This window comes from Zeus faber (genome assembly GCF_960531495.2).
Source record: "Zeus faber genome assembly, chromosome: 19".
Classification (NCBI taxonomy): domain Eukaryota; kingdom Metazoa; phylum Chordata; class Actinopteri; order Zeiformes; family Zeidae; genus Zeus; species Zeus faber.
In genome coordinates, this window is record NC_137206.1 from 8,757,402 (window position 1) to 8,901,580 (window position 144,179).

General features: G+C 44.6%; 4 protein-coding genes across 7 annotated transcripts in view; 2 read left to right on the top strand and 2 right to left on the bottom strand.

Moving 5' to 3' along the window:
• The window catches only part of slc22a17 (solute carrier family 22 member 17), a 16,747-nt gene extending 747 nt beyond the window's left edge, over positions 1 to 16,000 (top strand). Inside the window, exons 2-10 of the mRNA XM_080020540.1 lie at positions 1,172 to 1,722; positions 4,607 to 4,710; positions 7,210 to 7,364; positions 8,365 to 8,530; positions 8,834 to 8,958; positions 9,426 to 9,531; positions 9,629 to 9,906; positions 10,189 to 10,300; positions 13,137 to 16,000. Of these exons, the coding sequence (XP_079876666.1) occupies positions 1,255 to 1,722; positions 4,607 to 4,710; positions 7,210 to 7,364; positions 8,365 to 8,530; positions 8,834 to 8,958; positions 9,426 to 9,531; positions 9,629 to 9,906; positions 10,189 to 10,300; positions 13,137 to 13,413 (1,791 nt within the window). The 5' untranslated portion in view covers positions 1,172 to 1,254 and the 3' untranslated portion in view covers positions 13,414 to 16,000. The remainder of the gene's footprint in view (positions 1 to 1,171; positions 1,723 to 4,606; positions 4,711 to 7,209; positions 7,365 to 8,364; positions 8,531 to 8,833; positions 8,959 to 9,425; positions 9,532 to 9,628; positions 9,907 to 10,188; positions 10,301 to 13,136) is intronic.
• A 6,414-nt stretch (positions 16,001 to 22,414) lies between these two features.
• Positions 22,415 to 49,084, top strand: LOC307244849 (myosin-7-like). 2 transcript variants are annotated; one of them, XM_080020196.1, is made up of 38 exons: positions 22,415 to 22,477; positions 22,651 to 22,862; positions 22,944 to 23,087; positions 23,166 to 23,322; positions 23,424 to 23,451; positions 23,532 to 23,637; positions 23,729 to 23,821; positions 23,907 to 23,970; positions 24,063 to 24,161; positions 24,335 to 24,438; positions 24,554 to 24,692; positions 25,951 to 26,069; positions 26,217 to 26,366; positions 26,478 to 26,648; positions 26,762 to 27,071; positions 27,164 to 27,243; positions 27,416 to 27,621; positions 27,768 to 27,891; positions 28,023 to 28,159; positions 28,244 to 28,499; positions 28,589 to 28,831; positions 28,915 to 29,091; positions 29,565 to 29,710; positions 29,801 to 29,891; positions 29,997 to 30,386; positions 30,532 to 30,658; positions 30,737 to 30,855; positions 30,944 to 31,140; positions 31,254 to 31,437; positions 31,526 to 31,691; positions 31,782 to 31,906; positions 32,016 to 32,324; positions 32,410 to 32,613; positions 32,699 to 32,995; positions 33,135 to 33,239; positions 33,331 to 33,426; positions 33,507 to 33,641; positions 33,805 to 33,928. In XM_080020196.1, exons 2-38 carry the CDS (start codon positions 22,659 to 22,661, stop codon positions 33,823 to 33,825), a joined length of 5,823 nt encoding a protein of 1,940 aa, XP_079876322.1. In that variant the 5' UTR covers positions 22,415 to 22,477; positions 22,651 to 22,658; the 3' UTR covers positions 33,826 to 33,928. The 2 variants fall into 2 exon arrangements, with proteins under 2 accessions (XP_079876322.1, XP_079876321.1); XM_080020195.1 differs by lacking the exons at positions 22,415 to 22,477; positions 22,651 to 22,862; positions 22,944 to 23,087; ... (33 more) ...; positions 33,507 to 33,641; positions 33,805 to 33,928 and adding exons at positions 38,087 to 38,228; positions 38,541 to 38,764; positions 38,982 to 39,125; ... (33 more) ...; positions 48,716 to 48,850; positions 48,943 to 49,084.
• A 3,231-nt stretch (positions 49,085 to 52,315) lies between these two features.
• LOC307244788 (dynein axonemal heavy chain 8-like) lies at positions 52,316 to 93,051 on the bottom strand (the record flags this gene model as incomplete). The annotated part of the gene is made up of 90 exons (XM_080020092.1): positions 52,316 to 52,603; positions 53,286 to 53,407; positions 54,182 to 54,371; positions 54,523 to 54,675; positions 56,049 to 56,205; positions 56,310 to 56,470; positions 56,830 to 56,931; positions 57,064 to 57,180; positions 57,455 to 57,610; positions 58,614 to 58,766; positions 58,873 to 58,946; positions 59,038 to 59,240; positions 60,997 to 61,115; positions 61,368 to 61,489; positions 61,569 to 61,759; positions 61,949 to 62,201; positions 62,296 to 62,401; positions 62,510 to 62,692; positions 62,801 to 62,956; positions 63,248 to 63,403; positions 63,514 to 63,685; positions 63,821 to 63,948; positions 64,050 to 64,187; positions 65,142 to 65,357; positions 65,452 to 65,619; positions 65,731 to 65,907; positions 66,113 to 66,216; positions 66,315 to 66,433; positions 67,335 to 67,561; positions 67,770 to 67,934; positions 68,091 to 68,244; positions 68,696 to 68,826; positions 69,520 to 69,642; positions 69,725 to 69,917; positions 70,006 to 70,169; positions 70,260 to 70,369; positions 70,471 to 70,684; positions 70,775 to 70,897; positions 70,981 to 71,115; positions 71,206 to 71,348; positions 71,439 to 71,670; positions 71,769 to 71,909; positions 71,994 to 72,235; positions 72,963 to 73,209; positions 74,036 to 74,197; positions 74,315 to 74,449; positions 74,533 to 74,640; positions 74,732 to 74,818; positions 74,913 to 75,100; positions 75,782 to 75,960; positions 76,095 to 76,267; positions 76,386 to 76,610; positions 76,901 to 77,062; positions 77,286 to 77,390; positions 77,556 to 77,658; positions 79,282 to 79,445; positions 79,550 to 79,703; positions 79,794 to 79,993; positions 80,209 to 80,449; positions 80,911 to 81,048; positions 81,192 to 81,292; positions 81,384 to 81,446; positions 81,543 to 81,656; positions 81,738 to 81,842; positions 81,994 to 82,229; positions 82,447 to 82,573; positions 82,659 to 82,846; positions 83,070 to 83,145; positions 83,249 to 83,357; positions 83,455 to 83,558; positions 83,646 to 83,725; positions 83,852 to 84,002; positions 84,164 to 84,283; positions 85,251 to 85,367; positions 85,469 to 85,549; positions 85,638 to 85,825; positions 87,031 to 87,172; positions 88,281 to 88,380; positions 88,895 to 88,971; positions 89,116 to 89,313; positions 89,981 to 90,127; positions 90,226 to 90,327; positions 90,732 to 90,839; positions 91,010 to 91,123; positions 91,240 to 91,416; positions 91,514 to 91,677; positions 91,811 to 92,000; positions 92,117 to 92,130; positions 92,392 to 92,473; positions 92,977 to 93,051. The coding sequence occupies 90 exons, from the start codon at positions 93,049 to 93,051 to the stop codon at positions 52,316 to 52,318; spliced, it is 13,302 nt and encodes a 4,433-aa protein (XP_079876218.1).
• A 4,080-nt stretch (positions 93,052 to 97,131) lies between these two features.
• Positions 97,132 to 144,179, bottom strand: part of LOC307245227 (uncharacterized protein) — a 112,712-nt gene continuing 65,664 nt past the window's right edge. For 2 of the 3 annotated variants that reach the window (XM_080020690.1, XM_080020688.1), the window contains 11 exons: positions 144,062 to 144,179; positions 117,092 to 118,005; positions 115,143 to 115,397; positions 112,090 to 112,273; positions 111,839 to 111,901; positions 110,626 to 110,930; positions 108,478 to 108,537; positions 104,189 to 104,270; positions 103,796 to 103,908; positions 102,241 to 102,433; positions 101,811 to 101,936 (listed from right to left, as the gene is read on the bottom strand). The exon at positions 144,062 to 144,179 is cut by the window's right edge and continues 1,379 nt beyond it. In XM_080020690.1, the coding sequence (XP_079876816.1) occupies positions 101,929 to 101,936; positions 102,241 to 102,433; positions 103,796 to 103,908; positions 104,189 to 104,270; positions 108,478 to 108,537; positions 110,626 to 110,930; positions 111,839 to 111,901; positions 112,090 to 112,273; positions 115,143 to 115,397; positions 117,092 to 118,005; positions 144,062 to 144,179 (2,295 nt within the window). In that variant the 3' untranslated portion in view covers positions 101,811 to 101,928. The other variant, XM_080020689.1, reaches the window with a different exon arrangement.

Sequence of the window (144,179 nt, forward strand, 5' to 3'; positions counted from 1 at the left end):
ATTGTACATAAATATCAATATCAGTGTCGATCATTTTTACAGCGCAAGACAGTGCAGAACAAACAAACAATTCTTACTTGTTTAGCAAACAACCAGTAATTTAGCAGCTCTACAAATGTTGTTGGTTTTTCCTTCAATTCTACAAGTACCTGTGAGCAGCGTTGTCCATCCCTAAGCAGACTCCTAGGTCCTAGACATGTTATATTAATATCCATTCATTATTTATTATAGACGTGTAGGCTGAATTCTATGAAATATCTGAAATGGTTTGGCCTACCAACCGACAGTGCAGAATCTGATGGGAGTTTTTAGATATTTGTTTTGGATTTAAAAATCGCCTGGATCTTTAGATATGAACACATACACGTGAACACATTTTGTATTGTGGTAATGGCGTGGATGCTGGTATGTCTCCAGGCCCTTCAAGTAAGCACTGAGACACCTCCAGTCAGATGTTTGAATCTGAATTAATTCAATACGATCGAGATATGTGAAATAAATTTGAATCTATATTTTAATATTCACAAGTTTCATTCACGTTTTAAAATCCATGTTGGCTTTAAGTGCACATTTCCAAGATCTACACCCAGAGTGTATTGATTTGATGTTTATTCATGTGTAATGGACAGGTACCCTATGTAGCGGAAATATCAACAATGTATTTTAAGGAGTATGTATTTTAATTTTTTTTCGAGCCAACAAATCAATTATATTAAACACGGTTCTTAACAGGTCCTTGAGGTGCTTGATTTTCTTCATTAGAAATTTAGGGTCTGGAATACCTTGAAAATAGCCTAATTTTGTGCTGAAGTGCTTGAAAAGTTCTTGGGTAAAAATCACCATCATTTAAAGCTTGTGACACTTGCTTTTACAACATAAATTATGCCAGGAAAATGTAATTGAATCCATCTGGCTGGAAATAGACACCTATAATAGTCGATGACAATGAGATTAATAATAAATATATAGATATAATAGAAATACTAATATAGATAATGTACAATGAGATTTCAATTATGTGATATTTTAATTAATGAAGAGCACATTGAAAATGGATTATACTCGGATTATACTTTTTTGTGAAGTATAAATAAGTAAATAGTGCTTGGAAGGTACTTGGAGGTCCTTGAATTTCATTTTGTAAAGTAACACTGTGTACACTCTTCCGCAGACGCAACCCATCCGGGGACTGACCACCGCAGCCGCCCCGCTGCTCCTCTTCCTCCTCGTCTACTGACCCGCCGCCCCTTGAGTATGACCTCGCCGGACTCACCCACCCTGGTGTCCCCGTCCCCGTGCCCGCCTCCGCCGCCGTCGTCCCTCCCCACCTCCCCCGCCCCCTCCTCCCCCGCCCCCTCCTCCACCTCCTCGCTGCCCCTGCCGCTCTCGCTGCCGCCCACCGGCGAGGTGATGGTGCTGGCCCTGGGCCGGAAGAAGCAGAGGGCGCTCATCGGCCTCTCCATCCTGCCCAACCTCCTGTTGGCCTTCCTGCTCTCCTCCGACCCGCTCATCACGCTGGTGCCGCCGCACAGGTGCCACCTGCCGGGCCCGCTGGTGCTGAACCAGTCGGTGCCCTGGGAGAAGGGCGAGAGGCCCGGGGACGCCGGGAAGCCGTCCCAGTGCAGGCAGTACGTCAACGGGAGCCAGTCACCGGTGGTGGACTGCAGGGCCGGCTGGGACTACAACGTCACAGAAGGCCTCCGGAATAACATTGTTACCGAGGTACCGTTTAACACGCCAGCGGCTCGGGGATCATTTTGACTCGAATCACGGTTTCGGTCTCCTTACCGTGATCAGGCTTTGATTACGTACGCATTCAGCCCTCAGCCTTTAAGATGGCGGTGCAAACTTTCCTGTTGCTTTCTCGACCTTTAATTATCCCAGAAGACGCTTTGGTTGAGCGTGCGTGTTCTGGGCGCCGTTGCTCCAGTTCGTATTGATTCAGCGATAGAAAACCGCTTTCACAGTGTTTTTAAAAGGAGGAAAGCATTCACCGACTCATCCGACCCCAGTCCTATTTTCATAGCCATTTTGAGTTGGAACCTTTCAGTATGGGCGGGGGGTAGAAAAAAAATGTTTAGTGGAAGTACACGGTACCTGTTCTGTATAGATCCCGACTATACCATAGGCATTAATGTACACACACACACATATTTAACGAGCGTTAAAGAGAGCAAAGAGTTCGAGAGAAAATGTTGGATTGGTCTCCGTATCTGCCGATAAGCATACAGTAAGTCTCCTGCCGTCGCAGCCACACACATCTTGGAATGCCGTACCATCATCACGTCCAGCAGGTTAGATCAAGGTTTCATTTACGCTTTACACCGAACAGCCAGACAGCCAGAGATATATATTATATATTTATTCGCACTGCCGACGGAGCCGCGCTGCGCCGTCTTTTGTTTGCCGCCGTCATCCCGGGTGCCATTGCTGCTCTTTAGCTGTAGCTTTCGGTGAGAGTTGTTCCCAACACGCTCATAGCGATGAAAGAGAAATGTGTTTTCCTACGAGCTCGGAGAATATTTCTGTGGCCGAGGATTGGCTGCTGGTTGTAACACACATAGAATACAGCAGTGTGTGGAGTGTGATGTCGTGGCGAGCCACAGCAAAGAAATCTCATGTACAGTCATCACTGAAGTAATTGCGGCGACGTTACATCTGTCTCTGCTGTTGGGTGGATTTTGGTGGATTCCTGCTATGAGTCACGCAGCGACGTGCGGCGTCTCTGGGGCGCCCGTCGATGCGGGGACCGCTCCCAGTCCTCCAGCTCACTGGTAACCCTCCCCACTCCACACAAACCATCCCAGGGAGACAGTCAGAGACCCCGGCTGCAAATGCACTGTGTTTTCGGTGTGACGTTTGTGGTTATGGTTTTCCTCCCTCCGTTTCTCCGGAACGATCCACTCCACCGCCGGCACTCTGCTGAGCTGGCGCTCGGTGCCGCAGAGGAAACAGGAAGCGTCCTGACCAGCACGGCCTCTACACCCGATCGATAATGGTGTCACCTAGAACTGAGACGGCTTCCACTTAACAATCTCTAAGCCACAGGGCCGTAGAGCATGAGGTGTCTCCCATGTACCGGTGCTGGTGTAGGGCCGATTTCCTTCTCACGACTTCACACACACGTCTGGCAATTGCTCACCGCAAATAATAAAATCATCGTTCCTTTTCTTGTATTAAATTTCTTTACGTGCCGTGCCCAAACTTTGATTTGGAGGAACAGGGCGTGGCTCTCCGCGATCGGGGCGCACGGATAGCCGTGTGCATGATCTAGACGATTCGCACGCATAACAATATATTTATGATTCCCCTTATTTATAATTCCTCATTGAAATGTAATGCATTTTTGTTTTATTTTCTGTTTTATCCTGTTGTTAAATTCACCAGTGACAGCCCTGTACCTGACCTGATCTCAGGCCTTAAAAAAATTGGATCAGAAAAACGTCCTTCGCCAACAGCTGCGTCATCCTTTATTCAAAGCGTTTTTTTTGCAGTCGAAGAAGGAGTTTTTAAGGGGTGAATCGGTCCCAGAGGTTTCGACGGCATGCGTCATTCATGAAAACCGGTCCGGGGAGTTTTCTGAACCTGTTTGCATGCATCGTCCTCTGGCCCCTGTTGTTCGAAGCATGTCACCCGTGCCTGCGATGGTGCACTCCTCTGTGGCACGCCCATCATACGGCTGATCATATGTGACAGGCTTTTATGGGAGGTTGCCCGCACTCCGGTTACGTGAGGGATCGTCTCCCATTAGACACCTGACGCTACCCAAGGTCTCTCTTGCTCTCTCTCTCTCTCTCTCTAAAATAATTTGGATGAGGAGGAGTGGTGGCATTTTACACAACTGAATGCTTCAATTCACATGATAGGGTTAGTAGGAAAAAAAGGTATCGAATGAAGTACTCTATTGGTATCGGTATCACTTTAAGAGTACTGATATTGGTACTGGTATCGTATAAAAAAAAGCAACTCAGCCCGATGTAGTGAGGTGGACGCCTGCATATGTTTTGGCCCCTGTGTACTCTGCTGTCAAGGCACCCACACCCACACCCACACACACACACACACACACACACATACCACACACACACACACACACACACACACACACACACACCCACACCCACACACACACACACACACACACACACACACACTACTATGTCACCCAACAAGCCAAGCATTTTTTTGGAGATAAAAAGCCAAAGCCTTTCCGCAAGCACTTCTACAGGTGCAGAGGTTGATCCCTCCAACCCCAGAGAAAGAACGCAGGAAGGGGTTTGGGCTGGCGAGGTGAACCCAAAATTTGTCTTTGAGGCTGGGAAGTGAAGAAGAAAAGATAAATTCCCTCATTTTGCCCATCCCCCACGCCGCCTTGACTTTGCTGTCGTCCGACTGTAATTCGTATTTTGTCTTTAGCTTCATGACTCTACCTGTTCCTCCTCATTCTTCACTAATGCGTACCTCCATTAAGATCAGATTTCCATCCCTCCCTCCATCACTGTATGTGGAGACCGGTTTGGCTGCCCGTGCTCAGATATTTTCGTGTCATTGAAACCCAACAGAACTAACATGCGCTGACATAGCTCTTGCCTCCCTCCCTCCCCAGTGGGACCTGGTGTGTAGCCAGTACTGGCTGGTTCCCGTGGAGGAGGTCTGCTTCATCCTGGGGGTCCTGACTGGATGTCTGGCGCTGGGTTACGCAGCCGACCGGTAAAGCACACACGCACACACCCACACGCACACACACACACACACACACACACACACACACACACACACACACACACAGACACACAATTCACAATTCAACCATAGATAAGGTCTTTGTCCTTGTCCATACCTATTATTATAGTTGGCCCTGACAAACCAAACCTTGCCACTCCACCAGAAAGAATGGAGCGGCACTGGGCCGCTTGATGAATCAAATGACCGCGAACGCAGACAGAAGTTCAGCTCTTCCTATTCCGGATGCGGGTGGGGTTTTCACCAGAGCAGATCGCCCCACCCTACATGAAGCACCACAGATGTGCTGCTGTTAATTGATGTAATTAATCCAAAAATCTGTGCCGGGTTTTTCGGGGTCACGGACGCCCCGGTGTTCTGTGGTCGGGGGGGAAGAGGGGAAGGGCGGCGGTTTAATGCACTCACCACCTTCCTGAGCTGCTGATTAATTGCCCGCACCCTGCTCTGCCGCTATGTAGCCGCCACGATCACTTTAAGAATAATAATATAATAGTTATGATAATAATTATCTTAGCTATAAAGGAAGGAATCTCTGTCTGTCTGTCTGTCTGTCTGTCTGTCTGTCTGTCTGACGGTCTGTCTGTCTGTCCTTGGATTATCTCGACAACTGTTCATTCGATCTACGTCACACTTGGCCGGTGTGCTGCAGGGGACCCAAGCACATGCAGTGTTGAATTTGGTGCAACATGTGTAATAATGATGAACTTTGAACAAACAAGCGAACAGCGAGCCGCTCAGATTGCAGGGCGGGGCTTTGCCAACAGCGAGCCGTGTGCAGCAGTGGAGTGGGCCTTCAGGGCCCTGGACTGAGTCACCTACATGCAGTCCATTCTGGACAGGCATGTTTTGAACGGGCACTGCACTAGTAATAATAATATAATAATGATAATAATTATAATAATAAATATGTCTGCAGGCAGCAATACACAGGGTCCTGTTTAGTCATGTTAGGTACGTATTACAGGTTTTCGAGGTTTGCACCAGGCTCGGGTTGGGAGGAGGGCAAATTTGAATTCAAATTGGTGTTTGAGGAAGACCCAGCGCGTCAGCTCCGAGAGGCCTCGTCCACGCTGTGTGCTGCCAGCCGGAGAAGGCCCGGGGAGAGAGCGGAGGAAGCACCGGCCTCCTGCTGTACAATGAGCTCTTCGTGTCACATGGTTGTTTCTCTGCTCCGTACGATTGGCTGTTCGTGTCACGTGGTTGTTTCTCTGCTCTGTTGTCGTTTTTTCCGATGCGTTCCGAGTACATGAACCGCATCATGGACTCCACCGCTTGTACAGTATGTTACGACTTCCTCGAATCCGGCAAAGCCAGGAGGGACACAACGAACAGAATGCCTTTATTTACAAAAAGAGCAAAATAGATAAAAACTCGATCAATCAGCCTCGCCGACATCAAGTCGATAAGACGATAAACAGACACCTACACAGGCGCAGTTTGTAACCACACCATGCAGCTCACGCGATGCGAATGGACGTTCGTAGCCACAACCTTCAAATAACAAATTGGATGATGATGTCACAAAGCCTCTTACTCAAACTCATTTTGCTCCACCACCCGACTGAGAGTTATAGAAACTCAGCGTGTCGTCGATGCACGATGAGGGTTTGGTTACTTCCGGTCAAATTTCGCGGTTTTTCACGAATTCCTGCACCGAATGTGGATCGATATGGATGAAACTTGAACCATGAGATGTCTGTGATGTCCTGGTTCTAACAAGACCCAACCATGTCTGTCGGTTCAGCAGTTGTGGTGTTTCAGACACTTTTAGCCTGAAAAATACCAAGGACTGGCCCAATACCAATACTGCGGGCTGGACACCTAAAAATAATGATAATAATAATTAATAAATATAGCTGCAGGGAGCAATACACTGGGTCAAGTTTAGTCGTGTTGGGTATGTATTACAGTTTTCCAGGTTCTCTGAAACACAGTACGCAGTAATTTTTTAAAAGTTGTAACTCTTTTTCTTTTGTAAAAGTTGTAATTCTTTTTCAAAGTTTACATAAAACACTCCATCAGTATGTGGTCTACACAGCGCAATTCTCCGAATGCGAATGACCACCCAGAGACATAAACTGTACTTGTATAACATTGGTTTATAATGTTTCAAGCGGAAGTTCCATGCAGAGACATTGAATGTCCCTCAGAGACGTTTCATAAACTTCTGACAGACCTGAATTGAATGTATTTAAAATCTACTAATCAAAACTACTTCCAGAATATATATCATATATTATTAAAAAACAGAGGAAACTTGCCATGGACTTGATGAAATGTATACAGACAGTGCTAGATCTGTTACCGGGTAAACAACTTTCCCTTCATTTATTGTTGCTATATTCCATGAGCCAGGCTTTAAGTTGAACTAATGATCAGTCTCTCTCTCTCTCTCTCTCTCTCTCTCTCTCTCTCTCTCTCTCTCTCTCTCTCTCTCTCTCTCACTCTCTCCCTCCCTCCCCACAGGCTGGGGAGGTCCAAGGCGCTGCTGACCTCTCTGACCCTCTCGGTGGTGTTCGGGGTGCTGCTGTGCGTCTCCCCTTACCCCTCCATCTTCATCGTCATGCGCTTCTGCTTGGCGGCCGCCAGCGCCGGAGTCTACCTCACCCTGTACATCACGCGTGAGTCACATTCCCCGGGTGTGAAGTGAGGAAGAAGTCCCTTCTCCTTATAGCCATCGGTATAACGAATATCATTAACCGGCACAGTCACTTTGACGGAACGCCTCGGCCGCCGTAGCAGAACCAAATAGGATCCGACTGGCGTCGTTCACTGCCTTTCGGGCTTCAACAGCGGAAGAGACGCGATAGAATCGGCACTAGACTGTGCCACTTATCACCAGAGCACCAAGCAGCCGCCGAGGTCAGCCGCTAAACTTCAGCTCAAAGAGAAAGTCGACGGATCTAACGGCTCCAGATAAGATTTTGCAGCGTTTGGCCGGTGGCTCGAGCTTCATCCGACTATTTCAATTAGGGAAAGGATGGTTTGCAGAGAGTGCATGTTGGCTGTCATACATGGACGGATGGATGGAACCTGATCAACCTAAACCTGAACAAAAAAAAAAAATCTGTAAAACAATAATAAGTACATACAAAATCAACATAAAAGGAGGAAAATAATAAACAATAACTAATGAAATAGTTAGCACAAGAAAATAGAAAATAGAAAATTAATACCGCGTGAACAGTCGTGGTGTGGACTCCACAGCCTTCCCCCGAGGGGACGTCACTAACGTGGTGGCTCAGACATCTGATCGCACTCTTGTCCGGGCGCCCGCACATCCAGCGAAGTATCCGAGCCGAGCGGGGAGATTCATAACGGGACGTCACAGCAGGAGAGAGAACCACATTATGGGCTGGGAAAGTAAACGCATACCCACCCGTGAGAGCAACCGTTACTGGCGAGAGACGACGGTGTCCGTCCAGTCATATCGACACCATTATCCATATCCACGTCACCAGGGATTGTGAGGTGGCGCCGCCCGTTAGTGGCTGCCTGCACAGGGGCTCCTCGTTGATTATGCACATTACACACACAAGTATGAAAGAATGTATATGAATGTGACGAATAAACCTCTTGAATCTTGATTCACGCCGAAATTGCCATTGTGTTGGACCCCAGGCCTGGAGCTGTGCGACCCGTCTCTGAGAATGGTGGCGACCATGCTGGCCGGCCTGACGACCGTCGCCGGGGAGCTGCTGCTGCTGGCCGTGGCCGTGGGCTGCCAGTCCTGGAGGGGGCTGCTGGGCGCCGGCTCAGCCCCGCTGACACTCTTCCTCTGCTACGGGTACGGCCGCGCACATATCTTGTTGCGGTTGCGTGTTTTGAGTGGAACCCAGATGGTCCTTTTTTTATTAAAGGACCCGAATATGAACCGACCGGCTGGAGGCTGTGCTCCAGCGTATCGATCGTTCCCAGCCCCGTCGAGGCTTTGGGCTCGAGTCGGGTTGCATCCCCGGGGACCTTGACGGATACAATATCATCTTTCATCGCAGTTTCAGGAGTAAACCCTGCCCAGACTGTTCTGAAATTTTGTTATTGAAAAGACGTTGAACTGAAATGGACCGTTTGGCTCGTTGCGTCCCCGCAGCATCCCGGGCGTGTTTCCCGAGTCTCCTCGATGGCTGCTCTTGACGGAGAGGTCGGGGGACATGAACTCCTTTGGCGAGAGGAGAAGCTCCAGCAGGGATGTGAGGGACGATGAGAGCTTCACGGGTGCGTGTGCAAGAATATGTTTATTTTTTATTTTTATGTTGAAGGCGAACAGCGGGATTCTCACCCTCGCCATAGTAAGGTCGCCAATGCTCCTTCCTATGCCCTTGTTTAATAAAATGGCTGTTCAGAATATGCGACTCATCTTTCAGGAATAAACTCTTTTCCATAAGAGTCATTTGCATTACAACACACCAAAACTTTCCAACAGTTCTTCCTCACTTGCCCCCTGTACCTCACGTCAAGATGACATTCATTTTACTCATGAAAGAAGCACTTCGCTGCTTCTGTGATGCTCCAGGTCATAACACCGATTACACGATAAATTTCACTCCGGCATCCCCAAATGGAACTACCCGAAGCCGCTTAAAATATGCAAAGGGTAGACCTGGTCCCGTAAGGCCTTTCGTCCCCGATCCAATTAAGAGGCAAATGTGGATTTCCCTTTTTCTCCCCCTCCGTCCCCCCAGAGCTGGAATCAGAGCCAACGCCCTCCTCGCGTCCGCACCTGTCCATCCCCGAGCTCTTCCACAGCAGGAACATCTGGAAGAACCTGTGTGTGCTGGGCTTCACCTCGTGAGTCATTTTCGTCCACATTGGTATCTGCCCGCCCATCCGTCCATCCGTCCATCCATCCGTCCATCTCATCCATCTCTCTCCTCCGTCCCCCCAGGTTCATCTCTCACGGCATCAGCCACTGCTATTACGACGTCACGGCGGTCAACCCGCCGCCGGCGCCGCTCCCGCCGCGGAACTTCAGCCAGCTGCGCAGCGATAGCGGAGGCTCCACCCCCAGCTTCTACTGGACGTACCTGCTGTCCGTCTGCGCGGGGGGCGCCGCCTGGCTGCTGCTGTGGGCGACCGTGGACCGCTGCGGTCGCCGCGGGATCCTGCTCCTCGCCATGACGATGACGGGGCTGGCTTCTCTGATCCTCCTGGGGCTCATGAACTGTAAGTCCACGGGTGTTGAGGCACATATCAGTCACGCAATATAAAAAAAATATAAATATATGGTTCTAGAATAATATTTACCTGTTGCAACACGTTTCAGTTTCCCTCCGGTGGCTGTTTTGGCGTATGACGTCTTCCTTTATAATGGACATATGAAATCTGTGATCTGATGCCCGTTCTGATGCCCGTTCACATTCAGTGTTTGGTTTTCAATTTGAAAACGTGTTTTTATTTTTCATATCTGGTCGGTTCTGCGGCTTAACGGCTGCGTCTCCTCTGCAGATCTCACCGAGACGGCCATCACGGTGTTCTCCGTGCTGGGGCTGTTCTCCTCGCAGGCCACCGCCTCCCTCTGCATCCTCTTCACGGCCGAGATCATGCCGACCATCGTCAGGTATGATGACACGAACGCAACCTGTAACCGGTGGAGAGTGGTGCAGTGAAAGGTCAAAGGTCATATTTTCCCACAGAAACGTCCTAATGCAGACAATGAATCAATTTTTTTCTGACGTTGTCATTTGCTTCACATTTGTCAGTGTTTCTGAGACTTCTGGATCACTAAATCTACATATGGGAGACGTGAATGAAGAAATGAAATGAAGAAATCGAAAGAAACCTTTCAAAATAATGTATATATTTTTTGTATATTAAGAAAGAAGGCTTTTGGCAATTTCTTATGATTGAATTGTGATAGAAAAATAAAATAAATGTCCTTAGATTTCAATTCCAAGCTTTAAAAAAAAAATATATATATATATATAAATACATTAAAAATATGAAAAATTATAATAATAAGTAAAACAATAAATTAAATCAAATATAAATAAGTAAATTCCAAGCTTAAATAATATCAAAGAAAATTAGAAAAATGAGAAAATGTCATGTGCATTTACGTTAGCCTACAAATTCCTGATGATTGACTCTTCAAAATTTTATGCCTCCGGGCCCAGGAGTTCAAAACGTTGACTCTCAATTACAGCCGATCAGATTTAAGATCAGAGTATCCAGCCAGATCTTATCCCGGTATTGGAAAAAAAAATAAAAATGTAGGACAGGATCACTTTGATCAAGATTCAGACTTTTCAAAATGACCAGACCCTGCTTATCGGTGCTTTAAGTCTACATAGCTCCACCTAGTGGACGGAAAGAACAACCTCAAGAAGATGGGCATCTTAGACATTGAGAGCTATTCTTTCAAGTTTAAGTTCAAGTTCAAGAAATTATTTGTCACATACATACACATACAGTCGTACATATATGCAGTGAAATGTCATCAGAAGTAAATTTAAAAAAATGTACTGGTTATTTTGGTCAACCTGATCCTTAAGATAAAAACAAAATTGAAAAACAGAATCTAATACAGCGACAACAAAAAAACAAGTTCAAGGCTCCTGTTCATTTAAAGGCAGAGGATCCATCCCAAGGCGTGCTGTGAGGTTTGAGGCTCAGGGATGCTATTTTCAACTACTTTTGACAGTTGAAGGTTGATTGCAGATGGACAAGTGCCAATTTAGTTGTAGACAATTGCTCAACCATGACCATGTTTGATTAATTAATGCTAAATACTATTATGTTTGTTTATTTTTATTTATTATAAATTTTGTGAAGACAAGACTTATCATTTGGTTTAATGCACTATTCAGCGAGGTAGCGAAGGTCTAAAGCATTCTTTATCATAACGTTCTTTATCACTGTAAATGTGACAGAAAAAATAAAATACAAATATCGCAACCATTGAGGCTATTTTTCAGTTTACAATCTTGACCATGTAATTTATATTGAGATGTCTTTTATAATTCATTATATAGTACATTTTGTTCCTGTAATCTACTCTAAATCAACCTTTCTACTGGGATCAGGATAATCCTGATTTTTTGCATCAATCCCAATCCTATTTATTCAATTTTGAGCTACGCGTCTTGAAGATATGATCCGGATTATTTTCAATGACCTGATCCAAAGTGATGCCAGTCCAGATTTTTGATTTTGAACAACCCATTTGCAGGATTTAATCCAGTGCTGTGGCCAAAATCGGATCGGATCACATTTGAAATCCCGGGCCCTGGTGTTTATTTTCACAATACTGGATGCTACTGCTGTGTGTTTGTTTAGCTACAATCAATCAATCAATCAATCAATCAATCAATCAACCAATCAATCAACCAATCAACCAATCCTCCTAGTGGAGATTCCAGTGTCTGGTTGTGCCTGTTAATTTCTTATTGTTTTTTAAATTTTGTTTTTATTTGGAAAAGCGTTAAATTCACATTATTTCTGATTCGGTGACATTGCGCGGACAATGATCTGATTTATACACAAGTATACAATCAAATACAGCAGTAGAAAACAGTCAACGTCAATCATTTCGTATCCATACTTTTCCATTAAAAAACTTTTTTTTTTGCAAGCAAAACAAACCGTTGACAACAAAACGTGTGGGGGGCTTCCATGTGAAGTATCCAATGAAAAAACACCTTTCAATTTTCAGACATTATTTTAACAGTTCAACAAATATCCATCCTTATGGGTTTTATGTACTCAGTCCACTTAGACCAAATCTGAGTCCTTTCTGGATTGTGAGAGAGACAGTTTCTCCATGACGTGCACAGTATATCATGAATTATATCGGTTCAGTCACTGATAGAAGGGGGTCTGGTTTCAACCATTTCCTCATTATGGCCTTTTTGCTTGCTGCTCGGAGCATCAATACCAATTTCTCGTCACTTCAGTCCCACGTTTTGAATGAAGTATACCTGCCTCAATATACAGTATCACACTTGAAAGGAATAACAATGCCAAGATATCTTCTAGATTCTTGCCAATACGGGAGAAGAAGAACTGGGCATTCCCAGAAAATTTGACTCTGATTGGCAACATTCAGCCCACGCAGTCTCCAACATCCTGCACCCCCATGTGTTGTTTTTGTCGGGGTATGGGGGAAAAAAAAATCGCATTATATATTTCCAGAAAAATTGATCTCCGAAATCTTACCCTGGCCTCCTCCAAAACAACCAGATGACCCTCATCCTGCCATTTCTCTTTGATATGCACTGTACAATCAGATTTTGCCTGGAGAAACCCACTATATAATCTGTTGATAACTTTATTACATGTTTATCATGTTTATCAATCTCATAGGTCTGTGCTTGTACATTTCAGCTGAACACGTGTCTCATATGATATACTGTATATGTACAGCAGCTCACCCGGTCCCCCGCGTGTCTCTCCAGGGGAAGTGGCGTGGGCGTGGTGCTGGCGCTGGGCTGCGTCGGGCGCCTGAGCTCGCCGCTGATCGACCTGAGGAACCACTACGGCTACTTCCTGCACCACGTGGTCTACTCCTCGCTGGCACTGCTGGCCGTGCTGTCCATCCTGCTGCTGCCCGAGAGCAAGAGGAAGCCGCTGCCGCAGACGCTGGCTGACGGCGAGCAGTACCGCCGCCCCCCGCTGGGCAGGAGGAGGAGGGACAACGTGCCCCTGCTGGCCACGCCCAACCCAGAGACCTAACAGGGGGCGGCCTTCGCTTTCCGGGTCAAAGAAGCGCGGACGACACAGGAAAGATTCAGACGGAGAGAGAGAAACGGGGGAGAAGAGGAGGGCAAGTTCTGTCTACGCATAGATAGGTACTGCAGGACACGGGCGATCCAGGTGGAACGACCGCTCTTCTGGCCATTCGGAAAAACCCGCCGGACGCCGTCCGACATCCCATTGCCGTTTCCCCCTTTTTCCTGCCGTTTTCACGTGCTGTACGTTTCACGTCCTCCACCCTTCACAGGCGGGGGCGCGGGGGTGCTCCGCTCCCTACTCCGCCGCCAGACCCAGACCCTTGCGTCGACTCCTTCAGAGAGGCCGGTGCCCGCGTTTTTCGTGGAGGACGAGGCGAGAAACCAGAATGTTTAGAGCGTGACAGAAAATAATATATATCTAAATAAATTAAAAAAAAATTGTATTTATACACTTTTCCCACGATGTTCGGCTTACGTGACACCCTCTGAGTTCCAGTTCCATGTGTGCATCGAGGCCTTGTAAATAGACCTAGATTCTTTCACTTTTTTGGCGGGTGGGGGATCGGACTGAATACAAGTCTTTTTATTATTTGTATTTTTTGTAAGCTCATCCCAAGGCTGGAAAATGTATGCAACGTTTATGTTTGGCACCGAGCCGGCATGATTAAGCAATAGGAGTGAAGGGGATCTTTTCTATATTTTTTATTTGCGGGTCAGTCAACACTAATCTTGCACAGTCAATTAAGTGCATAGTGAAAATTATATCAGAAAAACAAAAAAAAAGTCCCAAAACTCAGTCAGATGTTAAATGGTATGATTTTAATAATCAGTAAAATTGTGATTTCAATACTATAAACAACATGGAATTGCATCATGAGTTATGAAGGTAACTACGAGGCAAATACCCTCCTGGGTTTGTGGGGGGTTGCCGGCCAGTGAAAACCAATAGTGAAGTTGTCAGGGACCTAACAGGGACGACATCCAACCACCCAGAGACAGCTAAGTGTGTTGCGAGTTTTGTTCCCCAACTAAGATAAGCTGTTAATTAATCAACGATTTCTATGAATTCAGTTACTAATTCAGTCGCTGTCGGCTGGCTCCAGCCTGGATCCAGCAATATTTATGTCCTATTTATACCATTATTAAACGGAACAGTGCGAAAATGTCAGAGGTTTCTTAGCGCCCTGCTCTCAAACGCATAGGATTTAGCCTGACGGTATTACGATGACAACTGTTGGAAATAAAAGTAAAACTAACCTAATCCTAACTTAAAATGCCGGGCGCAGATGTTCTCCACAGGAAGGACTTGACTTTTCTAAGCAAATAACATGTCAGCTTCTCATTCCCACGACATGTCTATATCTACTTCAACTCCGCATGTTTGGAGGCAGCGAAGGGCTGGCATTAGCGCATTGCCGTGGAAGCCTCTAGTTACACAACACCTCTCAGCTGCAGGCGGGTAGAACGGTGTGAGCACGCTGTGGCGGTGGAATAGGCAACTTGCGTAACCAGAATTGCATATACGGTATGAAAAAAAAGGGAAAGATGGGCAAAAACGCTCCCCACAAGTGTATCTTTGGTTACAAATTACAGATACGGGGGGCGTTAAGCTGATCAAAATTAGTCACAAATTACCTGATCTCATCGCAATGCATCATTTATGTAATTTGTTTCCCCAGCAGTACCCTTAACTTTGGCATCTCCCTGTTTTCATTTCACCTAATAGCTAGGCAAAAAAGCCCAAAATCAGTGTAACTGTGTGTAACGACCTTTGGTGACAACCATGACCCATTCAAGGTGAAGCTAAATGTATTATATCCAAGCCATCGATGACCTGTGACCTATAAACAGATTCATTTCCGCCTGGGGTCTATAATCTTACCGTTCCTAGTGATTTATAACAAAGTGGAATTCCCACAGGATTATTTACGTGTTAGGTTGTTCTGCTCTCCCAATTCAGGTAGCCTAGTTAAACCAGGAATTAGGTTTGCGACGGATAAAAGCCTTGCACTTGTTCTCTTGGTCTAAGCAAAGTAATACTCTCTCTCTCTCTCTCTCTCTCTCTCTCTCTCTCTCAACTTAGGCTCGTGATTTTCAGGCAAAATATTTACGCACGTACATTTTCAATCAACCCTGGGCACGGTAAGCTGGAATGAGGTCTCAAACGGTGAGGGAGGGAAACTTAATTCCACCTGCCTGCATGGTCGTATATGTAACAACAAGCAAATACACCAAGAAAATATGAAAAACACATAGGTAAATATATATATTTTTTAAGTTAAGATAACAAATGTAAGCCTAAATGAAACATCTGTGTCCCCACTGAATTGCAGGTGGCTCCACGTTCCAGCTAGCTACTTCTTCTGTCAGCCTGTGGTAGCTGTATTTTATTTATTCTTTTCCTGTACGACGCACTCGACGAGTCTTAATACTTGTACACTGATAAATGTTATCGCTGCGGTTATCTCTAACTCCGGTCGAAAGATGTCTGACAACACTGGTGATTTTTTGAAAGATGACAGTAATGCAAATAAGTTGATATTTCTAGCTTGATTTAATGTCAAATAAAACTGGTTACATGAGCAGGATACAGCTTTTTATTTGGAAGAACGGATGACTGAGAATGGGAATTCTTGTATTGTTGGACTATTCATGTGTTCTTGGTGTATCATGAGTGGTCTGTTTGAGACAGGACTTATCTTCCATTTTCAGTCAGATATGGCAGATATTTTGATTTTAACATTACGAGACACAGAAACATTCCAAAATATCATTGTCAATTTCAAGGTCCTAGATGGTGGTAAAAACAATGAAAGATGATTTTTGAAGCCCAAGTAATATGATATAATATTAATAATAAATATGGCTGCAGGCGTCCAGTATCGACACCAATTGCAAATTTTTGAGTCCCCATGGAACGTAGCACTGCTGTCGCGCTTCTTTACAGCAGCATTACTATTAAAACCAGTTACAATTTCTGTTGAAAGCAGCATCCGCTGACGTAATGACGCAAGTTTTCCGAGTCCTGGTGACACATAGAATTACTAATACAAGCTGGTACACCTGTTGCATGTACTTTATCCTAACAATTAGAAGGCGGCTGTCTACTACCTGTGGTCCAGAGTCCTGCCTCACAGTGTCTCTGTGGAAGGAAATCACTCCGTGTGGAAGTTCCCAACAACGCGGTTCCATTCAAATTGATTAAACACCGCAAGTCCCTCAGAGACCTTTCATCAACTTTTTAAACATTTGGGACTAAAATAAAACGGACAGGATTCAGACCTGTTGCTCTGGAGCTGCAAGTAAACTCCATGTGTGATGTCACAAACACGGAATATGATTTGACTGTTTTTGACTCCTTCAGTTTGTGTGTTACCGCTGGCTCGAATATATCAAAATAAAGAGCGACACAGCAGATGCACAGGAATGCGTTTATTTATAAAAAGCGCAAAAGAGATAAAATATCAAACGAAAAGCCCCACCGTTGTCAAGAAGGAAGGGCGACACACACGAACACACACACACATATACACACATGCAGTCTGCAACCACTGCAGAGCAATGGATTCCACACCACGCAGCTCACATGGTGCGATTGTGTGTTCGTAGCCACAACCTGCACATATACAGCAAATTGGATGATGATGTCACAAAGCGTCTTACTCCACAAACTCATCTCGCTCCACCACCCGACCGGAAGTTTTCGAACGTTGGTCTTCTTCCGGTCAAATTTTTCACTAATTCCTGCTCCGCATGCGAATCGATTTGGGTGAAACCATGAGAGGTCTGCGACGTCCCGGTTCTAACGAGACCTCAACTGTGTCTGTAGCCGCAGCGGTTGACGTGTTCCAGACACCCAAAAAGTGCCAAGGAGAAAGAATTATAATAAAAAGCCAAACATTATGTGGGTTTAATGAATTTTATTATGTTATTGACATATCCTGACCAGAAATATACTCTTGGGTAACTTTTTTATTCTTATTTATTTACATAACTTATATGGGAGAATTGATATAATTACTCACACACAAACAGAACCTTTGCAGAATGCACAGTATGAAGGGGATGGACTCTGCGTTTGTAATCTAAGCTTGAATGAGTCTTAACTACGCCGCTACTCACTGCTGTTGCTGCTCACTTGTGTGAGAACAGCACAATAGCCACCAAGGACGGTTAGTGTCAACGCCAGGGGCGGTCCTGAAATAGCTGAATGAAAATTCTAACTGAACCATTCAAACGCTCTTTAATCAGCTAGAAGACGACAATGGTACAAGATCATGAATATATTAAATACCATTTATATTGCTTCGTCCACAACTCTCAACTGCAGCGGCTCCACAGGCTGAACTGAGACTCCAATCTGGAAGGAAAAGAGCCGAGAGCCCCGACTCCCAAACGGAGGCAATAACACCCCGACCGTGAGCCGCTGACACTGGACACAAAGTGTTCCCACTCTTTTATTAGAACCTGACTTGATCCTGGTTGTACTCCTACATGGAAATACCAAATGGGTTTATTTTAATAGAAAACACTGGATCACTATCTTTCTTCAACCTCATAAATATATAAATCCGTAAAATTAAGGACTTAGATGTTACACTGAGCACTTAAGGGGCAACAAAAAAATTCATCATCTCGGAGAAGCCATGTCCCAGCAGGACCCTGTGGTATGACGGCTTTAGACGCCGCCGTTCAGTGCTGCCGCCACAGGTTGCCGTCCGCGTTTGGACCCCCAAGTCACGCCCGCCGTTTTGTTAATCAGATGACGGGAGGAAACATCCTCAGTCTGTAAGTGAGATAAGTTTCTGTCGGGGGGCTCGTGGGCCGAATGCCGAGAGAGCTTTTTGAAAGGCGGCGCCCCAAAGGTGCGTCTAAAAGCGCCTGGAGACCAAGGTTGAGTGTGAAGGTCAAGCCTGGTGGCGGGACAGTCCGGTGCTGCCGTCACAAACTCAAGTCCCGATTCTTCCATTCACGCCCGCAAATATATAAGTCGTTCGATGGGGGCTTCAGTATTCGATGCCGTTTTTTTTTTTTGAAAGGCGGCGACACACTTGCGTGTTTAAAAGTGCCCGGAGACCACGGCTGAGCGTGAAGGGCGACCTGGTTGCGTGATGTTGCAGGCGCTGCCGTCACAGGTTCATGTCATGATTTTTCCAGCCGAGTCCCGTTCGTTGAATGAAAATGATTGGAGGAGAGGACCACGCTTCATAAGACTCAGTGGCTCCAAGCTTTAGTCGTTGGATGACAACTTCAAAGTTGCAGGACTTCAGGGTTCGGCGCCAGCTGACCTTTCTAAAGCAGGCAACACATGTCCAGGTTTAAAGGCGCCCGGAGGCCAGGGCTCAGCTTGAAGGTGACCTGGTGGTGTGATGCTGTTGTAATCGCTCGACTCCTTCTCCCAGTAGCCGGATCGCAACAACAGGAAATCCTGCTGCGGTGAGTCTGGGGGTCTGGGGGTCTGGGGTGGGGGTTGCGAGGGGGGGGGGGGTTGGCTCCTCCAGGAGCGATGGCGTTAAGGGGTTTCTGGTTTCCCATCCGGCTATGGCGAGCGTGTGGGCGATTGCGACACCACTGGGTCGCCTTGGTCTCCAGGCAACTTTAAACGGGCACTTGTGCTTGGCCGCTTTCGAAAGCTCACCTGGCGTGGAATCCTCCGACACTGAAGTCCCCATCCGAGAACTTATCTCCTCGAAACCAACGAGTCTTATGAATGTCTCCTCAAATCATGTGTTTCGAGGAACAGGACTTGGATGGAAAAATCCGCACTTTAAATCTGTGACTTGTTTGGACTTTAGTCTGAAACCCGTTTTTGGTATTGTGTTTGATAAGTCTGTTTTAGAACTAGATACTGTATGGAGCAACACACTTTGTCACAGAAATAATGGGTAATTTTCTAAAATATTACATAATATCAGATTTAAAAAAAAATCCCCCATATTGAACAGTATAAAAATGTAATGATCAGACTAGGTTTTGCACTGATAATAATCCTTGTAGTGCCGTGGAGCACGTTATTGTCACTTTTGCTCATTCATCTGGTTGATCCATCTTATGTTTTGAATTCAGATGACATACGTACGTTTGCTCCGTTGTTTCGGACGCCCATGTCCACTCTGAGGGCCTTTTAAAAAAAATTGAATTCTCGGGACGCTTGTCACACGGCACGCCGGACGTGTGGATACACCTGAACAGGCGGCTTCAGCGAAGCTGCGACAGTAGCCAGTCAGATCTGGCGACGGACAACTAATGAGTGCAGACATGACGTGTCTGACCTGGAAAAGGGCGACGTCAATGTTTTTTCCACGTAGCCTGGCGGTTCAGGGGATAAACCTGGAGATGGAGGGAAAGCCTCAGCGCGGAGGAGGCCGCTGGTCCGAGCGATTGAGAAAATGCTTTTTTTTTTAAAAAGGAAAGCAAAAAGGTTTTCAAGCAACAGCCATAACAAACCATACCACCCCGCCAACACCGCATACACACTGGGGATGCATATTCATTATTTATTGGGACTTAACTAAAGCAACAGAGTATGTCTTTTTTTTTTCCTCGCCTTGTGTTGAGCTCCAAAGGTTACACAACCGTTTACCTGCAATAGTGTACTTTATTATAGATTTGCCGTCCATTGCTGCATCAGCCCATAGTCATAAAGTAGAAAAGAGTAAATGAAAACTAGAAAGGTTTGTAATCCAAATGCAAACGGTCGACTTAAAATGAAACTGTAAAAGTGTAAAGTTATAAAAGGGATTAAGTCAGAGGGTCGAGGGAATCATCCAAACAGACAACAGTTCCGTTACGAGGTGTGTTGCTATTCAACCGACGGACAGAACACAGTCCGACTTCACAGGCTGTCCTCCTCGATCACAGGGAGGCACTCGGCAGGAATGCCAGCGAGTTATCTTTGTGTTCAAGGACAAAGAGAAGGAAACAATGTGCAGCAAGCAAGACAGGTCGGGTTACACCTCATTGTTCTCCCGTGTGAGAGACAGCGACAGCTACACTCAACACTTGAGGCACCGGACCAATGGCCGATGCCTTGGGGATTGTGTATGCATAAATATAAATAAACAGTATACACATAAAACAAAGCTGTGCTACAGGGAGAAAAAGAAACATCAAACCGGTAATTAATAAAGAGCAGTACTTAACAGCTTATAAGCAAACATTTCTAGATTTACTGATTATAAAATATATGCAGGCACCAGAATAACGTGAAAGACATTTATCAAACCTATACACTTTTTACTACAGTTTTAATATTAATATTTATTATTCTTTCTTGTTATTAAAATATTGGTTCCAGTCATTAAACCGAACAACCTCGCTGAACACTTTACGTTACTGCACTCTGCTTGAATGTAGTCCAATGGGGCAAAGCTTTAAGCCTTAAACATTGTTTTAAGGCTTAAACCTTTGCCCCATTGGACTACATGGTTATTTCACGGCTTTGCTTTGTGTGAAATACTCGATTCTGATTGGTCAGTAGCGGCAGTCGGCGGTTATTTCTGAACAACGGCTGGCTGCCCGTCTGTTGATAACGACGGTTCCCGTGGGCAACCACTTCTCCCTGCCGGGATCCACAGCCCTTAGCACCCCGTACATGCTAACGCTAGTCACGTCTGGACCCCCAGAGGAGCCCACTCCCATTCGCCGCTCACGTGATTGGTTGTGTAGTTGTCTGTATTCCAAAAGTGCAAGCGCGACAAGGCAGGCGTCCATCTTGGTTTTCCGACTTGTTGTACTGGGGCGCGGTCAGCTCGGGCGTGACGTCATTCCCAGCGCCGACTTCCGAGGTAAATGGAACGCTAAGTGTACGTATTTTTTTAAAACATGTTTTGTATTGTATGGATACAGATTATATCACATTTTATTACGCAATTGCAGCTTCGCCATTTCTGGACATCCAAGGCATGACATTGGCTAACAGTAGTTTGCCAGGGGGAAGCGGCATAATTTCCTGTTTCTAGTCTCTGACTTTAGCGCAGATTCAGGCAGAATAACTGCTTTGCAGAACGGCAGAAGAGTCGATTAACAACTCTGGAAAAACCCGATTAAATGTACAGTTTGCAAAGATTCTTTTCACAAGTAATATAGCCCAATGTAGTCAGAGATCTATATTTTTTTACAGTTTTAATAGAAGAGAGAACAGCCGTTTGAGAGTCGTGAGGGAAAGTTTTCCGTCCTAATAATCACACATACCTTGCAGCTTGACACCTGGAGAACTTTGACTCCGAACTTTGACACCAGCTATCGTGGTCGACGATATGCAAATGTTAATGTACATACACACTTTGTTTATTCAATGTTGTGGGCGAACTCGAAGCAAGCTCTTGGCTTCCGTTCATTCTTTTTTCAGGTGGGCCATGATCTTACTTCCATACTCGACGGAGTATTCGTGTGTGCTCAGACCCGTGCAAGCAGTAAGCACCTGCTACAAAAGAGCCATCAGAACAATGGGAGGACGGGCTCTGGCAACAGAACGAACCTCACAAGAGTCACGTAGGACCCGAGAAGAATTTCACAGGTTTATCTTTGTCCCCATGATGAACAAAGGGAAGGAATCGTCAACCAGACCAGTAAGTTGTGCTTTCTATTACTGTTACGCCTTGTGACGATGGGAGGGAATGACCTTTCCATTGTAATCAAGACAGCTGGACCCGGTCACACCACAGTAATGTACCATAGAATATGTTAGAATAGGCTAAAATAGAACAAAGGTTCTCAAATTGGCCATTGTTGACCCGTTACCCTGTCGCCTAGAGGCTCGCCATATTGGGAGCCAAGCAAAGGCCAGGGTCGGAAAGCTGTTAAATGTTTTTCCTTCTTGAGCCAACTTGACTGTGTTGCTTGTGACGACAATCCTTGTAGGTCAAAGAACAATACAACCGCCGATTACCTTGTGAGGAATTCACAAGATAGTATAGTATCTTAAGATAGCCTCCTTACTTTGTAGGGTTGGACGCCATCCTTTATAAAGAGGCGTGGAAGCCTGGACCAAGTCAAGTCACAAGAGAGTCTCCAAGGAACACTGTCAGAGGAGGCTGCTCATCAACAAAGGGATTGAAACACAGGTAAGAAGATGTGCTTTTTGGAAAACTTAAGGGAAAGGGCATTTCCAGTCTGATTAGTATCACAAAAACTGAATGTACTTTCAAACTTGTTCAGATACACTGCTCATTAGAGTGCTTTGTGCAGGAAGGCGGCTGAACGTTCTTATGCAAATTCTTACATTTTTGTCGCATAGATCCCAGGATGGCTTGCGACGCCCTTATGGCGGAGTTTGGGGTCGCTGCTCCCTTTCTGCGTAAGTCAGATAAGGAGCGTCTGGAGGCCCAGACTCGGCCTTTTGACATGAAGAAGGAATGTTTTGTACCTGACCCGGAGATAGAGTATGTCAAAGCCAGAATAGTCAGCAGAGATGGGGACAAAGCCACCGCTGAAACTGAATTTGGGAAGGTATGGTATTAAGAGAATACAAAGCCCAATTGCCCAAAATCCATATGTAGCCTCCACATTAAGCCTTTACTCTAATTTCAGACAGTAACTGTGAAGGAGATTGACGTCCACCCGCAGAACCCGCCGAAGTTCGATAAAATTGAGGACATGGCGATGTTCACCTTCCTCCACGAGCCTGCCGTGCTGTTCAACCTCAAAGAGCGTTACGCAGCCTGGATGATCTACGTGAGTGGCACCAACCGATGTGGAGATATTTTCCCTAAATGAGACCCTTGACTGATGAGTCAAGGTCTTCCTTCACAGACCTACTCAGGGCTGTTCTGCGTGACCGTCAACCCCTACAAGTGGCTGCCAGTGTACGATCAGTCGGTGGTCAATGCCTACAGAGGCAAGAAGAGGAGTGAAGCTCCTCCTCACATCTTCTCCATCTCCGACAACGCCTACCAGTACATGCTGACGGGTGAGAGACAATTTGTTTGTTTTCATGTGAATTTCTTTGAATCCTGGGGACAATTTGAGAAGTGAATAACTGTGGACAATGATTTTCCTTCCTTCCAACAGACAGGGAAAACCAGTCTGTCTTGATCACGTGAGTACATCATTCTGAGATTCAATATAGACTTCTATGCCTTAATACAGTTTAAGCCTTGCAATTGCATTCATCCCTAGTGGAGAATCCGGTGCCGGGAAGACTGTGAACACCAAGAGAGTCATCCAGTACTTTGCCAGTATTGCGGCCGTCACGGGAAAAAAGGACGTTGCAGCGGATAAAAAGGTGTCAAGATGTCAAAAAATCAGGAAAAAAGACCAATTTCTTTATGTAGGCCTCGATTTGATGTTATTGTACTTTTCATAAAAAAATCCAGGGAACACTGGAGGATCAAATCATTCAGGCCAACCCCGCTCTGGAGGCTTTTGGGAATGCCAAGACCATCAGAAACGACAACTCCTCGAGATTTGTAAGTCTCGTTGACGTTAAAGATGCAGGGCTTAGACCACGTTATGCCACGCTGGTGTGAAAACACAAATGTCTTCCCGCAACAGGGTAAATTCATTCGAATTCATTTCGGAGTGAGCGGGAAATTGTCCTCAGCCGATATTGAAACATGTAAGTCCAACACCCTCATTGATTTAAAAGAGAATTTCAAGGCAATCCTGGCGAAGCATTGCCAATATTAACTGATGTCCACTTCCTGCAAGATCTGCTGGAGAAGTCACGTGTCACCTTCCAGCTTAAGGCCGAAAGGGACTATCACATTTTCTACCAGATTCTGTCCCAAAAGAAACCAGAACTCCTGGGTGAGTAAAAACAAAATGTACAAAATGGAAAATATTGCAAAAAATACTGTGGATTACTTAAGGAGGAAGGAAATATCTGGATCCTTAGGCTAGAGCTGTTGAGGTCCACCACTATATACCAAACTACAAAATACATAATAAGTAACTATATTTCTAACTTTGTTTTTCTCTAGAGATGCTGCTCATCACTTCCAACCCCTACGACTACGCTTTTATCTCCCAAGGAGAAATTAGTGTCACTTCTATAAACGATTCTGATGAGCTCATGGCCACTGATGTGAGACATACGCAGTGTCTTACTCAGGCACTGCTGGTTCAACGATTCATCCAACCCTACATCGTCCATTTCAGTTAAAATACACAAATAAAATAAACTACCGATTCTATTGCAGGAGGCTTATGACGTGCTGGGCTTCACCCAAGAGGAGAAAAATTCCATTTACAAGCTGACCGGTGCCATAATGCACTATGGAAACATGAAGTTTAAGCAGAAACAGAGGGAGGAGCAGGCAGAGGCAGATGGCACCGAAGGTGAGAATATAAAAATTCAAACTAAAATATGGGCTTAAACCGTCTGAGGTCTTTTTTTTTTTTTTGACTTTTCTTTTGTCATTCACATTTGCCTTTGTTTGGTTAAGCAAAGGCAACTTTCCAACCCCTAAGGCATGGAACGACTTTTCCAGCACAAACTCAGCTCCGAGTCCGATTAATAATTTCACCAATTCAAAAAACTCTATAGCTGCCAGGAGCCAAAAATATAAGACAAAATAGAGAGCTAGTGAATCTACAGACTCTACATATTGCAGCGTACCGCTCAACACTTCGAATAAACACAAGGGGTGATAATGCAGTAGTCCAGTGCATTTATTGAATAACAGAATAGGCTATAGTCGGCCGTAACCACGCCGACGATTAGACCCGCTCGCTCATAAACAATGGCTCTCATTTCTCACTTCCGGTCTCTCTCCCCCCACTTCCTTGAGAATCTAAGCCCGCGACACGCTAACAATTAACACATCAATAACACAGTTTGAACATTTTGAACAGGGTTGCTAAAATATGTTATATAATAATACAGGTGCTCCACACCTAGCGACTGAGGTCCGTTCCTAGCACCAGGTCATTAAGCGAATTGGTCGATAAGCGAAGACCCGTGTTATTTCATGGTAAGGGGGCATGGCTGGTATATATAGTGTTTATAGTATATATAGTGTATATAGTGTATATAGTATATATAGTGTATATAGTGTATATAGTATATATAGTGTATATAGTATATATAGTATATAGAGTGCTTGTAGTATATATAGTATATATAGTATATATAGTGTATATAGTATATATAGTGTATATAGTGTATATAGTATATATATAGTGTATATAGTGTATATAGGGTATAAAGTATATATAGTGTATATAGTATATATAGTATATAAAGACTGATGCACGATGAGATGCTTGACACTGAGACACCGTGGTATTGTACACAGCGTACAATACAGACTGGTAAGCGAGCTGGTCGCAAGTCTGAACGGCGGTTAAACGGGTAGGTCTTTAAGTGAGGACTACCTGTATACATATGCACATACACATGTTCCACTTCCTTCTATGTGCTTTCTAAGTGAGAAGTTATCAACAAAAAGTTGAAACACGCTGTTTGTTATCACTGCCGATGGGAGGGCACGTAAGGGTTCAAGCAGAAATCCCTAAAATTGTCTGTGTTGGGCGGATTACAACAACAAGCCCCAGAATTTAATTTGGCTGAGACGAAAATGTCTTCTTTTTGCAGATGTTGACAAGGCTTCGTATCTTATGGGCTTGAACTCTGCTGACGTGATCAAGGGCCTTTGCCACCCCAGAGTCAAAGTAGGAAATGAGTGGGTCACCAAAGGTCAGAGTGTACAGCAGGTCAGTCCTTCCACCTATTTTTGCAACTTGGGTATATTCTACTTGGAAATTAGTTCATGCCCATTGGTGAGCACAAAAAAAACCCATTATTATATATAATATTATTAACTTAAAAATAATACATTTGACATGAGTCTATTTATGTAGGTGTACTACTCGATTGGCGCACTGTCTAAGTCAGTGTATGAGAAGATGTTCCTGTGGATGGTTGTGAGAATCAATCAATCTCTGGACACCAAGCAACCACGCCAGCACTTCATCGGCGTACTGGACATCGCTGGGTTTGAGATCTTTGACGTGAGTGTTGAGTGTTTTTATTAAGATGCAGCTTTCTTGTTTTTTTCCCCCCTCTTTTTCTTCCAGTGAGCATCTTTATCATTTTTTTTCTCCTTTGACCTCCCTCTCAAGTTCAACACATTTGAGCAACTGTGCATCAACTTCACTAATGAGAAGCTGCAGCAGTTCTTCAACCATCACATGTTTGTGCTGGAGCAAGAGGAGTACAAGAAAGAGGGCATTGTGTGGGAGTTCATTGACTTTGGCATGGACTTGGCAGCCTGCATTGAACTCATTGAGAAGGTTGGTATTTTTCTTACTTGCATTTCTTCAAAGTACATCGAACAGTCCACAATTCGAAAGGGTGACTTGAGCAGTGGGAAGATTCATTCATCCTTCTCTTTTGATTGCCACAGCCCATGGGTATCATGTCCATCCTTGAAGAGGAGTGCATGTTCCCCAAAGCCAGTGACGCGACGTTTAAGGCCAAGTTATACGACAATCACCTTGGTAAAACTTCAAACTTCCAAAAGCCAAGGGTTATCAAAGGAAGGCCAGAGGCACATTTCTCCCTGGTTCACTACGCTGGTACTGTTGACTATAACATCACCAACTGGCTGGTGAAGAACAAGGACCCGCTCAATGAGACGGTGGTCGGACTCTACCAGAAGTCAAACCTCAAGGTTTTGGCCAACCTCTTCATTGGTTATGCTGGTGCAGAGTCAGGTATACTCACAATGAAACTTTAAATATGTCCAATAATGTCAGCATTAGACACCCCGGTAAAACTGAACATAAGAATGACACTTTCTATACAGGCCAGGAATCAGGTGGCAAAGGAGGAAAGGGCGCAAAGAAGAAGGGTTCCTCCTTCCAGACCGTATCTGCATTACACAGGGTAAATATTGTTTGAAAAAAAATAGATTTAAAGATTAAAACAACAATACTCAGTTTGCATATTTACATGTGTTGAGCATCAGATGCATTTTTCCTCACCTTTATTTATTTTGACTGAGAAAATACTTATTTTACCAAGTCAGTCCATTAATAGAAAATATTTATTCTCACAGGAAAACCTGAACAAGCTCATGACCAATCTGAGGTCAACTCACCCTCACTTTGTGCGCTGCCTGATCCCCAACGAGACCAAGACTCCTGGGGCGATGGAGAATCCTCTGGTGATGCACCAGCTGCGCTGTAACGGTGTACTGGAAGGCATCAGGATCTGCAGAAAGGGCTTCCCCAACAGGATCCAGTACGGCGACTTCAAACAAAGGTATTACGAAGATAAGTCACGGCACAACAACACAGTATCAAATCATGCAAGTGTTGATGTTGTGTTGGAAGCGTTGGAAGTCTTAACCTCCATTATGATTTTTGATAATGGACTAATCTAATTTTCACATCTATAATATATTTCAGATATCGTATTCTAAATCCTAATGCAATCCCCGAGGGACAGTTCATTGACAATAAGAAAGCAGCAGAAAAACTGTTGGGCTCTCTGGATATTGACCATGAGCAGTACAGATTAGGACATACTAAGGTATTTATTTTGAAAAAAAAAAAAGCAAAAAACAACAACAACCTACTACTTAAAAGTTTAATACTTAATACTTAATACTTTAATACTTAAAGTTTAAAAGTTTAATTAATAACTCTTTGTGCATTCACAAGGTGTTCTTCAAGGCTGGTCTCTTGGGTGTTCTTGAGGAGATGAGAGATGACCGTCTCGCTCTCATCATCACTGGACTTCAAGCAAGAGCGCGTGGAATACTTGCCAGAATTGAGTTCCAGAAAATTGTTGAGCGAAGGTATGGCATTCCAGTGTGCACTCAAATTTTCGAGGTCATAATAGAGATGAAGGAAATTGTAATGATATTCAATTGTGTCAAAAGGGATTCCTTACTGGTGATCCAGTGGAATGTGCGTGCCTTCATGGGTGTCAAAAATTGGCCCTGGATGAAGATGTACTTCAAGATCAAGCCCCTGTTGAAATCAGCAGAGACCGAGAAGGAGATGGCCAATATGAAGGAAGAATTCCTGAAGCTAAAGGAAGCTTACGCTAAATCCGAAGCCCGCAAGAAGGAACTGGAGGAGAAAATGGTTTCACTTCTTCAAGAGAAGAACGACCTCCAACTTCAAGTCCAATCTGTGAGTTCAGCTAAGATGTTTGATTTAAATATAAAAAAAACATTACGTTGAACACATTGAATGATAACGCTGGTTAAATGTATCTGTAGGAACAAGACAACCTCTCAGATGCTGAGGAGCGCTGCGAAGGTCTGATCAAGAGCAAGATTCAGCTTGAAGCAAAAGCCAAAGAGCTGACAGAGAGACTGGAAGATGAGGAGGAGATGAATTCAGAACTGACTGCTAAGAAGAGGAAGCTGGAAGATGAGTGTTCAGAACTAAAGAAGGACATTGATGACTTGGAGCTCACTCTGGCTAAAGTGGAAAAGGAGAAGCATGCTACTGAGAACAAGGTCTTTAATAACTAACGCTTAAGTAACGCTTATAAAAATATGGAATTGACATACTGAAGTGTACTGACTAGAGAGTTCTTTAGGTTAAAAACCTGACTGAGGAAATGGCAGCGTTGGATGAGATCATTGCCAAACTGACAAAAGAGAAGAAGGCTCTTCAGGAGGCTCATCAGCAAACGCTGGACGACCTGCAGAGTGAGGAAGACAAAGTCAACACTCTGACCAAGGCCAAAACCAAGCTGGAGCAGCAGGTTGATGATGTGAGTAATACATTTACATCTGCATATCGACTCGAATATCTTGTAGTTTTCTCCAAAATTCATCTGCGGATCTCCGGATTAAGAGTAACTTTATTGTCAGAAACTTTTGTAGGCACTTTGAGAAAATGGATCAATATGTAATCCCGATGTGGCACAATTCTGTTTAGGTTTGGTTTTGGCGATGTTTTGGAAACATGTCATGCCACAATGCAACATCTCTGTCTAGGTGGGACATGACTCTTTTTCACAACTCAGGACTGGAATTGTAGATAGAAGAATGTTTCTGCTATTTACAATTTAGGAGTTACATTCAACCTATGCCAAAATATGAGGAGGGATTTGTGCATAAATCGATCAGAACATTTCTGTTCTTATGTCTTCTTATTCTTATGTCTTTATTGTAAGACTGAGTATCGTATGAATTTATTGTTGAAATAAATAAAAGGATGGAAAAATGATCTGCTTTATTTCAGCTTGAGGGTTCTCTGGAACATGAGAAGAAGGTGAGGATGGACCTTGAGCGAGCCAAGAGAAAGCTGGAGGGAGATTTTAAACTGAGCCAGGAAAGTCTAATGGACCTGGAGAACGACAAGCAGCAACTTGAAGAGAGGCTGAAAAAGTAAGGATCTGATAAAAAAAAATAAAAAATTTTTTGAAAGAAAATCTTATTTAAAAACTGCCTAAAAATAATTGTTTTTATTTTCTAAAGAAAAGACTTTGAGATAAGCCAACTGACCAGCAAGATTGAAGATGAACAGGCAGTGGGGGCCCAACTTCAGAAGAAACTTAAGGAGCTGCAGGTAAATTAATGATGCTGAAGCATTCCAATGTGGAAATATAAACCAAATAAGTGCTGTGAATTAGCAAACTAAGTTTGTGTCCTTCGAAAAAAAACTACCGCTTAGGCCCGCATTGAGGAGCTTGAGGAAGAGCTGGAGTCTGAGCGAGCTGCCCGAGCCAAGGTGGAGAAACAGAGGGCGGACTTGGCCAGAGAGCTGGAGGAGATCAGTGAGAGACTGGAGGAGGCCGGTGGAGCCACTGCTGCCCAGATTGAGATGAACAAGAAGAGGGAGGCCGAGTTCCAGAAGATGCGCAGAGACCTTGAAGAGGCCACTCTGCAGCACGAAGCTACCGCCGCCACTCTGAGGAAGAAAAATGCAGACAGCGTGGCTGACCTGGGAGATCAGATTGACAACTTGCAGAGAGTCAAGCAGAAGTTGGAGAAAGAGAAGAGTGAGCTCAAACTGGAGCTCGACGATGTGGTCTCCAACATGGAGCAGATCGTCAAATCTAAAGTGAGTATATCCAACAGTGGAACTGACCGGAGTGACGATCATGTTTCTTATAGTATTATTCCACAAGTTTAGAGACGTTATTATGACAGTTGAGGTATTTTTTTGAAATGTTCCTAGACATTACAAAAACATGCCTTATTTGCAGACAAACTTGGAAAAAATGTGCCGCACTTTTGAAGATCAAATGACTGAATACAGGACAAAATCGGAGGAGAGCCAGCGTGTCATCAATGATTTCACCATGCAGAAGGCAAAGCTTCAAACTGAGAATGGTAATAAGACTTTCTGTAATGTGTGGGATTAGAAATAATATTGCAAATTAAATGGCCATATCACAATTTGCTCAACAGGTGAATTTGCCAGGCAGTTGGAGGAGAAGGATTCCCTGGTGTCTCAGTTGACCAGAGGGAAACAGTCCTACACTCAGCAGATTGAAGATCTTAAGAGACAACTGGAGGAGGAAGTCAAGGTACGATTATCAATGGGTTGAATTTTAGAGAATGTCAGGCAGCTATGTTTAGTACAACTGATGTTAAAGCGTATTTTGACCAAAACAGGCCAAGAATGCACTTGCCCACGCGGTGCAGTCTTCCAGACATGACTGTGACCTGCTGAGGGAGCAGTTTGAGGAGGAGCAGGAGGCCAAGGCTGAACTGCAACGCAGTATGTCCAAGGCCAACTCTGAGGTAGCTCAGTGGAGAACTAAGTATGAAACTGATGCCATCCAGAGGACGGAAGAGCTGGAAGAGGCAAAGTAAGAAGCTTTCTCCTTTGTGCTATAAAAGTGTAGATCTAAATCCATAGGGTTCACATCACACGGGCAATTCCCATTCATCATTTCATGTCAATATTTTCTTTACAATAAAGGAAAAAGCTAGCCCAGCGTCTGCAGGATGCAGAAGAAGCAGTAGAAGCTGTAAATGCTAAATGCTCCTCCCTGGAGAAGACTAAACACAGGCTTCAAAATGAGATTGAGGATCTCATGGTGGATGTGGAGAGATCGAATGCTGCTGCTGCAGCTCTGGACAAAAAGCAAAGAAACTTTGACAAGGTGTCTTAAACATGAGAACAAACATGGTAATACTCAATATATGTTTTTATATTGATTATGTATTTAATGTGGTGTTTCATGTAACCAGGTCCTGTCTGAGTGGAAACAGAAGTATGAGGAGTCACAGACTGAGCTGGAAAGTTCCCAGAAGGAGGCCAGATCTCTCAGCACTGAGCTCTTCAAACTGAAGAACTCTTATGAGGAATCTCTGGACCATCTGGACACCATGAAGAGGGAGAACAAGAACCTCCAAGGTAGCAGACTAGAATCTAATATCAAATACTAAGACAATACACCAGACCAACAAAATATTTGAAACACATGTTTCAATCGTTTCAAAATAGAGGAAATTTCTGACCTGACCGAGCAAATTGGTGAGGGAGGAAAGAGCATTCATGAGCTGGAGAAAGCTCGCAAACAGCTGGAGCAGGAGAAGGCTGAGATACAAGCTGCTCTGGAGGAAGCTGAGGTGACACTAAATATGCTAGATTAAATATTGTTATGTGGCAAGTCCTTCATCTTTACCATTTTAAAATATGTAACCATTTTTTTTTTTTTTTTTTTTTTTTCAAAAACAGGGTTCTTTGGAACATGAGGAGGGCAAGATCCTAAGAGCTCAGCTGGAGTTTAACCAGGTCAAGGCCGAAATCGAGCGGAAACTGGCTGAAAAGGACGAGGAGATGGAGCAGTCAAAGCGCAATCAGCAGAGAGTAGTGGATACCCTGCAGAGCTCCTTGGAGGCTGAAACCCGCAGCAGGAACGAGGCTATGCGACTGAAGAAGAAGATGGAGGGCGATCTTAATGAGATGGAGATCCAGCTCAGCCAGGCCAACAGGCAGGCAGCAGAGGCTCAAAAGCAGCTGAAGGGCGTCCATGCTCATCTGAAGGTTAAATGGGATACATAAATGGGATGTATTTTGGCAAAAATATATATATATCTACACGTAAACCACATAAAACGTGTATTGCCAGGACGCCCAGCTGCAGCTGGATGACGCTCTTCGTGCCAGTGATGATCTGAAGGAGAACATTGCCATCGTGGATAGACGCAACACTCTGCTGCAGGCTGAACTGGACGAGCTGAGATCTCTGGTGGAGCAGACAGAGCGAGGACGTAAGCTGGCTGAGCAGGAACTGCTGGATGTCAGTGAGAGAGTTCAGCTGCTCCACTCTCAGGTAAAACTGATAAAGCATAACATTTATCACAGATGTACTTTCTCAAAATATTTCAAGAGTGGCACAAGACATTTCATGGTTACAGAACACCAGCCTGCTGAACCAGAAGAAGAAGCTTGAGGGTGACACAGTCCAGCTTCAGAATGAAGTGGAGGAAGCTGTCCAGGAGTGTAGAAACGCAGAGGAGAAGGCCAAGAAGGCCATTACTGATGCTGCCATGATGGCTGAGGAACTGAAGAAGGAGCAGGACACCAGCGCTCACCTGGAGCGCATGAAGAAGAACATGGAGCAGACCATCAAGGACCTGCAGCACCGCCTGGATGAAGCTGAGCAAATCGCCATGAAAGGTGGCAAGAAGCAGGTCCAGAAGCTGGAGAGCAGGGTATGCTACTAAGGTTTAGTTGCATTCAGAATTCGATTTTTAAAACTTTTTTTTGATACTTTGCAGATTGAAGTGAAAAACCTTCTTTATCTCAATATCCACTACAGAGGTGGAGAGTGAAACTACTTTTATTTCATAGGTGAGGGAGCTGGAAGCAGAAGTCGATGCTGAGCAGAGGAAAGGCAGTGACTCCGTTAAAGGAGTTCGTAAATATGAGAGGCGCATCAAGGAGCTCACTTATCAGGTATATTTAAAACACATACCATCATCACATCCCAACGTACAAGATCTTAACACACGCTGAATGATGATTGCTTCAATTGATATTGATCAAGACTGAGGAGGACCGCAAGAATTTGGCCCGTCTCCAGGACCTGGTAGACAAACTGCAGTTGAAGGTGAAATCATACAAGAGGACTTCAGAAGAAGCTGTAAGTAGAGACGTTTGATTACATTGCAGTTGTATGGGTAAACAATTGAATATACATAAAACAAGCCATTAAATTCATAGGAGGAACAAGCCAACAGCAATCTCACCAAGTTCCGCAAGCTGCAGCATGAGCTGGATGAGGCAGAGGAGAGGGCTGATATAGCTGAGTCCCAGGTCAACAAGATGAGAGCCAAGAGTCGTGATGCTGGTGGTAAGGTCAGTGATGGTGGTAATGGTACCCGTATCTGCGACATTTTGCTTGTTTGTAGTTGCCAGCTACTTATTTCAGTTAACTCAATTTAGTTTATTCATTAACAGGCATTTTATATATAAAACTTTATACTCGCAATACACTCATTGTCTGCTTTCCGGTTCACAGAAAGGACATGATGAAGAGTGAGAGAGTATCACATGCCTCACTGAAATTCTTGAGAGCGCCTTCCTCTCTATATATTACATGGAACTATGCAAAATTAAAAAAATGAAGCAAATTCAAAACTGAACCTGCGTCTGCATATGTTTTTGGGGTCTCATTTATTTGTGTCTTAGTGTCTGAGATAAATTATGATAGTCATAAAGAAATACTTTTTGGGAACTTTTTTCATGAGGTGGAGATATTCTTTCTTGGGAGTTGCTTTTTACTGTATATATATATATATATATATACGGTATGTACATAGTATTTTGTGAAGTCATGAGAGCCATATAGCTCCAACCTCAAATGCCCTGGCACTGTTCCCAACACCCACTCAATGCTGAAAGGACGTGTCAGCAATGACAGCCCCACAATATCCACCACGCTTGGTGAATATTGCCACTACCACTAGGTCGTTTCCTGACTACCTCAGTAACCCTCGGTGCGTGTAAAGCAGTAAAGCTAAAAAATATTTTAAAGTCAGCTTATGCTGCAGATTAACATATTGAGCTCGATTTGCATGCTGTCAATTTAGTAGATACTTTTGAATATGTGCATTATATGTTGGTGGGGTGTTAAACTATTTTTTTTTTTTTTTTCATAAAAAGAGGAGGAATCTCACAGTTTATTCATCATTTCAGTTTTTACCATAATTAAATCTACAAATGGCAAATACATTCACACAACAAAATGAACCATTTAAATAATAATTTAAAAAATGTATAAGTATTTTTTTTATAAATCAAAAAAGCATGACCTGCCACCAACAACCTTTTTATCATATAGAAACTGAAATTCAGTTATTTCCAAGTCAGACCTACATTTGGGACAAGATACAAACAATAAGAGATGAGTTGGACACAATAGCCGTCTACTGTTCTTTCTGGCAACGCTGACTTGGTGAAGGCACTCGGTCCCAACGGCTGTGGATGGGAACTCGTCCAACAATATTGATACCGCCAGCGAGCAAGGTGTGGACTCCTCATGACTTGAGTTATAAAAAGACTCTCCAGCACTATGGTGTTAAATACCGTTGCTCAGAAAGGGCGCAAGCTCGCAAAGCTCATATTTTAGGGGCTCATTAAATCTGCTCCTATGATACAGGAGAATTGTTTTTAAGGTTTGACTACATCTACATCATGCATGCTGTAAAGAGATGAATCCAAGTCTTATGCTAAAACCATAAAAGGAATACACTGATCAGCCACAACATTAAAACCACTGATAGGTAACGTGATTAACATTGCTCATCTTATACCAATGGCAGCTGTCAAGGGATATATTAGGCAGCAAGTGAACAGTCAGTTGTTGAAGTTGATGTGTTGGAAGCAGGAAAAATGGGCAAGCGTAAGGATCTGAGCCACTTTGACAAGGACCACATTGTGATGGCTGGACGAGTGGGTCAGAACATCTCCAAAACAGCAGGTCTTGTGGAGTGTTACCGGTATGCAGTGATTAGTACCCACCTAAAGTCCAAGGAAGGACAAGCGGTGAACTGATGATGGGGTCACGGGCGCCCATGGGGCTCATTGAAGCACATGGGGAGCGAAGTCTAGCCGTCTGGTCTCTACGGTGGCCCTCAGAACTCAACGCACTGCAACTTAAGAAAACACATGCAAATAGAAAAAAACACAAGCAAATTACGAAGAACACAAATGCATCAACAGAAAACAACGTTTTTATTTAAGACATTTAAGTGCGATGTTCCAGAGAAAACAACTTCTAAGTTAGGGAACGATTCAAATGTTTTGGGTGAAAAGTGGGATTCACTCAATGCTCCAAACTGACTGAGAGCTCAACTGAACTGACTGACGAACGGATCATTTCAGGAAGTGATTCTGCTCAGTTTGTTCGTCTGTTTTCTCTGGAACATCGCACCTAAATGTCTTAAATAAAAACTGTGGATTGATATAAAAGTCATTTTTTTTCTATTTATTAATTGCGTGGAGGAAGGAGATGGAGGATTTAGACACGGTGGTCTTGCGTGGCGCGACTGGTCCGTGATAGTTGCAGCTCCAGGTTGTTACTTGTATAAATTCTAATATATAATTACAGACACTAAATAATTTTGCTTATTATATTTCATGGCAGATAAATCAGTGCATCCAGTGTGGCTCACTTCCGTAATGTGGTTCTGCGGTTGTGTTTTTCATAATTTGCTTGTGTTTTGTTAAGTTGCAGTGCGTTGAGCTTTCAGGGCCACCGTAGGTCCGATCCCACAGAAGAGCTGGTGTAGCACAAATTGCTGAAAATGTTGATGCTGGCTATGATAGAATGGTGTCACACAGTGCATCACAGCTTGCTGCGCATCAGAGTGTCCATGCTGACACCATAGAACCTACAATGGCTATGTAAGCATCAGTACTGGAGCATGGAGCAATGGAAGAAGGAGGCCTGGTCTGATGAGTCATGTTTTCTTCTACATCATGTGGGTGGCCGGGGTTAGGGTCTGATGGAGCATCTGTGGGATGTGCTGGAACAACAAGCCCGATTCATGGGGGCCCCACCTCACAACCTCCAGGACTTAAAAGGATCTGCTGCTAACGTCCTGGTGCCAGATACCACAGGACACCTTGGGAGGTCCTGTGGAGTCCTTGCATTGACGGGTCAGAGCTGTTCTGGCGCCACAAGGGAGAGCTACACATTATTTATTAATTGTATGAATTGTTTTTAGTGGTGGTTTAAATGTTGTGGCTGATCAGTGTATGTTCAAACCAGAAATGATAGATCAAACTATATCAATCTATCCACCGCTATATTCACTGTAGTAAATCCAAGTCTTTGCTGAGATACAGCTCATCTGCATCCCGCCCGGGTGGCTGTCCGCGTCACCTGAAAACAGTTTGTCTGTCTGCAGGCACAGAAAAACAAGAGGTGAGAAGTCATGACGTTCAATCGGAGCCAAACCATCTCTGCAATGAGGGTGTAAGACAGCTGAGAATGGGACTCCGAACATAGAGTGGAATGTCGCACCCTGGAAGCTCAGTTATGAACCTCAAGGTTAGAGCCGCCACTCTCAACATAAGGTGTGGAGTTGTGAGGGTCAAAGAGGTTAAATGTAAACGGGGGGGCCCGCGGCGTGCCCTGTGACGGGTGAAGCGCCTTCTCCCGTGATGTACACGCTGTAGGACCATATTAACACCTTGTAGACACCTCGAGCGTTCACCGGATACGCAAGCAAACTACTCGACAGCTATCTTGACCCGTGGCCGCTAAGGAGTTGTAAATCCAAGACCCGCTGCCCCTCTGCTCAGCACCTTATTACTTTTTTTTTTTTTACCTCACCATGTCATTAGACTGTTAAGAGTGGGATCAGATCTTCCGTAAGAGGACGCTTCTTCTCAGATAATAAATACATGGTCTTTAAAAATGTATTTATGTCTTTTACTGAGGTGTTATTCGTCTTTTTACTTTCTTTTTTTTATCATTGGTAGTTTTTTTTTTTTTTTTTTATCAATTTTGTGTTCAATTAGTAAAACAATACTTGTTTTTTGAAATTATTATTTTTTTATGATGATTATTTACATAGTAAATGAACACGATGTTGTCATTGTCAATAATACGATAATGAAAGGAAGATGACACAATACAGAGAAATAATAAATACAAATAAATACAAATGTAATTCTATCCAGTCAGGATACAAATGTCTAGATTAACAGTGTAGTGTTACTGCTAAAAAAGAAATACATATTACATTTAAGTTCATTTAACGACTCCTTAAAGACACAAAGCTGCTTTGGGAAGATGATGTGTTGCAATCCGTGCTGCACTGAAGTATGTGCGGGAATTTGGATGACATATGAAAGTAACAGCTGCTGGACTGGAAAAAAAAAAAAAAAAAAAAAAAGAGAATCACCTTCTAATTGTATTCAGTTAAAATAATAAATAAAGTGAATTAAAAGTTTAACCGCGTGTGTGCCGGTGTAATACAACCTCACACTGATAAAAAAAAGAGTGAAGGGCATTGGTGGAACATTTCCCAAGAGAATCCAGCTGCAATCGAGGGATCTGAGGTCCAAATCAGGAGATGCAATGCTGAGTGATTGCTAAAAATGTGCTCGGTGTTGAACTCCTCCTCTCTCCTTGTTGAACGACAGATCTCATATGTCTTTCTTGCCCACGCCTCTAATCTCGTTTTTAAAATGGTATGCAGATGCAAATTCCTGACTCTCTATGTTTGGATTAACACAACCTTATATAAAGAGGGAAGCGTGGGGAGGAGACTCAAACCAAACCATCGGACAGTGGACGGCCTGGAAGGAAGACGCTGGGTGGCACCGGGTGCAACACAGCAAGCGGGCCACTTCATTTTTAGTTTCTCTTTTGAGGCTTCACTACGGGAAACTTCCCACGTCAAAGGAGCCCCGGAACCCTCGTAACATCAGGTAGGTTCATCCTTCTATGATTGAAATTTTTTTTTTCTGCTTTTATCCAAGGTAGAAATTCCAGGTACAATTTCACTCCGGGGTTTAGAGTCAGCCATGCGGAGGTGTCCAACTGCTGAGTGGAACCGGCTGATCAGTGCCTGGCTGGAGCAAAAACATGGCAGGACTTTTACTTTCTTAACCTGGAATTTTCCTTTCATGACTCATTTGACTCATAGAATACAGTTTCTAGCTTTAAATTTTGATGTAAAAAAAACAACAAAAAAAAAATGTGGACAGGGGACGATCTTCTTGTGTGTGGCACCCTCCTAGAGTAGATCCCTGCAGGTGTAACAATGGGAGACGTCGCAATGGAGGAATTCGGGACGGCCGCCCCGTTTCTGAGAAAGTCCGACAGGGAGCGCTTGGAGGCTCAGACGCGACCCTTTGACATGAAGAAGGAATGCTTTGTGCCTGACACTGAGTGCGAGTACGTCAAAGCCAAGATCGTCAGTCGAGATGGGGACAAAGTCACCGCTGACACTGAGAATGGAAAGGTACAGCACGACACCCAAAACAATCATCATTGTTGCAGTGGATATTGAGCCTTTTTGCCATTCTTGTTTGCATAGAACTAAATAGACCATATGTCCCTACCTGTTTGATGAGGTTGTAAATAAAATAATCATCGGTAAGAAATGGTGTTTGAAATCTCTACGATGGCTTTGACCCACTTACCAATGATTGACCAAATTGACTTTGTCCAATCATCAGACAATAACCGTGAAGGAGATTGACGTCCACCCGCAGAACCCGCCGAAGTACGATAAAATTGAGGACATGGCGATGTTCACCTTCCTCCACGAGCCTGCCGTGCTGTTCAACCTCAAAGAGCGTTATGCAGCCTGGATGATCTACGTGAGTGGCACCAACCGACGTGGAGATATTTTCCCTAAATGAGACCCTTGACTGATGAGACAAGGTCTTCCTTCACAGACCTACTCAGGGCTGTTCTGCGTGACCGTCAACCCCTACAAGTGGCTGCCAGTGTACGATCAGTCGGTGGTCAATGCCTACAGAGGCAAGAAGAGGAGTGAAGCTCCTCCTCACATCTTCTCCATCTCCGACAACGCCTACCAGTACATGCTGTCAGGTAAATACAGTTTAGACTCATCAAATAGTGCATTTCATTGCTTGAGTTTAGTAGTTTATACCATATCTATATTTACCCCCCCTCCTGACAGACAGGGAAAACCAGTCTGTCCTGATCACGTGAGTCTAAAAAAAAAAAAGAAGCACAAACTGACATTCAAGTTTTAAAACATAATTTCAAAGCATGGATAACACGTCTCAAATATCGCAATTACCAATGCAGCGGAGAATCCGGTGCTGGGAAGACTGTGAACACCAAGAGAGTCATCCAGTACTTTGCCAGTATCGCGGCTGTGTCTGGGAAAAAGGAAGCTTCAGGCTCCGATAAAAAGGTAGCAAAGAGATATGCAAATAGGTTAATAAAACTAAATATCTAAAGATGTATTACATACGAAAATGAAGCTCCACCGTTGGTTGTATGTTGGCGTTGCATGGACAAAAGGTGTGCTGAAATGTCTGTTTATACACAGGGCACCCTGGAAGATCAAATCATTCAGGCCAACCCCGCTCTGGAGGCTTTTGGTAATGCCAAAACCATCAGGAATGACAACTCCTCCAGATTTGTAAGTACACTTTACGATGGATAAACAAAATATTAACTGCAAGAGAACATTGGGAACACTTGTCTATCTATTTGTATTTATATGAATATGTATTGTAGGTGAGCTTGAAGCACTGAATAAAGTGATGATATTCATTATGTGAAACCTAACTGCGGTCCCATTTTTCTTCTCGTCTACAGGGGAAATTCATCCGAATTCATTTTGGAGTGAGTGGGAAGCTGTCATCAGCTGACATTGAAACTTGTAAGTCGGGAAGGAGGGCGCAGCATTAAGCGGTTTAAGATGGGAGTCAGAATGGGAAGTGGAAAACACCAACATCCAACTTTGTTCCATTTCAAAGGGTTTTGGCGTCAAAGTGGAACAAAAATGAAATATATATTGCCATTTTTGTCGAAACAGTGTTCGCTTTCCTTTATTGTGCAGACCTGTTGGAAAAGTCCCGCGTCACCTTCCAGCTTAAGGCTGAAAGAGACTACCACATCTTCTACCAGATTCTGTCTCAGAAGAAACCAGAGCTCCTTGGTAAATATTTCATTACTAAGTATTCCATATACCACGAGCAAACAAAGACATAAATCGAACTATAAAGGCAGGTATCAGTCTGCCTGTATGTCTTTCGACTATATCAACAACATTCAACAACATTCATCCGATCTACTTCACACTTGGCGGGTGCATTGCTGGGGACCCAAGGACGTGCAGTGACTAATTTGGTGCAATTAGAACTAAATCATTGCCATTTTGTTAAACTGTGCCATTCAAATATCTTAGAACGTAGTACATTTTGACCGGAATGCACTAGTTATTATAATATGCCTCATTTAAAATTACTCTGGACTGATATGTTAAACCTATGTAACTATCATAAGCGCTCTTTCACTGTCAGATGTAGAAGCCCAAATATGTCAGTTAACATTTTTGAGGGCGATACCTGTAATTTTAAAAAGGTAATTCATTCTTGGTTTTCCAGAGATGCTGCTGATCACCACCAACCCCTATGACTACCAGTACATTTCGCAAGGACAGACAACTGTAGCCTCTATCGATGATGCTGAAGAGCTCATGGCTACTGATGTAAGTAAAATTAGTAGTAAAGAAAGTAAAAAGTCTCCAGCCACTAAAATATAATTTGACATTATTGTAGTTGTAACCATTCATGCTGTTTAGGAAGCTTTTGATGTGCTGGGCTTCACCCAAGAGGAGAAAAACGGCATTTACAAGCTGACCGGTGCCATCATGCACTATGGAAACATGAAGTTCAAGCAGAAACAGAGGGAGGAGCAGGCAGAGGCAGATGGCACCGAAGGTTGGTTGTTAAGCAAAAATCAATGATGTCTGTTTTAACTTTTTTGAGCTGTCTATTTAACAAGCTGCAAACATATTGCTCACTCAACTTACCAGATATTGACAAAGCCTCATACCTGATGGGCCTGAATTCTGCTGATGTGATCAAGGGTCTGTGTCACCCAAGGGTGAAAGTAGGAAATGAATGGGTAACCAAAGGTCAGAACGTACAGCAGGTGAGATATTAACTGTCAGCTGTAAAGAAAATTAGAAAATTGTCACAAGAAGGTTTATGGTCATAATAGTGCTTAATGTGTGTTTGGAAAATCTGGAAACTCTAGGTGTACTACTCGATTGGCGCACTGTCTAAGTCAGTGTATGAGAAGATGTTCTTGTGGATGGTTGTGAGAATCAATCAATCTCTGGACACCAGGCAACCACGCCAGCACTTCATCGGCGTACTGGACATCGCTGGGTTTGAGATCTTTGACGTGAGTGTTGAGTGTTTTTATTAAGATGCAGCTTTCTTGTTTTTTTCCCCCCTCTTTTTCTTCCAGTGAGCATCTTTATCATTTTTTTTCTCCTTTGACCTCCCTCTCAAGTTCAACACATTTGAGCAACTGTGCATCAACTTCACTAATGAGAAGCTGCAGCAGTTCTTCAACCATCACATGTTTGTGCTGGAGCAAGAGGAGTACAAGAAAGAGGGCATTGTGTGGGAGTTCATTGACTTTGGCATGGACTTGGCAGCCTGCATTGAACTCATTGAGAAGGTTGGTTCAGCTGTAACTTGTCCTTTGACGTGTACCTGTCAATGATAAGTAACAGACGTGTCTCTTCCCAGTGAAATGAAACGTTGGATCAACTAATCATTTAAAAAATGTTTTTTCTGTAGCCCATGGGTATCATGTCCATCCTTGAAGAGGAGTGCATGTTCCCCAAAGCCAGTGACGCAACATTTAAAGCCAAGTTATACGACAATCATCTTGGTAAAACTCCAAACTTCCAAAAGCCAAGGGTTATCAAAGGAAGGCCAGAGGCGCATTTCTCCCTGGTTCACTACGCTGGTACTGTTGACTATAACATCACCAACTGGCTGGTGAAGAACAAGGACCCGCTCAATGAGACGGTGGTAGGACTCTACCAGAAGTCAAACCTCAAGCTGTTAGCTTTGTTGTTTGCTGGTTATGCCGGTGCCGATTCAGGTGCGTGAGTGTTTTTCCTGAAGAGTTTTGAATTTCACAAGATATTTAGATATAGCCCATATAGAAGAGAACATATAATACATTTCTCATTTTACAGAGGCGGCTAGTGGAGGCAAAAAGAAGAAAGGGTCCTCCTTCCAGACTGTGTCTGCATTACACAGGGTAAGTTGTCATTGACATCTGTTCACATTAGGAACATACAAGCAATATAGAAACATGAAAAAGAAATCATCAACAGTCATATGACGCGATTCAATTTGACTGTTGCTTTCCCAGGAAAACCTGAACAAGCTCATGACCAATCTGAGGTCAACTCACCCTCACTTTGTGCGCTGCCTGATCCCCAACGAGACCAAGACTCCTGGGGCGATGGAGAATCCCCTGGTGATGCACCAGCTGCGCTGTAACGGTGTACTGGAAGGCATCAGGATCTGCAGAAAGGGCTTCCCCAACAGGATCCAGTACGGCGACTTCAAACAAAGGTATTACGAAGATTAGTCACGGCACAACAACACAGTATTAAATCATGCAAGTGTTGATGTTGTGTTGGAAGCGTTGGAAGTCTTAACCTCCATTATGATTTTTGATAATGGACTAATCTAATTTTCACATCTATAATATATTTCAGATATCGTATTCTAAATCCTAATGCAATCCCAGAGGGACAGTTCATTGACAACAAAAAAGCGGCAGAGAAACTCCTGGGTTCACTCGACATTGACCATGAACAGTACAGATTTGGACACACAAAGGTCAGATGTTTGTAAAAAGCCGGCGAACCTTTTCAATGTTGAGACACCTAACTTTCAATGATTGGATCTAATTAAATACTCAGGTGTTCTTCAAAGCTGGTCTGCTGGGTGTTCTTGAGGAGATGAGAGATGACCGTCTCACTCTCATCATCACTGGAATTCAATCAAGGGCACGTGGAATACTTGCCAGAATGGAGTTCCAGAAAATCGTTGAGCGCAGGTTAGAATATTCATGAAGTAGTTCTAATTTTTAAATAAATTCATTTGCCAAAATATCTAACAACAGTATTGAACCATGCACAGGGATGCCCTTCTAGTGATCCAGTGGAATGTGCGTGCCTTCATGGGTGTCAAAAATTGGCCCTGGATGAAGATGTACTTCAAGATCAAGCCCCTGTTGAAATCAGCAGAGACCGAGAAGGAGATGGCCAATATGAAGGAAGAATTCCTGAAGCTAAAGGAAGCTTACGCTAAATCCGAAGCCCGCAAGAAGGAACTGGAGGAGAAAATGGTTTCACTTCTTCAAGAGAAGAACGACCTCCAACTTCAAGTCCAATCTGTGAGTTCAGCTAAGATGTTTGATTTAAATATAAAAAAAACATTACGTTGAACACATTGAATGATAACGCTGGTTAAATGTATCTGTAGGAACAAGACAACCTCTCAGATGCTGAGGAGCGCTGCGAAGGTCTGATCAAGAGCAAGATTCAGCTTGAAGCAAAAGCCAAAGAGCTGACAGAGAGACTGGAAGATGAGGAGGAGATGAATTCAGAACTGACTGCTAAAAAGAGGAAGCTGGAAGATGAGTGTTCAGAACTCAAGAAGGACATTGACGACTTGGAGCTCACTCTGGCTAAAGTGGAAAAGGAGAAGCATGCTACTGAGAACAAGGTCTTTAATAACTAACGCCTAAGTAACGCTTATAAAAATATGGAATGGACATACTGAAGTGTACTGACTAGAGAGTTCTTTAGGTTAAAAACCTGACTGAGGAAATGGCAGCGTTGGATGAGATCATTGCCAAACTGACAAAAGAGAAGAAAGCTCTTCAGGAGGCTCATCAGCAAACGCTGGACGACCTGCAGAGTGAGGAAGACAAAGTCAACACTCTGACCAAGGCCAAAGCCAAGCTGGAGCAGCAGGTTGATGATGTAAGTATTATATTTGCATCTGCATATAGACTTCACGAATCTCTTGTGCTTTTCTCTGAAACTGATATGCTTTATTGCAGCTTGAAGGTTCGCTGGAACAAGAGAAGAAGGTGAGGATGGACCTTGAGCGAGCCAAAAGGAAGCTGGAGGGTGATTTAAAATTGGCCCAGGAGAGTGTAATGGATCTTGAAAATGATAAGCAGCAAATGGAGGAGAGACTGAAGAAGTAAGCAAAACAACTGACAGCAACTACCAATCAGTCCTACACGATACTACGTTTTTTAAATATTGCTAATTTTACAGGAAAGACTTTGAGATCAGCCAACTCAGCAGCAAGATTGAGGATGAACAAGCAATAAGTGCTCAGCTACAGAAGAAACTGAAGGAGCTACAGGTAATTTACTCCTACAAAAAATAGGACATATCTTTTTTGATTTCTTAAAATAAATAATATACAAAATTAATAAAAAATAACAGAGCAAAAAACTATTTTCTAGGCCCGCATCGAGGAGCTGGAAGAAGAGCTGGAGTCGGAACGAGCTGCCCGAGCCAAGGTGGAGAAACAAAGGGCGGACTTGGCCAGAGAGCTGGAGGAGATCAGTGAGAGACTGGAGGAGGCCGGTGGAGCCACTGCTGCTCAGATTGAGATGAACAAGAAGAGGGAGGCCGAGTTCCAGAAGATGCGCAGAGACCTTGAAGAGGCCACTCTGCAGCACGAAGCTACCGCCGCCACTCTGAGGAAGAAAAATGCAGACAGCGTGGCTGACCTGGGAGATCAGATTGACAACTTGCAGAGAGTCAAGCAGAAGTTGGAGAAAGAGAAGAGTGAGCTCAAACTGGAGCTCGACGATGTGGTCTCCAACATGGAGCAGATCGTCAAATCTAAAGTGAGTATATCCAACAGTGGAACTGACCGGAGTGACGATCATGTTTCTTATAGTATTATTCCACAAGTTTAGAGACGTTATTATGACAGTTGAGGTATTTTTTTGAAATGTTCCTAGACATTACAAAAACATGCCTTATTTGCAGACAAACTTGGAAAAAATGTGCCGCACTTTTGAAGATCAAATGACTGAATACAGGACAAAATCGGAGGAGAGCCAGCGTGTCATCAATGATTTCACCATGCAGAAGGCAAAGCTTCAAACTGAGAATGGTAATAAGACTTTCTGTAATGTGTGGGATTAGAAATAATATTGCAAATTAAATGGCCATATCACAATTTGCTCAACAGGTGAATTTGCCAGGCAGTTGGAGGAGAAGGATTCCCTGGTGTCTCAGTTGACCAGAGGGAAACAGTCCTACACTCAGCAGATTGAAGATCTTAAGAGACAACTGGAGGAGGAAGTCAAGGTATGAACAGCGATGGATTGAATTGTAACAACAATCTCAGACAGCTATATTCAGTACAATTTATTTGAATAGAAACCAGATTTGTAATTGTGTATTTTGACCAAAACAGGCCAAGAATGCACTTGCCCACGCGGTGCAGTCTTCCAGACATGACTGTGACCTGCTGAGGGAGCAGTTTGAGGAGGAGCAGGAGGCCAAGGCTGAACTGCAACGCAGTATGTCCAAGGCCAACTCTGAGGTAGCTCAGTGGAGAACTAAGTATGAAACTGATGCCATCCAGAGGACGGAAGAGCTGGAAGAGGCAAAGTAAGAAGCTTTCTCCTTTGTGCTATAAAAGTGTAGATCTAAATCCATAGGGTTCACATCACACGGGCAATTCCCATTTATCATTTCATGTCAATATTTTCTTTCCAATAAAGGAAAAAGCTAGCCCAGCGTCTGCAGGATGCAGAAGAAGCAGTGGAAGCTGTAAATGCTAAATGCTCCTCCCTGGAGAAGACTAAACACAGGCTTCAAAATGAGATTGAGGATCTCATGGTGGATGTGGAGAGATCGAATGCTGCTGCTGCAGCTTTGGACAAGAAGCAAAGAAACTTTGACAAGGTGTCTTAAACATGAGAACAAACATGGTAATACTCAATATATGTTTTGTATTGAATATGTATTTAATGTGGTGTTTCATTTAACCAGGTCCTGTCGGAGTGGAAACAGAAGTATGAGGAGTCACAGTGTGAGCTGGAAAGTTCCCAGAAGGAGGCCAGATCTCTCAGCACTGAGCTCTTCAAACTGAAGAACTCTTATGAGGAATCTCTGGACCATCTGGACACCATGAAGAGAGAGAACAAGAACCTCCAAGGTAGCAGACTAGAATCTAATATCAAATACTAAGACAATACACCAGACCAACAAAATATTTGAAACACATGTTTCAATCATTTTAAAATAGAGGAAATTTCTGACCTGACCGAGCAACTTGGTGAGGGAGGAAAGAGCATTCATGAGCTGGAGAAAGCTCGCAAACAGCTGGAGCAGGAGAAGGCTGAGATACAAGCTGCTCTGGAGGAAGCTGAGGTGAGATAAGACATACATTATGATGTACCATCTGAGGTCTGAACTGGCCTTGCCAGACTGCACACATCCAGTTGTGTTGTGAGGACAGGGGCTTATTATGATCAATTCTAAATATATATTAGAATAATTTCACAATTTTACTCATCAGCCTTAAGATTCAAGATTCAAGATTCAAGAGGTTTATCCGTCACATACATACTTTCATACATATATGCAGCGAAATGCCTTTACAACTTAACATTTAACATCTTAATGTGTTCCAGCACAATACATTTTCATTGATTTCAAATATACAAGATACAAAGTATATTGTTGACATCATTTTATTGTACTGTATAACTCATTAACTTATATCATTATTTTAAATATAATGACCTCCATAATCTTTAAAATTTGACAATATATTTTACACTACATTGCTGCTTCTCAAGGTAAAAGCATGAGCAAAACCTGAAATGACAAACTTATATCTTAACAGGCCTCCCTTGAGCACGAGGAGGGGAAAATCCTTCGTGCTCAGCTTGAATTTAATCAGGTCAAGGCTGAAATCGAGCGGAAACTGGCTGAAAAGGACGAGGAGATGGAGCAATCAAAGCGCAATCAGCAGAGAGTAGTGGATACCCTGCAGAGCTCCTTGGAGGCTGAAACCCGCAGCAGGAACGAGGCTATGCGACTGAAGAAGAAGATGGAGGGCGATCTTAATGAGATGGAGATCCAGCTCAGCCAGGCCAACAGGCAGGCAGCAGAGGCTCAAAAGCAGCTGAAGGGCGTCCATGCTCATCTGAAGGTTAAATGGGATACATAAATGGGATGTATTTTGGCAAAAATATATATATATCTACACGTAAACCACATAAAACGTGTATTGCCAGGACGCCCAGCTGCAGCTGGATGACGCTCTTCGTGCCAGTGATGATCTGAAGGAAAACATTGCCATCGTGGATAGACGCAACACTCTGCTGCAGGCTGAACTGGACGAGCTGAGATCTCTGGTGGAGCAGACAGAGCGAGGACGTAAGCTGGCTGAGCAGGAACTGCTGGATGTCAGTGAGAGAGTTCAGCTGCTCCACTCTCAGGTAAAACTGATAAAGCATAACATTTATCACAGATGTACTTTCTCAAAATATTTCAAGAGTGGCACAAGACATTTCATGGTTACAGAACACCAGCCTGCTGAACCAGAAGAAGAAGCTTGAGGGTGACACAGTCCAGCTTCAGAATGAAGTGGAGGAAGCTGTCCAGGAGTGTAGAAACGCAGAGGAGAAGGCCAAGAAGGCCATTACTGATGCTGCCATGATGGCTGAGGAACTGAAGAAGGAGCAGGACACCAGTGCTCACCTGGAGCGCATGAAGAAGAACATGGAGCAGACCATCAAGGACCTGCAGCACCGCCTGGATGAAGCTGAGCAAATCGCCATGAAAGGTGGCAAGAAGCAGGTCCAGAAGCTGGAGAGCAGGGTATGCTACTCAGGTTTAGTTGCGTTCAGAATTCAATTTTTAACAGGAGTTGATACTTTGCAGATTGAAGTGAAAAACCTTCTTTATTTCAATATCCACTACAGAGGTGGAGAGTGAAACTACTTTTATTTCATAGGTGAGGGAGCTGGAAGCAGAAGTAGAAGCTGAGCAGAGGAAAAGCAGTGACTCGATTAAAGGAGTTCGTAAATATGAGAGGCGCATCAAGGAGCTCACTTATCAGGTATATTTAAAACACATACCATCAGTAACTGTATATATCCCAACGTACAAGATCTTAACACACGCTGAATGATGATTGCTTCAATTGATATTGATCAAGACTGAGGAGGACCGCAAGAATTTGGCCCGTCTCCAGGACCTGGTAGACAAACTGCAGTTGAAGGTGAAATCATACAAGAGGACTTCAGAAGAAGCTGTAAGTAGAGACGTTTGATTACATTGCAGTTGTATGGGTAAACAATTGAATATACATAAAACAAGCCATTAAATTCATAGGAGGAACAAGCCAACAGCAATCTCACCAAGTTCCGCAAGCTGCAGCATGAGCTGGATGAGGCAGAGGAGAGGGCTGATATAGCTGAGTCCCAGGTCAACAAGATTAGGGCCAAGAGTCGTGATGCAAGTTCCAGGGTAAGTTTGTGGAATTTATCTTAGTTTATGTATATGAAGTACATAATTCGATAAAATGTCTCATCATTTTCTGTCTTTTTCTTTCAAACCAGAAAGGACATGATGAAGAGTAAGCTGGGATAATGATCCATTTAACATTACGTAACATACTGTAATGTATCGTAGTGAAATAGCTTTTCCCTTTATTCTTCTTCAAAATGACAAAGAATAAAAAGTGGAGTGCCTGAAAATAAAGGATTGTGTGAGTTGTGTTATTTTAAATTCCAACGTTGCTGTGCCACTCGTTACACAGCCCGTTTGTTTTTTTTGTCGGACAAGGTTTCACAGGCGAGGTGTCCTTGAGTACGAACCATCAGGCACTCATCAGTCTCTAAACATCCGTTTTAAAGTCTTGATGCTTTATATCTGCACCTGTGGAAACTCTTTGATTTAAAATAGAAAAAAGAATAATGAACAATTTTTAATAAGAGGATCTTCATTGTTGATTTGTTAAATGTTTGTCCAGTATTTGCAAATAATAATATAATTACCCATGCAATTGAAGACTTACTATACATATAGGCGCAAAAACACAGGCTTCTTGGTTTTTTAAGCGCCCATGTTCTCTGATTAGATAGGATACAGGGAGGACCTAACCATCTCAAAAACTCTGTTATGATACAATACACATAAGCTTGTCCATCTTAGATATTTGTAAAAAGAAAATTAAGAAGACATGGGGGTGGTACAAACGGGCGACAAATTAAAGGAAAAACCTGAATAAATTAGTGTAAAAACAACGAATGCAGGTTCTTACATAGAGGTGTAGTGCATGATACAATCAAGCAATGAACATCCCATCATGTGTCTGTCTGTGGATGAGTAGGCACAGTTGGTTTTGATTTTGGATCAAGATGGCAAGAAGAAAAGATGACTTTGTAAAAGTGACTTTGAAAGGGGAACGGACGGCATGAGCATGAGTGATATGGTCAGATGAGTCATAATTCACTATATTCTCCAAGAGAATGTGACCAAGAGAACTGTACAATGGCTGATCTTTCATGCTGTGGAGGGCATTTTACTGGCATGTTTGGGTCCACTTTTCCCATTTGAGAGACTGCAATACAAAGTTATTCTGAGTGATCACCGCCATAAGCCACAAGGACTGTCAAGGCTGAACTCACCAGGGGCCCTCAATGAGACACACATAGGCCCCACTGCCTTACTGTACCGTATGTAGCATACTGTACTGCATACTGTATCACTGTACTGGGTTACTGCATACTGTGCTGTATTGCAGTTTGGTGTTACCGTATTGCTGTGTCGTACTGTTGTATACTGTACTGTATATCTCAACACACCTACCTACCTCACATTATTCAAATGCAACTTTACTGCACATATCTGTATATACATAATAGTCTATTTTGTATTCCCACTTTTATATGTGACCCACCGCAGCAAAACCCGCTATCTTGCACATTTCTAAAATCGCTAGGAGCAGCCAAATAAGTTCTAAAAAAAGCTTTTTAGAAGGAAAATTAGATTTTTCCAGATTTGTGTAAATCTTTTATTTATTTATTTATTTATTTATTTATTTTTATCTCTCATTGTATTTTCAAAACTGAGTTTGATTTATAAATAGTAGAAAAATGTTAAACCGTGGAGTTAAATATTCCCGTTAGATTACACTGGGAAACACAGTTCACTTACCGAGACGCTGAACGGCGCTGGACAACGCAGATCAATCGTTTCCTTTAAAGTGACAGTCCAGGTGAAGATCATTCCTCCATATTCCATGTGAAGTGAAGTCACATGTGAAACCATTTTGATAGAGTACAACCTTTAAATCATACAGCTTTTACACACACACGAAGACCTTATTGTGTAGAGGCCGTATACCAACGTATACCAATGAAGAAGTCAGGCTGACGTCACTTCCGTAAACAAGCCGAGGATCTGGTTTCACTTGTCTGTGAAAACTTTTGTCTCTGTGTTGTTATAGATTACGAGAAGCGGGTGGCAGATAATCTAAATCATATTGCGAACCTTAATCTGACCAGTGCGATAGATCCAAGTCAGTGTAAGCAGTGTGTACTGGACTTAATTTTCCGCGATGATAATCAGTTCTCCGACAGCGATGCAGAGAATGACAGCGATGCTGAATCTGATACAGCCGTTATCCCGGATTTGGAGAACATTTCAAACAGCGGATTTCAACCTGAATGTGACGATTAAACAGAATATTTTCAAGAACCACCGGAGGAGACCGACGACACGGCCATTGTTGTTACAACCGAAGAAGTTCATGACGTGATGAAGTCCGTTGAGGTTGGTCATGCAGATTATGGACAAGTAGCAATGCACAAGACTCTCAAGTTTACCTGCAAATGCAGCCAGGGGCGAAAAGAAAATGAAAAAAGGCCCTAAACAGGCTCTCAAGAGTGTAGAGTGTAACTCCAAGAACTTTGGTATATAGTATATATATTGCCCCATTCAGTAGGGTGTCAAGTCCCCATTCAGCAGGGTGTCAAGTAGCCATGTGGAAGTAGTCAGGCTCTGTTGGTCATCCAACTATTAATATTCTGGGAGCTGGCTGAATGAAGCCAAGTGTGGGGGAAAACTTTGGAGGTGATTATCTCAGAATCACAGTTTGCCACACCCTTCTCCTTAGCAAGTCATAGCTTTTAAAATATTTCCTTGATTTGCACAAGTGACACCTTGTTATTTAGCTCTGATTCGTCACTTCCAAATGATGCAAAAAAAGAAAAAAAAGTAAAATGCCACCAAATCTACCGAAGGTTTGCAGTGGGTCACATAAGCTTTTTTACTCCTATTTTATTATATTTACTAACTGAATTACGTTTTAGGAATCAGTTTAGTGAGTTAATGAGTTAGCTATTGTGCCAGTCAGTACTTATTGGGCATAATCTCCGGGTGCGTTGCAATGTCCTTTCATTACATATATGTATGCTCGTATGTGGCAAATAAACATCTTGAATCTTGAATCTTGAATCACCTTTATGCTATAATGAAACATTTCTATCCTGATGGGAGTGGTCTCTGCCCCCGTTCACAGGGCACGAGGGGTGACTGAACAATTTGATGAGCATGAAAATTATGTAAATAATATGGTATGGCCTCCACCAGTCACCAGATCTCAACTCAATTGAACACTAATGGGAAATTTTGGACCGACGTGTTAGATAGCGCTCTCCACCACCATCATCAAAACACCAAACGAGGGAATCTCCTGGGAGAATGATGTTCCATCCCTCAAGTAGAGTTCCAGACACAGGTAGGATCTATGCCAAGGTGCATTGAAGTGCATTGTTCTGGCAGCTGGTAGTGGCCCAACACACTTTATGTTGGTTTTCACTTTAATTTGTTTATATACATACTGTACCTATACACCCAAGACTTTTTCGATTGCAATTCATAAGATGAAGACATAACTGAAGGAAAAAATACTTTAATTTTCCTTTCTCACTTGATGTCACAAAGCAGTGCAGCACCTCGCATGATCCAATGGTCAGGCGACTCACTAGTACGCAACACAACACCTGTGATGAACGTCAGGTCAGTGCGCCTTGGCTTCTTATAGACAGGGCAAAGGTAGAGCTTAGGATCCTTGGGGGCTGTCGAGTTAATGGCAAACATGTGAATAACAGGCAGGGGCGTGAACAGCACCTTGGGAGTGGATTCCGTCAGGCGGTTATTTTTTCTGTCCCAGCCGGCCCCGTCCAGAAAGAGGCCAAAGACATAAACTCCCTCCTGTTGAGGAGTGGCAGAAAGCAACAGATTATAAAATGGAGATGAACATTTTGGGGTTTGCTGGTTTGGCAATTATAAGCATTTCCACCATGACTCCAGAATTGCGAGAAAATATGCATTTTGTTTGCTTGCTGAGAAAACAACAATAGAATTCAGACGCCTCAGAGTAAAGACATCTAAAAAACGAATCAAACAGAACATATTGCTGGTAATACCTCATACAAATATTGTAGGTCAATCGATGCAATTTACTATCAAGGTCGTAGTATAGTCACATTTGACTGTTTGAGAGAAAGAGGAGGTACACTTTAGGCATCGTGCCTATAGAGCATTATTTAACTACAAAGTTAGGTGAGACAATCCAGTTTTGACCTAAGTTATAAAATCTTTAGGGAGTTTTCAAAACACAGTTTTGAGAAACACAAATGGAATCAACAGCTAGATTTTCATTGCAATATTGAAGGTTGCCAATTCATATTCCCTCATAGGCAGGAGAAGCATAGTAGCTTTTAGGGTTTTTTTTTTTTTTTTACACAAGAATTAAATACCAAGTTGGAATTGGATTCATAAAATTATAGGTTATGAATAAATTAATTGGGAATTCAAGAATATATTATTTTACGTTCGTCTGTTTGTGTCAATTGAGGCTTCGTTAGTGTTTAAGCTCTTTCTGCTGACTTACTGCTGGAGCGGCTGAGATTTCCTCTTTGTTCTGCTTCATTACGTCGTTGTGCAGAGTGACGGTGTCCAGAGCCCAGCCTTTGTGAGCCCTGGTAACCTCTTGTCTCATAGCCGTCAGGAAACCTGCAAGCAGGATCAATTTATAGCATTGCCAACTGGAATAATATTCCAGTAACATATTGTGTGATGATTACCAACATGTTGGTACATCAAGCATCACATTGAGCAATGTTGGAATACTGGAATACTATAGATGTATGATGTATACAGGACTTCATCAGATTTAAGCTGTCAACCAGGTTGACAGCTTGTGCCCACGGAGTCCTTGCCATAATATGAACATGAATATGAATACGAGGGAGGTTTTTTTCATCTTAAATTGTTGGAGCTCAGAGCACACATTTTCAGTGATCCCAAAATATCAGACTTTCCACGAATTTGGCTGCGGTGTTATTTGTAAGAAAGCCAAACCGGTGGCAGTGAGGAAGATTGATGAACGACAAAGGATCTAATCAGAGAATTACCATGTTTCAGAAAATGGAGTGATCTGCAAAACAAGCTCTCTCGTTGGCAGAATAATTTCTCCTGCAATATTTTTCTATACCAAAGATCACACTATTTGTTGTGAACCTTTCCTTCCGTTTGGCAAACATTTGGAGTTACATATAAATTGTCAACCTTCTTGCTGATGGCTTGGATTTATTTGGATTTGTTGGCTACACCGATCAACAGTTTTGACCCGTCGAGGCATGGAATCCACAAGACCTCTGATGATGTCCTGTGGTTTCTGGCACCAAGACGTTAGACACTGGTAGATGAACAGGGAAAACCTCCTCGTAGGGCTTGAAGCAAGTAAATAAATAAAAGAGAGGAAATGTTGCTAAGCCTAATACTCACTCTGAGGGTTGAAGAAGCCGGTCATCCAAAACGTTTTGGGCCTACCCTCAAACACCCAACTGCGGAACTGGGCGTTCCTCTCCAAGAGCTCTGTGAACCAGAAACCCAAAGTGGACGACTCCCAGGAGAGTTTCTTCCATAGGTTGGGCACACGGGCATCAAACATGTTATCTAGGACGTCACGGAGGTTCTGTGAGGAAATCGTAAACAAACATGCATGTTTAACCACCCTAATGCCCCTATGATTACCAAAATCTTAATCTGGTAACTTTGTTTGGAGTTAGTCCGAATGACTCAACAATTGTTGCGGGGAAAACATGAGGAGAGCTTTATCTTCTGACCTCGCTCATGATGATGGTGCCTTCAATGGCAAGCTTTAGATCAATGAGACTTGTGCGCACCACACCAATGATCTTTTGCATCCGATCCACTTCTTGACGCAGGAAGATATTCATGGAGTTCAGAGCCCCCATCTTCACAAGCCTGGCTCTGACCTGAACAAATTAAAGAATTTGCCATGGTGATTTTAAATGAGGCAAATAGGTGTTTTTGCATTTATCACTGTCGCTGTTTCAAATCTTTTCTTATGGTGGAATGAAATTCACACCTAATCACGACTATATGCAATGACTATAATACAGTATATTTATAGTATTTATAGGTGTAAAATGTTTAATGTTTAATGTTTAAATCGTGTTTTTATATTTGTATCTCCATCCATGCTTGGATGGTCTCTTTCACACAACTGTTCAATATATTTTCCCCTTACTACCACTTAATGCAACAGCCCTACTAAACCATTTAATAATAAAAATTCAAATACAGAGTCCCCAAGTTCAGTACTTGGTTGAACCACCCCTCGCAGCCATTACATCCAACATGTGCCCACGCTCCTCATTCTATTAACGTTTACGTTAATACAACAAAAACAAAACGTTAATACGTTCACTAATATTGTGTAGCTCCCCCTCGTGGCGCTCAAACAGCTGACAAGTGGAGGCATGGGCTCCATTAGACCTCTGAAGGTGTCCTGTGGTATCTGGCACCAAGACATTACCAGCAGACCCTTTAAGTCCTGTAAGTTGCGAGGTGGGGCCCCCATGGATCAGGATTGTTATTCCAGCACATCCCACAGATGCTCCATTGGATCAGACCCTAACCTCGACCATCCACATGACGTAGAAGAAAACATGATTCATCAGACCAGGCCACCTTCTTCCATTGCTCTATGGTCCAGTTCTGATGCTCCCGTGCCCATGGTAAGCGCTTTTGGCGATGGACACGACGATGCGCTTTGACCGGTCTGTGGCCACGCAGCCCCATATGCAGCAAGCTGTGAAGCACTGTGTGTTCTGACACCTTTCTATCATAGCAGCATTAACATTTTCAGCATTTTTTGCTACAGTAGCTCTTTCTGTGGGATCGGACAAGACGGCTAGCCTTCGCTTCCCACCCACATCAATTCACCCATGGGTTCCCATGACCCTGTCGCTGGTTCATTGGTTGTCCTTCCTTGGTACTAACCACTGCATACCGGGAACACCCAACAAGACCTGTCGTTTTGGAGATGCCCTTACCCAGTCGTCCAGCCATCACAATTTTGTCCTTGTCAAAGTAGCTCAGAGCATTGCGCTTGCCCATTTTTCCTGCTCCCAACACATCAACTTCAAGAACTGACAGTTCCCTTGCTGCCTAATATATCCCACCCCTTGACAGGTGCCAATGGAAGGAGATGGAAGCAATGTTATTAACTTCACCTGTCAGTGGTTTTAATGTTGTGGCTGATCATTGTAAGACAAGCCTCTAACCCATACCGCAACCCTAACCCCAAACCCAGACTATGACCCAGACCATCAGACAAACTGACCTCGTGAGGAATGTAATCAGGGGGCAGCTTCTCCAACATGTCTTCTGCTAGTCTGTAGACAATGGACTCTCTTGTCTCTCCAGCTCCCCCTCCACTCTCTTTGGGCTGGATATTGGTGATTGTGTCCAGCACTTCGGCGGATGTGTTGGTCTGGTACCTGGTTGATGTTAACACACGGCACAGTGCTCTCAACGCTTGTTGTATCGCATACAGTTGCTGTATTGAAAGGTAGGGGCAGATGCTCTAGTGCTTTGCTCTTACGTGATGTCAGCATTGGGATGCAGACCAAACACCTGCGGTGTGTCCACGGCAGGTAAAGTCTGAATGTATTCCACGTACTGCTCTACTGTCTTGCACACAGGGATTTGATAGCCGAGGTAGTAGCAGAATTCCGGCTCAAACATCTTTTCACTGAACCACACCTGTCAAGAAACATTAAGAAATGAACACCATGCGACAACCTCATCTAAATGCCTGCAGTTAAAGGCATTATATTCAAATAAATAACAATGGTTTAAAGGGGGAAACAGTAAGTATTAGGATTTACATCTATCAGGAGTAAAATAAACACCGGGCATGAGGGTGAAGCTCATGAAGCTCATTGAAGGTTGGTGAAGGTGAAGGTGAAGCTCATTTCCATGAGGGTGAAGCTCTAGAATTGTACTTGTTGTACTTACTATTAACAAATAGTAAACAGACTGCTACAGACTAAGGGAATATCCAAGTCATTCAGATATTGTCCCCGCTCAACCACAATTGCTGGACAAATGGGAGAACTTACTCTGGCAAAACAGTTGAGTAGGCGTTTGTCAAAGTCGTCAGTAACTCTTCCTCCGTACTGCACCTCCCCCAACATGTAACGCACAGTCACCCAAGATACGCTCTATGGAGAACAGCACAAAATTTGCATTAGTGTTGTTTTTGTTGTTGTTGTTGTTGTTGTAATCAGAGCAGCGTCGTATTGAGCAGCGTTAAAAATGACTTCAAATTGAGGTAGGAATTGGCCCATTCTCACTTTCTTGGCGCTGCAGTCGTCCAAGTGGTTCTGAATGAATTGCACACTGGCGGTGAAGTCAGCGGAGTTAAACTCATACGGTATGTTCCAGCCCAGCGGCCCAAATTTGCGCCGTTCCTCAAAAAGAAAGCGCGAAAAAAACAAGTAAATAATACACCTACACAGTGTCAACTAATGTTAATAAAATGACATACATATGTAGTTACACATGGCAGGCCATAGAAAAGTGTTTTTGAACTTAATCAAGGCAAGTATGTGAAAAAATGATCACAGACAACAAGTCTACGCTGGTGACAGAGTGTGAGGCGTAGACCAGTTGCGAGGGTTTCAGCCTTCCAGAGACGGCAGTATTGATCCCTGGTGTGCCCACAGGCCGACAGACAACAAGTACCTGCACAACGGTGTGAAGAAAGGCCACGTTGTACAGCAATGGCTTCCACATCGGCAAGTTGCTGACTTCCAGCTGATCCTGAGAGATTCCAGCAAATGTGCGTTTCAGGCCAGCGCGCACTCCCTGGGGTGGGTCATTGGTGAACTTGATAGCAGACTAGAGGTGAAGGCAGAAATATAATATATTAGTGCTGTCAAAATGACCACGTTTATTTTGTAATTAATTAGAAATATTTAACAACAACAATAACAAGGCAATCCGAGGGAGGGCAGCCGTGGCGGGTTCGTCCCATAAATCAGAGGAGGAAGCAGAAGATTTCCACAATCTATACATGTGTATTTATTGAGCTGTTTCTGTAATAAAGTGTTTTCTGATAAAAAAAAATGTTATCAGTTATTTGTGGTTTGATTATTAAAACATACAATGGATATATTCTTGTACACTTGATTAAAAAAATGATAGCGTAATAATACTGTAATTATCATTTATATTAGTGCATATAAGAAATTATTGCCTTCTAAGCTGATATCTAATTTTAATGGCATTGATGTTTTAAAGATTCAACAAGCACTATAACAAATAGGCCTAGGTTTTGTTATTATTTCTGTTAGTACATATAAGAAATATGCCATTCAAGTTGACAGTAAATTTTGATGTCCTTGATGGTTTAATTGGAAATCTATATATATTAAGACTTTGAGTCTTAATATAAAAATGTTTTCGTCTGTCTTTCCAAGCCGTACATTTGGTAAATGCCCCATAACCAGAACTTTGTGATTCTGAGTCGAGTAAGTCTTGTTTCTGAAGACAGTTTCCCCAGTCAGTTGCTGCAAATTTCAGTAAAGATTTTTGAAACTTCTACCTGCCTCTAGATCCACCACTAGTTACTAGTTTCAAGCCACATTACAAAAATGTGACTTCAACCCTCCTGAAGGAGAACAAAATAGCTATGGGTTATTAGCTTTCTTACGCTGCTAGATAGACTCTATCAAGCCACTATAAGGTCAATGTCAATAACATAACATTGCTACTAAGTGTAATATATATAACTTTGTGTAATATCTAAATGTTTCTACCAGTTAAGCCTTCAAAAAGGTCAAGGTAGAGTCCATACAAGTACAAGAACATCCCCAGCCACAGATGTGGAAAAGCACATCACCTGCAAGAGAGTGATGGAGAAACCATCGTGTGGCTCCGTGGTTACCCACACTCTGAAGCTGTCATGCGTGGACTCCACCGTCGTCACCGTGTCCAGCAACTCGTCCATGAAATCCAGGCCCAAGTGGCAGTTCTGCAGAAGGACCCAACCCCCCTAAAAAAAATCCACAAGCAGGAGCCACAAGTGATCTGTAACAGTTTCTGCTCATTTCCTTGTTTTTATTTTTTCATCCTTGAATTAAGTGGCATTGCTCTACTACCTGTGACATGGATGTCTGAATGAGCTTCCTTGCGTGCACCTCTTGGCCCTGTCCCATGGATATCGCTCTGCATTCTGTAATGCACAGCGTCAGGCAACGGGAGTAAGTGAGGCAGAAGGATCGCTGGGGAAATTACGAGGGTCGAGGTCGTGCAGTAGAGCTCACCAAGCTGCATTTTCTTAGCAAGTGATTCAATCTGGTTTGTGGGATCGGAACCCATTGACAAGAAGCAGATTAGAGGGGTGCGAGGGTCGCTCTCTTCCCAGGTGCCTCTGAGGTTCAAGATGACCGGTTCAGCAAACCTCAAACCCATGGAGTCTCCCACGTACTTCCTGGCCTGAGCTAGTGTACGGTCAGGGCACCATGACCTGCACACACGCACATATACAGTGGGGCAAAAAAGTATTTAGTCAGCCACCAATTGTGCAAGTTCTTCCACTTAAAAAGATGAGAGAGGCCTGTAATTTTCATCATAGGTACACTTCGACTATGAGAGACAGAATGGGGGGAAAGAATCCAGAAAATCACATTGTAGGAATTTTAATGAATTAATTGGTAAATTCCTCTGTAATATAAGTATTTGGTCACCTACAAACAAGCAAGATTTCTGGCTTTCACAGACCTGTAACTTTTTCTTTAAGAGGCTCCTCTGTCCTCCACTCCTTACCTGTATTAATGGCACCTGTTTGAACTCGTTATCAGTATAAAAGACACCTGTCCACAACCTCAAACAGTCACACTCCAAACTCCACTATGGCCAAGACCAAAGAGCTGTCAAAGGACACCAGAAACAAAATTGTAGACCTGCACCAGGCTGAGAAGACTGAATCTGCAATAGGTAAGCAGCTTGTTGTGAAGAAATCAACTGTGGGAGCAATTATTAGAAAATGGAAGACATACAAGACCACTGATAATCTCCCTCGATCTGGGGCTCCACGCAAGATCTCACCCTGTGGGGTCAAAATGATCACAAGAACGGTGAGCAAACATCCCAGAACCACACGGGGGGACCTAGTGAATGACCTGCAGAGAGATGGGACCAAAGTAACAAAGGCTACCATCAGTAACACACTACACCGCCAGGGACTCAAATCCTGCAGTGCCAGACGTGTCCCCCTGCTTAAGCCAGTACATGTCCAGGCCCGTCTGAAGTTTGCTAGAGAGCACTTGGATGATCCAGAGGAGGATTGGGAGAATGTCATATGGTCAGATGAAACCAAAATAGAACTTTTTGGTAAAAACTCAACTTGTCGTGTTTGGAGGAGAAAGAAAGCGGAGTTGCATCCAAAGAACACCATACCTACTGTGAAGCATGGGGGTGGAAACATCATGCTTTGGGGCTGTTTTTCTGCAAAGGGACCAGGACGACTGATCCGTGTAAAGGAAAGAATGAATGGAGCCATGTATCGTGAGATTTTGAGTGAAAACCTCCTTCCATCAGCAAGGGCATTGAAGATGAAACGTGGCTGGGTCTTTCAGCATGACAATGATCCCAAACACAACGCCCGGGCAACGAAGGAGTGGCTTCGTTAGAAGCATTTCAAGGTCCTGGAATGGCCTAGCCAGTCTCCAGATCTCAACCCCATAGAAAATCTTTGGAGGGAGTTGAAAGTCCGTGTTGCCCAGCGACAGCCCCAAAACATCACTGCGGAGGTCTGCATGGAGGAATGGGCCAAAATACCAGCAACAGTGTGTGAAAACCTTGTGAAGACTTACGGAAAAAATGTTTGACCCCTGTCATTGCAAACAAAGGGTATATAACAAAGTATTGAGATGAACTTTTGTTATTGACCAAATACTTATTTTCCACCATAATTTGCAAATAAATTCTTTAAAAATCTCATTTGTCTCTCATAGTTGAGGTATACCTATGATGAAAATAACAGGCCTCTCTCATCTTTTTAAGTGGGAGAACTTGCACAATTGGTGGCTGACTAAATACTTTTTTGCCCCGCTGTATATATATATTTATATATATATATATATATATATATATATATATATATATATATATATATATATATATATATAAATCAATAAGTACTTTGAGCATGTTTTGTTTCAGCAGATAGAGAGAAGTTAACTGAATGAGTAGCAGGATTCCTGGATCAACAAAAGTTTGACCTGATCAGTAAAAGCCTGTGGAAGACGTCCAGCGAGTCATCATATCCATCTGGGATGATGCCTTCCTCTGGTGCGTCAGTGTCAAACCATAATTTCCAGCCCTTTTCATTGTGAGACACCTACAAAATTTCCAAAAACGTTACATAAAATCTTAAAAATGGAAAGGAAAACTGTCTGCGGTTTTGATACATGAATCTAGTCGGAGTTGGAATGTTATTTTCGGCGTCAATATTATTATTTGTAATTGTGCATTTGTAATTCATTTTTTATATATTCCTTTTATTCTGTGACACATTTTCTAGTCTCATGGACTGGATTACAGGCGCTCTGTAGGAGGACGAAAAAGAATGATGAAAGATATTCAAACTCACTCTGTACATGACCTCAGAGAACTGTGGCAATTTGCTAAGTTCCACTAAGTTGAGCCATGTCAAGTCGAAAATCCAACGGAAAGGCTTGGCAGGGCAGGCGTTGAGGTCGAGAGCGGCACCACCTACAAACCAAGTGTTATGTCAAGAGGGCACCACACACACAGTCAGATTGAGCATCATTGGCCTTGGTCATTATCTTACCTTTAATAAGAATCTGGAACTCATTTTGCTGTATTTTTTCCTTCTGCAAATCAATCTTGAGAGCCAACAAGAGTGTGAAGATGAACTTATGGCTTTCATACAGGCCTCTGACTGTGTACCTGAACACCTCAAATGTGAGATATTCGATGATATTGCCAATTCGTTTTTGTGTCAGAGGGGACTTCTCAGACCTGCAAAACGTAACGGTTCATTTAAGGATCTGAGAAAGTACATTTTTATCAGGAATCAACAGGTCCATATTAAAGAAAAGGAGTTCAACTTGAAATACTTTCAAGTGGTCACACTTTAAAAAGACTATGGCAGCAGAGGTGCCAAATGATCGCTGTGATCGTTGAATCTTTGGAAAGGCGAGTTCCTACCTGGCCATCGACAGGTCGAACAGTTTGAGGAACTGCGACAGGGAGGTCTGGTACATGGTGTTGACCATGCTCATCTCTGTGATGAGGAAGTAGAGGATGCTGCCTCTGGAGGCGGCGGGACGATACTCCTCCTGAGCCGTATTGATCTTCACCTCCGTCTCGGCGGCCACACTCAGCTTCTCACTGACTTCGGCGGCAGTCTGCTTGGTAATGCTCAGAATGCCAATCATGGACTCATCGTCCACCAAGGAACCTTGAATTTGTTATTTATAGTAGTCTTTATTTATTAACGACAAACTTTTATTTGATATGTTTGTATTGTGTAGTTCCTTCACAGTGACGACTACCTTTTGTGGTGCTCAGTTTGTAAAGCAAGTTGTCCTCCAGCTCTTTCATCTTCCTCTTATTGGCAGTCACATCCTCCATCAGCTTTAACCTCTCCTCCTCCAGTTCCTGTTAGGAGTAGAGAATAAAAGGCCCAACGTCAGCACTGCAACAAAAATGAATTTACTTTGAAAGAAAAAAGTTGTTTGCAAACCAAGGGGTGAGATGGACACTGACGTATTTCTCAGTGAGAATAACTCGGCCTAACAGCTGGTTCTCCAGACCCTTCATGGTGACGGTGAAGTCGATGACGGAGGTCTTGGCACTGACTTCTGGAGTGTACACCGGATTGGGCAGCTTGGTGGTGATATAGAGCTGAAAGCCTTTTACCACATTGACCTCTTTGTCCCCCACTTTCACCTAAAGTGACAAAGGACGAAGTTGTTTAAAAAAAAATGATAGGAAATCCCTTCTGTATCAACAGCTGTTAATTTGTGAGCGGGAAGCGGGACCGAATATTTATGGCACCTTGTAATTGGAACCGGACTTAATGAAATTCTTCTCGAGCACGTTGTCCAGAGCGGGGTCCAGCTCCTCGCTTACGTCTTCAATAAGAACCGGGCGTCCCATGGCGAGGCAGTCTTCCAGGTGGGTACGGAAGAACTTATGGTTAAGTGAAGTTACCTGCCAAAAAACAATGCATAATAATACACAACTTGCACACGCTTTTAGGCTTCTGACAAACATGACAAATTATTCTCTCAAATTAGTTATTACCACAAATTAATCTCTGATATGAAAAATGTATGGTCCCAAACTACGAATTTGTTCCGTCAAGTCATTAATGCCTTGAAACTACTTTGACATTTCCTCATAATACCAATTTCTTCTCTAAAATGACAAAGTTGTCAACCTTGAACAACCTCATCTTCCTGCCATTAAACGCTGTCAATGCTTTTGTGAGACAACACTTGCCTGAAGTTCATTGGCTTTTTCTTTCTGTTTAATCCAAGCCTTTCCTTGAGTCTGGGGATCGATGAGGAGCGGGTATCTGGCTGCTTTTGTGACAATGATGCCATTCTGTACTGATAGGTCGTCTCCTGGCAGACCTTGCAGGTTCCACTCGCTTATCTACAACAGGGAGAGTGCGATGGTGTGAGCCTGTGCTTCACTGGCCCTCTAAGAGAAGAGGTACTTCGTTGTTATATGTGCATGTGAGCTGTGTTTCATGTCAGTATTACAGTGGGAGGGTCCACTAGTGCAGATATGAGGTTGAGATGTTCTGTGAAAGGGATTTTGCAATTGAGGAGTTCCGCCTCCCACATATCTTTGAGCAACATGTTGCGGAAACTCTGGTTGAAAGGCCCACAGTAGGACAGGAAGCCAGTGAGTTGGAGAACGTCCCCTACAAGTCTTTCGAGGAGACACAGAATAGGAGTGCATGAGTATTTCTGCGTATACATTACACAGAATTATTCCTATCAGATACTTGCAAAGGGTTATGTTCCCCATAACATATAAAAGTCAGCTTTTTCCTTTGTAACCTGCCTGTTGATCTGCGCTTTAAATTCCTTGCTCTGCTCTGTCCAGCGAACCTTTTCCCCACTAAGACCATCGATGAGTGCCGAGGCTGCTTGCATTTTATTTCTACACATCTCTGCATCGTTCAGCAAATCCTGGAAAAAAATATGATCACATAGGTATTCCACAACACCCTTTTTGTTCCATTCTAGAGTTGCGTCAGTGAAATATACAGTATACGAAGGCTAAACCTCACCTGCTTCTCTGTCATGGCGGCATCAAATTTAGCCTGAACTTTGTCCAACTCTGCTTGCTTCTCATCCAGCTGACTCTGCGCATTGGCCAGCTCAGTGTTAGCCACTGTAAGTCTGCCCTCCTGAATGACCAGGTTCGCCTGGATGAAAAACACAAATAAATGACCCATCAGAAAATATAATGGACCTGTGAGCAGTGGAATGTGAAACGTACTGAATTAAGATATAACTGAAATAAGGATATGTTATTGCGGAAGATCCCTCCTCCCTTCCGGAGCGTGGTGGAGGTGTAGCCAGGCTGGGCTGTTGCGGGGGATGCTTGGAGGGGTGAACTGGCTGCTGATCTGCTGGACGGTGCCGGCGGTGGCTGCTAGGCCGAGCAGCTAGCTGCAGGCGGTTACCCATGGGGGTTGCTGCGACACTTCTCCCCCGGACCTCCTCCTCCGGAGATCCTGGGTGCTGAGGTTGCCCGTTGACCCGCTGGTGGCTCCAGGGCGTCTGCGGACAGCCCTTCTGTGTCCATTCCTTGTGCCAGAGAGTCCCTATTCAGGCGCCACTGTTGCTGATCCACCTGCCACACGCCACCCGAGTGCCGTTTCTAGTGCCCTCCAGCACAGAGACACAGGCGATGGGGTCAAAAACACACCCGTTTATTGGAGTGAGTGGGCCAGGTGGAACAGGCCCGGCGCAGATGGACAACATGTCACGACAAGGGCACCCTCTTGTGTGTGTGTGGGGATAGGGGTTTTACCTGTTGCTCGTTACAGGCATACAGCCAATCTGATCCTGGGAAAGATTAACTAGTCCAAAGACCATGTGGCTGCTCAAACCACACCACACACACACCACAGTTATATATGTTATTCTCTCTCTCTTTTATACTGCTTCTGCAGTATGGTCCAATGGTCCACAGCCCACATTTGGCCCCCGGCCCGCCAGTTGAATCGGCCTGTTTTAGATATTTCACAAAACACTGTATTTGGGTCATATTTATATATACTTGTGTTGATTTTGCTTTGCTTTACATAGTCACTATAACAAATACAGCCAATGGGTTTGTGTTAAGGTTAGGTTGAGGGTAAAATGAACCTTGCCTTGAGTGGCAGGACTTCTTTGTTGATGTCAAAGAATGTAGCCATAGCCTGGGTCCACGACAGCAGACCGGCTACATTTCCACAAACTTTCTTTGCGCTTTCAAGCGTGTAATCCTCCATGACAAAATATGGTTGCAGCAGCTCCACCACTTCTTCATTAATCGTGTCCTTTGGGAACGTCTGTAAGCTGGTCATGAAACCAGAGGCACTCAGAAGCTGAGAGCAGAGACAGGAAAAGACCACATGACAAATCGGTTATGAAATTAAATTGATGGGGAGAGGCTGTGGGGTGAAGGCGCTGAAGGCTTACCTTCAGCGCCTCTCCCCACGATGGTTTATGGCAGGGCCGCTCTGGATCCATAGTGACTGGGTCCACCCTCTTTTGGAATAGCAACAGGCAGCAGTCCATGATCCTCATGATCAGATGTGGAGGCTTGGCCAGCTTCCTCACGGTGGAAATGTCAGCGGGCTTGATGGTCTGCGGAGCCAAAGAGAGGAGGCTGCGGCTAAGTATTTTAACAGCAAAACTGTAGAAATGTCAAAAGAAAAATGGATCCCTGAAAAAAAAAAAAAGTCATAAAAGACTCACATTCAGTGCTGACTCAGCCTCCTCCAATGCAGGTTTAGCAGCCTCCAACTTGACCTCTGCGATGGCTTTCTCTGTTCCAATCCCCTCCACAAGTTTTAAAGCTTTATCCTTCACTATTTGGACCTCATTCTTTACAACGGAAGCAGCCTCGGCACTGACTGTGACCTCTGAGAGCACCTGCAGAATTAAGAAGTTTTGATGTGATCGGGCTGCGCTCACGATATTTGTCGTAATTCTCAATGTTGCCTCAAACCTGAAGTAAGTTGAGGTCTAACTGATAACGATACGATTCATGAATTTTTCTCAATGATTTCCTGCCATGATGCCCGTTCACTGTGGTGTACTGTAAAAGTAGATTTAGATTGAGAGGATAATTATTTACCTTGTCGGCTTTGATGGAGGCTACAGCCAACTCTTTCTCTTTCACCACCAGATCTTTAGAGAGCTGAGCAACAGACTCACTGGCCTCCATCAGTTTAGACAAGCCTGAAATCAAAGAAACAGCGCCATCGTGCCGCCACCTTGAGACCTGATCATTCGTCCAAAACCATTTCAAGGTCATCCATTCCAACCCATTAACATACCGACATTCATGCGCTCCGCAAGTGTATTGATGAAGTTATGCTTTTCAGCGTACAGTGTTTTGTATCCATTTATAAAAGACAGGTAGGACTTGGGAGTGACGTGAGTCCTCCTACGGAACCTGGGGGAGACACAAAAAAACCACGCCAGATTAAGATCTTTAGTAAAAAGTGTTCATTTGGGACGGTATACACTCAATGTATGATACGATGCACAATACGAGGTTACAATATGATACAGTCAAAATATTACCTACCTGCAGTCATAAGTCTCTTAAAATAATTTGGACTGCTATTTATGCTGATTACATTCTACTCAGTGTCAGTTAAACTACAGTAGAATATAATATGTCAGTTTTAATGAAATTTCATAATGTTATCAAATATGATCTCACAATTAATCGCAAAAGAATGTGTGATTCTTCTTACATGACAGCTATATAGTTTATGCTTGAAAAGCTACCAATGTGTGCAAAGAGTAGGTAAGAATTTCTCCACAGCCATGTGAAAGATTGATCAAACTATAGGAAGCATTTAGCTCAGGTTATTCTTAACAAAGGTGATGTAACCAGTTATTAAGTTTAAGGTGCCAATTACCTTTTCACCTTGGTGAAAGGTATTTGATTACTTTTTTAATCAAATAAATGAAGTCATATACAATATATATATATTATTATTATTTGTTTATTTTATTGCCTATTTCCCTGCTACTACTTTGCACATCTCATAAAAAAAAAAGATAAAACTATTCTCTTCCATTTCATTGAAATAACTATTCTGTACATTCTTGAGCTGTTTACTATTATTATTATTATTACATTACTATTATTTTATTACTTATTTTATTTTGTGCTGTTGGACTGCTTATTAGAATGTTTAGAATGTATACACTGTCACTTTAGTGCACAGGCTCCTACTCTTACTTTATGCTTCCCAATCGAGCTGCTGCAACGTCTGAATCTCCCCTACAGGGGATTAATAAAGTACCATCTTATCTTATCTTTTATAATATTTCACAAGCACCTTTCGAAGTAGCTCTCACAGATCTGCGACACACTGTCGTGGTACGTCCCCATGGTGGTCACCACAGCAGCCTTCACCTCGGGGGAGCAGACCATGGGAAACTCAGAAAGGAAGTAGTTGGACACAGCCACCAGAGCCTCGTTGGGCCACGGAGTGAACCAATCCATGGTGCAGCCTGAAATCAACCCGGGGAACTTCAGGGAGCGCGAGCGAAACTTCTCACCCACCTGTGTGATAAAACAAGTAGTATTAATACACATATTTTACTCAACGTACACTTCAAATGACTGTCCACCTCCGCCAAGCAAACAATTAGAATACATACAGAAGAATAAGCAGCAAATGTCTGAAGGTCTATAAAGGGATAATTTCCAAAACTTGGTCCTAGCACTTTTAGGCAACAGTCAAAGAAAACCAATCTGCTTCATATCGCACCGGTGAGAAACACAGAACCACATGCAGGTTCTTCTTGGCCCTGGATATGAAGTAGTCATAGAGGTTGTCAATGGTCGGTGGGACTTGAGGCAACTCCTTCTTCATCACAGAGATGAGGTTCTGGGTGATTTCATCAATCTCATCTTTGGGAAAAAGGTTGGAGACCTACATCGAACAAGAGCATTGGTGGATATTCCCACAAAAATGTGGATTTCCCTCTCTACAGCAGTAACAAAAGGAAAACAAAGCTTAAGCATTCTGGGAGGACTTAACAAAGTCCAAATCCAAATACGCGTTTTTTCACCCATAATAAGTGCTTACCTCCCCAGATGAGAGAACATTGTTGAGGTACTCGAGGAAGGCCTCGTCTTTGATTTCACTGTCTGTAAAGATGAAGGTGATGCCTTTGCCATCGGCCCCAGCCGTTCTGTACAACAGTTTCAGGTCGTCCATGAGATTGGTTATGTTGTACGTCCTGTGGAAAAAGACGGACAAAGGGGAACCCCAAGTAAACACAAGCCCCTATGTCCTTCCTCTATGTTGTCATTACAGTCGTTTAAAGACTGTGATGCAAATCAGTCTTTCTCACATCTTTCTCGGCATGAAGCAGGATACAGAGTGCAATAGCTTTATTCATTTCCACTATTCTGTCTGATCGCTTGTGAATAATGGCAGCATATTAAAAATACAGGACGGTGTAACGTAACCTTTAGGAATACATAAAGAACATAAATCAACAGTTCAAGATGAATAAAGAAAAATGTAATTTGAAAAAATTACAACAAGAAGTGGGGCAGTTATTTTGCACCACTGACACAAACTGAGGTAAGTCTAATGACTTGAATATGGATTCACAACTAATTAAATTTTTTTACGAGAAGACTAATACAGTGGGCGACAGATTTGTGGTAAACTTGTTTTCTCACTTAGTGAGTGTGATCTGGAAGATGCTGTATCCAGCTATGAATGAAGCCAGGCGGGTGAGGCTCTGCTTTCCTGAGCCGCCGACTCCCACCAGCAAAGCGTTTCCACCGTCAGTCCCTATGATGCGTGAGATCTACGGGGGAGCAAATGATACAATTCATGTTAGAGCCACATCCAGCCTATCTGCTAAGGTTGCTCGGGGTGTGTGTATGATGTGAGGTTGAACGTTGAATTCTGATTAATCTGAAAAGATTTGCAAACATTTAGCACTTTAATTAATCAAACTTAGAAGTTTGTAAAAAAAACGTGTTAAGTTATTACGATATTAAGACGCGTGTGTTATTAGATAATAAAGGTCAAACTTATTACATTTTATGCTCATCTTTATACTAATATGTGATTATTGGTACATTTTTGCAGTAATTTCCCATACAGCCCAAACATCCTCAATCAATCAACCAATCAACTAATCAATCAATGAATCAATAAACAAAACAACCAACCAATGAATGAATGAATGAATGAATGGTTGAATGAATGAATGAATCAACCAAACAACCAATGAATGAATGAATGAATGAATGAATGAATGAACGAATCAATCAATCAACCAATCAACTAATCAATCAATGAATCAATAAACAAAACAACCAACCAATGAATGAATGAATGAATGAATGGTTGAATGAATGAATGAATCAACCAAACAACCAATGAATGAATGAATGAATGAATGAATGAACGAATCAATCAATCAATCAATCAATGGTCAATCAATCAACAATTACTTCCAACTGACTTGTGCATGACTGGCCTCCGGCCCCACCTTGATGAGATGAGTCATAGCATCGGTGAAGAACACCAGGTCCAGAGTTGCGCCTCTCACTGCCTCGTTGTGCTGAAGCTGATACAGCGCCAACTTATCCGAAAGGAGCTCAAAACTGGGCACCTGGAAGAGATATATGTCTGCAGTCAGAATTTGACGAGCGAGACGTTTCAAACGTTCCATTCACAGCGAAAAGGTACAATACCAGCTCATAAACTTTGGGCGCGTCGAAGTTGGCGTCCTCCGCTTCCTCTCCGGTGGGCTCGGGAGGTTCTCGCAGGAAGTCGACAAAGTACGGTTCGCTGTGCATCAGCGAGACGAGCTCGGGGTCCACATGCTTGTTGATGACTCGGGTCACGGAGTCCTCAAACCAGTTCTTGTCTTCGAAGCAAACGAACCTGCGTGCGAAAACAGCAGCCGAGGCACGGCACACAGTGAGGGTTTGCGCTGTTGTTTTGCACCCGGCTGTGGGTCCGGACACCGTACCTGTCGGCGACCACCCGCGTGCACTCGCACTTGAAGAGCGCCAAAAGGGAGGAGATGTCCTGACACTCGTTAGCCTCGACCTTCAGCATCCCCTGCCAGATTCTGGACAAGTCTCTCAGATTGAAGATGTAGTGGAACTTGGACGGCGTTGGCAACATTTTCACCTTGGGATTCAAAGTGGAAAATAAGGTTGTGTCCTCTGCGTGGGATCTACGATGTAAGCTCAGCCGCACACTCGTCTGAAGCATGATCACCTTGGTCCACTGCCATAAGATCCGTCCAGCAGGCACGAGGCGCTTCACCATGTCCGACACCTCCGGGTCGAATCCCCTACAGTCGTGGAAATACCCACAGCCCATCGCACCTGTAGAAAGCACACGTCACACAAAGGAAAATTTTATTAAATGAAAAGGAAACACATTTAAGGAAATACGTCAAAAGAACGCAGGCTTTTAGGGTGGGCACCAAAGATCTTATCGATGGAGGTGTTGGATGGAAGGGTGCAGTTGAAGACGGTGAACTGTCTCTTTAGTCTCTGAGGGATGTCGTTTCTCCCGCCGCCAGGGTGAATCATGGCGGCCAGTATCTGCACATCCACGACGGTGGTGAATTCCCCCGGTTTGTCCAGACTGTACATACCGGTCATCTCCATCATCTGACGGACTATCTCATTGGTGATCTGTTAAGATAGTTGCGGTTAAACATCCCGAAATCATCAGTGTGCAAAAAGGATATAAGAAAATCCATTCTTAAAATTCCAAGCCAGAACCTGATCTCCCCACTCGTTGACAATAGGCATGTTGATGTCGTCAACAAATATAGTCATTCTGCGGCCACCAGGGGGTCCGTAGGTGGTGCCCATTCGCTTCTCAATGTAGCTCTCCACTGTGCGCTATTATCAGATCAAATATTTTGCCCGTTAGAGAGAGATATTCAGCACAATCTACAGACAGTAGCGGCAAAAGTTTTCCCCACCTGGAACATTACGGGTTCGGTCGCTGAGGAAAAGTTCAAGGATTTGGATAGGTCTGTCTCAAGGTCATATTTTTTTGTGTAGCCTTTTATCATCACCGTCTTGGCTGTCCCTTGTTCACCAATAAGCAGCACAGCCTATCAAAATACAATATGAAGCATTTAAAAATACCTTTCAAAGAAACATAATCAATTAAAATGTATACATTCCTACAAAGCAAAGATCACCTTGCGCTGTTTGGCAATAGTGTCCAGAAGGAAGCTGGTCCTTGTGTTATCCACATTGGGCACGAGAATGGATGCATAGTCTGGCACATGGTCAGAAGGATACAGATACTCCACCACATAGTTATCCCAATGATCCCACTCACCTGAAACAGAAAGACCGTCAAAGACTCTTAAGCTGGCTTAGCATTCTGAAGACTTACATTAGATATAGACGATCTCAGTAATGGTGTTACCGTTGGTGTCGACTTTGTACTCAAATATAGTTTCACCGGGATTCTTCTTTGGCAATTTCATTTTACTGGGGTGTTCCGTGATGAATGCTTCCAGTTTTTCCCGATCCTCCAGCTCCAGCAGGGCTCCCAGGCTCCACATCAGGCAGAAGACGAAGAGACGCTCTAGTTGCATGCTGCTGATCAGGCCTCCCGCCTCCTTAGAGGGGATCAGGCCTCCCAGCAGATTCACCGACTGAGGAAGTTCATTGTCACACTTAGGTTGGTTCATGAAACAAGATTACCGTGTCGTCAGAAAAAGTTAGATATTATTATTATTTTGTGGTTGCATACCTGCACTATGTAGTTGCACTCCAAGAGTTCCATTTTAGGTTTAAGGCTTTGCTTCATAAAAATGTACGCATCCTCAAATATTTTGTCGTACAAGGATATAATGTTAGGGGCCTCATGTGCTTGGCATTTGCATGCCCATCCCTACAAACATAAAACCAATGATTCATATCAGCGTTCCATTGAAAAGGAGGAAGTGTAGCCCGAGTCTCAACAAGAGGCATGTACCTCAAGAATGGGACGCCAACTCAGAGCTGAGGAGCTCATGAAAACCATGCCCACACGGGACACGGTGGCGGGGGAGGCGTTGTCCATGTTGTGCACCTCAAACACCAGTTTGCAGGATGGAGACATGGTGATGCGATCGCCGTTTGCCAGGGTGAGGGTCTTGTTGTCATCCAAAACGGAGTTCAAGTTCTCAATCCAAATGGCATCCACGGGGCCATCCAAGACAATCCATATGAACTCCCCTGGAGCAGATTTTTTATTTATTTTATTTTTCCATTATTAATTCCAGAGTTTTACACGAGCACGCTGATTTGAGTGTGAAAAGGTGAACAGCTAGAATGGACCAATGTCATCATGCTTGTACGGATAATTACAAATAAAGTGATAAACGAGATCTCTATGTTTTGAGATCTTGTCTTATAGCAATTTAATCATTTTGAGGTGAACACAACGCTTTGCAGCTACACTAAAATTTATAAATATGCATTAGAATGAGCGTACAGTAGATGGCCAATTACAGTCCCAGATGTAATGTCAATTTTCTATGACTTGACATTGGATATTTCTTAATTAATTACCCATGTAGTTTCTTTTATCTTTGTGTATCAAGCCACATTAAACTATAACCCTGCGACAAATAACTGTCGCAAAAGCAAAACAGCCAGACCACTAATGGAACTAAACCCAAAACACGACTCCTGTCATGCAAATGTTCAGTGCTGTAAACCTGGTGTGAAGATTGGTCCCACTAACACAAAAGTTTGACAAAATGTACATTACATTTTGACTTTTAGGAAACCAGCATGACAATGAAATAGAATAAAAAATAGACTGTACTGTAAACGAAAACAATCCACTGGAGAGGCGTGAACAGAAGAGGTGAGTGCCTCACGAAAAGAATTCTCTTAAAAGTCTCAGCTGGGTCTTCAGCTGGGTCCCTGTTGACGTCACGACCACAGCAGTCTTTACCTTTTTTGCCTTTCAGTGTTTTCCTCCACAAAGTGGAAAAGATGCCGTCAGTCCAGTCATTGGTGGCTGCGTCGAGGCGGCCAAACATCTGGGGGGCAGTGATGGCCTTGGGGTTCATGCGCATCTCCCTGTGCGGGTCTCCACATTCGGTCAGGGCGCGCATGAGGATGTTGATGACCGTGGTTTTGCCCGCGCCGCTTGGACCCAGGGTCATTAGGCCGTGGCGCACGCGCGACGCCTCGTACAGCTAGAAATACATCCATTCAAATTTTTTTTAAAATAAATAAATAAATAAAATAAAATTTATAAAATTAAATAGAAATACATCGAGTATTCAGTGTTTTAGCCATCGTAGTATTTGCTCAGCATTCTGGTTGTTTAGATCAGTTGATCTGACTGAGGACAGTCAACGTATGATGTAATGTGTGTGTAATGTGTATGATGTATAATCTTCAAAAATGTGATTAATGATGTGTACCTAAGTGAAAAGTGTGATCTGAAGGTATAATTAGTATAGTGTATATTGTCTATATCTTATGTATTCACAATCAATCTGCAAAAGTTGGGTTCAATTGCAAAAAAATACAGTCAGTTGTAGATGATGTGCTTAAATATACAGCATAAAAATATATATTTTTATGTATGTATGTGTATACTAAAGGTACAGTTTAATTGAGGTTAGTGTTTCAATATACTTTTTCTAAATGTACTTTCATGACAATTAAAGCATATTTATTATCTAAAAAAATACATTTTAAGCAAATAAAGTAAAGTAAAGTCAGTAAAAATATACTTTCAGTATGGAAATATATACTTATTGTAAGCTTGCATGCATTCTTTTTGGAAAAATGGAAAATTGTTTTCAGTGGTCTGATGTTAAAAATCAAAACACATTTTTTTGAGACATGAATACATGACATTTTGAATAATTGTATAATCACAATATCACAACGCCATTCAATCGGGAGGTCTTTGCCTGCTCATGTCTCTACACAGTACGTTCGTCAGAATAGTGCTGTTGTCCAACAAAGGTCAACAAACTCCCAAGTGGGAAAAAAATATATTTGTGGCACCTGAACGAGCTTGAGGTTCCACGGCGGGTGGTTGATGATGCCGGCTAACGCCACCTGATTGCTTACGGCGCTCTGCAGGTCAGCGTAGGTGCTGCCGTCCAGCTGGATCCCGGGGAACAGGTCACTGATGAGGCTGAGGAAGAGGGGCTCATCTTCATCCACCTCAAGACACAAAAAAAGAAAACCTCACAAATAAAGCACTCGCTTGCACACACACACACACACACCCCGTCCTCGGAATCCACGAGTTTGGCGTCGACTGAGAACTTCGACTCCTACCAGTTTGGAAAGGTTCATGTCACGCAGCACTCTCATGACGATGCTGGACTCGGTGTCGTTGGGCCGGGCCCTCTTATTGGCCCCCAGAGTCCTCAACACCGACAAGATGTTCCTCAGGCCAAAGTCGTAGTGGACCTGAAAGAGGACTACGATTGGTCTGAACGATCTTTGGGTTTGACACAAGCCGTGAGTGCCAGCAGCAACAGCGCCCTCCTTACCTGCTTTGTAAGCTGCTCTTCACACAGTTTGTAAAGGACGAAGAATTTCTGGGCCAATATGACGTTCTCTATGAAACCGCAGCTGGCCAGTTTGACTCTCATGATGATCTAGCAGGAGGATGAGGGGGTTCAGTCAAGAGCAGCCGACGGGACATCAAAAAACAAATACTCTGCTCTAACACGATTAGGCTTGACCCACCTGTCGGTCCGGGACCATCATGGACACCGACCTGAACTGCACCTTCAAGTTTTCGGGCAGTTCCTGACGCCCGGCGTAACCGGGGTTCTGGACACAAAATGACAACGCGTTTCACGACTCCCAACAAATCTGCGACTCTACCCGATCTGCGGCTCGGCCGTTTGGGTCGCGACCCGCTCACCATGGTGATGAAGAGGCCAAACTCGGGGTTTAACTCGACGAGGTCCCCGTCGGTGAAGATGAAAGAGGTCTTGCACTCCTTGCGTGCGCACAGAACGATGTAGATCTGCTGCGCGGCGACCGACAGCACTGGCAGGTCAATTCTGTTGAACTCGTCAAAGCAGCCCCAGGACCCTGACTGTGCGAGACCTGTGTGCAAAATACAACATTTCGTTTAAAGGTATGTGACATGTACACCATTAAGGAGTGAAAGAGAATATCCACTTACTGGAGAGTCATTATTATCTTTGTTCAAAATAATGAAGATATTTAACACATGGATCATTAACACAGTTTTAAAATGCTATATTCTTCGGTCTTGTGTTGAACCTTTGCCGTCCATTAGGTTGTGCTACAGCATTAGTGTTTGATAATACAGTAATACTGCAGCACAGTACATAACTGTGCATGTATAAGTATATAACTGTCTTTGTATAACCTGATTTTGAAACATATCTCCATTTGTTGCAGTAAAATTGCAATATATCACGGCATTAAGAGCATTGCAATAACATTGCAATTTTTTTTAAAGCTATATAGCACTCTTTATACATGAATCCCCTATAAAAGTGCTTTAAATAAAAAAAGGATAAAAGGAAAACAAACAAATTGAAAAAATGACACGCACAGTAGATTAAAAAGCAGCTTAAAAGTGCTTCAATAGTGCACAGAATTGAAAACACTTAAAAGAAAACGGGGGAGATAAAAATAAAAACTGCTGCTTATTATGCAAGATTAAACAAATTATGTTTTCAGCTGTTGTAGAGTGAATTATTGCATGTTTCGCAAATCACCCACACAGGCTAGATCATGACTACATATCCGGGCTACCTTTATAAATCCTGCCGAGCCCCCTGAAGTCCATCTGGTCGGAGCAGTTGAACACTACCACATACTTTCCCAGGCATCGACCCATGTCCTTGGTGGTCTCGGTCTTGCCTGTACCAGCCGGCCCTGCCGGCGCTCCTCCCATGCTCATGCCCAGGGCCTGGGACAGCGTGATGTAACACCTGCAGGAGAACAGTGGCCATCCCATAACAGCAAAAAGTGAATGACAGAACCGTATCCGAAATAAAGTGTGTGTGTGTGTGTGTGTGTGTGTGTGTGTGTGTGTGTGTGTGTGTGTGTGTGTGAATTCTCTCGCCTGTCAGTCAGCGGTGTGATGACCAGGCGATCGGTACAGCCCAGGAACTCATTTTGGTAAATGAAGTCGATGTCAGTAATTGAAACAATGACCTTATCCATGTCCTCCTTATAGTAGAACCTGCTCTGCTTCAGCCACTCAAAGTCGGCGACAGATTTGACCTGCAATCTCACCTAGAGGAGCGACACAACATAAAGGAGAAGGGGAGTGATGAGAAAAAAAATAAAAATCAAAAAATCAAACGACGATCAGCCACCAGTTTGGGAGGGTTGGCGCCGACCAATTACTCACAAGGTCGTCAAAGATGTCCCTCTGGTGCACGTGGATGGTCACCAGCGTCTCATACTTGATGCGGTCAAACTTGGTCAGGTCGTGCGTGGTTTGCGAGATGAGCGTGTTGAGCAGGTCTAAGAACCTCTGGTTGGTGAGACGCATGATCTCCCTGTCCTCCTTGGCGTTCCGCAGAGCCTCCTCCGCGTCCCTCGTCCAAAGCATCTGGATTCCCAGCAAGCCAACCTGGCACGAATCAAGAGCGCCCAAGCTGAAGGGGACACCTCCGCTACGCCGGCGGTCCCCCAGGTCATGAGACCAGTGTTGCGTCTCACGACCTGCTTTGGTTTCCACCCCCCCAAAAAAATCGCCTCATCGATGCCAGTATGCATTGGCGTCCTTGAAGACCGTTCAGCCCCTGACATCGGCCGTGCAGCAACGATACGTATAAAAACTGCTTATTATTTGACCTTCGTAAGCATTCACCACATTGTCTGTTCCATTCCCCCTGTCGTTCATTTTGACACCCTCCCTACCTGTGCTTGGAATTCGTTCAGGAAGGTGAGCAGCTGAAAGCCTGAATCGTTGATCTGAAGATCGGCGGCCTTGATGACGGAGTGCAGGGAGCTCTGCTGCTGGACCAGGAGCTCCCCGAGCCACAGCTCCACCGGCCCTTGTGCCATCACAGGATGGTCCAGCTGAAAGGAGGCCGCGTTTGGATCAGGGTTCCTCAGCGCTCGACCCGAGCCTTCGTCAAATCATCTTACCGCAAACGGAGCTCCAGTCTCAGTCCAAAGAAAGAACTGGCCTGAACTGTGCTCCATCCAAATGACATCCAATAGACATAGGGCTCGAGTACGCACGCACGCACGCACGCACGCACACACACACACACACGCCAGCAAACATTTCAATTCATACCGGCAAACTCTCTGCTTCTTGTGAAAGAACAGCAATCATCTTGTCGTATTCTTTCTCGTGAAATTCCACTTCTTTGACATTGTCGAACACTCCGAGCAGGTGTGACTGGAATAATGCAAAAATCGGTCAAATACAGTTTAGTGTTTAACTCCGAATATAAAGCCAAAATACATATGAATTAACATTTGCGAATGAATGAATGAACATGAAAAAAAAATCTGAATTCAAATTCAACAACCAGCTTGATATTTTGATTTAAATATTCCTAACCTGTATTGTATGAGAGTCACTGGCTTGGCCAAGGATTTCCAGAAGAGCAGGATCAGACACAAAGAAGAATCGTGGAAACTGGAGCCTCTTTTTCTCGAGGTACCTGTTCAGTTAGATCACAGTATCTTCAGTGAACAAAGCAGTTTTTTTTTTTTTTTACAAAACCAAAAGAGTGCTGCAGGAATGACTCATAAAACCTTGAAATGAGTTTGCATTTTTGCACTTCCGGTTCCCTCGTCCCAAAGTCAATGGGTTTTTTGAATGGGTTTCTCGTTGGATGCCTGACATAAGGTCTGTGGTGAACATAAGCTTAAGAGATTTTCACGTTGTCTTCCACGACATAAAATACATCAGTAAATACCTCACTCGTGCTTTTACGAGCTTTTACGTCTCTTAAAAATGGCGGTTGCTAACGAGTGGCTGAATGGGACTAAAGAGGTTGTCGGGCACAGTAAACGTCATCACACCGAACACATCTGCTCACTGGCCCACCTTTCCAGCCTCTAGTTGTGTTTATACTCATGCTCTTGCAAACTATTGTAACTCAAACCTTTTTTTATTTTAAACGTGCTGTCAGCAGGCTTGGCATATAACATAGAATATTTGTATGCTATTGCATCTCGGACAGAGTTATCTGCAAGAGCATCCTGCACCTGCTTCAGATGTGTTCGAAGCAGGTGCTGGTGGTGTGTGTGTGCCTGTGATGAGTGTGTGTGTGCGTGCGTGCGTGTGCGTGCTTGTGTGCGTGTTCATGTGTTCGTGTGTGTGCGTGTTTGTGTGTGTGCGTGTGTTTGTCCGTGTGCATGTGTATGTGTGTGTGTGTGTGCGTGTGTGGTGTGCATGTGCGTGTGTGTTTGTGTGTGTTTGTGTGTGTGTGTGTGTGTGTGTGTGTGTGTGTGTGTGCGTGTGTGTGCGTGTGTTTGCGGCGTGCGTGTGTGTTTGTGTGTGTGTATCTGTGTGTGTGCGTGTGTGTGTGGTGTGTCCACCGGTGGGTGCACAGGACTTGTCCGGATTAGTTCTTAGTGTATGAGGTCGGAATTAAATCTTAGCGCCTCCGAACAGCGGAAAAGGCAAAGCCATCCCCTGAGTCCTGCAGCTGTATCGACGCTCCACGGCCGCAGGAAAGCCCCGAGCATCCTGCCCTGCGGCCACAGAAGACCCCCCAGCCCCCCGCGGAGCAACACCCACGCATGGCCCTGAGGAGCAAAAACTAGTCCCAGAGGTCGCGAGGAGACCCTGCAAGCCCGAAGCGCACACTTACAACCCTCCCCCCAAATGGAAAAATCCCGCTGGCTTTTGGTCGAGGGAACCCGGGCGACACTAACCTCCGGGTAGGCCTACAAAAACACGTCATCCCTGTAGCACTCTTTTGCATTCCCAAGTCTTGTTTTGTCCCTGTGCTCTTGGATCATTGGTCTCAGAGGTCACCGTCGCCAAACAACACTCCTCTCGTCAGGAGGGGACCTCTCTTCAGGGTGGACCTGGACTCTTCCTGCACCAACCTCTTCACCTTAAGGGCTTCTTCAACGACTTGAGCTTCTTTCCTCTGAGTCAACGCCTGGCAACTTTCCAACCCTCTCCTGCCGATATGATGTGTTCTGATTTGGAACTTTGTCCTGGGACGTACTATTGGTCCCCCTCACTACTGACCAGTGTACTTGTACTCAGTAAAATGTCTAAATGTGTTGATAAACTGAAGACCTCTTGGTCTTTGGTGACGCCTCACCCTGTGAGAGACTTCTGGCACAGGTCCAGCTGTTCCTGGAGACAGGGTAAAAGTTGCGCCATGGTTTTGTCGCCAACACAGCACTGCACCACATTAGTGACCTCATGAGCCCGCTGCATGATCTTGATCCAGGACTTGTTTATATTCTGGAAGCGCTTGGCTTCCTGCATCATACACCAAAGACAAAAATTAAGTTTGTTAAAATAAACAGCTGTCTTTGAAACGCCGGTCTCCGTCGTAGCAAAAGCAAATGAGTGAAAGTGTCCACCTGCGGTAGCTGCTTTGCGATGTCGCCCCCAACAAACACAGCCTCTAAATAAACCCACAGGTTCTGTACGATTATCCACTGCTCGATGATATCGGAGGACGTTGACAGTTTGAACACCCAGTCCTGGATATCTGGTTTGAAGGGAGCGTTGTATCTGGGAGACGGGGTTATGAGCAAAATGAGCGAATTACGAATTGCAGCTGATATATTATTTTGGTTCATCCGCATTTCCCTTCTTGACTACCTGTTGCTCAGCAGGGAGCCCAGCACCATGAGACTGTCCTCCAAGGCGGTGACGATCTCCGCCGTCTCTGCGCCTCTCAGCATCAGTTCTCCTCTGTCCTTAAACGCAGAGAAGCTGAGGGTCTGGCTCGACCAGATCTCCACCACCTGCGACAGCTTTGCCTCGATATCCTTTTCCTTCACTGCCGATATGCAAATGTCCTAGGGCGCGCGCGCACACACACATGCACGCACACACACGCACGCACGCACACACACACACACACACACACACACACACACACACACACAAACACAATGTAAGGGGTAGACATCAAGCGGGGTCGACACTATTGAATGGATTCCAAACCAGCAAGGACGTTATTTCATTCAGGACTCAGTGTGACCACAGTGCAATCAAAGACGTCTCCACAAACCTCTATGTCTTCCTTAAACGGTAACAGGGGCGCCGCCATGATGTCTTTCAACGCAAACGTGTCGGAGTCCACGTCAAATTTGTGCCCGGTGAGGTCAGCGATCCTGTTCCAGTGTCTATGCTTCATGGATTTGTTTGCCATCATCTCCAGCAGAGGGCAGGACTCGCTGAAATCATCGATCCTCTTCTTTAGGTCCAAGAACGCCTTCCAATCCTTCAGGGCTTTGGGCAACTTGCGGCATCTGGAGGACAAAGAGTTGTGTCCATAATAGTATAATAGTGTCCATATAATAAAAAAAAATAGCTTGCACCAAACCCTTCATTCAAGGGAAGACAATAAGGGAATGACTAATAACAGTATATAGGTATCAGCATGCATTTGAATTCATGGATATAGCAGAATATATTTTAGAAATATAATGACCGGTCATAATAGTTTTCTATTGTTCAGATATATTATCTCCTTTTCATGCAAAAATATCTTCAGAAAATGGTTTAATTGACATAAATGACTTGAAAACTATACTTAAATGTCAATATATCAGATCTCCATAAATGGAAAACCATTTCCGCTTCATAAGGCAAAAATATAAAAAAAGTTCTATTAAGTATTTAAGTACGTAGGTATACTTCATTTGTACCTCTTGCTGCCACCCAAGTAAAGCAGATGGAAAGAAAAAGAACCTGCACTATGCAGTATTACCTGTTCTGGAAATCCAGAAGCTCTGAATTGATCTTCTCAATATCTACATTGGTCCAGCGAATGTCATAGTATCCGCTGATGTTGTTCATCACCGAATCATAAAGGCCATAGAGCTTCTGTAGCAGACCAAGCTCTTTTCTGGGTGGAGAGAGTAACAAACATAACTGCCTCATCAAATTAACAACAAAAAAAAAACAAAAAAAAAACACGAACACAATGAACGCCACAAAATAACCAGTTACTGTAGTTTTGACATGTTTGTTTAGTGACAAACAGCAAACCTTGTGTTTTGCAGATTGTCGTACTCTGTGACTGGCAGGCCAAACAGCTGTTCACCAGACGAATAAGTGATATACTTCCTCCACAGATCATCGAAACTAGCCTAAACGAAAGGAAAAGGGCTCATTACGGAAAAAGTCAGAGGATGCTTTGTGAGGAGAGTCGGCTTGAAGGGATAGTCGAGTGAAATCAACCTGGCACATCTGGAGCCTGGTGCTCGCTTCTTGGGGAGCGATCCCTGGCACCATGGGGCCGTCCTGCAATCAATGAACAGAAAGAAATAACAATTTCACGAGGAGTCAAACGTGGAACAGAAGACACGGACTGACAGACAGACAGACGGGTTCGCTCACCGCTACATATTGTTCTGTAAAGCTGACGACGTCGTGGTGGAAAACGGCCACGGATTCCAGGAGGTTTTGCTTGAATTGCGGTTGCACGCAAACAAGCTTATCTTGCACTGATCTCTGGGGGAAGGTGAAACAAAGAGCACGTGAGCATCACCGCCAGAGCGACTCGTGCCGTGTGGCCGTAGGGAATCCACGTACGGCTTTGGTCTGGAGCTTGTGGAAGGAGTATCTGAGGGAGTCCAACGCGTCCGCCTCGTCATTCGTCACCTCCACCTCACTTCTGCTCAGCATGGCATAGGCTTCCTGCGGACACAAAGTCATCCCATTGCAACGGCCATTTCTCTGGCAAATCATCCGGCGGATTCGTGCTGTGGATACGCACGCTTGAATTTCAGTTTCAGGCTTCCTTCTTTCTTTTCACTAAAAACCGTGGCCCCTTGTCGGTCGTTCATACCTCGATGGGCTCCAGGGACATGTCGATCTGTATCTCAGTGTCTCGGATCTTGGACAGGGCCTCCATGGCGAAACGCACGTCTTCCAAATCCTCGATGGGTCTGGAGAGTTTCTTGTGGTAATCCTCGGTGAAAGTGCTGATGTCGGTCAGCTTCTTACTGTACTGGTCTTTGAGGTATTTACAAACCAGCTTCTTCCAGGCCTTGACCTCGGCGGTCAGGCACACCTTCAGCGGAGCTGTAGGAAAGGATAAAAGGCGCATCACTAAGCAGTTGGCGGGGGGGGGGGTGACGTTTCACTTTTACATTACTTCAAAACCGCAGTCACATCCGTCTCCCCCCCCCCCGCTTTGGGAATTTGCAGAATCAACCCTCTCATCCATCGCTCTCCCTCGCTCGCAGACACAAATTGTGGAGCATTCATCAGCAGAAAGAGCAAGTGGCCACTACGTCACCTGTCGACAGTTCAATGCATCCCAAGGTGATGACAGGTTTAATTTCATCAATCTCCTGTTCGACTGAGGTGTAATGCTGAAGTTCTGCTTTAATCTGCGCCAAGTACGGGTTGCTCTCCATGAACTCCTATTCAGGGCGCAGAGCGGGTTATTTGATTAGTAACAAAGTGAAAAAAAAAAACAACATTCTGACGAGAATCCCGGACGGATACTTCGACGAGGTGACACACCTTGACCTTTATCTCCCTTTCCTCGGTCCAGAGGGCTTTAAAGGAATGGAACTGTTTCAGGACTTCGAAGGCTTCCTCCCTCAGCGGGTGCACCACGGAGCTGAGGTTGCCCACCAGCTTGCTGACGTCCTTATGTTCGGTAACACTCTGATAGAAGTTCTTTAATTTCCCTGGTTGGAATAAGAACAAAACACGGGGGTGCCCTTTGAATATCCGGTGTCCACGCAGCGGTTAAAAGTTAAAAGTAAAGAATCGTCTCTCGAGCTTTCGCCGATAATTGTCGATCATTTTCGTAGGCATTTCATAATTGCATTTTTTTTCTTTTTATTTTACCAGACGCTCAAAGGGACTTGCCTTTGTCCGCGACAATATTCTGTCCCCAGCACATCACACCTCTGCTGACCTCCAGCACCAGCAGCACCAGCTTGTTCACCACCAGCTGGATCTCGTCGAGGCAGGGCACCATTATCTGATGCGAACGGCAAAAGAAAAAAATTGAAATAGTTTTTTTTTGTTTTGCATCTTTCTCCACAAGGTATGAACAGTGGGATTCATCGACGCATGGCAGGTACCACGTTGGGTATGCTCAGGTGGATTTCGGATTTTATAAAGGTGTAGACGAAGTCCGGCTCGTGCGACGTCTGCAGGGTCGGACAGAAATGCACCTTTCTCAGCGGAAGCCTGCAATAGAATCAAGGAGGGGCGTTGCTTGTTCTCAAGATTCACGAGTGTTTCGGGAGTCGTCGGTTTTATTCTTGAGGCACACGGGTGTACTTACGTGTCGAGAAAAATCCTCTTGAGTGTATCCAGAGACAGCTTCGTTGCCTTGATCAGCGCGTCCAACAGCTTGCCGCTGAAGTGGTCGACCATCTCTTTGCATTCCTGAAGCGGGAGCGTGCAGTCTGAATCAGCGACACGCCTTGCGTGTAGACGGGAGAAATGTTCAGATCCGCTCGCTCGTGCACGTACCTTTTTAAAGTCATCGTTTTCAGCCTCTTGGGATTCCAGATCTTTGTCCTCCTCGCTGGAGAAGGTCACGTGCTTTTTCGCTAGAAAGAGAAACACGCGCTCTTGAGTATGTCTGCGTCGTGTCGGGAGTCCCTTTGGACTTGAGGTGGGAAAGTCATTTCTGACGCTTCGGCGCGCTCCTCAAACTTGGAACTGGGAACACACACCTTGGCCCATCTGGGAATAAGCTTCCTGACCCGTTTTCTTGACGTCTTTCGAGTCGTAAATGGTGCTGAATATGGTGATCAGCTCCTTCACCGCGTCTTCAACGCCTCGACTTTTGTGGTCCAAGGCCGCCGCCCGCTCCTTACATCGAGTCTGCGAGAGCACACTGGTTAACGGCCGGAATTCTAACGCAAGTGGGAATCATTTAATCGGAATGGAAATGTATCACCGAAAAACGCATTAGAACGTTACACGAAAGGCATCTTGAATTGAATAACAGAGAATAAATGATCTCATGTCAGCCAGCTCCAGACCTCGTTGGTGCTGATCAGGTCTCGCGGTAAGGAGGCCTGGTCCTCTGTGTGATCGATCAGCACGGTCTCCGAAATCTCCAAAAGGACGTCGTCGATGTGCGTTTCACAGAAATCCATAACCTGAGTAGGAAAACATCCTAAATTCTTTCAATCCAAATCCAAACCCAAAGGCAGTTTCATTTCCGCTCCGTCCGCACCGCACAGGTGAGACAATGGAAGCGAAACGTGTCTCCGCCTTGTCAAAAAGCACGTCGCGTAAAAAGCAATTGACCAGCGGATCGTTTTTTGGTCTTTCAATTTCGACCTAAACGCCCATGCATATCGGAGGCGGTTTCGCAAACACAGATTAGGCCTAATCTTAAAACTCAAATCATACTTTTTTTCTGGACTAAGTGAAATGGCCTTTCTCAGTCATGGTTCAAAACTCCCCACTTCCCCATATCGCCTCAAACTTGGCCCTAGTCCCTAATAAAAAATTAACAATATGGTTTCCAGAAGGAAGATTAGCGCTAATGTCGGTCTAAGTGAAGGCTTGAATGAAACCTGCCCAGCGGCAGGTTCATCTTTGGATTAACGGACACGGGCCCCCAGGTCGGCCAGGTTGTTCGTCACTAAGACCAGCACCAAGACCAGGCAGAAGGAGCCGACGAGTCCTTAATGACCTCAGTCTATGACTTCCTAGTCCAGAACTGATCTTAAGTGAAGGCTTCTTTAAAGTTCACAATGACTTTAAGAAGGATTGCCTGAGTCCTGAATTAGATTAAACCCCGTCTGCGAAGACCGCTGCATCAAATACGACAGGGGATTGTGCACCTCGTGGGAAACCGACAACCCCTCAAGTCGGTCTTATCGGTGTCATGGAGCGCGCGGACGCCAGTGTGAAAAATTGTTGCGCCTCACGATGAACTGCGTGTTGCGACGTAGGAGGATGTGTTTTCGAAAAGCCTTCTCGTCTTTCCCACCGCTGTGCAGTGCGCCGTGCAATCTCCATAAAAGGACAGTACTCAAACCTGAGGGGTCAGCGTAGCCTACCGTCACCAAATCTGTACCAGGAAAAAAAAAAACGACATTTCATTTTGTTATCTACCTTCTTCAGAAGACGGTTGAGCTCAGCCAGGGCCTCGTTAATATTCCTGAAGAACTTGTCCAGGATGAAAGATGACCAGGTGAGCAGCACCAAGCCGTGGCGAAGCACCGACTCCACCTTGACACAATTGGCGTTTGAATAGACGGTCGGATTACGGCCGAGTAGGGAGCGTGAGCCTCCGTCATACGGCTGTTGTTTCCCCCCTCCCCTCTGCTCACGTGTTTTATTTTCGATGCCATCAAGTTGTAGAAGACGGCGGGTATTTTCTCACAGATGAACTCGTAGTCGGCCAAAAGCGTCTGCGGGCAAGAAAGAACACGTCAACCCCCCGTTCCCATTCGTTCTGCCAGCGAGACCCTCAGCGGAAACGAAGCGGTTGCTATTCACCTCCAGTTGTAGACGGTTGGATTTGATCCTGCTTTCTGACTTGACCAGGCGCAAGGCCTGCCCAGGAACCTCCAGGCCCATCTTGAGCATGTACTTGGCCTCACGGATGATCTCCATTATTTTGGGATCGAAGTTGACAAGCAGCTTCCCCATCCTCGGGTGGCGAACAAGCAGCGTGGCTTGTAAGGCTGTGGGACAACGGGAGCGGAGGGGCGATGGAAGGCGATTCTAGTGACGCGCGCGATGTTCATCTACGGTATCAAAGAGCTGGTCCGGCAATAGCGGTCCAAACCGGGTTCCCGCAGACAGTATTGGGAAATCTGTAGTCTGTGTACATTTCGGAAAATCACTGCTTTCCCGATGCTGCCTTCATGAATACTGCAGATGTTGTGAACGTAGCCGCACACTATCATTTGAGACGGTATAATTCTTACAAATTTGAATGGAGTGGATCCGATCACAAACTTTCTACTCGCCGACACATGTAACACCCGTTATTGTCGGCATATCAAGAAACCAAAGAGTGTGAGCACGCCACCTAACTTTCACCTTCATATGTTATGTGCGTGCAATCTGTGCCGTTCCATTTCAATGCACCACACACAGCATGCAAATCCACGGGATTTATTTGATCCCACATATTTGAATCGCTGCGCACCAGCAAGCTACTCCTGTCAAACGCTCGCCTTCTGTTTATTTTAAGTTGTGAACGCGTAGAAAAGCTTATTCGTGTTTACGTCAATCATTTTTATCTGTTGAAGTTCAAATTATTTAGTCATACATGTGCTTTGGTGGGGATTCCTATTGTGGCGCATCTGTGTTAGAAGTGTCACATCAGCCGGGTCGTCCTCATGAAACCGTCGTAAAACATGTCCCAAATGAATTGACGCACATATTCACAGAGAATGTGAAATATTTCATTAAAATACAAGTACACAATGCCTTCTATATGGCCCACCTAGTTGTTTTTAACTATGATATTATTCTTGTTTTTTTTCTGTGCTTTTCTTATCAAAAAATGAATTACCGTATTGTGTCCAGGAATGGAACAAACTTAGCGTAATTTGGCGTCGTGTACTTTAACAATTAAATGGATTATGTCACATTGGGAAGACGTGTATCCATTAATTTGGGTCATGGTTTATGGTGGTTTCACAACAGTGAGTCCGCTGTAGTCTCAATGAATACTAACCATGTTCAAGAAATGAGACCTCCCTCATCCAGACTCTGTGATAAAGTTTCTCAAACTCCACAAACACCGCGGCAGTGCGGTTGTACATCACGACGACCTCCTTCCCCTCGGAAGTCGATAGGATATCAGAATTTTTCTGTTGAACCCCCCCCAAAATTTTTTTTTATTATTTCATATGGTTTCTGTGATGGAGCATGCTACCCTGTGTTAAGAGGGAACTTACATCTATGTAGAATACGGGCTCCTCGATTCTTTTGTAGAGATGTCTGACCCAGGCAATCCGGCCGGCCACCGGAGGCAGGTCTCGAGCCACAGGCGGCTCCTCGTTGTTTTCCTGGTAGTACTGCCAGGAAAATTGCGGAATTTTAAAGGGAACCTATGATGCAAAGCTCACTTTTTCAGTGCTTGTGCACATACATTTGGGTATCTGATGGACCTACCAACACACAAACCGTGAAATTAGACAACCCACTCAGTTTTTTGTGAGCATTCTAATTCAGAAGACGCGAAATCTGAAATGAGCTGTTGAGCTGTGCTGCCCTCCTGCACGTCACCAAGGTCATCACTAATTAGAACCACCATCAATCTGAGTCACTCCACCCAGGGCTGGAGCGCAATTGGACCTGTTAGAATCAGAGCTAAAGAGCTATGCATGGGTAGTGCTCTGTTGTTGGCTGTAGAGACCAGCACAAATCTTTTGAAAGAAAGAGGAGCTAATAACAACTGTCCCTGACGACACTGCAGACGATGGAAATGTGAGTATTTGCTGTGTGTTTCTTTCGTTTCTCCAAACAAAACCGTAGATGTATTTATTTATTTTTTCCCTACGTTTCCGTAATTGAATGAGACAATAAAAGCCCCGAGCCCCGTCGTATCCCACGGTGCTCCAAGCTCTGCGCTGCTCCGGACACCGCGGTGAAAGTCGGAACAAACCTTTAAATTAGGCCTTGTAGATCTAATATGAATGAAGATTCAGCAACTGGATTGTTTATTTCTCGCCTCAAATTTGTCCAGAAACAGATTTTAGCGGACTGATAAGGTGAAGTCAGTGAAGGTTTACAGACTAAATTCAACGGAACCCCGAGTGAAGCTCAAACCCCATTGGCTCAAAGAACCTGAAACGTATGCTCAATCCCCATTGGCTCACAGAACTTGGGGCCTCTGGAGGGTGGCGCCGCCCATTTTAACAGAGCGTCAGGAACACGATGGATTGAGAGGTATGTTTAGGATGGCTAGAATTCATAATCCGAGTGGTATTTTCAGCAAAAACTTCAAAAACATTTTTTTGAGGACCTCATTAGACCTATATTACCTTGTGCAAAAAGGACCATAATAAGTCCTCTTTAATTAAAGTTACATTTCATCTTATCTTAGTTAGTTTTATTTAGATGTACATTCGGATGCATACACTACTGATCCAATATCAGATTTTCTTCCCGTATTTAGGATACCTTGTTCACGAATTCCAGTTCTGACACGTAGTGGTGAAGAATCAGGCTGAGTGTGTGGTTCACTTCAGTCTCCAGACAAGGCATGTTCAGTTTCTGAAACCTACAACAGGGAAAGAACTTTTGTCAGAATTAACCCCATCTATTTGTGTACAATGACCGCTGTCTGTCGTCGTCGCCGGCAAACAACTTCTCTGCCTGGTGGTTTCGGGGAGCCTGTATCGCGCCGCCTGCACGCTGCTACTAACAGCGCCATCCTGTCACACTACATGAAAACTACAACGAAAGACCTGAACAGATGAATGTGGATACAGTACCAAATTCACATTTCACCAACAGTAAATAGGTTAGTCATTATGTATGGTAAAGTTTCTGTCGGGAGTTTATAGTTGCAGTGTTAGTGACATTGTTGTGGACTATTTTTCCTGGCCGAAGATCATGAACCAGCGATAATAGTTTAAATAGTTTCTGTCTCTATGTATTATTTCATTTAAGTAGCTGCGTAATAAGCGGGACAATGTGCAGCGAGACGGAACCCTGTAGGGGTGACATAATCCCTTCCTCATTGGCCTACGACATAAAAAAAAAGACAACGACAATCAATGTTGTTCACCAACCTCTTTAACAGACAGAGAGCTTGTTGGGATGAGATGATTTTAGTGAAGCGGGAATTCATGAAAATCTGCAACTGGTTCTGTGGAGGACAACAGGAAAAATATTCATATTTGTTTCACGGCATTGGTGTCATGAGGTGTCATTCGTTTATGTCAGAGATGTGGGGCGGGAAAGGGGGCAGCGCACCTCATGCTGACATGACGCAGCTTTGGAGAACACATACCTGTATGTTGGCTGTTTGAACCATGAACTCAGCAAAGTCTGCTTTAAATTCTTTATCTCTCGGAGCCAATATGTCATACTGCTTCTTTCTCAGGTTCTTGTACATGTCCTGAAATTGCTTTGCCAGTGTCTCAATGCCCTCGATGGTTGATTGGCTGAGGACAGAGAAGGTCTTCACCGCCATTATTATTTTGCAGATCTAGAAAAAGAAGAATGAGAATGCTGAGAGGCACCTGGGCGGGCGGGACTCGAAAGAGAGGAATTCTAAAGAATTCTAGGCCCACACTACAAGATTTTTTTAAATCTTAACAGATGTCGACAATGCGAGAGACCCACCACAGAGTGAGATTACCAGAAAGAAATTCAGCGCGATCAAACAGGACCTCAGAGTAACCTAACATAACGGAGTCATGGACAGAGCATGAACTTGGACTGAACATGTTACTTTATGCTTCGCAGTTTGGCATTTGCCGCCATGGCTGCTGTTGTGTTTATGACGTCTTCGGTTTCACTCAGCTTGTCTGCCACTTGGCAATCAGCCCTTCCCATGTGATGATCCACAGTCCTCGGGTTTCCCCCCGCACTACAGGATATTGGGTTGTAAATATCGAACGTGTATATATATTATGTATATAACATAATATTTGCGATTTGCACTCCGTACCGGCAGGACAGACTGCGAAGCAGATCAGGGACCTAGAAACACTCATAATATGCCTCAATTCTGGTACGATAACCTTTAGAGCCATCAAATAATCGTGACTTTGCTCACGATTGTCGGAAGGGGGAATCGGGCCCAAAATCGGCTTGATTATCTTGTAGTGTGTACCTGGCTTGAGAAAGGTTAGCGTAACGACGGCTCATACTTTGTTCAGCCGGTCGCAGAATCCCTTGAACTTGCAAAAGATGTACATCTCGGAGACCTCCAGGGGTTTCTCTCCGGGCGTTTCCATCATTTGCTGCTTGGTTTTTTGAAAGCAGGATTGATACTCCTCGTACAAGCTGATACAGTCCTACCAAAGATGAAACACCGAACAGCATGACTTAGACATCACAAGGTCCATCTTAATCACAATTGTTTTGTAGTAAACTCCATTGCTACCACCCTCACCTTTATCTTTTGGATCATATCATCAGCGTTCTGGTCCCAAACCAAACAGGTGCCACCATTAGTAATGTATGATTTGCAGGCGGTGACCATCTGGTTTGTAACCTGCAAAATGTATCGCATAGTTACTGAGGTGTGGGGATGGTGTGGTTTGAGCAGTCTCACCTGTCCTGGGTCTAGGTTATTGGGGACACAGGATCAGTGTTCCTGCATACCTGTTGCTCGTTGGTTGGTCTAACTAGCAACAGGTAAAACCCCATCCCCACACATACTCAGGAGAGAGGAGCCTTATTCCAACTAGACCACTCTCCACAATAAACTGGTGTGTCTACAACCCGTCGTCTGTGTCTCTGTGCCGGAGGTCCCTGAGAACGCCGCTTGACCGGCGTGTGGTAGGCGAAAACTGCCACAGTTACTAATTCTCAATCTCCTGTTATTTCCAAGCTCAGCACTCAACAACACATCTCAAATGCATCTCCGATATCAATTTCAACAAATGAATGACTTGCTTTGCTGAAGAGCGACGTCATGCGTTCAGATGTGTTGTAGTACTGGGACACACTGTAAATCATTCCAATGGCATCAAGGACATTCTGGATGTTTTTCTTCATGTTGAGCTGAAATGAGAACGCATGCATTGCACGAGATTTCCTTTCCTTGCACAACATCAGCACATGGCCACTATAGTGGACTTAAACATGGCATTTTTAGCAGATTGTGAGGTTTAAGGGCAAAGCAAAGACTCCCTGTAACGTCGATGACATTTGCATGCGTATAAAGTACATACTGAGTCACAATTGTAAAGAGGTTTGCAGACTCTCTCCAGTGTGTAGAGATATTTGACATTATCCTTTGCCTCATTGGCACAATCTGTTATCCTCGCATCTAGCTCCCTCCATGTCTATAAAGGGGCAGAGTTGGCATGGTTACTTCAAAATCAAATCGTTACACATTGCGTGTTCAAAATGCTCAATGATGAAATTCAACGCGAGAAGTTAAGAAAAATAGGAGTTGCACCTTCAACGTCTTGGAGCGGCTTATGTTGAGCACAGTCACCACTGCCTTGCACTCTTGGCCTTTAATGTGCTCGATGATGGAGTTGAACTTGGCCGACATTCTTTTCCAGTGTTCCAACTCCGTCAGCGGCCCGGAGGAGTCTGCCTCTCTTCTAATCTGCCCGCTTTCGGTCAGGACCTTTACCATCAATGATATCAGGTCTCAATTCAGGTCTTGGGTTCTTATGAATTGAAACGCTGTACACTTAAGATGAGGCCGCCCGGGGGTTTTCTACCTGTTTGATCTGCTTACACCACTGCATCAGCACGTCCTCCAGCTGACGCACCTTCTCGTGGTCCGTTGCTGCGGCTTTTATCTCATCAAACAAAACCAATTTGGAGAAGTCAAAGTCACTGGTTGTGGTCAGCTGGACTGTTTCCTCCAGGCTCAGTTGCGTATCTGGAAACAAGATGTAACCGGGTGGAGCTGAATTGCGACTACCTGATAACCCCACGGTTGATACTCCAGAGTAGATGGCGAGCAGCGATGCAAACGGCGATAAAATACCAATGAAATGAAAAGCGATGCTCACCATCTAAGAAGTTGATGAATTGTTTTATGGTGTCCTTGAAATTTTGTTTGACAATGTCTCCATGTGTAGACCCGTTCAGGGCACCCCAGTCTTCTGACACGTTCACAGATGGAAGCAGGATTTTGGAGTAGACGTCGATGGTACCTTTAAGGAGGCCATCCCTAGCATCCAGCATCATGAAGATGACTTCCTGCAGAGCGACAAAACACCAGCGATCAATCGCTTTTGCCCTTTTCTCGTGATGAAACTTTCACACAACGTGCATGCAAAAAATTCCTGGAGTTAGTCCCAAAGACAAGGATTCACCTTTTCCACATTCGCTGGAGTCAGAGGAGTATTGCTCTTAGCCCGCACGAAAAAACAGCACAATCCCGTCAATTTAATAACGGACAGATTGATCAACAAGAGCCTCATCAGTTTCGCTCCTTTGGCAGTTCCCGGAAACAGACGGCCGCATTCTGAAAGGAGATCAATGAGAACGTGCTGCGCGCTGCAACTAAGGTAAACAAGAAAAACATTCCGGACCCAGAGAAAGATCCAAATCATCGTCCAGGTTAAATGATTTGTGATTGTGGCCCTACCGAGATCCGGGACTTCCATCTCTTGATACACAAAAGAGATGGTTTTGGTTTCTCCTTTGAAGAATTCGTCAAAGGGAGCCAGCTGTTCAGTAAGAAAGCAGAGATCATGAGTCAAACGTCCACCCTTTCAAAAGTTGAGTGGTAAACAATGCAAATTTGGCATTTATATAGATACGTATGTTAGATATATTAAATATCTAAAGTAAATCAAGACTTTAACCAAGGTAGAGTATCCGAATGTACCCAACTGCATATTGATATTGCAATCACAACATCACTTCATTTTTCACTTATAAATGAAACATTCCATGAAATGTGTCATTCGATAATAAAATGTGCTTTGGAATCTAGTAGCTTATTGACTATTAAATGGAAATAGATTGTGTGTTTCCACTTGCCTAAAATGACTGTTTGTACTCCCCTACTTATGCAGAGCCTGTGCTCAACCACACAAATGAAACGTCATTTTTCTTTGGCCGGCCTGTGCACTCACCCTCAGGTTTGTACTATTTAAGGTATTTAGAATTCCCCTGCCATTTGCTTTTTTCCCAGTGAAACCTTCAAGTCCGTACGAGGCAAGCTCACCGATATGGAATCCAAAACAAAGTCTTCCACCGCCGACACTTCCAGGGATAACCTTTCAGCCAGTATCTCAAACATGAATTTGTGTGCAGCAGTCAGTTTCTTCTTTCGAACTTCCCTTTCCTCCCTGTATTTGGCCTGAAGGGAAACATGGTTGTACAGTAATAGTTAGCAAAAATAAATAAATTGAAAACTCTTTTGCTCGTATCCTACTTTGAGCATTTACTCAGCATCACAGGCTTATCACGTGTGACATAAGGCGTTTTCAAAGGAAGGAACTTTTTCAAGAACTTTTAGAGAAACAGGCCCTTTTTTTTGTGTGTGTCCGCACTGCAGGAAGTACGAACAATCGTGGTTCTTAGAACGCCATGTTGAGGGACTTTTTTTTTAATCTCCTACTCCAGGGCAGGGACTAATTGGCACAAGAGGAACCTTCAGTGACGTAAGTGCGCGGTCATTGGTCCAGACCCAAGCCCACGATCCCTCGCCGGTCCCTCGGACTGAGTACGGTCCACCCAGTCGGGCTGCATCGCTCTGGGCGGGGACCAGCCCACGTAAACCCGGCGGTAATAAAAAAGAAAGGAAGTTGTGTTGAAACCCCGATACGCTCAGGTCACTTCAGTGTCACGCCAGCGTTTCTGCTGCCGGTCCGAATGCAACCAGAGAAAAAACCCTTGACGGAATCTAGTTCTTGAGGGACCTGCCCAGTTCCTAGTTCCCCTCAGGGAGTCCCCAGAACTGTTTGGTCCTGTATTTGCCTATTCTTTGCCAGTGATTGAGAGTGCAACAAGAAAAGGGATGGACAATAACCAATGCAAAAAATAAAAAGGATGCATTTTTGCATGCATCCTGCAGTAGTCTCTAAATATCTCAGTATTCATATACCAGTTTTTCCTTCAATGTCTCTTGCGTAGCACAGCTTCCAGTCCGGACAAACTTGCTTGATTTTCGAATGACATGATCTTGGTCCATCAAGCCATCTAGAAAATGGGCCGCATCTGTGTGCGTAGTTCCACTCATTTTTTCGAGTGTTAATAAGTAAAACTGTGCACTTGTGTTTAAGAGACTTGGGTCTTTGGTGTAAACGTGGGCCCGCGCTGCCAAACGCTCCACTTTATAGTTGCCGATCTGTGACATCACAACAACAATCACATGATGAATCACATGTTTGGCGGGGGCTATATGGGGAATTCCCCTAATGTGTTTACATGTGTTTCCATAACGACCGGATTTCTCTGCCACACTGAAAATGTTGGCACCTGAAATGTTTCCACTAAGTCGTAGCCTGCTACACAGTAGTTTGCTTCTATGCTACTCAAAAACTGTGGTGGGAGTAGCGCGGCCAACTTTTGTAATAATAGTATTTATAAAATAAGCATCACAGTAGGTGTGCTGTGGTGCCGGCACACTTAATAAATATATAGAAGGTACACATGAGTATAGTTGGCACATTATGCAGAATGTAACCATTTATTTTATCTTTAGGCAATTCAACTATTTAAAAAAAATAAAGTATATATATATATATACATACAGAAGAGCTACTGTAGCACAAATTGTTAATTTGCCTGCTTAAAATTCACGGATAGAAATGCCAACAATATGATACAGGTGGATGCATAATAAATGCCTGAAGAATGGCATCAATGCTAAAAAGGAGGATGTTTGTTTAATCCTTCTCTCTGGATCCAAACTCCTCATCTATGCGTCAAGCCCGGAGACTTAACCACAGACAGTATTTTGCTCAAGGACCGAGCTGTATTTGGTACGTTGATTCGTACGATGAGTTTAAAGCCCAATGGAATCTGCATTGATGGCTTTTCCTGCAAAATCATCCGTTTGAAAGTGGCGTTCACAAGCGGAAACCCACATGTCACAGACGGCTACTTTGTGGAGGCTGTTGAGCAGACTGACGTTTGTCCTCAGCTCATCTGGGCGGATCTGTAAAACTTGAAATTGTGGTTATCAGAGACATCCAAACCTTCCTCCACCGCCATGACATTGACAACAGATCTGGTGATCAGAGCAATATCCCTGAACCAAGTACTTAAAATCAAAGAATCGAGAGTTGGTGGGGGATCCTGCGCAAAGAGGGAATTGAGTACTGGATACAATTCTTGGGTGAAATGAAAGACGAAGGCCTGTTTTGTTGGTGACCACCTGGACAAATCTCTTGTGCAGCTGAGTTTTCGGAGCGTTATTCGGGTGAGGTTGAAGAAACCCTGTGGCTTAGGTTAATACCGTATTTGAGCTATCCAAGCGTTATAGCGTTTTTTCACGAAATGCTTCTGGTACGTTTTTTTAAAGCGACAATTTTTAAAAACCGCGTTCTGGCAGCAGGCCTGGCACCAGGATGAAGTGACTGAGGGGGTGATAAAAATTGCGCGGTGGCCATTAAAAGAAATAAAATTAATAACAATAATAATTTAGACATTCAATTAAAATGTATTGATTTAACCATGCGATAGCCTAAGGAAGACTAAATAACAACAATATAAGGCTACTGTTTCAAAATCAAAGAATACATTTATTAAATCAGAGCAGCTCATGAAACAGCAGCTCATCTCGACCAATCGTTTAATTGTTTTCGCTGTTTTTTTCCGACGACACATAACGTTTAAACAGAGGGCGCCGTGTGGCACTATCTTCCATCGGTTTGTTTGAATCAGTGTTTAAAACATGGTATTTGCTCCCATTCAGACAGATCTCTCTGCCAATAAAGGTGTTTGTGACACGGTTCAACATCTGCATCTCCATGGCTGAATTACCTTCACATCTTCATCTTGAGGGACGGTGCTGTCACTGCTATTTAAAAAAAAAAAAAATCTAGTCTCTAAGCAGAGACAGACCCTTAAAAAACTGAATGAAAAAACTGAAATAGAACTGACATGTTACCTATGACCTCACTCAATATTTGATGTGAGTTTTGCAGAGAGGTAGATTGAGTAGGCCTCTGAATATGTATTTGATTGGAATGATTTGATTGTAGCCTCATGATAACGGTTTGGGTAAATGACAGCTTTGGCCACGTGCACGTTCTGTTTTATTCATTTTTGAATCAAAATCAATCTTTCTTGATTTATATTCATCGGAGTTGTCAGGTGATTCTAACATTACTCCTGATCATATGACGTGGTAGCCTCTATAAGGGGCTTTAGTATGACACACATTGTATACTCTGAGTAAGGCCAATAAAAACATAATCTCATTAAGACTGAAACTCAATATCTATTTGATTAGTCTCTCAACCTTTCTCTGTTTGTTTGTTAATTCATTTTAGGAAGACCTGGGGAAGATCGAGGCAGTGTGGACCCCGTGTCTTTGCTTGTATCTTTGTTATGTTTGCTTATAATGTATGAAATGAGAGATCCAATTCTTATCATGAAGAGCTGCTGGTGATGCCACCTGCCTCCCTCTGCCTGCGGTTGTCCTCGTCTCGTCGGGCCGAAGCTCCCTTGGACATGACCATCGAATCCAAGGGGGGGATATGTAGCGAGGCCCCCTTTTTGGTTCTTGAGTTTGTTAAGTGAGAATCCCACTGACGTTTGGATCCTGCCGGACCGTCTCCTCTGTAATCCCTCTTGCAGAGATTTCTTCCACAATTTCATCTTCAATTCCACGGCCGAAACAGAAACAGCAGCAAGGAGTCCTTCTATCGCCCCATTCTATATAATGTACCTGTAAAGGCACAAATGTCATTAAACCAAAATACAACAGCTGTCCACATACAGGAAATATATTGAAAATGATATTATCATAAGCAGAGGCATCGAGGAACCTGCCCTGCTGCGCCGGAGCTGAGCAGCAACAGCAGCAAAGTCCTGCTGTTCAAAATGATTAAAGATTTAAAAGTCAATGTAAGGTTAAAGGTGGTGTGAAAATGATAAAAGGAAATTGACATATTTATATATATATTTATGATTATAATAATAGCAAAATAGTATAATAGTAAAAATAAGTTCTGTTAGGCCCTTAAAAGGCTACACTTTTGTTCACAAACCCCAAGTTCTACTGATATCCAATATGACAATATTTACTTAATATAGATGAGAATACAGTGCTCTGAGGGAGATATTGTTGTACATATAACCTGATGATATACTGTATATCAAATGATTATAACACTTTAAGGGAAGATGAAGACACCAGTGCTAATGTTGAGCTTTTTCATTTTATTTTCATGTTCCATGTTTAATCACATCACTAACAATTAATCACAATAAACACTTATTTTCAAACAAACAAAAAAACAAAATCCAAAATTAATTAATAAAAAAAAAAAATCTAAATATGACAGAATTCTGCAAATAACTTAGTAGGTCTACCTTACACATCCCACAGGCGTTATTAATTAGTAGTACGTTGGCATGTTGGATACAGGTTGGCCTACTTAATGTACGCCAAAGCAAAAGATGCGGTTTTACAATAATCCTGGGTTAAGCATTTATTATAGAAGCCGAATCTGAAAGCAGTAGGTTTTCTTAACCCCAAACAAGGATCGGTTGGATGAGGACGTCACTGACTGAACGGCCAATGCCAATTTATGTACTGGGGACTGACTAAAAGGCCGTTCCATTCAACATGTTTATACTGTCTGTTACCATGCTATATTTAATAATTCATATGGACCTCCAGAGGTTGCCATATCCTGTAATGTTGAGAGCACCTCTAAGCTTTTCAGCAAGTCTAAATGTTATTTTCAACTCTTAAGACTGGGGTTGCACACTTGTTTTAAAGGGCTGAGTCGGCCTTGTTACACAGGGTAGATGCAACTAGCCGCGGAGGATTTCTGGAATATTATTCAACAATGAGAGTTAAGCATGCGTTATTTTAACTTTGTTTTTTTTTGTTCAAATCCAAATCAAAATCAAAATCACGGCAGGCAATTTGTCAGACAAAATTGCCCAACTTTGCTCCAAGTGCACCTTTTCAAACTCAACCACCGAAAGGCTACTGGAGCACAATGATAAATACAAATAGAAAAGTGTCTTTAGTATATTACATCTCAAAAGACATACTTTCACTTCAGCGGCCTCTCTCTTACAAAGAAGGCAGACTTGCTCAATAATAATAATTTTGTCGAAATAATAACCATAACAATTATAATCAGAATAGTCATAGTAAAACACTTCCTACCATTAAAAACTTGTAAGTTACACGGACATAAAAGCTAGTCGACAACGCTATGACCGCCCTTATCGCCATTGCTGTTGTGTGTTGTATTTTGTTCCTAGTGGCAACACAGTACAGAGTGCACATCCAGTAATATATCTATGTACATCCATGTGCAATCTGGGGAGAGAGCTAGAGACGAATAAAACCCCCCAGGGAAAATAAAGATAGAACATGGACAGGCACGAGGAAAAACTGACTTAGGTGAGAACCACCGGCTGAAGCAAAGCCATTTCGATGCTGGATTGGACCGAAAGCCTTCCCGCGTGTTTCAAAACACAAAAACTCCTTCAAATCCAGAAAAGGTATTGCCCATGTTGGCATCGAAACATTTTGCTCTGTGTTTCTCTGGTTTGGCTCTGCTACTTATAGCTCCAATATAAAGAGAACTTCCTCTGCTGCGACCCGAAACAAACAATAGTTCGGAAGAAAACGGGGAGGCCGATGTGATTTGCTTCGATCAAGTAATTCAGGGTCCGATCCCACAAAACACAACCACCCCCCCACAGTGATCCTTCTTTGATATACTCGAGCATTAAGGTGCATCTGATGTCTTTTATGACTCTCCTTTTCAAAAACGTAATTTAAAATCTTATTTCTGATCGATATAGTCTTTTATCGCGTTGTTCAGGCCCTCGCGCGCGTTCAAGAGTGTGATGATTGAAATTGCAGTAATACATAACACGTAACCTAGAACTCGTGTAACTTAACCGTTGCAGTGCTACAGGCAGATGCTGCTTTCGATGAGCGCTGCATGTCTGTTAAAACGTTCCGACGCAATCACACCTCATGGTTAAAAACGGAGTCCTGGTAAATTGTATTCTTCCCAAAAAGGAGATGGTGTCTCCTGTGTTGCATATGCACGGACTTCCTCCCCTTCTGCCTGGGTACTATAAGCAAAGCTGGGCCAAAAGCAATGACGCAGTAATAGCTGAGAAGGGGATACTGATACAGATGAATGCCTATTAATGTGCCCATCAATTGTGATTTCCATCGATGATCCTTTAATGCGTCGCCGCTCTCGGCTTATCCACAGGATCCTTCACAAATTTGTGTCAAATAGCAAAATAAATACCAAAGCATGAAAAGGTGAAACCGTTTTCCACCAAACCGTCATCCTGCCTGTTGAAATTTGAACAAGGAAACAAAAGCCATACGGACTGACTGACTAGCGTTCCCCCGAGGATAGAGATACAGTACTAAACACTAACACTGCGAGTAATAATGCACACATGGCTTTCAGCTAGGGGCATTACTGTATATTACTGTTTATTATATCATCTGGCCATGCATTGTAAAGGCAACGCTACAAGAAAAGATGAAACCTGGCGTGTTCCAGAGCCCACAGCCTGGCGAGGAATCTAACCTATGCGTAGTGTTTCCAGTTAAAGCTTGTGTTCAGGAAACTGCCAAATAAAAAAAAATTCTCCCAACCGTCATTCAAAAACCAGAAGCCAGACAAACAACACGTCCACGCACACTTACTGGAACAATTCCATCGACAGTATCTCCCTGTCGCCACAGCGACACCGCGTTGCCTTCCCCGTGCTCTTTGTGTCGGGGGCTGCGGTGCCGTCTCTCAGCCTCGCCACACTGAGCTCGGCGGCGTCGACCTGTATTTTCGTGTTTTGCTGCCCGTTTCCGGGGTGAGCGGGAGCGGAGGCACATGCAGCACACACAGTTCCTTCCACTTCAGACCTCCACCAGACACCTTCCACATCGCCCTCTGGACTGGGTCCTCAACGTAAGATTTCACATGCGACCAAAGCTCCCCCCTTGTTGGTGTTTTTACCTCTTCCCACTTCATCAGACCTTTTCCATAAACCCATTAACACGCAGCACATCGGCTTGGAATGACTCCATGTTGTTCCCCGCGGGCGCTGTAACAACCGGGCAAATCGGTTTCCCAACACAACCGCGCTGTTCGAGTTCGAACAAGCGTATACGGGACAGATGCAACAAGGACGTTATTACGAACAGATGAACTACATCTGGGTTCAATGCCCGACCAGCGCCACATCATACGTTGAACACGGCGCTCGATCCTTCATGTGATGCGTAACCGTCCTCACTTTTGATCGTTTTTCGTTTACCTTACCCAAAACTGTTCAGAGCGGCTGGATGCTGATTGGTCGACGGAAGGCTGCGCCAATCGCCTTCCGAGCAACAGGCGACCGTTACATCTCCCGCCTGGCGACTCTCAGATAGAGCCGTTTCGGAACGATGCGTCTAGTGAAATGCACAGCACACGTAGCTGATCGCACTGGCCTGCCACGCCGATTGACGGCCTAAAATGTTACTCTCTGATGACCCGCTTCCACGTCCTTCCCTCCCTCTTAACGCCGTTCCTCTCATTCCTGTGCGCTGTTGGTTCGGACAGACCTGTGCGTGTTTCGAGTTTTGACTGCGATCGGCGACACAAAAAAAAGTTCCACTGTATTGCTTTGCACGAGGAAAATAAAACATACGTAAAGAAGAAGAAAAATAACCAAAAAAAAAAAACACCAGGAAAAACAAAGCATATCAAGTCGGAAAAAAAAAAGAAGAGAACAGAACACCAAAGTTCATTGTTACACTGTTATTATTCACCCAAACACATCATCACAAACACGGAGAATGAAGACGGTTAAATAGCTTTTAATACAGGTCAAACAGACTACTTTATTTATGTTTTTTTTTTAGCATTTGCGTTTTGTTTGCCAGCTTGTGTTGTGTGAGTGGTCTGACGGTGAACAGCACGGAGACGGGGCGTGGCCTATGAGCGCGAGGAGGCAGATTTCAAATGGAGGATGAGCACGTGGTAGAGTCACTGGTTAGTGGGGATGCAGGACACACAGCCTGCCCCCCGGCGTAGCTTGGACAACGCATGAAACGAGGGCTGTCATCACTGGGGAGGTGAGGGACAGACAGATGATCCACCAGCAAACAGTCTGCCACTGCTCTGTGCACAGGGAATCACACACACACGCACACGCGCACACACACACACACACACACACACACACACACACACACACACACACACACACACACACACACACACACACACACCCGCCTGGGCGGAAAGCGAACGCCACAGGCATAGAATGCCCGCACAATTTTTTCCTTTTCCGCCACAGGCCTCCGCGGCCAGCCCAGAACTCTGTGTATATACAAAGTGAGCTCAGACGGAGAAGCAGGTGGGAAGTGGATGGGGCGGTTCGGGCGGGGCGGTTGGGGGTGGGGGCGGGGGGCAGCGGTAGCCAAGGCGGAGAGAGGCAGTTGTAGTGTTTTCATTTAATGGAGATGAAGCACAACGATGGTGGGAGGTCACGCATTTAGGGAGGGGTCTCCGGGGTCGGCGTTCCGATGGAGTCTGACACTGACGGTATATATGTATATTTTAGGGCAAAGGGATCTGACCGCCGGGAGGTAAAGGGGCCGAGTGGCTCGTAAAAGGAGTAAAAGGAAAGTGGCTCTGGAGAAGGAGCCAGGAAGTCGTTGAGAGTGGTCGGTGGGTGGTGTCGGCAGCGGGAGGACTGTGTAGATGAGGGCCCTCCCCCTCAGGGGGGAGTCGGGGGGGTGGGGGGGGGGTCAGATGATGACGTCAGCGGCGTGGTCGGTGCGCGAGCGGGCGTTCGTCGCGGGAAGTTGAGCTTGAGAGACTCAATCTGCAGCAGAAAGATTGGAAAAGGACGGGGAGACACAAAAAAAAGAGGGCGGGGGAGCGGGGCAGTCGATGTTTGAGGGGGGTTGAGATGCGGGGGGGTGGGGTGGGGTGGGGGGGGCAGAGGGATAGCAGAATTAGATGCCTGCAAAATAAGAAGTCAAAGACGATGGGGTGGTCAGCTACTGCAGAGAATACGGTAAACACAGTACAAAGCAAAGAGGTCGACGACAGAGGCGACACATTATTTTCCGTGAAGAAAATCTGGTTTTGATTGAGACGAGAAGGAAAACCCTAAATCGGATGAAAGATTAACCCTGAAAGAACACGATCAGTGTCAGAAGGAGAGCAGCGAAGGCAAACAAGCTCATACAGTACGTGCATCAGCGACCAGTGACACCCCCACGAGGTGTACACCGCACACTGCAAAGACACACACACACACTTACTTGTCTCCGGGATGCCCGAGTCCAGACCCTGGGGCTCTCGGAGGCCCTCGGTCCCACAGGGGCCCCCTTCCTTCAACCCATTCTCGTGTGCGGCGTGGTTTCCGGCCTGGCCCTGCTCCGAGGACGGGGCCGGGCCCTGGGGAGTGCTCTGGGAGGCCTCGCTCCCTTCCGTTGTCTCCTGGGTCCCCTCAGCCTGGAAACACATAGCGGGGCGTGGTCAAATGCACGGCGATGGAACAGCGAAACCAGTACCTCTTTCGTGGGGATTTCCGAAAACCTGTCAAGGATTGTAGGGAAATTCATATGGTTGGTGGTACGTGATGCTCCGACTTCAGCCGGATCAAACGAGTGGCAGGTTAAATGTAACTGGTCGTGCAAAGATTTGGAGCCGGGCTGAGACGAACAGAGGAGGGGGTTTCAACATACATGAAGAACTGATCAAGGTGTGATGGATGTAGGTCATAGCAGCATAGAAAATAAGAAAATACACATAATAAGTCGAATTCAGAGCAAAGCATGGTTCTCATTAACCTCAAACTGCAATACAAGGCAACCCAAAACAGAATTCTCTGACAGCACTGCTCGGCTTCAGATAAGATGAACTCAGGCTCCTTCTTCTAAAAAATAGGAACAGCACTTATGCAACCTGAACAGAACTGACAAAAACATCTCAAATCACTAAAATCAAATATCAGGAAATGTCCTTTCTATTCACGGAGGCGCACCAGGCGCAGGAGAACGCACAGATGACCCCAAAAAGGTGCGATTGGAGAACGACGACGTAGGGTTGGAGCTGCATGTAGCTTCTTGCAGGTCGGGTGGACGTGCACTCCGTCAAGGCTTGCAGCCAGATGTTCACGCATCACGAGTTTCGGGTGTTGGACGTTCTCTAATGTTTCAACATGGCACCGCAAAACTTGTTCCAGCTGGTTTGGTTTCTCAAACTCGCCCTCAGCAGTGAGATAACGCTAAGTCCTAAGGTTCGCTGATTCGGTGACACCGTTTTGGGTCGTTCTCGTGAAACCACCATAAAACATTGTGGCGGACAAAGCAGCGTGGCAGAGCACCGGCAGCGGGCGACAGCGCGGTTCCCCCCCCCGCGGGCGCCAAGCCGCCTCGAATTGGCCCAGTCAGCGCTCCTGTGATGACCACGCCCCTTTGTCCACCACAAATGTCCGCCAATGTCCGCACAAATGTGCTGCAATGAATTGATACACATATTTACAGAGAATTTGAAATCAAGCATTCAAATATGAAATTACACAACATGCCTACTACATGGCCCACTTAGTTGTTTTTACCTATGACATTATTTTAGTGTTTTTTCTGTGCTTTTCTTATAAAAATAAATCATTACCGCGACGTGTCAAAAACAAGGCAAAAACACACAACACACATGCTACGGTAATGTACCCCCTGATGGAGTACACATTTTTGCAAATGGCCTCTTGAGAGTCCCAATAACCTTTAAAATTGCATTTGGACATTGACTTGCAATGTCCAAGTCCCATCCACAGAGAAGGAACAGGAAAGGGCGTCAGTTGGATGGTCTCACCTTGACGTTGCCGCTGCCCACTGGGTGGCCCAGGTTGTCCATGGAGCCCACTTTGGACTGAGCCTTGTCCTTGAAGCTCACTTTGTGAGACTCGATCTTCACATCACCACCGCCTAAAGGACACACACACACACACACACACACACACACACACACACACACACACACACACACACACACACACACACACACACACACACACACACACACACACACACACACACACACAAACACACAGGGAGGAGAATTTAAAGTTAGTATACCAGAGTTGCTCCACTAAACACCACTAAACGCAGCCTAATCTGGGTCTGGTGCTGCCACACAACGATGGGTCCACTGACCAGCTCAGTGAACCCTGACCCGCCAGGGCAAAGGTCGCCCCTCCCACCTCACCGGGCTTGTGCTTGATGTTGTCCTTGGAGCCGCACTTTGACGTCACCTTACTCAGGTCCACCTTCTTGTTTAGAATCTGCACCTGTCGACAGACACAGAGGTAAAACCTGGTCATCGTGTGTTCATGCATTAACCCTTTACTGAATACAAGAAATGCTAATGATGATGGCATCCCTTAATAAGAAGGCGACTGGAGTGAGCCCCACTATTACAACCAATGCCCCAAAATGAAATAAAAATGTAGGGGTTTAAAATGTGCAAGCTCCAACTTTAACGGTATGTAGCCTTCTCCATCTAGAGTATTGCATGTAGCATTTTCTATGAAATGCCTTGGTATTATGCACGATCGATACATATTCACTCAGTTTTATGTTTCACATATTTTTTGTCGTGTTTGATCGGTTGACTGGTGTTTAGTCAGTTAGTAGGACAAGACAGGAAGAAGCTAGGGGAGACAAGGGAATGTGAAGAGGATTCAGAGGAGAGCTTTCACTAAGGGCTTGCTGCCAACAGCACATCGCACAAGTCCAAGTGAGAAAAGACCTGCGTGTTAACTGAGGGGCTCGGCGCTTGGGAGCCGAAAATGTCAAATCTGCAACTTACTGTGGCGAGCGCAGAAAAAAAAAAAAAAAAAAAAGTCTGACTCTGGAAAACCAATTCAGTTTATCGTTCCACTCGGCAGATGTGGAACTCCGTTACTGATCCAGCTTGGGAAGTGAGCAGCGTTGGCTTGGAAAGTTCACTTCTTTTTTTTTTTTTTTTTCCACAGAAGCGGTCAGATCCTCTGCGGTCTTGTCGTGCCACGTGTCGTCCGTTTATTTATGCTTGAATTACTTGCAGCGCGGACGAGTCATTCCAACAGCAGGACTCTTTCTTCAGGGATTACGGTGTGGCATTTGAAGCCAGAGTAATCCATTGTATACACGCACATCTAATTTCCAGCTGCAGAGTCAAAGGGGATGTGTGATGCCGTTTAGAAGATACTGCCGCACGGTGCTACGGACTTTTCCCCCCGATTATTTTTTCATCACTTAAGACCAGAGTAACGCACCCCGGTCCCTTCTCTCCCGTTTACTTCGGCAACGTTCGCTCATCGGCGGCGTTTCCCGGGGGTCGGGGGGGGGGGGGGGGAGGGGTTGAGAACTTCCTCGGTGGGGCGGAACGGAGTCTTCGTGGATTCAGAGTGAGTACTTACGTTCCCTCCTCCAGGAACGTGCTTCATATTGTCCTTGGAGCCCAAGCGCGACGTGACGTGGCTGAAATCCAGCTTTTTGGAGACAAGCTGAACCTACACGAACACAGCGTAGCAGTGGGTGGGGGTGGGTGGTGGGTGGGGTGGTAGCAGATGAGACAAAACAGTGGAGGGGTAGCGGAGGGGAAAGCAGCGTAATGTGGTAAGAAAGGAGAAGACAGGAGGGTAGAGGAGGGGGAAGGAGAGGAGTTACCACCACGTTCAGGGTTAGAGAGGAAGCAAACAGTGCGGAGGGGGAGGAGGGCCGACTCCTGGGAAAAACTGCCTTCTATATTTGATCTACTTGGGGTGCACCCCATTTCAGCTGGACTATAAATTAATACATTTTACCAAATGTCCTTATTCAAAAACACACATTTCAAGAGAAAATGCTGAGTGCTCTGTTATGTCGTTCAAATTCTTTAACCGTTCAAGTCCAGTTTTACCCAGGTTCGAACAAAGGAGCAGAAGTTACAGGGCGTTTGTTGCCAAGAGCAGGGGTTCCCGAACGTTGTCACGGAGAGGGCGTGTACGAACTTAATCTGCCAAAAATACACTTCCAAGGGCAAATCTAACAGCAAAACCTCACCACCATTAGGAAAAGTTGAGTAGGAATATTTTGTGAAAAATTTTAAATAAATTAAAAAAGGGAAACCAAAAAATACAACAAATGATCATTTCGCTTTCTTCGAAGACCACTAGAGGGCCGCTGACCCCAGTTTGGGAACCCCTGGTGTAGGACACAAAGAGTGAACACTACACAAAATTCTCGAGAGCTCCATAACTCTGTCACGCCTGTTGTGGAGAAATGCTCTTCCCTACGGTGATGATCAAGGTCGCGTTCGGTGCTTTTTACTCTGAATCAAGTCAACATGAACATCATTTGTTTACGTAAAGTCATTACTTTTTATCTTGCTCAGATGACGCCTTCACAACACAAACCCAACAACTACTTTGGGATATAAGCAGATAAATCCCGACACGGAAAAGTAGGACGTACGACCGTGCGCAGCAGAGTTCGCTGCTAAAGAGATTTGAGTAAAAAACAAAAACAACTGACACAGACAACAAACAAACACAAAAGTTAACACACATAATGCACATAAACACAGATATACACTGATCACTGGTAGGCTACAGGTCAGGCACGTGACATTATTTTTTTTTATTTTAGATTTCTTTGCTTGATTGTCGTTTCTCCGTTCTCGCATTCATCTAAACCGAATATGTCCTCTGCATCTGACCCATCCTCCACCCTAGGAGCAGCGGGCGGCCGCGGTGCAGCGCCCAGGGACCCTCTTCAGCTATTTTTGCCAGAGCCGACAGGAGTATTAACCCCTAACATGTGCGCGTCTTTTCAGACCTACCAACCTTGGGAAAATATGTTGAGTACCACAACAGTGTAAGGGGGAGTCTCCGTGGTGTTTGAGTGACTGCAGCTAATTGACTCCATCAGTTATTCACACCGTAGTCGCCCGGTAACGAGGCTCATCACATCCTATGTGAGCTACTACAGCTAACTATATACAGTATACGTACTCATATCATTAGGATATACCCCTTGAAATGCATCATCTCCTTAAGTTACCAAACGTTTACCAACTACAGATGCACCCATTGTTATTTTCTGGGCTGATTCCTATTTCTGATGTTTTTTAAGTCTGACCTGCAGTTTCTGATTTCTAATTTGCTGCATGTCGATGACAAATACATCCCGTGATCTGATCACACTCGCGTGATTGGACAGCTGCACATACGGACTACAGCTGCAATTTTCAGTTACCACAGTAGTGAGATTGCTGATTTTGACTTTGTGTTTATTATTGTTCATTATTCACTATGGAACAATAATAGAACATGAAACTGTCACTGAGCTCCAATAAAATAGAATATGGGCTGTCACCAAGTTTCAGTATAATTCAACCTGGAACTCTCACTGAGTTTTAGAAGGACCAAACATATAACTAACATGGAAATGTCCAGTCTCTTTCACTTTAAGTGCAAATATTTGGTAGCTCAGGCGGTAGAGCTGGTGGTCTAGTGATCTAAAGGTTGCTGGTTTGATCCCAGGCTCCTCCTGCTAGCATGCTGTAGTGTCCTTGAGCAAGACACTTAACCCCTAATTGCTCCTGATGGCTGCGTCCGTCGGTGTTTGAACAATTGTAAGTCGCTTTGGATAAAAGCGTCTGCTTAATGACTAAATGTAAATGTAAAAATGTAGAAATATACATTTATATTATATTTACATGGTACTTTGCAAATAAATCATTACAAAAAATAAACTAACAAAATAAATGAATGACTCTTCTCACTCACTGAAGTTCTCCTTCTCTCACCGTGCGTTAAACAAAGTGAATCAAATTGAACGACTCCTTTTACTGAGTGACTTGTCAAGAACCAAGTCTCAAAAAAAGAGTCAAACTTTACGTCACAAGCGGAGTTACACTGTGACAACAATAGTGATAGCGATTGTAATCAGACTAGAAGCTCCTAATTCACAGCATGATGCTTGTGTTTAAACCCCTTGATGAAGTGGGTACCACATGAATCATTGTCATTCCCTCTGCCATGTGCCACTTTGAGTCAGAGTCAATCCCGTATTCAGAACATTCCACAGTGCAAATACCTTTCAGGGAAACCACAACATGACATACTGTGTGTCTGTATTCCCATGTCTTTAAGATACTGTATCCAGGAACGGAAATAAAGATGTTGAATGCGGTGCGATATGGGTGAGTGAATAAACAGTGTCAGGGACAGTACTTAACTTGCCCAAAAAGCCTGTCCCGCAGCCATTTTCAGCTTAAAAAACCCTAAATGCACAGGTATAAATACAGGGCTATTATGCGAGATAGGTAATTAGAAACCACAAAACACTGCATGTGCCATAAAACATACAGTTCGGTCAGCTTAGTATGGCTAGGATTGAAAAGTAATCACCCAAATGAGGGAGAGAGAGAGAGTGTCTACGGGAGTGTGTGCGTGTGTATGGGGGTGGGGGTAGATGGAGGCCGTGCAGGTGAAGGGTGGCGGAGGAGGCTGAGGAGGAGGGACTCACTTTGCCCTGGCTGGGGTCTTTGGAAGAGGAGGCGCCTCTGTTCTGAGTGGCAGAAGACACCTGGGGAGACAGGCCCACCTCGGTCAACAACCACAACAACCACAACAACCACAACCACATTTCACGACAATGGGGAACACGGGGGGAGGGGGCCGTGAATGTGCGGAGCAAAGTGGCAAAAGACGAGGTCGGGATACATCAAATACGTGTAGAAAGACAGGAGGAAAGAGGGAAATATATATAAGGAGGAGCTGGTAGAGGAGAAAATAATGGGGTATTCAGGAGAGATGATGTGGAAGAGGGGAAAGAGGAGGCGAAGAGGTGCATGAGGAGGGGAGGAAGGACAGGGGCTCCTCTTCCTCATCATAGGTCTCCTCCTTTGAGACTGTGCTGTGATTAAGGGCCTTATAAATAAACTTGACTTGACTCCTCCTAACTCTACTGCTTCTAGATAAGGTTCTCTGCCCATGCAGACGGTTTTCTAATATTTGGTCTTTATTGAGCACGTTGTCAGGGAGGTACTGTAAGAATTTAAGCTGCTATAAAGGGTGTTAGCCAGTAGAGGGAGTGAAATGGTTAAAATGATCAGAATGTGATGCAGACATAATGCTATGCTGGGGTCACGCCGCTGGACCCTCTCATCAAGGAAATCCTATGGAAAATAGCCCTGCAAGCAAGACAGCTGTGTTGAAACGGTTTACTGTAATAGCTGCGTTGATACTACATTGATATATACAGTATATCACGACATTGATATACACCGATCAGCCACAACATTAAAACCACTGACAGGTTAAGTGAATAACATTCATCATCTCGTTAGAATGGCACCGGTCAAGGGCTGGGATATATTAGGCAGCAAGTGAACAGTCAGTTCTTGAAGTTGATGTGTTGGAAGCAGGAAAAATGGGCCAGCGTAAGGATCTGAGCCACTTCGACAAGGACCAGATTGTGATGGCTGAACGAGTGGGACAGAACATCTCCAAAACAGCAGGTCTTGTGGAGTGTTACCGGTATGCAGTGGTTAGTACCTAACAAAAGTGGTCCAAGGAAGAACAACTGGTGAACTGGCGACAGGGTCATGGGCGTCAAAGGCTCATTTATGAGCGTGGGGAGTGAAGGCTAGACCATCTGGTCCGATCCCACAGAAGAGCTACTGTAGCACAAATTGCTGAAAAAGTTCATGCTGCTGTGATGGAAAGGTGTCAGAACACACAGTGCATCACAGCTTGCTGTGTATGGGGCAGTGTAGCTGCAGACCGGTCAGAGTGTCTATGCTGACCCCTGTCCACTGCTGAAAGCTCCTACAATGGGCAGGTGAGCATCAGAACTGGACCATGGAGCAATGGAAGAAGGAGACCTGGTCTGATGAATCATGTTTTCTTTTACATCACGTGGATGACCGGCTTCGCGTGTGTCATTTACCTGGGGAAGAGATGGCACCAGGATGCGTTATGGGAAGAAGCCAAGCCGGAGTAAGCAGTGTGATGCTCTGGGCAATGTTCTGCCAGGAAACCTTTGGTTGCTGGCATTCATGTGGATGTTACCATGACATGTACCACCTACACAAACATTGCTGCAGACCAAGTACAATCCTTCATGGGAATGTATTCCCTGATGGCAGAAGCCTCTTTTAGCAGGATAATGCACCCTGCCACACTGCAAAAATCGTTCAGGAAAGGTTCAAGGTGGTGACTTTGCCTCCAAATACCCCGGATCTCAGTCTGATCGAGCACCTATGGGATGTGCTGGAACAACAAGCCGATCCATGAGGGCCCCCACCTCACAACTTACAGGACTTAAAGGATCGATTGCTAACGTCTTGGTGCCAGATACCACAGGACACCTTCAGCTCAGACCTTTCGAGGTATGGACTTTACCTCGAAAGGTCTGAGCTGTTTTGGTGGCACAAGGGGGAGCTACACAATATACAAATATATATATATATATATATATTTTCCTGTTAAAGAATCCAATTGAGGGTCCTCACTTTGTTAATGTAAAGTGTATATAATATACAATAACCCTCCCTCTAATGTTTCAGGCTCGTGACATAAGAATATCTTAGTTTCATGGCCATATCACTGTAACTGCAACAATAACATCAGAGCCATCACCCCCTGGTGCTGGCACATGACCATGACCCACCTTCCCTCCGCCAGGCTGGTGCTTCATGTTGTCCGTGGAGCCGATCTTGGAGCGGGCGTTTCTGATGTCCGGAGTGGGCGCCGTGCCAGGGCGGGGTTGGGTCTTGGCGGTGGCGCTGGTCGTGGCAGTGGAGGAGTTGGTGCGGGGGAGGCGTGGAACCAGGGGCTTCTTCTCCGAGGTGGTGCCGGTACTGGAGGTAGGGCCGCCGGGTTTGGTGGGCGCGGTGCGGGTGCGGGCAAGACCAGCGGGGCCGGCAGCGGTGGCGGCGCTGCGGGCAGTGGTGGTTTTAGGCTTGATGGAGTCAGCTGTGGGAAGGGGAAGTTATAAGATGCTTACACGGGTAAAGACATTTTAATAAGACACCAATACAGGTTTTGTTTTTTTTCTTTAATTGGACATCCATGTGCCACTAGCACAGTGACCTACATTTGCCCTGAAGTTTTTCCATAAGATTTCTATCACCATACAACAATTATCACACATTAAATGGAAACGGTCCCCCCCCTTTGGCTCCGTGTTTATGGGTAATCTTTCGACTTTGCGTTTGAGCTGTGGCAGATTAGACCAGGGCTGTATCACCAGGACACAGATTACAGCGGTGAAGGTTTTTAACTTATCTTTTGAAAAATAAAGCTCCCCTTTCCAATCCGTGTGTGTGTGTGAGATGTCTGTTGCGTTAGACAGAACCAGTTTCAGCCCCTCTGACAGCTCTGCTTTTACAAAACAGTTACTAATCTCCTACAGGAGAGAGCACAAGCTGTGTCAGTGTGGCAACAGGAGCTGGAGGAGAGGAGTGAAGGCAGGCGGAAGCAGAGAGCAGAGATCTCAGAGAGACCGCAATCTGTTCTGGCCATTTGTTTTCCTCTAAAAGACGGAACAGACAGCTGCAAGAAAGAATAGAATTCAGTGACTTTACACTTCACCGGGTCAGAGAGTATTACACCCCTAAATACCCCTTCCATACCAATTCCACCCTTTTCCAAGCCAAATATCACAGTCCCACCGCATCGAGGGTATGGGAGATCTCTTTGCGGCCGACGTGTTATGTGAGGACACAACATCTCACAGTTTCACAGAAGGTTTTCAGGCTGTTCTCAAGTCAAAAATGTGAGATCAGCTTGAGTAAAAAAAATAAAAAATAAAAAAATCCCTCCACATTTCCCGTCCTTTGCTGCTTGCGTCTGCGGCATGCTGCGGGGATGGTTCCGCGTACCTGAGGATGTCTTCAAGGTGCCGGTCTTCTTCTCCTCTCCCGGCTTACCGTCAGTCTTAGAGGCTAAAAACAACATATTGGTTGTCGTTAGTCAACAGACTCTGACTTCCTTTCATTCTGAATTCAAATCAAGTCATTTCATATACCCAATGCAAGGCAATTCACCACTCCAAAATTGATGGGTCTTTTTTATTTTAGTTTACAGGCTTCAGCATGATTTCATGTGCATGGCGTGAGTGTGTGTGCCGTACCCAGAGGCTTCCTGGCTGCAAGGCTGGGGGCAGGGCGGGTGGAAGCCGCTGCACGCGTTGCCGTGGTGCTTTTACTGGCGGCCGTGGTAGCGCTGCCATTTCTGGTTACGGCGCTGGTCGTGGTGGCTGTGGATCGGGCGGTGGGAGCCGCCTTAGGCACGAGAGGGCGCTTCTCTATGGGCGCCTGTGTTGACAAGGTAGAAATAAATGAGCACGAGAGAGAACGGGGTAGAGTTAGAGATGAGAAGATGGTGCGCCTTCCCTGAAATGTGAACGATGACGATTGAATGAGCGTAAAACGGCAGCAGCAAAAATAATGATATGATGTGGCATAAGGAGGAGGCAGAGAAAAGCCATGCATGTATGTTGAATTAACAAAACAAACAACGCTTGTGGCAGTTTCTATTATCCGGTAATTGCCGGTTTTTGACCGGGAGAATCTGTTCAAGTCGGACATATTTTGAATCACTCACTTCATAATGTCCAGTGAAAATAATATCCTGTAAGCACAATTTGAATTAGTGCGACAATTATCTCCATATTATTTCCTCGATGTCTAAATGAAATAGACTCCATCATTTCAATAAAAGATTCTGAAGATCTGTTCATTTCTGTACTCGGCAAGTTGCAAGTGAAAACCAATCTGTTTGGATGATCTAAAGCGGACCTTTCACCTCTGACCAATAACGTTTGTCGATATAGAAATAAGCTCAATAAACACAGATAATATTTGACCGGAATCCCTTCCATTTGTCAGAGAAATTGAAATCTCCCAGGACACGTGGACCGCCACCAATTTTTTCTAATGGAAACGCTGACTTGTGGTAGGTTAGTGGTGCCTTAATAGGTTGTCTGATCTCACTCATTTGCAAAATCAGACATTTTTGTTTTGGGTTAATATAGGTCAACAGATTTTCCCCTAAACGCTTGTTTGATACGGGCTGAGTTGAAATTATTTTGATGTTTAATTTGGGGCCGAGCAGAATATTTCTTTGTCCAAAACCCAGCATGTGGCCATTTACATACAGCCAGGCTGAGGTGACTCACTACATTACCTCGGCTTTGTGAAAACTAAAAACGTTTTCGTTTGTATATTGATGCCACAGCGCTTGTAGTTAAAATGACCACCAGAAGAGGGCAATATAAGGTACAGATGAATTTTCCACTGGCATGTACAGTAAATGTGAAAATAATCCATCCGGGGCCTATCGACTCTATTGATAAGCAGTGTGAGAAACCACCTACCAGCTGTTTAATGCAGAACTGACGTGTGTTGGTGAGCACGCACCGTGCTGGAGACCTGTAGCATGAACACTAATGTCCTCAACTAGGTGCGTGGTCTGGCATAGGTAAGTGATGATATCACCACAAGGCTCTATTCCACAAACTAAAATGTTTTACTCCTACTCGAGATGTTCTTGTCTGAGACAAGGTGGCTGAAGTAGGGGTGGTGGAGTCGAAAAAAAAAAAAAAAAAAAATGCCGTACCACAGCCATGACCAACATCGTATGTTATCTCACACTCACACACAAACAGAACAAAAATTGTAGAATGTCTCACTGCGAATGATCTTTGTTTGACAACACAGCTCCCTGACTCTGTCAGGATGTTAAAGTCAGTGGTTTAAGGTAGATCGCAGGGAAGTTGTTGCAAAATCCTTATGGCAACCATAGACCAAGATATGTGTGGTCATATTGGCTCATGGATTTAAACACGTACAACGCTATCGTGCAAAAAAAAGGTATAATGCTAATGGAGGTGGCCCACATCAGGGCTGAAGACACAGAGGTGTAAGACTGATTGTGCAACATTGATCAAGCTTTGCAGGCTTTTGAATCTCCTGAGAAAATTGACTGTCACAAAACGCTTTGATCGCCACAATTGACAATGAGCGATTCCCAGGAGTACACGGCCGAGCACCTCCTGACTGTCGCCAGACTCTTTAACGGAAATTTCAATTATAAATAAGGAATGTTATGAGGGTAAAACAGACCGGGTACTATTCTTCTTAACTGCGCTGGTATCTTTATTGACCCACCCATAAACAACAACTTGAATGACTCTTTATGGGCTCTGGTCTTAAAAGGACAGACAGTGCCAGGGATAAGTGCTTCACACATAAAGCTGTCTCCTATGACCGAGGCTTCATTGACTAAAACTAAACCTCTCTTCCAGTGGGTCAACCTTTCCTTTAGCACTCAATTGGGTTTCATGTTAATCGACAATGTTATACATCAAAACCTTGGCGTGGAAATGAACCTTCTCTCTCTGATAGAACCAGGACGGAAGGCATAATGCAGAGGACTGAGGGAGCGTCTGCCGGCACCTTTGCATGGTGGCCTTGAATGCCTCGATGCTATGAGTAGCTATTCGTTGAAACGAGTAAAGGACAACACTTCCCACCATCCCTCCTTTCTGCCTTAATGTTAAACTCAGGACCTTTTTTGATGAAAAATGTAGAGTGTTTAAAGAGCAAAGTTTTGATCAATTTATTATGAACGTCTTCTTTCAGTGAAACATTTTTGAAAGAATGATGTGAAAACTACGTTCCAGTTGGCGTAAGGCAGATTCCAAAGATACGGGGGAGAGGCTGATAGAATATGATGTATCCAGTATGGATACATATTCTGTGGATGTTTTAGAGCTTTAAGAAAACATCCCACAGGGGCAATATTCCTTCTTCCTCAATATCTCAATCACATTTCCTGAAACAATCTACCGTTTCACAAATTAAGTCCAAACTATCCACTCGAAAACCATGTTATCTGGCACATAATCAAGCTTTGCCTTCAAAATGTACTCAAACCCCATTAATTACACAAGTTTACTCCTGTAAACTTGTGAAAAATGACAGAGATCAGAATGGTAGTGGTAACATACAAAAGCTTCCATCAAAAAATAAATAAATAAATAAATAAAAAGGAAAAAAGGAAATAATCTTCCCTCATGGTCTTTGAAGGCAATCGAAAATAATCCTTTAGTGGACTGATCTTTTAGGATGGGGTCCTTATTGTCCTTATTGCCCCTCCTTGAACAGCCAGCCCTGCACTTACCTTGGGCTTGACATCACGTGTGGTGATGGTGGCGGCAGAGGAAGTGGGGCGGCTGGTTGAGGTGTTGGGGGGCCTCCTAGGGCCGGCGGGCGCCGCCTTGGCCGCAGGTGTTTTCTTGCTCGGGGAGGCTGAAGTGGTGGTGGTGGTGGTGGTGGTGGTGGTGGAGGAGGGAGTGGGGCGTTTAGTGGGGGCGGCGGCCGTGGAACTCGGCCGCGCTTTGGCAGTAGCGCTCGTTTTGGTTGCCCCGGCAGCAGGCTGTGCCGGGTGAAACCGCATACGCACGAACATGGGAAAGATGGACAAGCAAATTAAGGGGGAGGCGGGGGGAGATGGGACGAAGAAAGAAAAAAAAAAGAAAAGGAAATGGGTACTTGTATGATAACGGCAGCCAGGTCAAATAGCAGGAGTGGCATTGAAATGATACAAAAAATGAAAGTGAAACCAGGGCTCGACACTAACTTTTAAAAGTGGATGCCAGGCTGGCAACCAAGCATCAGCTTTCGGTTGCCGAAAATGAAAATACAGTTGGCATTTTCCGTCATCTTATACTTTGAGTAATTAAGATACTATGCAGTCATAAGTCAGCTTAATAATGTGTCATAAAATAATGTTTAAACGCTTTATTACAGTAACCAAAGACAATCTTTGTAAGTTTGTGTTTTATCTGTTACTTTACCGAATTTAAATCTTCAGAGGGGAAGAAACACAAGTCAAGACACAAGGCAAGAGCTGTGATAACACTACTCCTCTGCTCCTCACAGCCTGTGTCTCTGTCTCTCTGACACCACATATACGCTCACCACAGTACCAAGTAGCTCTCCACCAGATGAGGTCTGAACCATGCTCATTATTAATGCTGTCTACATAGATAAGAACTGGTTATTGTATTGTTACGGCTATATGTTGACAAATTCGACCAAATTGATGAGAAAAATTCAACGAAAACTAAAGACATTTCCTGTTTATTTCAAATTAAATTTTAGTTAGTTTTGTAAGTACACAATATCATTACAGTTAGTTTTCTTTTTTTTTCTGTCTAGTTTCACCTAAAATGTTTTTTCACACCTAGTTTTAATATTTAAGTTTAGTTTCAGTTAACTGTAAATGCAAACACATGTATAGTGAAAAAAGGCCTGAAATATACTTATGGTGTTCACCGACGGTTTTCCGAGTTCAAATGAACGCATCACTTTCGGCACGCTTACTTCTAACGTAAAATCACAAAGTCGAGAACGAGTCGTTCCCTCGGACGGATAAAAAGTAAAAGTAAAAAAATTCTAAAATGGATCGGTTTGGACAACTCACACCATTAAGTGACCCAAATTGATGTGAAATAAGCAACATTCGGCGAAAAGCGAGTTGTTTGCATCCTTGGCTCTAATAACCTTGCTCTGCTGCCGTCCACTGTGATGAAGTTTTTGGCTGACAGCACCGTCAGCGGCCCGGCAGGAGAGAGGCACCGCGGTGTGCTTTTTATGTTACAAAGTGGTTGCCAAAGGGGGCAACCAGAGGCCACAAAAGTGGTTGCCAATTGACGACAACAATTTGGTTGCCGAGGGCAACCGGGCAACGGTTACTGTCGAGCCCGGGAAACACACTAAAATTAAAAAATTAAAATAGGCATTGAGTTAGCAGGTAATATTATGCTAATAAATGACGATGAAAACATATTCCTAGATGTACTGTATACATACGTAAAGCTGAGGAGTTAGCAGCATGAGAGATGAGTGGCCAGAGATGAGCGACATGTGTCTTTGACCTGCTTAAATAAACCCGTTTGACGCATAGATTTCTTTCTCGGGAGGTCCAAGTGTGCACATAGCAACAATAACCACTAAACACACGTCGGTGTTTGAGTCTGAATATAACTATTGATCCTGCCTCCTGCTTGATACAAGAACGACCTAGGCTCCTAGCATGGCTCTTGGAGCATTTGCTATCTGACCTACCTTGGTCTTCTTGTCAATGCCGGGCAGGTCTTTGCCCGGTGCTGAGGGCTTGGCTGCGGGTTTCTTGGCCTTCTCGGCTGCGTCAGTTTTCCCGGCTTTGTCCTTCTTCTCCCCTTTCTCCTCGGTCTTTTTCGTGTCTTCCTTTCCCTCTGTTTTGCCCGGCTCTTCAACCTTTTGGCTCTCCACTTGATTCTTTTCCGCCGGCTTCTCGGCCGCAAACTCCACCACAACAGTCTTTTTGGCTTTGACCTCGTCCGTCTTGGTCTCTCCCTTTTCCACCGTGTCCTTTGTCTCTCCGTCGCCCGGCTTCTCTGCCGTGTCCGAGCCAGGGTACAGCTTGACAGGTGTGGGCTGCTTCGCCGAGCTCTCCTCCTCTTTTGCGACATCCTTCTCTTTGGCTTCTCTCGTCTCCGCCTTCGCTGCCACTTCAGTGTTTTGGACCGTTTCTACTTTCTCAACTTTCTCTGCGTTGTTCTTCTCTACTTTGTCGACCTTCTCTTCTTTGTCCGTGTCTGACGTTGTCAGCTGCTCCGTCTTCTCGCCTTTCCCCTCCGTCTTTTCTACCATTTTGTCTGTTTTGTCCGTCTGCTGAGTTTGGCCCACTGTTTTCTCTGTGCTGTCAGTTGGTTCAGCTACCGTTACCTTCACCAGGGGCTCCACCTTCTTTTCCCTCTCCGCTTCCGGCTCACTCCCTTTCTTTGTCTCTGCTCCTTTGGGTTTTTCTTCCTCTTTCTCTTTCTCCTTCTGCGTCTCCATCTCCTTCTGCACTGGCGCCGCTGACGCCTCTCCGCTCGTCTCCCTAGCCTTCTCAGTCTTGCTCTCTGCTTTGTCCAGGGGGTCAAACTGGTCTGGCTTCTTAACATTATCCTCCTGCTTCTCCTCCTTGTCCACTTTGTCCATGTCCTCTGACTTCACTGAAGTGAGAGAGAGAGAGAGAGGGAGAGAGAGAGAGAGAGGGAGAGAGACAGAGAAGGAAAGTGAGAAGCCTTTAACAAACGCGTTTAAAACATGTCAACCAAACTGGGAATTTGGCACACAGTCGTATAAATATATAGTACAGAATATCCACCAATGATGTTTTCATGTTTAGACCTCCTTTGTCTGGTGCTGGATGACTGCTTGAAAATGTTTTTAAGCAGTTTTTTTAAGATAAAGATGACTCCCCATTTTAAGACATGGAAGTCTTGGTAGCCACAAATGTACGGCCCGGAAGCGCTACCAAAGTGCTCGACGTGACACGTCAACTTCTTGAACTTATTGATCTTCAGACCACTGTGCTCCATGACTTCATGAAAATGCATCTCTTCCAGTCGTGAAGTAGTTGTAGTAAACTAATGATGATGTTGCGCTGGTCACCGTCAGAGATAGAACTCCCAGCTCCTCAGGGCGTACGTCAAGGCAAGGACAGAGACTCTACCGATTCCATGTTGGTCTGACTCTGCAACAGGAATGTCTGCTTTTAACTAACCTAATGACTTGATAGGAGAAGCGTATGTACTGCACCGTAAAATCACCTGTAAAGATGACATAAAAAAGTATCGTTTAGCTTACATCACTCCATCTCCACGCGACAATTACTCATTGTTTGGCAAATACTCTCTGCTCTGCCAGAGGTAGGTCATCCAGGTTTGCGCACTCATGACCTGCTCCCTCTAGCAGGTTTGAATCCCGACACGCACAGTACCAGCCACTCAGAATTGCCGTCCCCAATAACCATTCACTCCATACATAAACACGGACCTGTCACTAGCCTGTCACGGACCAGCCGGCAATTCTAGGCGTCTGCATCTGTACATGAAAAGCCCACTGAATCAGACCCCAGCTACAGCGCCTGGTGTTTTCATCCCCAAAATAAGCGAGGGAAAGGAGGGATGTGGCAGAGGACAAGTTGGATTGTGGAAGGGGAAGACAGAAACCTAAAGGTAAATAATGAGAAAAGAGGAAGACAGGTGAAAGAGAGGGAGAGGGCGAGAGAGAGAGAGCGAGAGAGAGAGAGAGAGCGAGAGAGAGAGAGAGCGAGAGATGGCAGTGCTCTCTCTCCACAGTGGGTAGCACTGATTAGAAGCAGGGCTGCCCCCTGAAAGTCGACGAGTCGAATCATTAGTCGGAAACCCGTCAGTCCAAAGAGATTCTTCAAGTCGAGCAGTCATTCTTTTTTTTTTGTTTCCGTCAGTGTGCATTACAACAGGATAAGATGGAAGCTTACTGTGGTGGACAAAGGGGCGTGGCCCAGCACCGGCTGCGGACCACAGCACGGTTCCCTTTCCCGTGGCCACCAAGCTGATCTGATCCGCGTGGACGCTGATTGGGCGTCCGCAGCCGGTGCTTGGCCACGCCCCTTTGTCCGCCACACTTACAAAATGCACAGTGGTAACATTTCAATGAGGAATTATAACTAAGGAGAATCATATATATATATTTATATGTGTGAATCAAACGCGGCTCTCCATGCGCCCCAATCACCGTGCCCCGTTACTCCAAATAAAACAACTAAAAACAGTGACGGGGCGGGGCACAGAGGAACGGGGCAGACTGGTAGGGATGGGAATCGTAAACATTTTAACTACTCTTACCGTTACTGCTTATTGATCCGGTACTTTAACGGTACTCTTATCGGTTCTTTTGGAGAAAAAAAAAATGTAAGAGAAAAACAAAAACAAAGCTTAGAGCAGAATTAACACTGCTTTATTATCTGCGCACAACACACGGAGAGGGGGCGATCAGTGACAGAGGCATGAAGAAAGTGTCCCCATTACGCACGGTTTTGTTCCACTAACAAAATTCAGAGCTGGGTACAGCCGTAAATAGAATATTTAGAACGGCTGGACAGAGAGCCAGTAAAAGAGAGCGACAGAGAGAGAGACAGCAAGAAGGGAGTAAGAAAGAGAAAGAGGCAAAGACATGAAAAGAAGGAAAAGACAGAAAGAAAAAATAAAGGGCAAAGCAATATGCGACGGGCAAGAGATAAGAGAAAGGGAGGAAAGAGAGAAAGGTAGACAAGAGTTAGCCAGAGAGAGGAATTTGTTTAGTAGAATTGGGGGGCAGACTGGAAAGTAGGTTGTGAGCCAAGATACTGATTGCATAACAACAGGAACGCCGACCTGTGACCACAGGGAACAGAAAAAGGTAGACGAAACCACACAATCACAATGTTTCCCATTTTATCCCTCTCTCTCTCTCTGCCCCTCCCCGTTGTCTTTCAGCCTAACAGACAAAAAAGCTTTGGCAGGGGGGATTTTTCAACATCCATTTGCCAGGTAATTAAAACCTAGCAGGGGTGATGCGGCACAACCGCCGGAGACTAGGAATAGGATACGACAATCACAATCACAGAAAAGCCTCAGTCTGATTCCAAATGCCTCAACCAGCCGGCAACGGGCCCAGATGCAGATCGACGGCCTGTGTTGATACACCTCCAGGCGAATGAAGGGGCATGAATTATTGAATGACAGCATTTGATTGGGAGCATCCATCATGGTATCCGGGCTGTTCTTGGAGCTAGGGTTTGGGGGCGGGGGATGTGCTGATTTATTATCCAGACAGATAGTGTGTGGAGAGGGGCTCAAACAGATGAGGCCAGCGGTGAGGTCTTGATCTCCAAGGCAACGGCCCTCGCAAACAGTGTGGCTTTCACCATGATTGGCTAATGCGGGATTAGACTGGAAATTCATAGCATCTTTCAGCTGTGGTTTCCTGTAGTGCTGTGGGTGAACTGGCTGGCTGCAGTGAGCCAATTCATTTCAAGGCTTCAGTGGCATAATGACACTTACAGTTCAATTACGCCACAATGCTCAGCGTCAGGGCCCGCTGTAATGACTATGGAATAGGCAAAACAATTTGAAGAGCTATTCATTTCCCTCCCCCGTGTCCTTTTAAAATGGTAATATATTGTAACTCTATTCCTCTTATAAAATAGATTTCATTTGTCTCTTGTGATTATCATCTTACATAAAAAAGCATGTCTGAATTTTGTAAAGCCATCGTCGGAAAAAAAGGCGCACTTGAATTGCATTTATTACATATAGAGCAAGAAACTGACGAGTGTCAGTTTTTTTTCCCCACAGTCAGATTTCCTAAAGAGGGCACTTTTATTAGAATAGTCTTTTATGTTCCGTCAGGAACTCAGGAACTAGACAGGCCAAATTGGAATCCACTGGCGTTTGGAACAATAAACCCTGGAAGGCTCATTTACAAAGCCTTGTATGTTTCTGCTCCTTGAGGGGATTACATTAAATGGCCCCTTGAAGAGTCGGTATTCCATAACCCTGTCCTCCACGACTCATTGGTACGGCGAAGGAGAGAGAGGGAGAGACAGAGAGAAAAGAGAGAGAGAGCTTGTTAGCCTTAACAATGTTTTTCTATCGAAGATAAAAAAAGAAAATATCCTGCAACATTTGAGACCTTACAGTTTGCTCTCTAGCATTTGGTCAGTGTAAGCTTCATACCGACAGTGGGCCCAGATACAGAGGAAGGAAATGATGGCAAGCAAAGACCGGATTAAGAATCTGCAGTACACTACCAAAGAACCTCATTTATCTGAAACCTTTGCATTTGAGTGCTGTGCGTGATTTACTTATGGCACAATCCATGGAAGTAAAATCAATACAGCGACACAAATTTAAACCTCCAATATAATATACTTACTTAAATCTAGTTACTTTAAACTCATCCTTTAACATCTTAACGGAGAGCTGTAAAGTTTTGATAAGCATTTTCAGTAAGACAGAACCGCCGGAAAAAGAAGGGAAAAAACATTGTTGGGTTGACCAGTAAGTGACAGTACAGTCCTGACAGGACTGTACTGTAGTGGAAAAAAATGGATTCACACTTGTTTAGGAAGGTTTTGATGATCGCATCTTCCCACATCCACATAGCAGCGCACTTAGGCACGAAAGCCACACACGCATCTGCAGACACGGGAGCGCAAACTGTCTTTTATGCACCGTCACCATAAAACATACAGCCTATAATCTCTTCAGTGTTCAGCTATCTACAGGCCGCATCTTTCCACGCACGCACGCACGCACGCACGCACGCACGCACATACAGCGTGGCAGAGCTCAGTCCAGTGTTAGCACAAACCAAATGTTTCCACTAGACCCCACCTCCCCCCACCCCTTCACCCAGGGACCACATTTACAACGGCAGCAGTGAGCTACTGCTGGGAAAACCATTTATTTATTACAGTTATCTGCTTCTTCGAGTGTAGGTTAAACCTTTTCCAAACTGAAAGAATGGGTAGAAGGATGGATGGATGGATGGATGGATGGTGGCCTGCATGGAGGGAGCAGTATGGATAACAACAGGTGGAGGGAGGTAGTGATAAGTGAGGATAGTTCGATGGATGCACGGATCATTATGGATGGAGAGGGGGAGAGAGAGAGTGCGAGAGAGAGAGAGAGAGAGAGAGAGAGCCTGGATTATATGCAAGGATGGGTGTATGGATGAATGGATAGACTCACTGCTGAGAGTGCTGGGTACAAGCATGGACATCAGTGGATGGATTGATTGGCGTTTAATAATGAAACAAAAGGTAAATTGGATTGTACTCGCCACAGTGACCCCCAAAAGATGTGTCGGTGAGAATTTCTTCTTAGCCTCTCTGGAGGGACGAAGGCAGTTGTGTATGGTGTCCACGTGTGAGTGTATAGCTTGTACAGGCTTGAGCAGGAGCGTACTCTACAAATCATCCCCAAACACGGCCTCAAGCCTCGATGTGACCTTGATGGGTGTAATGAGATGCATGTGCCCTCCTGCTGGCGGGCTTCCACACACACACACACACACACACACACACACACACACACACACACACACACACACACACACACACACACACACACACACACACACACACACACACACACACACACACACACACACACACAGACAGGGGCATGCCGACAAGTGTGTCCGGCTGCCGGAGTGTTGTGGCATGCTGCTGTTCAGCGCTCTAGTGGGCGAGGCACAGTATGTGGTGAGGGAGAGAGGGAAGGAGAGAGAGAGAGAAAAAGAGAGAGAGAGGGAGGGAAAGAGAGAGAGTGAGAGATTGCTGCCCCTTTAACACTCCAGTGGTCAGGCCGACGGTCTTCGGCACACGCTGTTTTGTAACACAGGGTGATAATAACAGAGGCTGGCAGGCAGAGAGAGACAGAGGGATAGAGAGAAAATGGGGGAAGGGAGAGACAGTCAGAGAGAGAGAGAGAGAGAGAGAGAGAGAGAGAGAGAGAGAGAAAGAAAGAGAAGATGAAAATAATAACAAATAAAGACAAGCATGGAGAATCGTAACTGGGGGTTGGCACTTTCCCGTCAGGGCCATTGTTCAACACAATCACGTTGTGGCTACTGCCATCTCGGCTCTACCTGTCTCAGTCAAGAATATAATGAGAAAGGCATTTGGGGGAAAGAGCGAGAGAGCGAGAGAGAGAGAGAGAGAGAGACAGGAAATGGCTTTTTGATTTTTTGGGGGGATTTTGAGACTGAACGGACAACTAACAGAACAACGGGAGAAACAACAGATGAAACTCAAAGAAAAAGGAAGGGAGGAAGAGAAAAAAATAGGTTGTGTAAAAGGAGGTAGTTTTGTCAGCTGATAGCCAACCACCACAGCGATAGTATGCATAAACACACAGAGCGACATCTAAAAAGAAAGCCCACACATACATATGCAGATTGCAACATGCAAAGACAAGCATACGCTCTTGCACGCACGCAGACGCAGACGCACACACACACACACGCAGACGCACACACACACACACACACACACACACACACACACACACACACACACACACACACACACACACACACACACACACACACACTCTAACACAGCGCTGGACCAGCCCAACGAGACAGATTCTGTCAAGTAGCCCACAGGAATTGCTCCTTTTCTTCTCTCTCGTCTTATACAGCGTCACTCAGCTAGTAGTCAGCCCTCTTACCACCATGCCTGATACAAAACACTTAATATGAAATAGAAACAAACAATGTCCTTACTCATACACATTACACCCATTACACAGGGGGAAACAGGAATGGGTAAAGAAATGTTAATGTCGTATATGTAGTTAAAAAGAGAGAAAAACATTTAAATATGTTCCGTTGATTGCCAAATACACACTACCAGGACAGATTTGGACTAGTTGGAGGGTCAAACTACACACAAACATGCGCTGTCTGGAGGGACCCACACCTACCATCCATTGTGGTGAAAGGGTTTGTGTTGGGGCACCAGCCAGGCACAGGGTCCATTATCCCTCCTACTTCAGTTATGGTGGCAACTCCGGCGCCAAAGTCCATGTCCGATTTCTTGTCGAGGACGGTGCCTGGTGCAACGTTTCCAAACTCCAAAGTGGAGTCTGCGCCCGGGCCGCTGAAGCCCCTAGGGCTAAGTGGGACGGGCAGCATGAAGCCATCGTGCACCCTCTCCCCCTCTGGGTCCCCTAGCGGTGTGATAGGGAAGTTCCCGTCTCCATCTATCAGCGGCGGGAAGGGCGGTAAGGGTGAGAGGCTCAGGCACGGTTCGGGTGGGTCCTGCCGCAGATCGCTGTGCGTGGCCCCAGCTGCTGAGAGGATTGGGGGTGGGGTGGGGGGCTGGTCCTCGGCCACGGTGAGAGAGCGCTTCATCACGGAGTGAGGCGAGCGGCGGGGGCCCCCGAGGGGCGAGGCAAGTTTGTCCAGTCCAGCCCCTTCTCCGCCCGGGTACTTGTCGGGCAGCTCCAGGCTTGATGGCACCGACAGGTGTGAGCATTCAGACATGGCACGCCGCATGACCTTCCTCTGTTTCTCGGCGCGGCCGATGAATGGCCGCAACTCTTCTTCCTCCTCGATCTCCCCATACTCCTCTTCACTCTCATCTGCCGAGGAGCCCTCGGCCACCTGTCGGGCTCCCAGACCAGCCCCCGCTCCAGCCACAACCTCCTCCGGCTTCTCCAAACAGGTGCTACCGATGACCTCCATGCCGCAGTAGGTAGGAGGCACCTGAGGCACAGCCACCTTGGGGCCAATGCCGGCAAAACTGGAGCTGTTCCAAGCTTGAGTGGGAGAGATTCCCACTGTCGGAGAAGTCCCCATCAGAGATGCCCCGGTTGGGAAACACAGTTGCGTGGGACTGGCAGGTGATGGTGGATCTGTATGCCTCTCCGGGGACCCTGGAACAGGGGGCAACGGGACTCCCCTGCCGCCCATAGAGGAGGGCAGCCTGCCTGGGGAGGCCGGGGAGGGAGACGGAGAAGAGGACAGGGGGCTGTCAGGGCTCTCCCCTGCGCTACCCAGCGAGGTATTGGCCATTGAGGTGCTGCCACGGATGCGGCCACCCATACCGTGCGACTTCAGCTCTATGTCTGCGGCGCCGCCGCTCGGTCTCTCAAAGAAGCACAGCTTGTCCTCGTCTGTGAGCGCAGCGGGCACTCCGCCTACCAGCAGGGCCCTCGGGGGGGCGTCTACGTCCAGGCCAGCTCCGTGCTGCCAGTCCCAGTGCTGGGCTGCCATGGCAGGTGACAGGGGGGGCACGGACATCTTGCACAGCTCGCTGTACTCTGAGAAAGGAGAGCCAGCCTGCTGGTCGGAGAGAGAAGACATGGAGAAGAAAGCTCCTCCTCCTTAGTCTGTCTTGGGTCCCTTTTTCCTTTGTACCTGGCTGCTTTCTGCTCCTATTCTCTCTCTCCTTGCTCCTCTTCGTGGCTGTTTTCCTCTGTTCTTTCCTTGATTCAGGCACACAGGTATGTGTGTGTGTGTGTGTGTGTGTGTGTGTGTGTGTGTGTGTGTGTGTGTGTGTGTGTGTGTGTGTGTGTGTGTGTAGTAGCTTCTTCAAGAGGGTGCACCTGCTCTCAGCTCAGAGAGAAGCGCAGGCAGTGAATTGGATGTGCAGTTCTCTCTCCCTCTCTTTAGTTCACTCCCTCTTTCTATCCCCCCTACCTCCCTCTCTTTCTCTTTCTCACTCGCTGATTATGGGTCTGGTCATGTGGCAGCATTGTGGCCTCTGATTGGCTGCTGGTTAACAGTCCCCGCCTTCTGTGGTGGAGTGAGTAAGGCTCCTCACTTTTCTATTCCTCTCATTCTGTCTGGCTCAGCAACACTGACGGCTGCATGCATGGGCATACACACACGAATATGGAGCAAATACACACATATGCACACAGATGCTAAATTAACCCTCTAAAGCAATGGAATCCAACTCTGGCAAACAATGATCACAGGCGAATTCACAAAAGGATTACACGGCTTCTTGGGCCGTTAAACCAGTATAAATAAGAAAAGATGAGACTGTAATTCTCAAAGCACCCACAAAGGGTGAAATGCACCCATAACTGTGCTGCCAAGCAAATAGTGTCTCGGTGCTCCGGTGCTATTTGCACGTATTTCAATTCGGTAATATGCATACATTTGCCTCAAAATGAGTCCCTTTCTAGGCAAAGGAGCCTCATTGCAAAAAAAGCCCAATTCACAAACACCTGCGCTAATAGCCACAAGCAGTTAGAGTGAAAATTATCAGCGTCTTCAGAGAGTCGGTGGTAGCTAAACCACATTTATAAGGGGTGTCCCGTCTGAGAAGCTTGTGAGGCATTGTGATATTTTTTATTTTTTCCTCCGCTTCAAATCATGACATCTTCTTATACAGTCAGAAGGTGTGCGTTTCAAAATACCAACAGCACTGACAGATGGGGATATTAAATCCCAAATACGGTTTCTCTCTGTCACGTTTAAATTCCTTGCCTGAGGTTTTGAGGAATGCCTCTGCACCTCGTCAGTCAGGACTTGTAGCTCGCGGTCTGAAAATGTATTTGTTCTCCTCCTCTCTGCCATTTGCCACTTGGATAACTGCAATCAGACGCAAAAAAACAAGGGCAAATGCCCTCAGCTGCAAAACTTCACGGCCGTGTTTCATCTTTGGTAAATCGGACCTGAGACGGGGCAGATAGCGGTTGCAAGTAATGCGCAATTCATGGTGCCGTCAGCAGTTGCAATCCATTCTTTGTGAATTGGCTCCTCAGTTTAACCCCAAGTTCCCTCCATTTTCAACCATATTCCTTCTGTTCTGTTGAAAAGCTCTCTCTTCATGTTCTTATCCCTTTCCTTATCCCTCAATCTGTGGTTCTTTAACCCTCTTTAACCATCCCTCTCTCCCTCTGACGGCTGAGCCCAGCCGAATCTTGTCGATTCTAATCAGATCTGCCCTGGGCCAATCACATACGTTGCTGGTGGTTGGGCTGGTCTATGGGTTGGTCTATATTTGTTTCACAAATATGACCAAAAATGATATTAGGTTGACAGCGGTATTTACAGCAGTTTTTTGGTTCAGAGAGGCAATGTATTTAAGTGGTTTGAGCTGAAGATGTAGTATCTCTCTCTCTCTCTGTCTCCAGTTGAAGCAAACAAGGGTGGTCAATGGATGCTGAATGGACATGGGTTCTGTTTTCGCTACAGGCACCCTGCTGTACCCCTGAGATAAGGGAAAAACAGCGGGCTGGGAAGAGTGAGATGGAGGAAAAGACTTAACAGTATAAGGCGAAGCTGGAAGGAATTCACAAGGCGATGGGGCCAAAGTGGAGCAGTTGCCGTCTGTGGCAATGGGAGAGCTGCTCAAGTGAAGTGAATTTTATGAATGAGACCATTTGGGGTGGAGAGTATAGTTGCAAGTACTGATGGATGGTGTGGAAGGAATGTAATGCTGTGCCAATAATAGAGAATTTTAATAAATAAATCTGTCAATCTGTACGCCAGAGTCATCGCCAGCGCAAGAGTTTGACCATTTTTATGTCCATTCAAACCTGGAAGCGTGGTATGCGGGAATGCAAGGAGAGGGGGGGCGACGAGATGACGAACGATTTGTGAGAGATCAGGGGAAGCAAGAGGGACGAGAGGCCAGGCCTCCAGTGGAGGGTCTCTTGTTTCTCTGTCAGCACACATCTCATCACGGAGACACACAGAGGGAAGCGGCCACCGCTATTCAGTATGAGAGCAAATCACACACACAGGGAAAAAAAAGGAGATCCATATACATTGCATTCAAACAATTAACATAATACAAATGATGCCTTGTAGAGAAAACTCATAAACACATGCAGCTTTCAACAAATGTCCAAACCCACATATGCTTACCTACACAAACCACACACACACCGTTACTTCATGCTGCAATGCAGGCAGCATTTACCCATTCAGCATATACTATACATTATAGCGTACAGTATATGACATTCTGACACTGACTGCAGGTCACATTCTGCTGCCTTTGCTGAAAGGGACCTGCGCTCTAAAGAGTGCACACACACACACACACACACACACACACACACACACACACACACACACACACACACACACACACACACACACACACACACACACACACACACACACACACACACACAGACACACACACATAGAGAAACAATTTACCGCTGTAGGGCTAATGACAATGTGCCGATTTAAATCAAACATCTGTACTAGAGCTTCCTCCTGGACGGCTTACAAACCCGACCGACATGCACCACGTGCCGTCCTCAGTTCCAATGCGTACTTAACGTTGCCGAAAGCACATTTGAGGTGTGCCGTTCGCGAACCATTTCATTTCCTGACTGCCATTCACCATATTTTTACGCGCTGACAACAAATAGGTCAGAGCGACGGCTTATATAATTAGACGGCGGAGAAGGTCATCCGAGGGCACCTCAGCGCGCGTCTTTGGGGGAAAGGTTGAAGGGGATGAAAATTTATTTTGCTGCTGTCCCAGGCCGATCCACGTCCGTCGTCTCTGTGTGTGGCTGTCTGTCCAGTGCGAGTCAAAACATCCGGGGGGCCCGAGTGTTCCCGTGGCTGTCAGTTTAGACTGAAGGCTGAACGTTGGCAGACCCGGCGACTGTCCACAGGCTGGCGAGGAGGGGCGGGGGGTGGTAGAGGCAAGGGTAAAGGAAGCGGGGGAGGGCGGATAGGGGGGCAAGGATGAACAGAGGAGGGGACGGAAGGATGAGAGATGGGCGTCACATCATATGGGACACCTGACAAAGGAGGGAAGACGACAAGACAAGGCTGCGAGGAAGGAAGGAAGGAAGGAAGGAAGGAAGGAAGGAGGGGAATAAGGGTGGAAGGAAGGAAGTCATTAAGGAAAGAAGTAAGGAAGGAAGGCAAGAAGGAAGGACGTCGGTGAGTGAGTAAAGAAAGAAGTAAGGGAAGAAGGAAGTAATCAAGCGAGGCAAGAAGGAAAGAAGAGGGGTTTATTCCTTGTAATTCACGAGTAAAACAATCAAATAAACGAGGAGCGGGAGGAGACAAATGAGATTGTTCTGCTGTTGTTTTTAAATAATTTTCTGTGTGTGTGTGTGTGTGTGTGTGTGTGTGTGTGTGTGTGTGTGTGTGTGTGTGTGTGTGTGTGTGTGTGTGTGTGTGTGTGTGTGTGTGGAGAGTATGTTGTCTAGGAGACACACATCACCTCCAGACAGCGTCAGAGGAGGACAGGACAGGAGCGGATGAGACAGGACATGAGGACAGGCGGTGCAAAGCTAAAGGCCAAAGCGGTTCCCGTCCGCTCTTATCGGACCAGACGTGCTCTCGGCTCTGACAGGGCGCTGAAAAAGTTGTTCTTTTGCGTCGTTTCTGCCGTCTTGGAAGTGAAAGTCACTGGAGTGAAGTAAGGGAGGCACGCCAAATAACACACAAGCCCACGGCAGCACTTACAGTCGGCATCGGTGCATGATAGTCCGTTAGTAGAAGCGGTCGTAATAAGGGATACCTGACTAGTTGATGGGCGGTCTGAAAGGCGAAGCGACTAGTTGGTGAAAACAAAAGGTCCAAAGTATATCAGAGCTGTAGAGAAACAAATTAACAAATGCCTGGATTTTGACTGATAATACTCCCTACTTCTATTTTTTCATTAGGAACAGGCATTCAACTGACTTTAGCAAACCACTACTCAAAATACCTCGTAGCATAACTAACTAAACTAACAATAACTTCTTCTTCTCCTCTGAATCCTTTTCCTTTTTCATGTCAGAAAAACAACTCCAACTTGAACGACACTGTATTTGCTAAATAGTTAGTCTGACATTTAGGCAGGTGAGGTAGAGCCTTGTCCATTGGGCAGGCCGGCAGGCATGTGGGACATGTTTTAGGTTACAGGCGTGAGGAAAGGCAGAGCGATGAGATGGGGTGGGCAGGTAGGAAGGCTTGCCAGGTGATGGGGTTGACTGGCTTGAAGCGGCTTGCTGCCACTTCCTGTCTGTCACATCAGCGAGCTGGGGCTACCAGTCTGACATCACAGTCCCAAGGGGACAAGGGCACACCATACACACATATGAGCACACGGCCCTCCAAACTAATGACCCCACCAGACTGTCTGGCTGGGAAACACACACAGAAGATGCATTTGTTATATAACTGTACGGCATGACAGTGGTCCCAGTAAAGTTATGTCCAGCGGGAAGTTTACTGTACATGGGTTGATTTGATTTGATTTGAATTTATTGTTTATAATCTGTCAGTGGTATCTTGGCATCTCATCGTCGTTAAAAGATACTGCTATATTTTGAGGCACAAATGTGTGGTCTTAATTTATTACAATATCATACTACACAAGGTCTGAAATATTTGACGCAGGCTGGGTTGGTTTGATATCATACTGTACATTATCACACAGTTAAGTGTGATGAACTTCACCGTGGCTTCTTCGCATCGCACCCAGTACCATGCTGGATGCGGATTCTAGCAGTAAATCATCTGGGAGTGAGAGATTCCTTTGCCTGTGGGGTCAATACAAAGGACTGGAATGTCGTTCTATTGCACGTCTCATATCCTTCTCTAACATAGAGCTGGAAAGGGTGGATGGGTGGAGGGCGGGGGAAAGGGTGAGGGAGTGGGGGAGGAGAACCGGAGAACCGGAGAACCAGGCACTTTTCGGTGGATTCTATTTATAGCCCCCCACCAGGCTTTGCTTCCTTGGTAGCCCCTCTCCCACTAAGTCTCAGCAGCTACCGTCTCCACTGTTGCCTTGGCAACTGGATCTCGCCGTCGGATCAGCGAACGCGACAAACCTTAAGTGGTCCACGGGCCACTACCGGGATGGCGTGGCTGCAGAGCGACAAAGGGGGGGGCACCGAAAAGCTGATGTTTGGGTTGGGTGGGGCATGTCGCTCTACGAAACATGATCTTTTTGTTAATTAGGGCTCTCGGGGCACACTGGTGCTGCTCCAGAGCTCCTGTGGTCCTCAGCAGCTCCGGTGCTGAGCAGCTGTCGGTTTGGATAAACAGGAGGTGGCGGCGCGAACCCTCACTGTGAGATACCTACAGGACCTTGCTTGCACATTATTTGCGACCTGACCTCTTATGCCGACCGATAGCTTGACAACTGGCTTAAAACGCATTAGTCTCTTAATCGAACTTTCCACCTATCCATCCTTTTGTTATGAATATAACACACCCGATATCTTTCAATCCATACAAATTCAGCTGTTAATTTCTAAATTTATCCAACCACCGTTTCTCTTGGTATGAGTAAATATGCTGAAAAACACCACACATGCGAGATTTCGAGAATCCACTGTGGCCCAATGACGTAGTAAACTGCTACTCTGCAATTCCCAGTTAAGTGCAGTCCAGCTCCTTAATCCAGTTAATTTGCAACCGTGACTGGCTCTGATGACTGTGGGCGATGCACCCACTCAACTCATCATCCACACCTTTCCCAAACTCTCCCAGATACACACAAATATCCTTCCTGTCCACAAGTCTCTGTACACGCACGTACATACAGGCTCTTGAACTGCCACCAACTCGCCACCCACATCCATCCGATCCCAGAGGGATATTAGTGGACACCAGCTGACAATCATTACCCCAGTTCTAAAAAACTCAAAATAACCAACATGAGTCTCTATACTGAGTGAAACACAAATAATTCTAATGAATGGCTGCGGAAAGGGACTAAATTACTACAACAATGTGTGAAATGCACCAAAAACACTTTGACACCCCTATAGATGATTACTCCATTTTCAAGGATGTCACCCTTAATGAAATTAATCAATTATGATTTTTTTTTTCCCCCCTTATGTTCCCTAGCGTTGTTCTTTGAGAGACTAGCTGGATTGGCAACATTTTAATTTGTTATTAGGGAGGAAAATCAATTCATGGCTGTTGCCAGCGAGTGTCTAATGGAACTGTCAATGTCGGTGATGCATTTAGCTGCTGGAGCTCGCTGATCCATTCCTACACTAGCTGCGTTACGGCCTGGCCCGCACCGACTGCACAGTCAGGGTTACAAGCCTTAACTCTTCCAATTTTTGGGACGTTGTTTTCATCTCATTTCTCACACAGCGGTCGATTCTAAGTGTCTTGACAGTAGAGTTAGCGGTTAAAGTAGTCTGCTCTCTCCGTCGCCCTAGGTCTCCTCTTCAATTACTGACACTTGATACATCAATTAATGTCACATTCCTCATGACACTGTCAAAAACAAAGAACCACTACCGTGAAAAAGCTCCATACCTCAGGGAATAATGATAATAATAATAATTAAATTTTAATAATAATTTGTATTTCATTGTTTTGTTCATAAAGGGCATGACAAGAGCACTTCTACGTATGTGTGTATATAATGAGAATATGCAGTGCCTTGCAAAATAGAGCTGTTTACCTCTATTTCCTAAGCATCTGTCGTTGTGCCCATGGCAACATTAACTCATCTGCAGTCTCTATAGCAACCCCCCCCCCACCCCCCCATCTCCCAAAAAGCACAGTACTTTATCTGTCTACCACAGGAAAACACAAAGCACATACATTTTCAGGGCTGCAGAAACTATACATTTTATTAAACAAATGACAAATTTAAAATATGAAGAGCATGCTTTGATTGATTTCTTTGATTATGGCATTATTGATGAAAAAACAAGCCATATATTACTTTTAAAGTCTAATTAGTCCACAAACATCTATAAACTGTGTATAATCTTTCTACACCTACACGTGTGTAATCAGACACACGCTATGAAAGCCGACTGTCGCAAAGTGCTAAGTCAACTGGACCGTGGTCGACGAGGCATAAAGGGCAAAACACGCTGCGCACAGTGTGTCTGGCGGCCTGTCGTTCTGCTCGCAGATTGCATGGAAAAAAAACAAAACAAAAAAAACAAATAATGTCTTTTGGGACTATCTGGTTGTTTTGACGAGTGGGCCACCTCTCCGGGCGCTGTCTGGGAATCTACGATTCTGGTGTTTTTATGTAAGCGACTGTCTGGCTCCCTGTGTGAGACGCTGTCGCCCCCTCTTTGCCTTTGCTCGCCTTAATGTGTGTGTGTGTCTCAAGTGCACGCACCATGCAACATGTTTTCAGGGAATTCGTTTGCAATGAATAAACATTAAAACACTTAGTGGCCTCAGTGACAATGGCTGTTTTCCAGGGTTGCGATGCTGGTTTCATGCGGTGGCAGACACACAAGAGAGAGAGAGGAGGAAGTTGTATTTCTAAAACGTTCTAATTGACTTTAAGGTTCAAAGTTAATTTTTTATGGGCACTGGGAGCACAAAAAGACCATACTCACTTCTAATAGCATTTTTATGAACAAAATTTGCCAAGGTAAAAGGATGATTGTGGGTAGGGCTGCCCCCAAATAGTCGACCAAATGTTAGTCAACATCAACCAAGTTTTTCATTGAAATGATGTCAATATGTAATTTAAATGTGTGCATTAATAAAATAATAATAGGGCCTAATAAATGTAACCGCTTCATGCACTGTATATTTTAACGGCTGGTTATTAGTTTTTGTATTTATCTGTATTGTAGCATAGTGTTAACAATTTTAGTTATAATATTATTTCTCAGCGCTGGAACCCATTTTCTCATGCCCCAAAAATGTATATTTAAATAGTTGGCTTAGAGGGTAGCGTGGCTGACCCATGCAGGCACCTTGTCGGATCCGTGTTCGGATCCTGCCTGTAATTATGTCCCACTCGATGATGTAATTTTACGCCATTGTCTGGGAACGCCCCCAGGCTGTATTTGTGGAAAAGCAGTTGCAATGCTTTATCTGTCCACCGGGGGAGCAGTGGTCCAAAACGTAAAGCAACTTGCGTGTACAGGATAATCTTGCAATTGTTTAATGAAAAATGTTTTGTAACTGAACATATTTTCTGTACATCTAATTCGTCCAATATGTACATCTCTGATTTTGAAGAATGAATGGTTTGAAAGAATGAATGAATCTGTGTTTTTTTTGGTAGATGTATTTAATTAAATAAAACAAATGAAAACACTGTGCATAACCTTATATAACAGGTGTTTCTTTTATATAAAATAAATGTAAAATATCGCAACAAATTGAATCGCTATACTTAATGTATCGCAGAACTCGCCATATTGTGCCTTTTTGCACCGCAGGAACTTTTTCATCGTTCAAAGGACTTTTTGGAGGAACCATCCATTTTATTGTGTCCCAGTCTACAACTTTCACACAAGGGCACAGTGCTTGTACTTGTACAGTACTAATACTATTATTGTCGCAGTACACATTGTTGCGTGAGTGACTACCGAAGCAGTGCGTAGGTAAAGCCTTGGGCCATCTCTTTGTTTGCACTTAATGGCCGATCATTGTGTCACCCAACATGTGCAAACGCTTACCCATTGACGAAAATCTCCACATTGAAATGGAGCAATCCACCCCTTTCTCACTGAGAGGTGAAAATTCTTCTCTATATAGGGGCAATTAAATATCCAGTTTACTATCATATGACGATTTATTTAATAGTTGGCAACTCATCCGTGAACTAAACCATGGAGTTTAAACTGTAACAACAGCAAAACAATCTTGAGTGTTCAGATGGACCCATATACTGGTAAGTCTCTTTAACGTTTGTACAAATTATTAATATATCCCTGGTGTTGATTTTTTTTTTACTTTTGTTGATTGATTTTTAACATTTTATTGTGCCATTGTTGTTTTATGGAATTTGGAAAATCAATCTAAGGCTCAAATGCAGATATTTGTTGTGATATTTCACAATTATTTTAAGTAAAACAAAAATTTGATAGTTTAAACCCTCAATGTGAAATCAAAAGGCCAATGACTAGAATCTATAAATCCACACACTGGACCACTTTAGAAAGAGGCTAGTAAAACTTTAAAACCAGTAACTTTAATTTATCAAGTATTGCATACCTGTTTTGTCTTACCTCTTAGTAGTATATTGAAGTGTTTATCTTACAACAGTGTGTCTATTCAGTATGACACTTCATTGTTGTGGTCCACGACTATTTAAGGTGTCAACAATCAAGGTGACTCACTGTCGTTATTGTCTGCATTTTCTTTTCTTTTAGGTAAATACTTTTATATTACTTATACTACACTACTTCTTTCCATTTTGGCTTTGTAAATTTTGTTTAAAAATGAACTGTTGAAATACTCTTTAAATTATGTTTTTAAATACTGTTTTATTTAAATGACTACTATACCCTTATTTTACGTATTATGTAAAGTTGAGTTGGCTCTGAGATTAAGAATCTTATTACTGGTAATGATGCTTGCATTGTTTGAAATTACAATTACATAGACCTAGTTTGAGTGCTAGTTTCATTACAAAGCTATTGAACTTTGTAATTTTAAAAATGTATAAAAAAAACAGCTCCCATTTTGAAATTAAAGAGCTGTACAACATGTAGATTAAAATAAAGCAGCCTGTTCTCTGTACCTGTTCTCATTCATATGACAACAAAACTATTTAACTTTGAAAGATGACCTCTGGTCAGGATTCAAAAGGCAATAGCTCAGGTAATGGATTAGAGTTAGGGATAAAAATTGAGAAGTCCTCAGTCCTCTCCTGCCTGCCTGAATGACTACCTTTTGGTGGCCCTCACCTCGGTGGTCATGACTGTCCTCATCAAGTTTGCTGAGGACACTGTTGTCGTGGGCCTGATCTCCGACTGCGACGAGAAGGCACGAGGAGGTGACTGACTTGTCACTCTGGTGCCAGGACAACAGCCTCCACCTGAACGTCAGCAAAACTAAGGAGCTGATTGTGGACTTTAGGCGTGGATTACAACCGAGGATCATGAAGGATCCTCATCACCCCAACAATGGACTGTTCCAGCTGCTGCGGTCAGGCAAGTGCCTCCACAGTCACACAGCGAGAAAAGAGAGACTGAGATGGAGTTTCTTCCCAAAAGCCATTAGAACTGTCAATGCTGACCTCACCAGGGGTCCTCACTGAGCCACACACATAGGCTCCACTACCTTACTGGACTGTATGTAGCACACTGTTCCGCATACTGTGTCACTGTTCTGGGTTGTTCGGTGTTACCGTATTGCTGCGCCCTACTGTTGTATACTGTGCTGTATATCTCACAAACACTACCTTACTTTATTCACATGCCACTTTAATGCACATATCTGTATATACATAAATAGCTTATCCCATATACATAAGCCTATTCCATTTATTCTATTTTGTACACCCAACCTGCATTACCTTTGAGTTCTTATATAATTCTATATATTTTATTTTATTCTATAGTATTCGACTCACTGCATTACCCTTTAGGAATCAGTTAGTTAGTCAAGTAGGTAGATTGCTATTGTGTTCAGTCTAGAACATATTGGGTGTAATCACCGGGTGCGTTGCATTGACATTTCACTGCATGTATGTATGAAAGTATGTATATGTATGTGACAAATAAACCTCTTGAATCTGTTGGCCAGTCGTCACCAATATTGTCAATGGCTTTAAATTCAATTTGACTCATTCGCTTGAAGTAATTTTTCATTAAGGGGTGTGTTTGTTCCTCAATTAACTCCATCCCCGGATCTTAAGGGAACCAGAACCAAATAAAAAAACTTGCCAACTCCTTCATTTCTTTTCACCCCCTTGTGTTCTTTGCAATGTAATCAGTGGGGGGAAGCTTAGTCCAGGTTCACTTTTGTTTCATGATGAGCTCTGTCTGCTCCCAGCACTGTATGCTGGGATAAGGCCTTGGTCATGCATGCATGTGAGCTCTAGTTTTGCACACAATTTGACAGTAACCTTTTTCTTCCCAAGTGGTTACACGGCAGTTGCTGAGCCAGGCGGTTTTCAAATCGCTGATAATAGTATGAATGCTAGCAACTGGCCATGCAATTTCCCCAGGTTGTTGCCCTGCGGGATTCCTGTGACCAAAACACAGCACAAGCAGCAAAAAAAATACCTAGAGTCTGAGTCACACTCGTAACGCTACAGTTGGCCATTACCTCACACCTTTCGGTTGTGGAATCTCGAGGGCCTCCACTTTTAACCGTCCACGACCACCAACCGATCCCACCGAGTTCGCCACCCTCCAGGCCACTGTCTTACACCAACTGCACTCGGAGTGGTGTTAAAAATAGGCCACTGTGACTCAGCCATCTATGTATGTATGTACTGTGTGTATGACGGCGTGAGATGAAGACGTAACTCAGGGTATTGCTGTGGTCTTTACCTAACCACGGTACCAATGTTTGGTGGAGTTAAAGACAGGGGATTGACACGGACGAACGTGAAAGTGGCCACAAACTGATTTCACTACACCAGAATTTATCAAATTTTGTGTTGCATTTTAAGCCTGGCTTATAATAAAAACACATTATAATGTTAGAATATCATTATGTTAATGGTTGGGGTTTACTCAATATAGGGGTGGGAAGACCACGGGTGAGACAAATAAACATAAAACTAAAGAACAACATGTACATAGAAAAACATCAACATAGAAAAGTCAGATGACAAGATGTGTTGACAAAAAAGAGTTAATTAAGTCCAGGAAAACTGGAACAGCAATTCGGCATGTGGCCTCTTCCTGTCATAGTCAATGAGGGAGGAAAGGAGAGGGATGTAACCAGGAGGATGTTGGGAGTGTGTTCAAAGCAGGTGCTGGTGGTGTGTGTACGCGTATGATGAGACCACCTGTATGTATATGTGTTTGTGTCTGTGTGTGTGTACTTCGGTCTATACAGTATATTACGAAAAGCATCGTATGACATCACACGTCAATAATTGATTTCAAGAGGATTACTTGGTTTCTGTGCACGCGTGTGTGCACGTATTTGTGTGTGTATACACTTGGCTTAGTGGATGGGTACACAATGAATTCAGGTGGACGGACTTTGAATACTGCCTACGCTGTCTCAGGGAGACATCACGCCAGATATCTTCTAGGACATACTGAACACTGAGAGCTGACCCCTTTATTTATTTATTTTTTATCAGGGCTATTTTCAACAAAACAAGTTTTTCCTGATCCGGGATATTATGTTGACTGTTTTTTGAAGTAGAATTGAATACGCAGTTTGAATAGTGTGCTCTGTCACTGTGCATGTGCATAAACAAATAGGAATCATGTCCACTCACTGCTCTACCATTCCTTATATCTTTCGCAAGTTGTTTCATCTCTCTCTCTCTCATTCTCTCTCGCTCTCTCCCTGAGAGGAGACAAAAAGCACTCTGCTTCAAAATAGCTCACTCCTTTTTTATTTTGGAGCCGTCTTTTAATGTCAGCATGTCACTTTATCATTCAGACAAGGCATGTCTGAACCCCCCCCCTCATCCACACACTCTGCCTTCCTTCACCCTTCACCGCTCTCTCCTGCGATCCGTAAAAGTAACCTTCCAGGCCTCCATCCATCTATCTATCCATCTATCTATCAAATCATCTATCCATCCCGTGGTGCTGTCCCCCACGCCCCCATCTTTGTGGGCACCACTGAGGTTTTTGGTTTTTTAAGGCGTTTGTAGTTATTTTCGCTCTCTCTGTCTCGTGACACACCAAAAAGACTAATTTATTGTCTCGCTCTCTTTTTTTCGCCTCACTCCCTTTACCCCTCATGTAACAGTATGATGCTCAATTTATCTCTCGCTCTGCACCCCCCTTCGCTTCTCTCTTCTCCCTCTCTCCCTCTCTCTCTCTCTCTTTCCCCAGCTTTCCTCCAGGGTCCAAATAGTACCCTTGGTGACATGGGTCCGCCCTGGGACGCAATTTGATGGTCTTATTACACAGGGGGTGGCAGACGCAGCTGGTTTTAACACACAACACCAGCTCATGTCGGATGTGTGTGTGTGTGTGTGTGTGTGTGTGTGTGTGTGTGTGTGTGTGTGTGTGTGTGGGTGTGTGTGAGTGTGTGTGTGTGTGTGTGGGGGGGGGGGGGGCATGTCAGGTGTAGCAAGTCTTCCAGTGTGACCTGAACACAAAAATTACCATAAGCGATGCAGAAAGCAGACATGTATGCAGACAAAGCCAGATTGATATCGAGGCGGGGACTATATTGACAAAATCAAATATCACAATATTTTTTGATACGTAAAATAATTTGACGATATTTCAGGGACGGCTATTGGTGCTTTCATAACATATTTACACACAAACATTCATTAGCCACATGCACATTATGACCAAGTAGGTAGAGCCGTTGACTAGAAGAGCTACAACAGTCTACAAAGGTCAGAAAATGTCATTAATTTACTGTAACGCAGCCCTACAGACCACATTTAACTATATCACATTACAATAAGAAAAATCCCAGGCCATATCTAGCTTCATATCACAATATTGATATTATAACAATATACTGTTTCGCCCAACCCTAAGTAACATAGAAAGGCCACACGCTCCTACACACAAATTACCATTACTCTTACTATTATTACTATTAAATGGACTGGGCGGCACAATAATGTAAGAATTGATAAGGGGAAACCAACGCAGGAACATTAAACAACTGTGCTGTACACCATTGATCTGTGCACTTAAATATAAATGCACACGGGGATAATTACAGCAGAATTTTGGACATACAAGACTCCATACGAGACAAGGGTCTTGTCTTGCTAGTCGTGCGCTTACTGTCCAGGAGAGTTAGGGACAAAAGACAAAAGGGTCTTTGGCGCAAACCCAGACACAGACACAAAGACACACCACATGAATCATTAATCTGTATATTTAAAAGTGCGAGTGCGATTGTCTTCCAAATAATGAAATTACTGAAAAAAATAAAACATACGATTAAGAGTCCAACAAGCAGACGGTTCTGCACTTCCCTGCCTCCCTTGTGTAAACGAGTTCGGACACAGTGACACAGCGGCAGACAATATAATAATAGCCCTCTGTTCTGCTGAGCGAGCGTGGATATTCATCAAAGTGGCTTAATTAACAGCTTTAACAAGCCACTGTACTTCTTGTGCCTGGTTGGTGGCATTGGCTCAGCCTTGTTCCAGTCTCCCGGGGAGCAACAGGAAGTAGTTCATGGTGGTGTTGGTGGGGTGGGGGGGCTCTCCCTACTTCAGCATCTCCATAAATCACAATACAAGTTGCACAGGTTGCTCTGTGGGAAATATTACATACAGCACGGGCATAGGCTGCACTTGGACTTTAAGTGCCAAACTCTGGTCGTTGAAACCACTCCCAATTCTAATTCCAATTTCCCAGTCTGCCGAAAACCTCTGGGTCAGATTATGTTGCACTGCCACAGACATATTTGGGTTAAGTAAAAAACAACTTCCACGGCTCAGCGTGGGTAAAAGGGATTCTGAGCGACACAATGTCAGTAGAAAAGTGATTGAATTAAGAAATCTTCAGGAACAACTGGAGATTTTAACTGAAGATAACAGTAGGACCTTATAAGAGTGAAAAAGCATTTAAAGATGCAGTGTGTAAAATTAAGTTGCATCTAGCTGTGAAGTTGCATATTGTAACCAACTGAATATGGCATATATATCCCATCCCATGGCAGTGCAACATGGTGGCCTCCGTGGAAGAGATGGTGGCCGTGAAAAGAGAGTTACCTATGTAACTACGGTTCTATGAATTCTGGATACTGCCAGAGGCAGTGATTCACACTGGATTCATCCACCTCGCGCATGCACAGTTGAGAACCTTATTTCAACAAAGCCAGATGTGACCCCGGTTGCCCAGGTATAATCCACCCTGCGGCGTGGTTAAGCCGCGGCTACAGACAGCAGCATGGCTCCTTCAGCCCAGGCGGCGTTGATTGGTCCGACCTGGGGCAGGGAGCTTACTTAATGTTTGTCTTAATTGTCTGTTAATTAATTTTCTGTCTTGCAGAGGGGTGTAGCGCATGGGCATGTCAGCCGACCAGGAGCCAGATCAGAAACGTCATTCCTCTTGTGCTCAAACGCAATATTTTCTATCATTTATCGTTTTGGCCACGAGCCTTTCTGTTAAACATTTGTAAATTAAAACTCTCACCATGTCAGCAACCCACAGCCAGAGAGATGCCGTCTCACTCCTTTAATCGACCACCTACCAGTGGGCAGAAACTCCCACATGCCCCTATATAATCACATCAATCCTGGGGCTCTGTGCCTACGGAATCTTCTTGCCAATATTCCGATTGACAGAGAACTCTGGTGGTCATCCAGAATTCATAGAACAGTAGTTACATACGTAACTCTTGTTCTATTTTATTCTTACTGACCACCAGAGGCAGTGTTTTACACTGGATGACTGATACCAACAGGGTCATGAGGAGCCACCATCCCTCACCTAATCTGGTACCGATTCTGATGCGCACCAGTCGGAAAATATCCTTGATTGGCACACATAGAGTGACTTGGTTGACGATGCTCTGGAGCTTAGGATGGTTCGGACTACATACGGGTCACAGGCATTCAGCAATGGTTCCGGCCCCTCAGGGGCCAAATTCACAACTGCAGCTTGCGTGGGTTTGGGTGCAAGATCTCACCTACCAATTGGGAGAGGAGGCCCTGCCCTTTGAGGAGACTGTAAAGTATTGATAACCATGGCCTTCTTGGCCAGCTCTGGGCCACTAGCAGCACTCTGTTGCTGCCCTGACGGACTCTTTGAAACGTTGCCAGAATCAGAGGGGTTGGTGGGAAGCGTAGAGGAGGTTGTTAGGCCAGGTTGTTCCTGGCCTAGCGGGTTGGTCCTCTCCATCAAGGAGAACCAGCGTTGGCAGTGGGTTGAGGACTCTGAGGAAAAAAGGTCCGTCCCCGCCTTGCCATACCAGCACCATATCTCCTCTTCTTCTGGCTGGGTGCAACTGAGCTCTTCACTGTGTTGACCATGAGGCCCAGACAGGCAATATGGGTAAGCAAAAGAGACATGTCTCAGACAGTGCACCCCAAGACGGGGCACAGATTAACCAGTCAACGGGGTAGGGGAGAACCTTTCCCTTGCGGCTCTGTATGGGCGACTGCGCTGCTGTCAAACTACTTGCGAAGACCATGGGGGCTAAGGATAACCCGAAGGTGAGCACTTGTAGCTGTTTGTTAGCTGGTTGACCCTTAGACGAGGCCACTCGATGCTATCAGAGCTTAACGTGACGGAAAAAGGGGATATAGGCGGAGCCCAATAACATTGGCAGAGCCGTTTAAATGAATTTAGCCTGTAGGCTCTTGGAGCGGAACTGCTCACACGTACTACAACAGACTCAAACTGGCTATCAAGCACTGTGCTTAACAAGCACTGTGCTGGCCACCAGTTTACCTACCTGTATCGTAGCCTCCTCGGCTCCTTCTTAATTTTCCGCTGTTGTGTTCCCCCGATGTGACACGACGTGCAGGATAACCGGGGTCCATTCGGTTGAACCATGAACGAAAACTAGGGATACCGAAGCCGGATCCCCTGTGGTGTTGTTGGTTTTCGTAACCATACTTGCATTCAAACTGTAGGATTCAGCCTCTGGGGAACGAAGGATCACAGACAAGACCCCACACTATGCGAGTGTGTGAAGCTGTTTTTTTTTTTTTTTTGTGACTTTGTTGACATACAGTTCTCGACTGCACATGCGTGAGGTGGATCCACTGTGAAACACTGCCTCCGGTGGTCATTAAGAATGAAATAACTTGAACTTGAACTTGAAATAGAACTCGCAGAACACCATCTCGAGAGCCAGTGTTTGGTTTTTCTGTCATGGGCTCCTATAGAAGAAACATGGCAGTGCAACATGACGGCCGCCGTGAAGCATACCCACTCCCTATGTAGATAAAAACGGCTCATTCCAAGGTAACGGCAACACAATGATTCTTATTTTCATGGGAAAATACACTAATTGCAACACATGAATATTATATTCCATTTCTGCCAATCCGTTCCGTAAATTCTACACACTGCACCTTTAAAAGAGCTGCAGAAAATCAAGAAAGAAGGAAAGTGCAGCCTTTAAGGTTGACTTGTAACTTTCTTAAAAGTATAATGTTATATTGGGACAGACAACAATAGTCCACAATCTATCAAAGAAAGACACAAGATCACTCACCTTTGGTGGGACGAGGTGGAGGTCATCACAAAACATGGAAAGAGAAAGAGAAAACAAGGATTAAGATTGAAACTCCTAAGACGCCTCCGCGTGCAGCAGAACTCCGCTCATGCATAGAAACCAGGGGTCAGTTTGTAAGAAGCCCATAGAACGTTTTGTTGCCTTTAAAAACATCTTCTCTGGAAGAGATACTTGAGCAAATAATTCTAATGAGGAAAACACGGTTAATTCAACACAGCACAGAATACACGAGTGACAAGCAATCCCAAGACGCAGCGGAGTATGATAACAGAATGTTAATAGATACATCAGGCCAGAGAAGGGAGGGAATAAAAGTCTGCATTTTTCTGTTTGGTGAAGGAAAGAGTTGATAGACAGATGGGGGTTTGTGAGAAGAAGAGACTAGTTAGCAGGATCACACCCTCCGTGTTAATTGTGACAATATCCCAGTGGTGGAAAAAAAGTAGTCAAAGCCAAGTGAAACCAGAGCACCCATTGCACGCGGCTTTCCATTGGCCCTGTGTTAGTAAACTACAATCATTTTTTTTTTTGCCAAGGCACAGTCCACACCAGTCTATGTTTGTACATGCAAGGGTTGAGGTAGATATGGTCTCTATGCTTGTGTTTAGCCCCTAAAGGAGAAAACATGCCAACACAATCAGTCCTGGGAGAACATATACAAGCATTTAAGGTGCACATGGACAGAGAGCTTTGTTCTGTCCAGGACTGGCTGCAACCAACCTTCGGTGACAAGGGCGACCGCGGGGACAGCAGCTGGGGTTTCCATGGGGTCAGCAAAACTGGGGAAGAACGGCTTGGCTGCAGGGTTCAGGCCAGAACCTGGGGTCCCCGGGGGTGC

What these genes read in the sequence shown, in the direction of transcription:
- LOC307244849 (XM_080020196.1), top strand. Translation starts at nt 22,659, where the DNA reads ATGGCTTGCGACGCCCTTATGGCGGAGTTTGGGGTCGCTGCTCCCTTT. An exon ending in ACGCAGCCTGGATGATCTAC is followed by an intron (nt 23,088 to 23,165) that starts GTGAGTGGCACC and finishes CTTCCTTCACAG; the next exon opens with ACCTACTCAGGGCTGTTCTG. An exon ending in CTGCTCTGGAGGAAGCTGAG is followed by an intron (nt 31,907 to 32,015) that starts GTGACACTAAAT and finishes TTTCAAAAACAG; the next exon opens with GGTTCTTTGGAACATGAGGA.